This window comes from Oncorhynchus kisutch, linkage group LG3 (assembly GCF_002021735.2).
Source record: "Oncorhynchus kisutch isolate 150728-3 linkage group LG3, Okis_V2, whole genome shotgun sequence".
NCBI lineage: Eukaryota > Metazoa > Chordata > Actinopteri > Salmoniformes > Salmonidae > Oncorhynchus > Oncorhynchus kisutch.
This window is the reverse complement of record NC_034176.2, coordinates 24,635,316-24,776,873: the sequence shown is the minus strand read 5'-3', so window position 1 is coordinate 24,776,873 and position 141,558 is coordinate 24,635,316. Positions and strand designations below refer to the sequence as shown.

The 141,558-nt window shown below is 43.7% G+C and overlaps 8 protein-coding genes and 2 long non-coding RNA genes across 20 annotated transcripts in view; 5 read left to right on the top strand and 5 right to left on the bottom strand.

Moving 5' to 3' along the window:
• The window catches only part of LOC109871824 (adhesion G-protein coupled receptor D1), a 57,483-nt gene extending 41,246 nt beyond the window's left edge, over positions 1–16,237 (top strand). Inside the window, exons 16-25 of the mRNA XM_020462842.2 lie at positions 10,668–10,771; positions 10,961–11,072; positions 11,237–11,390; positions 12,513–12,579; positions 12,785–12,851; positions 12,984–13,075; positions 13,219–13,345; positions 13,455–13,496; positions 14,106–14,198; positions 14,305–16,237. Of these exons, the coding sequence (XP_020318431.1) occupies positions 10,668–10,771; positions 10,961–11,072; positions 11,237–11,390; positions 12,513–12,579; positions 12,785–12,851; positions 12,984–13,075; positions 13,219–13,345; positions 13,455–13,496; positions 14,106–14,198; positions 14,305–14,400 (954 nt within the window). The 3' untranslated portion in view covers positions 14,401–16,237. The remainder of the gene's footprint in view (positions 1–10,667; positions 10,772–10,960; positions 11,073–11,236; positions 11,391–12,512; positions 12,580–12,784; positions 12,852–12,983; positions 13,076–13,218; positions 13,346–13,454; positions 13,497–14,105; positions 14,199–14,304) is intronic.
• A 17,192-nt stretch (positions 16,238–33,429) lies between these two features.
• ep400 (E1A binding protein p400) lies at positions 33,430–76,343 on the top strand. Of its 8 annotated transcripts, none has more exons than XM_031819573.1 (53): positions 33,430–33,614; positions 34,402–35,733; positions 35,844–35,951; positions 36,086–36,167; positions 36,423–36,536; positions 38,225–38,607; positions 38,707–38,997; positions 39,086–39,271; positions 39,392–39,532; positions 39,633–39,711; positions 39,807–39,856; positions 39,955–40,009; positions 40,130–40,219; positions 40,382–40,495; positions 40,654–40,844; positions 41,051–41,228; positions 41,345–41,481; positions 41,750–41,919; positions 42,116–42,290; positions 43,605–43,741; positions 46,690–46,876; positions 47,037–47,206; positions 47,381–47,550; positions 48,116–48,394; positions 49,598–49,762; positions 50,955–51,104; positions 52,475–52,539; positions 52,677–52,966; positions 53,106–53,302; positions 53,451–53,620; positions 64,738–64,934; positions 65,068–65,179; positions 65,276–65,530; positions 65,641–65,715; positions 65,846–65,980; positions 66,244–66,288; positions 66,409–66,562; positions 66,655–66,890; positions 67,089–67,262; positions 67,364–67,411; positions 67,507–67,643; positions 67,760–67,895; positions 68,032–68,211; positions 68,343–68,385; positions 68,932–69,044; positions 69,229–69,421; positions 69,583–69,716; positions 69,929–70,126; positions 70,360–70,534; positions 70,728–70,927; positions 71,131–71,280; positions 71,405–71,482; positions 74,861–76,343. In XM_031819573.1, the coding sequence occupies exons 2-53, from the start codon at positions 34,435–34,437 to the stop codon at positions 75,158–75,160; spliced, it is 9,291 nt and encodes a 3,096-aa protein (XP_031675433.1). In that variant the 5' UTR covers positions 33,430–33,614; positions 34,402–34,434; the 3' UTR covers positions 75,161–76,343. The 8 variants fall into 8 exon arrangements, with proteins under 8 accessions (XP_031675433.1, XP_031675432.1, XP_031675434.1 ...); XM_031819572.1 differs by having other exon boundaries at positions 49,598–49,771; positions 66,658–66,890; XM_031819574.1 differs by having other exon boundaries at positions 49,598–49,771; positions 70,728–70,867.
• Positions 76,344–84,706: 8,363 nt separating this feature from the next.
• On the bottom strand, positions 84,707–86,082 carry LOC116361441 (uncharacterized). Its single transcript, XM_031815869.1, has 3 exons — positions 85,278–86,082; positions 85,010–85,091; positions 84,707–84,874 (listed from the first exon to the last, which is right to left on the bottom strand). Exons 1-3 carry the CDS (start codon positions 86,055–86,057, stop codon positions 84,756–84,758), a joined length of 981 nt encoding a protein of 326 aa, XP_031671729.1. The 5' UTR covers positions 86,058–86,082; the 3' UTR covers positions 84,707–84,755.
• Positions 86,083–87,978: 1,896 nt separating this feature from the next.
• LOC116361431 (uncharacterized) lies at positions 87,979–89,088 on the bottom strand. The gene is made up of 3 exons (XM_031815859.1): positions 88,552–89,088; positions 88,284–88,365; positions 87,979–88,148 (listed from the first exon to the last, which is right to left on the bottom strand). Exons 1-3 carry the CDS (start codon positions 89,038–89,040, stop codon positions 88,030–88,032), a joined length of 690 nt encoding a protein of 229 aa, XP_031671719.1. The 5' UTR covers positions 89,041–89,088; the 3' UTR covers positions 87,979–88,029.
• Positions 89,089–90,290: 1,202 nt separating this feature from the next.
• LOC116369649 (uncharacterized) lies at positions 90,291–96,840 on the top strand. 2 transcript variants are annotated; one of them, XM_031819570.1, is made up of 7 exons: positions 90,291–91,036; positions 91,191–91,257; positions 91,468–91,621; positions 91,900–91,936; positions 92,044–92,342; positions 96,322–96,403; positions 96,602–96,717. In XM_031819570.1, the coding sequence occupies exons 1-6, from the start codon at positions 90,983–90,985 to the stop codon at positions 96,401–96,403; spliced, it is 693 nt and encodes a 230-aa protein (XP_031675430.1). In that variant the 5' UTR covers positions 90,291–90,982; the 3' UTR covers positions 96,602–96,717. The 2 variants fall into 2 exon arrangements, with proteins under 2 accessions (XP_031675430.1, XP_031675425.1); XM_031819565.1 differs by lacking the exons at positions 90,291–91,036; positions 91,191–91,257; positions 91,468–91,621; positions 91,900–91,936; positions 92,044–92,342 and adding an exon at positions 92,995–96,135 and having other exon boundaries at positions 96,602–96,840.
• An 18,872-nt stretch (positions 96,841–115,712) lies between these two features.
• LOC116369618 (uncharacterized) lies at positions 115,713–120,120 on the bottom strand. 3 transcript variants are annotated; one of them, XM_031819563.1, is made up of 4 exons: positions 119,829–120,120; positions 116,361–119,059; positions 116,089–116,170; positions 115,713–115,948 (listed from the first exon to the last, which is right to left on the bottom strand). In XM_031819563.1, exons 2-4 carry the CDS (start codon positions 117,561–117,563, stop codon positions 115,830–115,832), a joined length of 1,404 nt encoding a protein of 467 aa, XP_031675423.1. In that variant the 5' UTR covers positions 117,564–119,059; positions 119,829–120,120; the 3' UTR covers positions 115,713–115,829. The 3 variants fall into 2 exon arrangements, 2 of the variants coding, with proteins under 2 accessions (XP_031675423.1, XP_031675424.1); XR_004208641.1 differs by lacking the exon at positions 116,361–119,059.
• A 105-nt stretch (positions 120,121–120,225) lies between these two features.
• Positions 120,226–125,965, bottom strand: LOC116369593 (uncharacterized). The gene is made up of 3 exons (XR_004208637.1): positions 121,120–125,965; positions 120,899–120,965; positions 120,226–120,688 (listed from the first exon to the last, which is right to left on the bottom strand). It is a non-coding gene; the product is annotated as an uncharacterized LOC116369593 (long non-coding RNA).
• A 947-nt stretch (positions 125,966–126,912) lies between these two features.
• LOC116369571 (uncharacterized) lies at positions 126,913–128,247 on the bottom strand. Its single transcript, XM_031819558.1, has 3 exons — positions 127,468–128,247; positions 127,197–127,278; positions 126,913–127,061 (listed from the first exon to the last, which is right to left on the bottom strand). Exons 1-3 carry the CDS (start codon positions 128,245–128,247, stop codon positions 126,943–126,945), a joined length of 981 nt encoding a protein of 326 aa, XP_031675418.1. The 3' UTR covers positions 126,913–126,942.
• A 1,370-nt stretch (positions 128,248–129,617) lies between these two features.
• LOC116360547 (uncharacterized) lies at positions 129,618–131,654 on the top strand. The gene is made up of 5 exons (XM_031815285.1): positions 129,618–130,332; positions 130,487–130,553; positions 130,764–130,917; positions 131,196–131,232; positions 131,340–131,654. Exons 1-5 carry the CDS (start codon positions 130,279–130,281, stop codon positions 131,652–131,654), a joined length of 627 nt encoding a protein of 208 aa, XP_031671145.1. The 5' UTR covers positions 129,618–130,278.
• Positions 131,655–135,234: 3,580 nt separating this feature from the next.
• On the top strand, positions 135,235–135,962 carry LOC116369582 (uncharacterized). Its single transcript, XR_004208636.1, has 3 exons — positions 135,235–135,318; positions 135,508–135,589; positions 135,725–135,962. It is a non-coding gene; the product is annotated as an uncharacterized LOC116369582 (long non-coding RNA).
• The last annotated feature ends 5,596 nt before the right edge of the window (positions 135,963–141,558 follow it).

Sequence of the window (141,558 nt, the reverse complement as noted above, 5' to 3'; positions counted from 1 at the left end):
GCAATGTTACGTAAATGGAAAAAAGCTGTCCTTGAAACAGTCTTGTTTGTCAAAAGATAGATCAGAGTCCAGAGTAACGCCGAGGTCTTTCACAGTTTTATTTGAGACGACTGTACAACCATCAAGATTAATTGTCAGATTCAACAGAAGATCTCTTTGTTTCTTGGGACCTAGAACAAGCATCTCTGTTTTGTCCGAGTTTAAAAGTAGAACGTTTGCAGCCATCCACTTCCTTATGACTGAAACACAGGCTTCCAGCGAGGGCAATCTTGGGGCTTCACCATATTTCATTGAAATGTACAGCTGTGTGTCATCCGCATAGCAGTGAAAGTTAACATTATGTTTTCGAATTACATCCCCAAGAGGTAAAATATATAGTGAAAACAATAGTGGTCCTAAAACGGAACCTTGAGGAACACCGAAATTTACAGTTGATTGTCAGAGGACAAACCATTCACAGAGACAAACTGATATCTTTCTGACAGATAAGATCTAAATCAGGCCAGAACTTGTCCGTGTAGACCAATTTGGGTTTCCAATCTCTCCAAAAGAATGTGGTGATCGATGGTATCAAAAGCAGCACTAAGGTCTAGGAGCACGAGGACAGATGCGGAGCCTCGGTCTGACGCCATTAAAAGGTAATGTACCACCTTCAAAGTGCAGTCTCAGTGCTATGATGGGGTCTAAAACCAGACTGAAGCATTTTGTATACATTGTTTGTCTTCAGGAAGGCAGTGAGTTGCTGCGCAACAGATTTTTCTAACATTTTTGAGAAGAATGGGAGATTCGATATAGGCCGATAGTTTTTTATATTTTCTGGGTCAAGGTTTGGCTTTTTCAAGAGAGGCTTTATTACTGCCACTTTTAGTGAGTTTGGTACACATCCGGTGGATAGAGAGCCGTTTATTATGTTCAACATAGGAGGGCCAAGCACAGGAAGCAGCTCTTTCAGTAGTTTAGTTGGAATAGGGTCCAGTATGCAGCTTGAAGTTTTAGAGGCCATGATTATTTTCATCATTGTGTCAAGAGAAACAGTTGAGTGTCTCCCTTGATCCTAGGTCCTGGCAGAGTTGTGCAGACTCAGGACAACTGAGCTTTGGAGGAATACGGAGATTTAAAGAGGAGTCAGAAGACTTCCAGTTTGGTGTGGCGCCATTTCCGTTCCAATTTTCTGGAAGCTTGCTTCAGAGCTCGGGTATTTTCTGTATACCAGGGAGCAAGTTTCTTATGACAAATGTTTTTAGTTTTTAGGGGTGCAACTGCATTTAGGGTATTGAGTAAGGTTAAATTGAGTTCCTCAGTTAGGTGGTTAACTGATTTTTGTCCTCTGACATCCTTGAGGAGGCAGAGGGAGTCTGGAAGGGCATCAAGGAATCTTTGGGTTGGCTGAGAATTTATAGCACGACTTTTGATGCTCCTTGGGGTCTGAGCAGATTATTTGTTGCAATTGCAAACATAATAAAATGGTGGTCCGATAGTCCAGGATTATGAGGAAAAACATTAAGATCCACAACATTTATTCCATGGGACAAAACTAGGTCCAGAGTATGACTGTGGCAGTGAATAGGTCCGGAGACATGTTGGACAAAACCCACTGAGTCGATGATGGCTCCGAAAGCCTTTTGGAGTGGGTCTGTGGACTTCTCCATGTGAATATTGAAGTCACCAAAAATTTGAATATTATATGCTATGACTACAAGATCCGATAGGAATTCAGGGAACTCAGTGAGGAGCGCTGTATATGGCCCAGGAGGCCTGTAAACAGTAGCTATAAAAAGTGATTGAGAAGGCTGCATAGATTTCATGACTAGAAGCTCAAAAGACGAAAACTTTTTTTTGTAAATTGAAATTTGCTATCGTAAATGTTAGCAACACCTCTGCACCTCAACACCTCAACAGACTCTGCTGTAGAGCTCATCACTCCCCCTAAATGGGAGGGGGCCAGAGACAATTACTCGAGGCCGACACATCATTCTCGCAGATTTACATGCTGAAGCTATGTTGCGCTTGGTGACCTCTGACTGTTTCATCCTAACATCGTTGGGGCCTACGTGATAACAATATCCCTATACTCTCTACACTCGCCAGTTTTAGCTTTAGCCAGCACCATCTTCAGATTAGCCTTAATGTCGGTAGCCCTGCCCCCGGCTAAACAGTGTATGATCGCTGGATGATTTGTTTTAAGTCTAATACTGCGGGTAATGGAGTCGCCAATGACTAGGGTTTTAAATTTGTCAGAGCTAATGGTGGGAGGCTTCTCAGACCCGGTAATGGGAGGAGTAGAGACAAGAGAAGGCTCGGCCTCTGACTCCTCGCTGCTTAATTGGCTGCTTAATTGGGAGAACCGGTTGAAAGTTTCTGTCAGCTGAATGAGCGACACCGGTTGAGCATTCCTACAGCATACAGCATTTCCCTCCAGAATACATGAGAAAGTTGTCCAGCTGCGGGGACCGTGCGAGGGGATTTATACTACTATCTGTAATTACTGGTGGCACAGACGCTATTTCATCCTTTCCAACACTGAAATGACCCTTGCCTAACGATTGCGTCTGAAGCTGGGCTTGCAGCATAGCTATCCTCGCCGTAAGGCGATCGTTCTCCTGTATGTTATGAGTACAGCGACTGCAATTAGAAGGCATCATGTTGGGGCCTCCCGGGTGGCGCAGTGGTTAAGGGCGCTGTACTGCAGCACAAGCTGTGCCACAAGAGACTCTGGGTTCGCAACCAGGCTCTGTCGTAACCGGCCATGACCAGGAGGTCCGACACACAATTGGCCTAGCGTCGTCCGGGTTAGGGAGGGTTTGGCCGGTAGGGATCCTTGTCTCATCGCGCACCAGCGGCGGGCCGGGCGCAGTGCACGCTAACCAAGGTTGCCAGGTGCACAGTGTTTCCTCCGACACATTGGTGGGGCTGGCTTCCGGGTTGGATGCGCGCTGTGTCAAGAAGCAGTGCGGCTTGGTTGGGTTGCGTATCGGAGGGCGCATGACTTTCAACCTTCGTCTCTCCCGAGCCCGTACGGGAGTTGCGATGAGACAAGATAGTAGCTACTAACAATTGGATACCACGAAATTGGGGAGAAAATTCAAAAAATAAATAAAATAAAAAAGAAGGCATCATGTTAATGTTACTGTTGGAGGTCCTGACGAACCAAATCCAGATAAAGCGTCCGGAGTGAAAAGGTTGAATAAAAAAAAGTTGAGTGAGGGAAAAACTAAACAATAATTAAAAAGTAAAAAAACGTAAAGTTGTCAGGTAGCAAAGTAAGGTTAGCAACAAAACGCACAGTAGCACGTAAACAAGTCTGCAAGTTGTGACCGGAAATGACACGTATGACAGGTACATGAGGCAATGATCCATGCTTCAAAGACATTCTATTCCCACAGTCAGTCTGGCTCAGGGATTCTCGTTCTATACCCTCTTTGTAATAGATATACAAACAAACGAATTACATGTCAATATTATACCATGAAGGCCACAGTCTCCTTCTTGTTGTAAACCTGTACCCCAAACTTTTAAAGGAGCACATTTCAGATCACATCAGTTTATCACCATTAGTGCATTGTTTTCTCCTAAATGAAAAAAATCTAACATGTTCCATACAAGAGAAGCAAGGTCTTTAACCCTCCTCTGTCATCAAAAGGCCAGGAGCCTCATTTATCAATAATGGGTAGGCACAAATCTGTTCGTAAACCATGCGTGGGATCATTTCCACACCGTGTTAAATGTATCAATATGAGCATTTGCTTGAGAGCTTGCATAAATGTATGCACAGCCATGACCATGCATACACAATGCCATGTGGTGGAATAAGGGAACTGCTCGTCAAGCTTTGAATGGGGAAAATATGTTGAAAATGTGTGAAATTGTGAGAGTAATAATTATATAATTTTTTCGATGTCATTGTATTTCCATTGTGAATTCATGCAACATATCTTGACAGGCTATATCATATATAGTAATTTGACCACATCAGTGCATTTGTTAAAATAATATCCCATATAATGTACAGTAATTTGTTAAATTAGGGGCACGTGTGTAAGTGAAAGCATTGTTGAAGTACTGTAAAAGATTGAGATAATGGGCTGATCTTGCTCTGTTGGAAGTTTTGGCACATGCTGCATTTCGCAGAGAGAAGGTTTATAGCTACAGGTGGGACTTTTTTAAAAAGAAAGTACAGATTGGCTCGTCAAATATCGTTTCCCAAAAACAATCTTATTGGATTTTTGCAAGGATTTTAAAACTTCTTATGGCTTAGATCCCGCTACCGGGATCGATATGACAACAGCCAGTGAAAGTGCAGGGCGCCAAATTCAAACAACAGAAATCTCATAATTAAAATTCCTCAAACATACAAGTATTTTACACCATTTTAAAGATAAACTTGTTGTTAATCCCACCACAGTGTCCGATTTCAAAAAGGCTTTACGACGAATGCACACCAAATGATTATGTTAGGTCAGTACCTAGTCACAGAAATACACAGCCATTTTTCCAGCCAAAGAGAGGAGTCACAAAAAGCAGAAATAGAGATAAAATGAATCACTAACCTTTGATGATCTTCATCAGATGACACTCATAGGACTTCATGTTACACAATACATGCATGTTTTGTTCGATAAAGTTAATATTTATATCCAAAACCTCAGTTTACATTGGCTCGCTACGTTCAGTAATGTTTTGCTTCCAAACCTCTGGTGATTTTGCAGAGAGCCACATCAATTTACAGAAATACTCATCATAAATGTTGATGAAAATACAAGTTTTATGCATGGAACTTTAGATAACCTTCTCCTTAATGCAACCGCTGTGTCAGATTTCAAAAAAGCTTTACCGAAAAAGCACACCATTCAATAATCTGAGTACGGCGCTCAGACACAAAAACAAGCCATACAGATATCCGCCATGTTGTGGAGTCAGTAAAAGTTAGAAATAGCGTTATAAATATTCACTTACCTTTGATAATCTTCATCAGAATGCACTCCCAGGAATGCCAGTTCCACAATAAATGTTTGTTTTGTTCGATAAAGTCCATCATTTATGTCCAAATACTTCCTTTTTGTTCGCGCCTTGAGTTCACAAATCCAAATTCACGACACGAAGGTCAGACGAAATGGCAACAAATTCCATTACAGTTCGTAGAAACATGTCAAACGATGTATAGAATCAATCGTTAGGATGTTTTTAACATAATTCTTCAATAATGTTTCAACCGGTGAATTCCGGTGAATTGTCTTTAGAAAGGAAAAGGAACGTAGCTACCTCTCACGGGAGAGCGCGTGATCAGCTCATGGCAGACATCTGATTGAAAGAGCTCTCATTCCCTACTCCTTCACAGTAGAAGCCTGAAACAAGGTTCTAAAGACTGTTGACATCTGGTGGAAGCCTTAGGAAGTGAAATATGACCCCATAGACACTGTATATTCGATAGGCAATGAGTTGAAAAACTACAAACCTCAGATTTCCCACTTCCTGGTTGGATTTCTTCTCAGGTTTTTGCCTGCCATATGAGTTCTGTTATACTCACAGACATGATTCAAACAGTTTTAGAAACTTCAGAGTGATTCAGAGTGAATCTACTAATAATATGCATATCTTAGCTTCTGGGCCTGAGTAGCAGGCAGTTTACTCTGGGCATCTTATACATCCAAGCTACTCAATACTGCCCCCCAGCCATAAGAAGTTTTAAGGCAAGTCGTCCAGGTCCCGAGGCAGCAAAGCATCCTCAAACCATCACACTACCACCATCATGCTTGACCGTTGGTATGAGGTTCTTACTGTGGAATGCAGTGTTTGGTTTTCACCAGGCATAATGGGACCCATGTCGTCCAAATAGCTAAACAGCTCCCTCTTGTAGGTGTATAGGCCAACATTGCTGTTCTGCAGAATGAACGAGTCGTGCATTCCACCGAGCCAATTTGCCACCACACTCAGCAGATTATTTTACCCATAACATAACCTATCACCTTCACATTAAGAGTGGAAGTATTTTTTGTTCACATAGTTGAACTCGTTTTGGGATGGTGTTTTTATGGCCTTGTGGATGCCGTCTATTGTTCTGTTCGTATTTGGGAATTCATTGATAGCAAAGAAAACGCTCTTAACTTAAACCTATTGTGCAATGGTGTATGGAAATTGCATGATACTGTTCATTTTGCCTATGATTTCATCCAAAACATTGGCTCATCGAGGGCTGTGAGATTCCAATGGCAAGCTCCTGCCTAATGTGACGATTGTCAAAAACCCCGAGGGCGGATAGCATGTAGGAATGGCATGCGTTTGCCTTTCTAAAGTAGGTGTTAATAGAAGGAACTATGAATTCTGCTCTATATCAGAGAATACTGAAGGAGAATGTCAGGCCATCTGTCTGTGAGCTGAAGCTGATCACAGTTTAGTCATGCAGCAAGACAATGATCCAAAATAGGCAAGTCTGCATGAAAATGGTTAAAAAGCAACACATTAAGTTTTGGAACTCCAGACCTAATCCCAATTGAGATGTTGTGCCAGGACTTGAAACCAACAGTTCATGCTTGAAAAAACACAAATGTCCCTATTTAAAGCAGTTCTGCATGCAATACTTCCCCCACAGCGATGTGAGAGACTGATCAACAACTATAGGAAGCATTTGGTTGCAGTCATTGCAGCTAAAGGTGGCACAACCAGTTATTGAGTGTAAGGGGGAAATTACATTAACACTCTGTCCATTCATCGTCGTTGTTGTCTTAGCTCTCCTGATCAACACCTGTGTTTGCTTTATGCCTCTCTCTAATGTCAAAATGCCTTGTCTACTGCTGACTTGGCCAGTTCTTATTGTTTTATTTCACTGTAGAGTCCTGCTAGATAGATAGATAGCTCTATTGTCCCACCCCACACACGTGGAGACCTCACCTGGCTTAACTGGTGCCTCCAGAGATGAAACCTCTCTCATCATCACTCAACGCCTAGGTTTTTCTCCACTGTACTCACATCCTACCATACCCTTGTCTGTACATTAGCCTTGAATCTATTCTACCACACCCAGAAATCTGCTCCTTTTATTCTCTGTCCCCAACGCATATATAGCCTTTATCCGTACCCTTATCCTACTCCTCCTCTGTTCCTCTGGTGATGTAGAGGTTAACCCAGGCCCTGTAGCCGCCAGTTCCACTCCTATTCCCCAGGCGCTATCATTTGTTGACTTCTGTAACCGTAAAAGCCTTGGTTTCATGCATGTTAGCAACAGAAGCCTCATCCCTAAGTTTATTTTATTCACTGCTTTAGCACACTCCGCCATCCCTGATGTCCTAGCCGTGTCTGAATCCTGGCTTAGGAAGGCCACCAAAAATTCAGATATTTCCATTCCCAACTACAACATTTTCTGCCAAGATAGAACTGCCAAAGGGGGTGGAGTTGCAATCTACTGCAGAGACAGCCTGCAGAGTTCTGTCATGCTATCCAGGTCTGTGCCCAAACAGTTTGAGCTTCTACTTTTTGAAATCCACCTTTCCAGAAACAAGTCTCTCACTGTTGCCGCTTATTATAGACCCCCCTCATCCCCCAGCTGTGCCCTGGACACCATATGTGAATTAATTTCCCCCCCATTTATCTTCAGAGTTTGTACTGTCAGGTGACCTAAACTGGGATATGCTTAACATCTCGTCCGTCCTACAATCTAAGCTAGATGCCCTCAATCTCACACAAATTATCAAGGAACCTACCAGGTACAACCCTAAATCCGTAACAACGGGCACCCTCTTAGATATCATCCTGACAAACCTGCCCTCTAAATACACCTCTGCTGTCTTCAACCAGGCTCTCAGCGACCACTGCCTCATTGCCTACGTCCATAATGGGTTGGCGGTCAAACATCAACCTCTCATCACTGTCAAACGCTACCTAAAACACTTCAGCGAGCAGGCCTTTCTAATCGACCTGGCCCGGGTATCCTGGAAGGATATTGACCTCATTCTGTCAGTAGAGGATGCCTGGTTATTCTTTAAATGTGCTTTCTTCACCATCTAAAATAAGCATGCCCAATTCAAACATTTTGAACTAAGAACAGATGTAGCCCTTGGTTCACTCCAGACTTGACTGCCCTTGACCAGCGTAAAAACATCATGTGCCGTACTGCATTAGCATCGAATTGCCCCCGCAATATGCAACTTTTCAGGGAAGTTAGGAACCACTATACACAGGCAGTTAGGAAAGCAAAGGCTAGCTTTTTCAAACAGAAATTTGCATCCTGTAGCACAAACTCCAAAATGTTCTGGGACACTGTAAATTCCATGGAGAATGGCTGCCCACTGCATTAAGGCTAGGAAACACTGTCACCACCGATAAATCTATGATAATCGAGAATTTCAAAAAGTATTTTTCTACGGTTGGCCATGCTTTCCATCTGGCTACCCCTACCCCGGTCAACAGCTCTGCACCATGCACAGCAACTTGCCCAAGCCTCCCCCATTTCTTCTTCACCCAAATCCAGATAGCCGATGTTCTGAAAGAGCTGCAAAATCTCGACCCCTACAAATCAGCTGGGCTAGACAATCTGGACCCTCTCTTTCTTAAATTATCCGCCACAATTGTTGCAACCCCTATTACTAGCCTGTTCAACCTCTTGTCTCGTATCGTCAGAGATCCCTAAAGATTGGAAAGCTGCCACGGTCAATCACCATATTCTTATCGGCAGACTCAACAACCTTGGTTTCTCAAATGACTGCCTCGCCTGGTTCACAGTGTGTCAAATCGGAGGACTTGTTGTCCGGACCTCTGGCAGTCTCTATGGGGGTGCCACAGGGTTCAATTCTCGGGCCGACTCTTTTCTCTGTTTACATTAACTATGTCGCTCTTGCTGCTGGTGATTCTCTGATCCACCTCTATGCAGATGACACCATTCTGTATACTTCTGGCCCTTCTTTGGACACTGTGTTAACAAACCTCCAGACGAGCTTCAATGACATACAACACTCCTTCCGTGGCATCCAACTGCTCTTAAATGCAAGTAAAACTAAATGCATGCTCAACCTTCAACCGATCGTTGCCCGCACCTGCCCACCACTGCGACCTGTATGCTCGTTTGCTGGCCCTCGCTTCATATTCGTCGCCAAACTCACTGACTCCAGGTCATCTATAAGTTTTGGCTAGGTAAAGCCCCACCTTATCTCAGCTCACTGGTCACCATAGCAGCACCCACCCATAGCACCCACTCCAGCAGATATATTTCACTGGTCATCCCCAAAGCCAACTCTTCCTTTGGCTGCCTTTCCTTCCAGTTCTCTGCTGCCAATGACTTGAACGAATTGCAAAAATCACTGAACCTGGTGTCTTATATCTCCCTCACTAACTTTAAGCATTAGCTGTCAGAACAGCTTACCGATCATTGCACCTGTACACAGCCCATCTGTAAATAGCCCACCCAACTACCTCATCCCCATGTTGTAATTTATTTTTTGCTCTTTTGCACCCCAGTATTTCTACTTGCACATTCATCTTCTGCACATCTATCACTCCAGTGTTTAATTGCTAAATTGTAATTATTTCACCACTATGGCCTATTTATTGCCTTACCTGCCTAATCTTACTACATTTGCACACATTGTGTATAGACTTCTCTATTGTGTTATTGACTGTACATTTGTTTGTCCCATCTGTAACTCTGTTTGGGTCGCACTGCTTTGCTTTATCTTGGCCAGGTAGCAGTTGTAAATGAGAATTTGTTCTCAACTGGCCTACCTGGTTAAATAAAGGTGAAAAAAATACAAGTTGGGTGTTCCATAACTTTGTTAATTAAATTAAACAAGTATCCATTTTTTGGGTTATTTGTAAACTCAGGCTCCCTTTATCTAGTACTAGGTTTTGGTTGAAGATCTGATAACATTCAGTTTCGAAAATATGCAAAAATAGAAAGAATCTGAAAGGGGGCAAATAATGTTTCATGGCACTGTACTTGAAAAAGACAGACAGGCGGACACATTTACATACAGACACACACACAGAAAGAGAAATGGGGAATCATCCTTGACATACAAGGACAGAAAATATGTGCAGCAGCATAGTTTGAGAATGGACCTCATTCAGAAACAAGGTCAGGGGCATGCTCTTTCTTTACTTTGCTGGTTGTTGTCTCATGCCACAGCAGCTTTACAATGGTGACAGAGTGTTAGCCCATCCAGTCCGGCACAGAGGTCTAGTAATGAGGGTCACTGCTCCCTGTTAAAGCCCAGCACATCATGCTGTACCACACCACTCTGCTAACACTTGCTCTGGCACTGGCCAGGCATGTTGGACAGGACTCAAAGCACTGAGGGGGTCGCACATATTGGAGTCACTTCCTGCCATGGAGGCTAACCATGCAATAAAAGCAACACAATGACCTCCTTTATAGTGGCATGGTCAGGAGTATGGGCAAAATCTGTCTGACATTTAACAATGTCACTTACTTTTAAACATCTCACAGAGGGCAGTGATGGTTCATAGTGAACCTCCACTCACTGATTCCCTATAAAATCAATATTTTAGTTTAATTGCTCTTCTCACTTCAGCTTTATGTTATTTCCCATAGTAATGTGTTCAATGCAACATATTCTGGTCTGCATCCGTTTGAAATGAATCAGCCCTAACATGAATCTAAACATCAAATTTGTGTCTGGAATGTTTTACTGAATCGTGATGTGATTCTCACCTTTGCACAGCTTTCCAAGACCCACCAGGTGGCGCTATCAACCATCAGTTACGTTGGCTGTGCCATCTCCATCTTTTGTCTGACCATCACTCTGGTGACGTTTGCAATCCTGTCGTGAGTATCCCTCCATCTTTATTGCTCACTGACTCAGTCAAAATAAACATATCAATGCATCTCACATGTGTTGTGTGCCACACATGCTCTTTATAAGTGGTATTCACCCCATTATGATTAAATGTTATGTCAAACGTATTTGATACATTTCTTGTAATATTACTTGTTATCATTTGTGTGGCCTTGCAGGACAGTGAGCACTATCTGTAACCAACGCTACCACATCCATGCCAACCTGTCCTTTGCCATTCTGGTTGCCCAGATCCTGCTGCTCATCAGCTTCCGCTTTGATCCGGGCACGGTAAGCACCTCATCACCACAGCCAGAGTATCTCACTGGCTAGAACCAGGAAGGGATTTTGTACCTACTGTATGATGATGAAGAGGAAACAAAGCATGATGATTATGAGACCGTGCATGATGACAACTGTGATCATGATGTACCCTAACCCCTTTCCTCTTCCAGCTGCCCTGTAAGGTGATGGCTGTGCTGCTCCACTTCTTCTTCCTGAGTGTGTTTGCCTGGATGCTGGTGGAGGGCCTGCACCTCTACAGCATGGTCATCAAGGTTTTCGGCTCCGAGGGCAGCAAGCATTTCTACTACTACGGGATTGGCTGGGGTACATCTTGTAACTGTATTAATTGACCTTTTTAGGCACAAATGTCTTACTGACAATGATGTGATTCCCATTCGGATCAAATTGGCTCAATCTGTGTTTCCACTTACACCTGTAGCTATATGCAACAATCTGCTTTGTAGGGTTGTAACATTCCAGTTACTTTCCCAACATTCTGAAGTTCTCCAGAAATCCCGGTTGGAGGATTCCAGGGTTACCTGCTCATCCCCACCTAACTCAAGGAATCTTCCAACTGGGATTTCTGGAATACCAGGGAATTTTGGGAAAGTAATTGGAATTTTACAACCCTACTGCTCTGCATCAAATGATTGATACTTTACCATGTTTGGCACAATTAAAAGGATGACCTTTTGGGATGACCTTTTGGGTCTGGTTTTAGCAGACCTCTGGTTTGGCCTTGAGACTGCCCTGGTCTCTGTGGGCCAGGGGGCCAGAGTGGACAGACAGACAGAATTGTGTGTGTGTGTGTGTGTGTGTGTGTGTGTGTGTGTGTGTGTGTGTGTGTGTGTGTGTGTGTGTTTAGCTGTCTGGGAACAGCCTCCACGTGCTGGAGTGATTATTGGAAATAAGATCCCATTTTTATAATTTCCTATGTTGTTGGCCGAAGTAATGCTGCGATTTGTGGCCAGCTACAAATGAAGTAGCATAGATGTTTCCAGCAGCTGGAAATATAGCTGTTAGGACATCTGAGTTTTGTCGTTTACAGCTCCTGTTATTAGCAGTGAAAAAAGGCTTCTGATCCTTTATTCTTAATTTCCTCTTTTGGTGTAACAGTTTAATTGTTCTGTGCTGGGGAAGTCTGGAAATCTCTGTGGACTCTGTAAGTCATTACAACATTAAACAAAGAAGCTTTACCAATAATATAACCATGTTGGTGGAAATGAGCAATGACAAAATACCACAGAAAACCCATTAAAAAATATATCCTGTGTCCTCTACTCTCGGTCTGTCTAACTTTCATCTAATACTCTTTTCCAAACTTGATTTGGACAGCATTAGACTGTCAATATAAGGATGCACATACTGGACAATGTAATGTTACAGATGTCATGATGTGTGTGATATCTCTATATCTGGTGATTAACATTTCCCCTCTTCACCCAGGGTCTCCACTGGTGATCTGTGTGGTTTCTATGACATCAGCCTTGGACAGCTACGGAGAGGTTGGGAAGTAAGACACTGTCAACACACTAACTTGGACATTCAAAACCACTTGGCAGCACTTTGTGCCATTGAATAGGGTTAAAATATCAATACTGGTGCCATGAAACAGCCATTTATGTATAAGTAGTTTACACCAACAGGGGAAATAGAAATGGGAAGTATAATGTGAGGGATGTCAACCAAGCTTGTTTTATCTCACCTCTCTCCCTCAGCTGTTGGCTGTCTTTGAAGATCGGGGCTGTTTGGGCCTTTGTGGCACCAGCACTGTTTGTCATTGTGGTAAGAGAAATCACCACTATAGTTGACTTCCGTTCTTATTGAACAACTAACTAAGTGCTTGAGCTCAAGCTTTTTATTCATAAAAGTGATTTTTGATATTAACTGATGTGTATTGTTTTCTCTCTGACTCAGGTGAATATTGTGATTCTTATATCTGTGACAAGGATCATCTCTCGTATTAGTTCAGAGAATTACAAGGTTCATGGAGATGCCAACTCAGTCAAGTGAGTTATCATCTCTGTCTTAAAACCTTCATGGTGATAATGCTATCCTGACTCCCTCAGTCAGAATGATATGAATACAGTATTTATTACATCGTTTGTATATAGTTGACACTTAGTGTGTTTGTGCCTCTCTGTGTGTATAGGCTGACTGCAAAGGCAGTGGCTGTACTCCTTCCTATTCTGGGCATCTCCTGGATCTTTGGGGTACTGGCCATCAATGATCACTCACTGATGTTCCAGTACATGTTTGCTGTGTTCAACTCATTACAGGTCAGTTGCCTACTGTAAATTATTCAATCTAATACGGTACATCAAATTGGTCTTTATTAATAGCCTTTATTTACGGTAATTGACTGCAAATATGTGGATCTTTCTAAAGGGATTCTTTATTTTCCTGTTCCACTGTCTTCTCAACTCTGAGGTAAGACACACCCTTCATGTTGTTATAGTGTTGATATACACTGAACAAAAATATAAACGCAACATATAAAGTGTTGGCTCCATGTTTCATGGGCTGAAATAAAATATCCCAGAAATGTTCCATATGCAGGAAAAGCGTATTTCTCTCAACTTTTGTGCACAAATGTGTTTTCATCCCTGTTAATGAGCATTTCTCCTTTGCCAAGATAATCCATCCACCTGACAGGTGTGCCATATCAAGAAGTTGATTAAACAGCATGATCATTACACAGGTGCACCTTGTGCTGGGGGACAATAAAAGGCCACTAAAAAGTGCAGTTTTGTCACGCAATATAATGCCACAACATAATGCCACAGATGTCTCAACTTTTGAGGGAGTGTGCAATTGGCATGCTGACTGCAGGAATGTCCACCAGAGCTGTTGCCAGAGAATAATTTTATGTTAATTTCTCTACCATAAGCCACCTCCAACGTTGTTTTAGAGAATTTGGCAGTACAGCATGTTGCGTTTAGATTTTTGTTCAGTATAGTTTCTGTTTTGTTTCTAATGTCAGGGGAGGTTTATGAAGTATTGCACCTGTTATTGTGCGTTCTCATGGTTTTGCTGTAGGTCAGAGCTGCCTTCAAGCACAAAACCAAGGTGTGGTCGCTTACCAGCAGCTCCATTCGCAATATTAATGTGAAACCCTTCAACTCTGATGTTGTGAGTACCAAGGTAGAGGGGTCTAATTGGGTAAGAAGAAAGACGTGAATTGAACTTAGAACTTTAAATGTGAGACCAATCATTTACTCTCCTTTTTCTCTCACAGATTAATGGAAACAGAGGAGGCGTGAGCCCCACAAAGATGAACACATGGGACAAAAGCACCTACTCAGCCAATCGGATCGACCTGTCCGCTGTGTAAAACTACAGGACTTCGGATCCAGTAATGGCGGAAGTAGGATGCCATGCCAACCTTGGGTTCACTAGTTCACTAGATTCATTGACAAACACTTGCTTAAGTATTGTGTTGTTGCCCACTGTTATATGTGATGTATGATCCACTCTCATGGACTTTAAAGGAAAAGCCTTAGATAAGGGTGTGTGTTGTGGTGTAGCTACATAGTCAGGATGTCATGCGTCTTCATGTAGAGCTCTATACACAGCCTCCCCCTCCCTTACTCCTCCACTGTGCAATGATTTGATGTAAAGCTGTAACCCCAAAGGGACATCAGCACACCCTGAAGACAAAACAGACTCAAGGGACTGTGCCTTTCAACTTCTCTAATAAAAGACAGCTGGCCAGACGCATATGCACTCTTAGAAAAAAGGGTTCTTCTGCTGTCCCCATAGGAGCACCCTGTTTGGTTCCCACGTAAAACACTCTGTGGAAAGGGTTCTACATGTAACCCAAAAGGGTTCTACCTGGTAACAAAAAGGGTTCTACAAAGGGTTCACCTATGGGGAAAGCTGAAGAACCATTTTAGGTTGTAGATAGCACCTTTTCTTTCTAAGTGTAGGGATGGGAATTCTGAGGGGACTTTGTGAGATTGTAAGAGCCCTTGGTCTTGAGAATTTAAAACATGCCATTAACTGTTTCAGATTGTTTGTGTCCAACAGTGTATTATGTCTTGAAATGTTTCTTCCCAAGTATTTGTCATGAATAATTATCCATTTGACCAGAGGCTATCCAATGTTTTGCATTGGTATATTTTGTGATATGTAAACATACTTTAGCTTTAACTTTGAGTTTTATTGTTACTTTCAGAATGAATTATGGTTTTGACAAGTCACACTGGAGGCTATAACAGCCTGGTAATGGGTTTGTGCAGGATGGTTATTCTACTACAGGGTCCTAGCTGGATGGTACATTAAGCATTATGTGTTGAACCAACCAATGAAAGAATAAATAACAATGTTCTTCTTTTCTGAAATATTTAATGTCCAGAAAGTGCAAAACATTGAATCTGGCACCAAACAAACGTAACTTAGCACGCACGTACATACATACAGGGATGAATACTTTCATGTAAAAAGTGTAATCAAATGAACACCTCCACAGTTTAATGTATTTATTTATGGATCTTGTCATTTAAATTTTTTTAAATTTGCAAAGCATCAGAGCACACAAGTCACAATGTTTGATACTCTGCCTCTCTTGAAGTTCTTTGTTGTTTCTTCTGACAATGATGAGTTGAGATGAGTTGACAATGCTATTTCCGAATGTACCTCATGTCTCTCTGTAAGCTGCATTATTTCATGCTTTTTTATAAAATAGAGAATTATTGCATTAGACATAGTTCTGTGAATTTGTATTTGTTTTCATTTATCTTTTTAAATTACACAGATCATTAGATTTTTTTTTTGTCATGATTTGTCTTTGAGGATACATAGTAATAGCATACACATGTATTTCACAAACATGAGTCCAAAGTGTATTCTTGTTCAGTTTCGCTGAGATTGGAGATGTCTTGTTTAAATTCTTGATTGTTCTGACACTGTACCAACACTTAGTCTCCTACAATAGGATTTACTTTATGAAATCATTTAAAAGCACTTCCTAGTCTTTCAGAACAGACCATTCTATCATATGGACTGCATTTGTTTGTTCTACAGTACTTCCTATGTTCAACGTTTCTCTCTTATTTCTGTTGTGGAATAAAAATACAAACAAAAAATGGATTGAATGTAATTCCTCTGTCAACTGTCCTCAGTAGCTAATGTATGTAAAAAATCTAATAAAAACTACTGTTACACCTGCACTATCTACTGTAAGTAGAACCTCCAGTAAGAAGTTACCCAGCTGGCATATAACATTCTGAGAACCATGTGTTTTATAGAGCTTGTGAGCATGTGGTTTTCCCATGGGTACTTTGCATACTACCTTCCCACAACCTTCTGGGAATGGTGCAGGATAGTTGGTGCAGGATAGTTGCTTGGTTTTGGAACATTAGCACATTTAAGGAACTTAACAAAAAAACTTTTTCCTGGTTATTTCATTACTTTAACAGAACGTTTCATAAAAGAACTGGTTTGACATTGGGAATGTTCTCTAATTGTTCAGAGAACATTAAGAAACAACATTCTTTTGTGGGAATTTCATTACTTCAGCATAACGTTTCCTACAGAGTTCCTAATGTTTCTATTTAAAGTCATCCTCAAATTCTACCAAGAACGTGAAGAAACATTCTGTGGGAATTTATGTACCTCAGCATAACGTTTCCTAAAGGTTTCCTCACTGTTCTATTTAAATTAATGTTCTCAAATTGTTCCGAGAACGTTAAGAACACTTTCCGTAAAAAACTAAACAAACTTTAATAATGTTCAGAGAAGGTTCAAAGAATGTTATTTAAAAACATATACATTCCGTTCTCGCATCAGCAAAACTCTATGCTTGTTAGGTGTGTTGGCTCGCCCACTAATTGGCCACACCTGATCTAAATGAGTGCTTGTATTCTTTGAAATAGGGTCTGTTTGAATAGACGAGATGAACAGCTCTGAATGTGAAAAACAAACATGGCATGCCTGCTCCATCCTGGTGGTGCAGTAGACTAATTCCATGGATAAAGAACAGAAGATTATAGGTTTGAATCTCACTGACGCCATGTCAAAATAATTATAAATATTTTTGCATGATTGAGCCCTTTCCTGTAGTCAAATAAACAAATCACCTCTAGTGGCCTCATGGGTGGAATGTTATATGGTTCATAATTAATATTAATAATTAATTCTGTGTTTCTATGTCAAAAGGTTTTGTTATATGTGACCGACTGCCTCCATTCGGTTATATGTATCAACATTTTTCAGAGTGTTTTTAACATTGGAAAAAAGTGTAGACTCAGAGCTACAAAATGGTACACACACTGCAGTTGAGGAACAATGGGAAAGTCATTCTGCCTTGAAAGTTGATCAACCCCGCTTTTGAGAAAAAGGGCCCTTGAATATTTTGGTACACCGACTGGAGAGCTCTTCTTTGTCTACACCTATTCAGCATCATTCACATCCTCTTAAGCCTTGCCCCACCTATCTCTTTAAGGATTTACATGTGAGGCCATGTGCTAAACAGAGTGAATAAGGTAGTGTAGTAAACAACCAAAGATTTCAACACTAAAAGTGGTTTAAGTAGTAGCCTACAATAACGAAAAATTCTACACTTTATCTAGTCCTTGGCCTATATGCTAATCTGGCTTTGAAAGTGTCCAGATAAAAATATTTTATAAATATTTATTTATTAAATGATGCTTACCCAGACACTTGTCTAAATTGATGGGTCATGTGAAGGAAATGCTATAACCACGCCCCAACCACATCTAGCTAAGTGGATGGGTCACTGTTGTCTAGACATGTACACATGTTCATGAAATACAATAGATGGCTGTAATCACCCCCAGATACACCTGGCTAACTTGATGGGTCATGTAATCATTCTCTTGCGAACTGGAGTAGACATCTAGCTAGCTAGCTAGATAAATAATTAACCATAATCCCAACCCATAGCTACAGTACAAATGTAGTTAGCTACCATGCATGAAATGCTGGAGTATGAATCTGCAGGTAGCTAAAGCTAACCAACTAGGTTCAACATTGGCTAGCTAGCTAACATGAACCTATAACTAGCAATGCACATGTGTTTCTGAGATGCTAATAATATTAATACACAGACCATACACTTAACATTAGCTAGTGAGCCAGCAAGCCATCGTTTGCTAGCTAACCGTACACTTTAACTTGCAATGAAAATGACTGACAAAATTAGAAATCGATAGTATCTGAAAATGTAGCTAGACTCTTTGTCATTTAGCAGACGCTCTTACCCAGAGCGACTGAGTGCATACATTTTAGTACTTTTCTCATATTGGTCCCCCATTAGAATCGAACCCACAACCCTGGTGCTTGCTCCATGCTCTACCTAATGAGCTTCACGGCAGCGTGCCTTTTCCATTTGGTTTATGTTGCTAGCTACATCTTGTTTGGCCCGTTGTTGTGTCAAGTCAATCCGGTTCACACTGACCTTGTGCAGAAAATAGTCCATCACAACCTTTTCATACTGATCTTTGACGATAGCGCCTGCTAAATTCTGGGCTGCAATGTTGTTAAGAGCAGTTGCAACACTTTTGCAGTTCTCCATACTAAGGTTAAGTCTATTTTTTTTTAAAGCGGTAACCAGGATAATCGACGCATACTGAGCAGCTCATGTTAAAGACAGAATCGCGCTACATGGCAGACCAATCCGAACTTATCTCTCAGCATGTACAGCCCATCCATTATCTCAGCTAATTATGGCTAGCGGGAAGATTCCTGTCTTTTTCCGTGGCTAAACCAAAAAGGCTTGAAACTTAACAATTGTATTCATAATTTAAATGATTGCACACACATTTGTTATTATGTCACATGAAAGTTCACATGTTCCAGAAGGCATTTCTGCCCCAAAACACATAAAAAGAGAACGCCTCCCTGGTGAAGTAGTGACATGCGACACACGCTTCTTGAAACGGGTCACATATTTCAGTCTTCTGTGATGAACAGTTGAAGTTGAAGTTTACATACACCTTAGCCAAATACATTTAAACTCAGTTTTTCACAATTCCTGACATTTAATCCAAGTAAAAATGCCCTTAGGTCAGTCTTAGGTCAGTTCGGATCACCACTTTATTTTAAGAATGTAAAATGTAAGAATAATAGTAGAGAGAATTATTTATTTGAGCTTTTATTTCTTTCATCACATTCCCAGTGGGTCAGAAGTTTACATACACTCAATTAGTACTTGGTAGCATTGGCTTTAAATTGTTGAACTTGGGTCAAACGTTTCAGGTAGGCTTCCACAAGCTTCCCAAAATAAGTTGGGTGAATTTTGGCCCATTCCTCCTGACAGAGCTGGTGTAACTGAGTCAGGTGTGTAGGCCTCCTTGCTCGCACACGCTTTTTCAGTTCTGCCCACACATTTTCTATGGGATTGAGGTCAGGGCTTTGTGATGGCCACTCTTAAACCTTGACTTTGTTGTCATTAAGCCATTTTGCCACAAATTTGGAAGTATGCTTGGGGTCATTTGGAAGACCCATTTGCGACCAAGCTTTCACTTCCTGACTGGTGTCTTGAGATATTTCTTCAATATATCCACGTAATTTTCCATCCTCATGATGCCATCTATTTTGTGAAGTGCACCAGTCCCTCCTGAAGCAAAGCACCCCCACAACATGATTCTGCCACCCCTGTGTTTCACGGTTGGGATGGTGTTCTTCGATGGTCATTATGGCCAAACAGATCTATTTTTGTTTCATCAGACCAGAGGACATTTCTCTAAAAAGTACCATCTTTGTCCCCATGTGCAGTTGCAAACCGTAGTCTGGCTTTTTTAATGGCGGTTTTGGAGCAGTGGCTTCTTCCTTGCTGAGCAACCTTTCAGGTTATGTCGATTTAGGACTCGTTTTACTGTGGATATAGATATTTTTGTACCTGTTTCCTCCAGCATCTTCACAAGGTCCTTTGCTGTTGTTCTGGAATTGAGTTGCACTTTTTGCACCAAAGTACATTCATCTCTGGGAGACAGAACGCGTCTCCTTCCTGAGCGGTACGACGGCTGCGTGGTCCCATGGTGTTTATTCTTGCGTACTATTGTTTGTACAGATGAACATGGTACCTTCAGGCATTTGGAAATTGCTCCCAAGGATGAACCAATTTTTATTTATTTTGATTTTCCCATGATGTCAAGCAAAGAGGCACTGAGTTTGAAGATAGGCCTTGAAATACATCCACAGGTACACCTCCAATTGACTCAAATGATGTCAATTAGCCTATCAGAATCTTTCAGAGCCATGACATAATTTTCTGGAATTTTCCAAGCTGTTTAAAAGCACTGTCAACTTAGTGTATGTAAACTTTTGACCAACTTTTGACCAATTGTGATACAGTGAAAGTGAAATAATCTGTCTAAGTAATTGTTGGGAAAAATGACTTGTGTCATTGCCAAAGTAGATGTCCTAACCAGTAACGGCCGTTGGTGGAAGAAGGTGAGGACCAAGGTGCAGCGTGGTACGTGTTCATCCTTTATTAGTTGAATTGAACACTGAATAGCAAAACAACAAAGAGAACAACCGAAACAGTTCTGTCTGGTACACACACAAAAACAAAAAGCAACTACCCACAAAACCCAGGTGGGAAAAGGCTACCTAAGTATGGTTCTCAATCAGAGACAACGATAGACAGCTGCCTCTGATTGAGAACCAAACCGGCCAAACAACATAGAAAATGAACATAGAATGCCCACCCTAGTCGCACCTTGCCCTAACCAAAACAGAGAATAAAAGCCTCTCTATGGCCAGGGCGTGACATAACCGACTTGCCAAAACTATAGTTTGTTAACAAGAAATTTGTGGAGTGGTTTAAAAACGAGTTTCAATGACTCCAACCTAAGTGTATGTAAACTTCCGACTTCAACTGGATACGAAGTGTAAAACTTAAAATGGAATATATTTCAACTATACAGTGCCTTCAGAAAGTATTCATACCCCTTGACTTATTTCACATTTTGTTGTGTTACAGCCACAATACCCCATATTTTTTCATTAATACATGTTTAGACATTTTTGTAAATGTATTGAAAATGAAAAACATCTCATTTACATGTGTATTCACATCCCTGAGTCAGTACTTTGTCAAAGCACCTTTGGCAGCAATTAGAGCTGTGAGCCTTTCCGGGTAAGTCTGTAAGAGCTTTCCACACCTGGATTGTGCAACATTTTTCAAGCTCTGTCATATTGGTTCTTGACCATTGCTAGACAACCATTAAAGTCTTGTCATAGATTTTCAAGTATATTTAAGTCAAACTGTAACTAGTTCACTCAGGAACATTCACTGTCTTCTTGGTAAGAAACTCCAGTGTATATTTGGCCAAGAGTTTTAGGTTATTGTCCTGCTGAAAGGTGAATTAATCTCCCAGTGTCAATGTGGAAAACATCAGAACCAGCTTTTCCTCCAGGATTTTGCCTGTGCCATTCCATTCCATTTTTTATCCTAAAAAACTCCCCAATCCTTAATGATTACAAGCATACCCATACTCAGCAATGTGTTGCATTTGCCCTGAACATAACACTTGTATTTAAGACAAAAAGTTTTTTTTTTGCCACATTTTTTGCAAACAGGATGCATATTTTGGAATATTTGTATTATGTGCAGGCTTCCTTCTTTTCACTCGGTCAATTATGGTATTATTGTGGAGTAACTATAGTGTTGCTGATCCATCCTCAGTTTTTTCCCATCACAGCCATTAAACTCTAACTTTTTTTTAAAGTCACCATTGGCCTGATGGTGAAATCCCTGAGAGGTTTTTCTTCCTCTGAGTTAGGAATGACTCCTGTATCTTTGTAGTGACTGGGTGTATTGATACACCATCCAAAGTGTAATTAATAACTTCACCGTGCTCAAAGGGATATACAACGTCTGATTTGTAAACATTTTACCCATCTACTAATAGGTGCCCTTCTTTGCGAGGCATTGGAAAACCTCCCTGGTCTTTATGGTTGAATCAATGTTTGAAATTCACTGCTCGACTGAGAGACCTTACAGATAATTGGATGTGTGGGGTAAATAAATAGTAGTAGTCATTCATGTTCAACACTATTATTGCACACAGTGTTTGTCCATGCAACTTATGTGTGCACAAGTTTTACTCCAAAACATAATTAATATAGCCATAAGAAAGGGGTTGAATACTTGACTCAAGACATTTCAGATTTTAATTTAAGTCATTTGTAAAAATTAAAAATAATACAAAAAGCATAATTCCACTTTGACATTATGGAGTATTGTATGTAGGCCAGTGAATCATTTTGACTGCACTGGGCCTTTAATGCCTAAGGAAATTAACTTCCATGTGTCCTATCTGTGCTTGCATCATCTAGCTTCACTTGCCAGAATCCTGATGAAGCATCTAGAATGAATAAAGCTGTGGTTGTGTTCATGAAAAGAGTGAATTTGGTGGGTAGTCTGATTGCTAGTGGAATATGTGTTGGTGCCAATTTCTCCCCTTTCGAGTCTTTCGACTAGAGTGGTAGTTGCAAATTTGCCTCCGTTTATTATGGATGATCAAATCCAGATAAAACAGAGTCGGTTTGGTGAATTTGCTAGTGGTTTTCAGGCAGATGCTGTTAAGCATGTTGTTTCGTTCCGGAGGCAAGTGTTCATGTTTCTGAATAACAATGAACAGTTAAATGTTGTGAGGGCATTTTCTGTTAAACCTTACTAATGCTTTTGTACTAAAATACCTGTCTTTAAGCCTAGGCATTGGGCTTGAGTTTGTTAAATAAACGAACGCATATAAGATAGAAAAGTGTGTGTGTGCATTAATAGAGGTCTGTTCTTAGTGTTCTGTGTGTGTAGAATGACCCCATGATGTCTGGGCACTCAGCCAAGACTTGACAGAAACAGACTGGTTCCTCTTAAGTTAACTGGAGACGTAAAGGTTATATCCTGCACACCAATGATAAAGCTATCGTTCTGTTTGGAGCCTGTTTCTGGGTGAAAGATTCATGTTTTGTGTGTGTGTGTATGTGTGTGTGTGTGTGTGTGTGTGTGTGTGTGTGTGTGTGTGTGTGTGTGTGTGTGTGTGTGTGTGTGTGTGTGTGTGTGTGTGTGTGTGTGTGTGTGTGTGTGTGTGTGTGTGTGTGTGTGTGTGACCAGTACGACCATACATCATCTGGACCGACAGTCAAAGGCACTTGCTTGCCCAACTTGGGGGAACCGTTGAGCTACTGTTAGAGGAAGTATGTCTAGAGTGACTTCCTGTCATTCTGGCCCCTATTGTGCTCACTCAGTTGCGACAGACTGAGGTAACCTTTTCATCCAGTTGTCTCCCCTCACACACGCGCACACACACACACACACATATAAGGTCATGTGTTTTGCAGATGCTTGCATGGGGTAGCATGACTATATAAGGCTTTGGGTTCTCTTTGTACAGGAGGCTCTCACTCCATTTCACCTGCGTGGGCGGTGCGACCAGCCTCCTTATTATAATACGTTTTTAATCAAAAATAATACCTTGATTGATTATTAACTTTGACTCTCCTCATTATTAGTTAAAGGTAGAATTTCCACCACAATGTGCGTTTTAAAGTGAGGCATGGGGATGGGCTCTACGCAGGGTTTGCCAGCACAGATAGTCTACAATGCTTTGAGTGTGGACATTTGGGGCATAAGAGCTTTGCGTGCCCACATAAAGACCGTAGACAAGGTGAGAGTACAAGCGGGGAAAGCCAGTGGGGGAAATTGAGGTCAAAGTGCAGGGAGCCATGAAACGCAGGCAGAAAAGGCTGGGCCTGGTCATGCTATGGGTGGTGGTTTAGCTGAGGCTGGGTCTAGTCATGCTATGGGTGGTAGTTTAGCTGTGGCTGGGTCTAGTCATGCTATGGGTGGTGGTTTAGCTGAGGCTGGGTCTAGTCATGCTATGGGTGGTGGTTTAGCTGAGGCTGGGTCTAGTCATGCGTCATATAAGCAGAATTCAATATAATTCCAATGCAAGAACCCAAATGAAGCCCCTGGGTATAGCTATATATCGGTATGTTTCATCATAGAAATAGATACATTCTATTATGGTTCTTGGTAGCTTATTTGTTTTCGTGGTTGTAAATTGAACTGTACGTATTGGAAACGTGTTTATGGTAGGCTGGCATTGCTTAATTGATTACGCGGGTCTAATTTGATCCACAGAAGTGTATTGTGCCATATTACAATGTGTTGCTTGAACTCATGAGCGGCCTGATTTTCCATGTTTGAAGCTGGCCTATAGGCTTATTTATTTGGCAAGACAGCAGTGCATGGCTGCATCTCACTGTAGTAGGCTGTAGGCTATTTTGGTTAATTGGCTCTCCAATGGCCTTTTGTTTACAGCATTTGTTTACTGTTACTGTAACTAGCCTAAGTATAGATTGTGTCATGCCTTTATCGATCTGATATTTTGTTCACTCGGACTACTACTTGGTACCGCTGTTTTGTTCTGTTGGCATTCATTCGTTTGCATTCGCAGTTGTGTTTGTATTCTAACTAGGCTACTACTTTAAGCATTTAGTTTGCATGATTTTGGTAAGACGGCTATGTGTGCGGCTGCATTCACATAGGCTAATTTACCTATTACAAATAGCCTATCTATTCGTTACCAAAATGGTGTTGTCACTTAAAGCACTCAATGATCCCGGGGTCTCGGCTTTGAAACGTTAGGTTTCTTATGGTTTAGCCTTATATAAGCAGAATTCAATATAATTCCAATGCAAGAACCCGCCAGAAATGGTGCCCCCTTGCCAGTTTCAACTGCCCCCTTAGTCACTTTATCTTGGTGCCAGATCTGCAGGAACACACACACAGCTAACAGGTGTCTGTTTGACTGCCATTGCCAAGCTGAGAACTTTCTGGACCCCTCATTACTCCCCCCACTCTCCATTCTACCCTTCCTGTCAAGTGCGTTGCCATACCTCCAAAATCACATCATTGTCATGCCTCCCTTGGAGGTCTGGAGAATTTTGTATTGCAAAAACAGTTTGAATGGTCTGCTGGCTGCCAGTGGCAAGATTTTGATTGGATGAGTAGAAGGGGTGCTGTGTGTTATGTCCGTCACTGTTTTCCGTCCAGGTAGTTGTTACATACGCTAGCTTCAAGTGCTAGTTTTCAAGTCATCAAGTGTGGGCGACAGTCTGCAATTTATATTTATTGAAATTGAAAGTGGATTACGCTGGCAAAGTCAAACGTCACAACATTCTAAACCGCTCTGGTGACAAACATGCTTTTGCCCATTATTGCCCATTATTTTGTTTTTGGTAAGGACCCAAAAAACTGAGGCAGTTGGAAAAACCTATTCAAGTAAGTAAATAAAAATGTATAAAATATGTAAGATACTCAAAGTGAGAGAGCGGTGTGGAGCCTTCCTTTCTTTCCTTCCTCGAACAAATCGGCAGAACCATCTTGGTTTCAGAGACCGTCTTGATTTTTGAGACAAAACCGCCGCTTACAGAGGCCACTGAGAAACCAGGGGAGACTGAAGAACTAACACTAATTGCTAATTTCCTAGCAGAGATGGAGAGCACACCTTCCTGTACAAATTGTTGAGTGGTGAAACCACTCCCCCTCCAATACAGCCACTGAATACCAAAACAAGTAACAAATTGTCATGCCCCTGGATCCTGGTTGATATGTCAAATTATGAGCAGTCCGCAGTTAAGGTAGATGGCCCTAGCTAGCAAAAAGATAGTAATAGACCAAAACAAAAATACTAAAAATATATACTTACCACTCCAAGAGATATCAGCAGTCCTCTAGCTATAGAATGAAGAAAACCTAATGAGTTCAGAATCAAGTGTATTATCGCTGGGCTGGAATATAAATCTGCTCACCCAGTAGATCAGAGATGCAAGGTTGGCCACCGCTGGTATAGAGGTTGTTGTTTAGACCAGTGTTTCCCAACCCTGGTCCTCCAGTACCCCAACAGTACACCTTTTTATTGTAACCCTGAGTCAGGTGTGTTTGTCCAGAGCTACAATGAAAATGTGTACTGTTGGGGTACTGGAAGACCAGGGTTAGGAAACACTGTTTTAGACTAAGATGTCTAATCTTTACACACAAGATAGCTTATTTGTACATTTTGAAGTGATTCATTGTTGATTCTTTAAAGTTAAGTGTTTTAATGAACTAGTGTCAATGTTTATTAATCATAAACTCAGCAAAAAAAGAAACAGTCTTTCAAAGATCATTTGTATAAATCCAAATAATATTCACAGATCTTCATTGTAAAGGGTTTAAACACTGTTTCCCATGCTTGTTCAATGAACCATAAACAATTAATGAACATGCACCTGTGGAACGGTCGTTAAGACACTAACAGCTTTCAAACGGTAGGCAATTAAATATGATGATAGCAACACTGTGGACAATTTTCAGCAAGCTGCAACCCTGAAATACAGAAATAAACACTTTTCCATAAACAAGGTCTAAATCATGTTTGATGCACTCTGTAAGTATTTTTTGCAGTACTGTTTAAGGTTACAGTTATGAAAACTTAGGACACTAGACAGGCCTTTCTACTGACTCTGAAAAACACCAAAAGAAATATGACCAGAATCCCAGCTCATCTGCGTGAACGTGCCTTAGGCATGCAATGTCCGTACTGTGAGACGCGTAAGACAGCGCTAGAGGGAGACAGGACGGACAGCTGATCATCCTCGCAGTGGCAGACCACATGTAACACCTGCACAGGATCAGTACATCTGAACATCACACCTGTGGGACAGGTACAGGATGGTCAGAGTTACACCGAGGCCTGTACTCTGGAGCGAGATCGATTTGGAGATGGAGGGTCTGTCATGGTCTGGGGCGGTGTGTCACAGCATCATCGAGATTGCAGGCAATCTCAACGCTGTGCGTTACAGGGAAGTTATCCTCCTCCCTCATGTGGTACCCTTCCTGCAGGCTCATCCTGACATGACCCTGCAGCATGACAATGCCACCAGCCATATTGCTCGTTCTGTGCATGATTTCTTGCAAGACAGGAATGTCAGTGTTCTGCCATGGCCAGCGAAGAGCCCGGATCTCAATTCCATTGAGCACATCTGGGATCTGTTGGATCAGAGGGTGAGGGCTAGGGCCATTCCCCACAGAAATGTCTGGGAATTTGCAGGTGCCTTGGTGGAAGAATGGGGTAACATCTCACAGCAAGAACTGGCAAATATTGTGCAGTCTATGAGGAGATGCACTGCAGTACCTAATGCAGCTGGTGGCGACACCAGATACTGACTGTACTTTTGATTTTGACCCCCCCCCCTTTGTTCAGGGACACATTATTCAATTTCTGTTAGTCACATGTCTGTGGAACTTGTTCAGTTTATGTCTCAGTTGTTGAATCTTGTTATCTTCATACAAATATTTACACGTTAGTTTGCTGAAAATAAACACAGTTGACAGTGAGAGGACGTTTCTTTTTTTGCTGAATTTATATCACAATCCTGCAATAAAGAGGGGTTCTGTCTGTAATGTGTCTGGGTCTTTGTATTGTATTCTCTAACATTTTATTTTCTCCTACAGTAGTTGTAAGAACCCCAATCAGTTTTATTTTATTGTCACTCTCTCTCAGTATATCAGCTATGTGAATCCATTTTGCAGCTTAACATATGACATGCATAACCAATGCAGCCATAGGCCTACAGTATGATGGCATTATGGACATCTGTCATGCCTTTTAAGTGCTGACATAAAAAATAGTTTAGTGCAAATCCAACCCTTGTAATTTAGGTACAGTATGAAAATAAAGAGATGCAATTAGGCTACAGGAGATGATTATTACAGATAACATTTGATGAGGTTATTTTTTATTTAATTTTATTCATTTTGGCAATGTTGCTTGCAAAATGATTGGCAGTTGTTCCCATAGATAGACAGTACACGGTTGGTCTATGTATCCCAGTCGCTGTGATAGGGACTGGGATAATACAGCTAACCTTTTAGGTCAATAATATGCTGTTTTTTTTTCAAATGTTATTGGCTTCAAAATGTGGGAACCAGCTCAACAGATATTGGTCATCTGATATCCATAAATGTTATAGCAGGCTCTATCTTTAGGTATGACTGATTTAATAATTAAATGGGCTCGCTGAGCTCCTCTGAGGGAGGGTGTAAGTGTGTGTGTCCTATCTCCAGGTCTTTGAGTACAGGCCGTCTGTCTGACATGCTGCTGAAGGCTGCTTTTGGAGTTCTTCTGTTTGATGGAGGAAGTAATGATAGTCTTTACACTGAGAGGCCCATGGACACCACAGGTACAAGGGCGCTATAAGCAAGCCAAGAGGATTTGATTTTGAGAAATGGAGAAATGTATTGTTTGTTTGTAATTGTTTAAGCCTGGTATTGGTCATGGGCTTCAACATTATGTAATTGTGCTACTGCCAACTCTTTTCATGGATTAGGTAAGGTCTTAATATATCTTGACAAGTGTTATCTATAACCTGGGTGACGCTTGACAAGAAAAGTCAATGTTTTGAAAAAGTTCCTGACTGTAAGTCAGTGGGTGTATAACCATACATTTCTATTGGAGGTTTGTGGTCAACGTCCATGGCCTAGCAGTGAGATCGCCCCGCTATATCAGCCCAGGCTGGTCATTCAGCAGAGGAACCCATAAAGATGTACCTATCTACCAGCACTTAACCAACCCCATGGCAGCTTGCCCAGACAGGGACGTAGCTTTTGATCCTCCAGAGCTCCCAGAGGAGACACTGATGGGGGTAAGCACATTAACACTCCTTCATATTATATTAGGTCTCTGTACATCAATGTATTCCTCATTGAGTTGTTGTTAATAGATTTTGGACCTATACACAATTTGCACATTGCCAGAAACTAAACTGTTGCCACAATACTGTCCTTTCTGCTAACCTTTGTCTCTCCATCACAGCAGTGGCATGCAGATGGCCTGGGGAACCTGCGCTTCACTCTGGCCTTTGTCCACTGTGTCATGGAGATAGCTGTAACGTCTGCTTCCAACTCACACTCTCAAACACGTAGATCCCCTGAAAGCAGCTCACTTTCCAGCCCAGTTTCCAGCTCACACTCTCACACACATAGATCCCCTGAATGCAGATCACTCTCCAGATCCCAATCACCTGAATTCTGATCACCTGTTCACACACCTGTATGTCATTTACACACACTATTTAGTTCAGTTCTTTGCACCCCATCATTGTGAGGTATTGTTTGTTTTGATACACATTTCTATTCTGAGCTGTTGTTCCTGGATTAGTCCTCCTGTGTATCATAGTTTTGGCCATCCTCACTAACGATGGCTTTTTGCATGTTCCCTGCCTGTACTTTTGCCTATCAGATTTCCTGTCATCAACCTCTTGCCTGATCTCCCGGATGACATTACTAGCTTTTTCCCTGCCTGTACTGCTGCATTTGTGGACCCCCTGTGTATGACCTTCTGCCTGCCCCTGGACCCAGCTACCTCCCTCCTCCTGTGGTCCTTTACAAATAAACACCTGCTGTGCCCTGTATTCATCACATTTGGCATGGCATGTTGCCTAGTGGTTAGAGCATTGGGCCAGTAACTGAAAGGTTGCTAGATCGAATCCCCGAGCTGATAAGGTAAAGATCTGTCGTTCTGCCCACTGTTCCAAGGCCGTCATTGTAAATAAGAATTTTTTCTTAACTGACTTGCCTAGTTAAATAAAGGTAAAATAAATAAAATGACAATCGCCAGTTCTAAAGACACTGGACTTGAGAGTGAGACCAGTGAAGACACTCATGTGTCCTTCCTGCAGCAAAGCCTGGTGGCTGATCAGATCAGTCTTCTAAGCCAGGAGTGGAGGTGAGGGGATGCATCTCTGTTATTGATTCCCTAATATTGAAGTTGCTGCTTTGGCCTGTTAACTTATACAGCACTTAGGACCTAAATTTAAAAATCACAGCGTAATGGTGTATTTTTAGTACTTCAATCATTTTTTTTGTTTATTAACATTGGTATTTTCGATGTGTATATCACAGCTATACAGAGCAGTTGGTACTGTACATGAAGGCTGCATTACACACTGCTATGGAGCACATCAGAGAAGGCAGTCTCTTTCCCTCATCTATAGTCAAGCAGGGTGAGACATGGGACCACATGTTCCTCTACTAACTGATATGTGAAAAACGAATAGTCCTGTTAATGATCATGTTATATATGCTTTAAAAAGTGTATTGAATTAAAGTCATTTTTCTTTTATGTAGTGGGGTAGAAGCTGAAAGAAATGTATAAGAGCAGTGTGACATCCTGTCGGTCCCTCAACTCCCGCCTGCAGAGCTTCCTCCTCAACAAGCAGAGACTGATGGACGACCACAACAACATCACTGCAGAGAAACAGCGGTGGAAAAAGTACCCAATTGTCGTACTTGAGTAAAGTATAGATACCTTAATAGAAAGTTAATCAAGTGAAAGTCAGCCAGTAAAATACTACTTGAGTAAAAGTCTAAAAGTATTTGGTTTTAAATATACTTAAGTATCAAAAGTATAAGTATAAAACACTTACAATTCCTTATATTGAGCAAAACAGATGGCACCTTTTTTTGGGGTTTTAAAATTTACGGATAGCCAGGGGAACACTCCAACACTCAGCGATTATTTACTAAAGATGCGTTTGTGCTTAGTGAGTCCGCCAAGCCAGAGGCAGTAGGGATGACCACGCATTCTCTTGATAAGTCTGTGAATTTGACTATCAAAATGTAACGAGGACTTTTGGTTGTCAGGGAAAATGTATGGAGTTAAAAGTACAATATTTGCTTTAGAAATGTTGTAAAGTAAAAGTTGTCAATAATATAAATAGTAGAGTATAGATAACCAAAAAAATGACTTAGGTAGTACTTTAAATAATTTTTACTTAATTACTTTACACCACTGTAGTGAAACTAATCTACAGTCACACAGTGACAATGGTAAGGCCTCCTCTCTCTCACTGGACAGTACAATAAGTCCCTGTCTTGTCCTTTATGTGCTCTCAGTCTTTCTATAGTGGTCTTCAGTTTTATATAGTAGAATCATTGGACATAGGGTAGGATAGACGATGGATAGTAGATACTGTAAATATACGTTTACTGTATTACTTTGACAGCACTATTTATGATGGGGTTATAATATTGTAAGAGCAATGTTAATAGCTGAGTGTTTGTGTTTCTGGTGTCCAGGTGCAGTCAGCAGCGCTAGATGAGATGTTCCACCTTGACCAGGTGCCCATCCAGAGATACCACAAAGCCCTGCTGCTCATGGAGAGTTCCTCACCATCACAGAGCAGGCAGACATCAACAACATAAGTACATTTAAGTAGCTTATAGATACACACGCACGCACACACATGTACACACACATTTCTTTGAAGATAATTAAGTATTAATGTCTCTTTCTCCCTCGGTGTTTCTCCCATTGTGTTGGTCTCAGGCAAACAGTGTATTGAGAGACTGTCACGCCCTGGTCTAAGTATTTTGTGTTTTTCTTCATGTATTGGGTCAGGCCAGGGTGTGGCATGGAGTTTTTGTATTGTGGTGTGTTTTGTCTTGGGGTTTTGGTGTGTATGTATTTGGGATTGTAGCTAGTGGGGTTATCTAGCAAAGTCTATGGCTGTCTGGAGTGGTTCTCAATCAGAGGCAGGTGCTTATCGTTGTCTCTGATTGGGAACCATATTTAGGCAGCCATATTCTTTGAGTTTGTCGTGGGTGATTGTCCTTAGTGTCTTTGTTCCTGTCGCTGTGTTAGTTGACAAGTATAGGCTGTTTCGGTTTTCACATTACGTTTATTGTTTTGTAGTGTTTGTGTTATTTCGTGTTTACTTTTGTTTGATTAAAAATGGATCGCAATCTACACGCTGCGTTTTGGTCCGACTCTCCTTCACCACACCTAGAAAACCGTTAGACGCATCCTCTCTGCTCGGCAGACTGCGTAGTGTGATTGAGCTTGAGGCTTTTGGACTATAGCTACAATATTAGCTGAAGCTTCTGAGCTTGGTTAGAGCACCTCCAGACCCTCTGGTGTCCCTCTGTCCTCTGTGAAAATGGAGTTCCTCGCTGTTGACACACAAAAGCACTTTGAATGGAACATGCTCAGTGACAAGACCACTGATATAGCTTCTCTCAACCCACAGACTAGTACCAAACATGTTTAGTACCACAAGGGAGAAGAAGAGGATTGTGGGTGGTTCTGACTGACTCCACTCTGAGAGCCTTGTGTGTTGTGGTTGTGTGTCATGCTACAGTATGTTCTGCCAGTCCAGTAGTATGCTACTGTTATCTACTGGATTTATCAGGCATCACTGGATAGAGTAATTATTATTGTATTTTTAGTACGATTTTGTGTAATTCTGGGCTTTTTTTGTGGTTGGCTTTAATCTTTAGTTTTTATATTACTGCCTGTGGCTATACATTTGAATGTACCTATTTCTGAAAGACAATGCAGCTGTACATAGTCTAACGGTAAATAGCCCACCCAATTTTACCTACCTCATCCCCATACTTTTTATATTTATTTACTTTTCTGCTCTTTTGCACACCAATATCTCTACCTGTACATGACCATCTGATCATGTATCACTCCAGTGTTAATCTGCAAAATTGTAATTATTCACCTACCTCCTCATGCCTTTTGCACACAATGTATATAGACTCTCTTTTTTTCTACTGTGTTATTGACTTGTTAATTGTTTACTCCATGTGTAACTCTGTGTTGTCTGTTCACACTGCTATGCTTTATCTTGGCCAGGTCGCAGTTGCAAATGAGAACTTGTTCTCAACTAGCCTACCTGGTTAAGTAAAGGTGAAATAAAAAATAAATAAAAAATGGTATCCGCTTTCTGAAATAAAAATGAGGCACCTTTTAAATGTCTTTGTAAATATGTTGAGTAATTGTTTTGACTGTATGTTGTTCTTGTTCACCAAAACCAAGCTACCACAATCAGTTTCATATGAGAAAATTGTGTGAGAATAGTGATTATAATAAAATGTCTATAACATTTTGTGGGATGTTTCTGTTGTACTCTACGCTTGCCAGCTGCTCAGCAGAACATTTGACCAAATCCAGATCTACAGTACAGAGGGGGCATGTTTTGATGTGAGGCATTGGTAGGTGGAGATGGAAGATAAACCTACTACAATATTTTAAATTGTCCTAGTTCATGACTATATATATTGAGTTTGACGCATCTTTATAGTGTAAAGAAATGTTTTGCAGTTGGTTTTAGGGAAGAAAATATATAAACAATTAATATAATAAAGTAGCATGAGAGAATCAATTGGCTATAGCTAGGTTATTTCAAGTTCTTTGGACTAAACTATTTGTGGTTAAGGGCAATGCGCCCATAGAGGTACTAGAAATCATCTCTACTCTATTTTATGTTGAGGGGTTGGTTTACATTCTTGTCAATCAGCACGAGTCCAGGGTTGTTCACTTCCCTTGAAACGGAACTGCTTCCGGTTCTTCAAGGAATAGATAGAAAAAAAATAAGGTGTCCACCGCCATGTTTCAGAATGAAATATGTCCAATGCATTAAATTTAATATTGCTGTATAGCAGTATTTGCACTACATAATTATTGTCTTTGTTTTAAAGAATACGTTTTGATTGATGAGACTACCGCTGGAGTTGTATTTGCTGTAAGTAACAAGATCCGGTGATGTCTATTTACCCTGCGGCTAACATATTAGCTAGCACGCTACTATCGGGGGGAAGGAGCGGCATTTCGGCCTTACGCGTGCTAAGTATATGGACGTTTAGATGACTTCTCCAAAAATATATTCTAAGCACCGTACACATTTCATCCATACATGGACAGCGTTGAGTTGCATTGGCTAATATCATACTAAACCCTAATGTTATCTAGCGATATCATATCTGAGCTAGCTAGCTAGAAGGACACGGCCGTGCAAAATTAGCATAATGTAGCTAGCTGGCTACAGCTAATTTGAAAAGCTGTAGTTACAGCGGTAACGTTATGGTTTATTAATCAGTGCGGCTGGTTATGACGGTGGTGTTAGCTAGTTAATGACATAACACAAAATAAGCTAAACAGGTAGCTAGCTAATAATATTACCTAGTTAACGTTAGCTCAATAGCATTGCTACATTGCCTGTCAAATTCTGCCAACAACAATGGTTAGCTAACTAGCTCTATAGCTGTCACTCAAGATGCTTATCTGCGTCTCTCGCCTAACAGTGAATGTCTAGCTAGCTAGTTAGCGTGTTTGTGATGAAACTCAACATGACATTTTGCCTAATGGCTTTCAAAATAAATAAAACATTTGTAATGTTTCAGTATCATGAAGTTATGTGCGAAATTGTGACTGTCATTGTTACAAAGAATATGTCAATGTTCGATTGACTAAGATGGAATATAAAATATCACCAATATTGTTTACATGATTTGAATGTCTATCCTCTACAGGTATTGTTTCCCATACAGTAACAGTGTTACGCAATGCACCATGGGAGTGGACCACAGAATGTGCAACGGCAACTTCAGAGATCCAAGTCCACCACTGGATCTGAAGCAGAAGATCACCAGAAGCAGCAGACCATGGCAGTTACTCAACAGCAGGCAGCAGCCAACCACCCACAATCAACTGTGACCACGTTTGCATCTGGAGCCAGCCCTTCAGGCCCCCAGTCCCCCAACTACCAGATAATAATGAGCCGCAGCCCTGTCACAGGCCAGAACATGAACATCACCTTACAAAATGTCAGTCAAATGGTGACGGGCAACCAACAGATCACCCTCACCCCGCTCCCTCTCCAGAACCCAGGCTCTCCCGGCTTTCAGCACACGGCCCCGCAGTGGAGGTTTGAGCCTGCCCCGTCCTATATCCAGGTCACCTCACCTCTGCCACAAAGTCCCACTCAGCACAGCCCAGTCCCTCTCCAGCGACCAGGGGCACCTGTAACAGGACTGGGTTTGTGTGGACAGAGCCCAACACGCTTTGTTGATGCTGGCATGCTTGTGAGACAAATCAGTCTTGGCAGCCCGCCTGGAAGTGGGCACTTTGTTTACCAAGAGGGGACAGGGCTGACGCAGCTAACTCCAACCACAGCTGGGCAGGTGCAGCTGTCCTCCCCAGGGGTGCCAGGCTCAGTGCGTGAACGCAGTCTCTCCCAGCCCCACTCACAGACGGGAGGCACCATCCACCACCTCGGACCTCAGAGTCCTGTGGCCAGTGGGACTGTTTTGCCCACACTGGGGAGCCCAGGCCACATAACCACCTCCAACTTGCCACCTCAAATCAGCAGTATCATCCAGGGGCAGCTGGCGCGTCCCATGATATTTGAGAAGACTTCACAGGGTATGGTAACTGGAGTGGGGACAGCTGCCACTGTGTCTTTCAGTATGCCCTCCACCATTCCTCCCTCCAGCCCTTCCCTCATTAACCCTCCCCAAGGCATCCCCAATACCCCTCTCACCCCTACCGGCATGTGCTTGGGGTCCGTCAAGAAACAGATACCCAAAAAGCTGGAGGAGATTGCACCCTCAAACCCAGAAGTGGCCCAGCTGAGGAAGCAGTGTCTGGAGCACCACACTAAGAAGATGGAGGGTCTGAAGGAGGTCTTCAAAGACTACCTGATTGAGCTGTTCTTCCTGCAGCACCTCCAGGGGAACATGATGGACTATTTGGCTTTCAAGAAGAAGCCCTGTGTCCCGCTTTTCACTTACCTGAGACAGAATGACCTAGACCTTGAGGAGGAAGAGGAAGAGGAGGAGCAGTCTGAGGTCATCAATGATGAGGTACTGTTACATTATTGATTGATTTACCATGTATACATTCAGAATGTCTCTAATTCCTGTCCTGTATATAGGCTATATGAATTTAGTTCAAATCTCTGTGCCACTCCCAGGTCAAGGTTGTAACTGGAAAGGATGGACAGGCCGGAACACCAGTTGCCATAGCTACACAGCTTCCACCCAATGTTTCAGCAGCATTCTCTTCCCAGCAGCAGTTCCAGGTAGAGAATGGTGATGGGGCACCAAATGACTGCAAACCCTACACAGAGAGGATGGAACTGATTATCTTTCTCTCTCTTAAATATTTCCTTTTAGATTGCCAAGCTTTTACTAACCCTTGCAAATGTCTCCTCAGGTGCACCAGGGATCAGTTGGCAGCATGACAAACTCAGGGGACATGGACCCCTTTAAGAGGCAACAGGCAATGGCACAAGCAGGTAAGGCAAGGACAGCACACTCCCGTGGCTCTTTTGTTGGTTTGTTTACTCTCCCTTTTCTTTCTTTTTGTTATTTCTTTATTTTCTTCCCTTAAATTGCTTCTGCTTTTAGATATTTGCCATCTTCTACTAGCGCTGTCTGTAGAAGTCTTAACGCAAGGAAGGAGAGGTGGTCTGTATGGTGTACAGAAGGTCATTGCTGTTTGCCGAGTGTCTTTTTTCCGTTATGAGGGTATTGTGTGTTTTAAATCCCAGATCAGGCTAAGAGGTCCCGGATTGAAGTTGGTCGCCATGGAATGATTTTCCAGCATCCTGGTTCTTTAGGATCACCTGGCGTTCCACTCCAGCAGCTTATGCCAACAGCGCAAGGTAGGAGTGCTACTACCAGGCCGTTCTGTGTTCTATTCAATGCTGCTGGACGTGTCCTTAATCCAAAGAAACAAACTGAATTCCAACAACGTCCCATCGTCTCCAACGAAAACCGCCAAGCAGCATCAACAAAGCGATCTTCATCCATCCGCTGGACAGACACCCCAACAGACCTCAGGAAGTTCAGTCTTAGCTCTCCCAGCATGCTCTTTTTCTCTAGACCAAGGGCTAAAATGGGGAAGAAGATAAAAAAATTAAAAACAAGTCTGAAGAAAAGGAGTAGCCTCTCACTGGGAAGATGCCATGTCTTATGATTTGACTTATGTTTTATTGATCATCCGTCTCCATCCGTTTCTTCTTTTCTGAAGTTTTGTTCTTCTCGATCGTCTGTTTGGACGGACTTTCCTGTGCCGTTGGAGCTTTGGTTATTTCGCAAGCGGATCACGGAAAGTGAGAAAGGAGGAACCCTGGAAAAAATTCATGTATTTTCTGTGGGGCATGTTTGCTCATTTTAATGATTGCTTTTTCGTTCCTCCTTTTTTATACTCGTCATCATTCTCATCCATCCGTATCCCACACCCCTGTCCCCCTCCGCTGTCTGTCCTTGCATTGTCAAAGTGGATTCACAATGCATCTCAATCCTATGTTCAGTTGTCAGTCATCAAGAGCATCTATTGTTTACTTGTTCCATCATGCTCATCCTTTTGGTTTCCCCCATCTGTTTCCATGGCATATCGTTCTGACTTGGCCTCTTTCCCTCAGTCGTAGTAGGAAGAAGGGGAGCCGGGTAGATGAGGTTTGGTGCAGTCATGATATTTCACAGGTTGGTGTGGGTGTGTCTGTCAGGTCCAGGTGTTGATGTGGTCTAGGTTATGTGAGTGATGGTCAGGGAGGGGTAAGACAAGTGCTGCTTAGTCAGGGTGCACAGCTATGCTCAGCCCAGGCCTGCTATCTGCAAGATCCCATGTGTGTCCTGCTCACTTCTCTGCTTTGCTATGTTCTGTGTTCCACAAAATAACTACATTGCTTCATGCATGCTAAACATCAGGTGCTTTTGTGATTGTGCGTTTATTTATTTATTTTCTTCTGTATTTTCTATTTCATTTGATTTGGAAACCTTTCTTCTCAGTCCCTCTGCTGAAGGTGTTTATGCATGATTAGTTTAGCTGTTTTAATCACATTCTCTTAACATTTTACAGAGAATGTTTTTATTTTTGCATTAACAATCTTAGTATTTTATATATGTAGATGATCACATTGATTTGTATCTTCTGTAATCATTGTGCTGTATAATTTTAGTTTTCACTCTTCCTCAACGGTAAGAACTACACTACTGTTGACTCATAACGTACATCCAATTCATATGTTCTGGGTAGCTATTACAATAGATGGGGCTGTAAACACTTTCCTTTTAGAATCTGATCACGTTCAGTCAGTACTGAAAAATAATGGCTTACGTATGAGGTACAAGTGGCCCTCTGGCCTGACTACTGCTCAGTCTCTCTATCTGCACCGTGTATAGTCTATCTTTTAACAGGCCTTCAAGCTTCATTCAGAGCAGGATTGGTATGACATGACAACACTTGGATCGAGGAACCACAGAGCAACACTAACTCACAGCCACATGTTGTTATCCTTTTTCCACTCCGTCCCTTTGTGTTCCCTATGACTTGGTTACTGTGCTCCAGGCGGGATGCCCCCCAACCCGCAGACAGTCCAGATCCCCGGGCAGAAGCAGAACCAGCCACAGTATGACCCGTCCAAAGGGCCTCCGGTGCAGAACGCTGCCAGCCTGCACACTCCTCCCCCCCAGCTGCCAGGCCGCCTACCCCAGGGCACCCTCCCCATGGCAGTCCTGCCCATGGCTCTCTCTCAGCAGTCCCTACTTGTGGATAGCTCAGCACAGGCCGCCAATCAGCTCCAGGTGAAGGTGCAGGGGGCTGGCCAGATCATGGCTCCAGTCAACCCCCACACACAGCTCCAGGCCCAGCTCCAGCAGCAGATGCAGTCTGGTATTCACCTCCAAATGCAGCCTCAGCAGCCCCAGCTCATGCTGCAGCCAGCACAGGCCGTGAGTCTAGAGGATAGCTTCCTAACATCGCATGTTTTTGGTTGTTGTCATAGGTTTATAGATCAGTGTTTTGTCTTCTCTCTCTCCTCCCTTGATCAGACTGTGGCCCTCACTCGTCCTGGAGCAGACTCCAACCAACCTGGCCAAAGAATAATGACCAACTCCCTGACCAACCCCTCAATGTCTCCTGCCCCCCTCAACGCCCCCAACTCACTCTCCTCCCCCCACACAATTGGCCCCCTCCGCCCCAACATCAACCCTGCCACACAGTCCAAACTGGCCGGCCCCAACGGCACCTCCACAGTCAAAATGGGAGGCTTTGGTCAGGGCTCGGGTATGCAGTCATCAGAAGGGAGTTCACATGACAAACAAGCTGAACAGGCCAAACTGGTGAGGAGTTACTTCTGAGAAACCTATCACTCTGCAAGTGCTTTTGTTTTCCAGCTGCTCATAATGTGACCCCCCCCCCCCCCCCCAGGAGAGCCAGGTGCACCAGCGTATCTCTGAGCTGAGGAAAGAGGGCCAGTGGTCAGCCAGCAGGCTGCCCAAGCTCATGGAGTCCTCTCGGCCCAAATCCCACTGGGACTACCTACTGGAGGAGATGCAGTGGATGGCAGCTGACTTTGCCCAGGAGAGGAGGTGGAAGATGGCTGCTGCCAAGAAGGTATGAGTTCTCTAAGAAGGCTGAGTTCTCTTATTGTACTTTTACTGAAGTAATGTCTGTGATTCTTATGTAATTGTACATTGTTTCAGTACTACTTGATCATAATTGCATATTCCCCAGCTGGTTCGCACCTGTTCGCGTTACCATGACGAGCAGAAGAAGTTGGAAGAGGGATCCAAGAAAGAGGAAGAACTGCGTCTCCGTCACATTGCTAGCACCATCTCCAGAGAGGTGGAGTTCTTCTGGTCCAACATTGAGCAGGTACATTTATCTTAATGTGGAAACTTTTCCATTGTTGTCCTTAGACCTGTAGTGTCATCGACTCTGTCCCTCTTCATCTGTTCCATTTGGTTTCTCTCAGGTTGTGGAAATTAAACTGCGTTTCCAGATTTATGAAAAAAGACTGAAAACGCTCAGCCTGCAGAGAGCAACGAGTAAAGGTGAGACTTTATTCAAGAGCTTTTTGAAATTGATGTAAAACAATCTAAATTTCATAATGTCGTTTTGAATATATTGGTTATTCTTTGCGCCACAGGACAATATGTTAAACCTGCTCTGTCAACCGCAGTGAAAGCTGAAAAAGAGGTAGGTGGCTGTACAGACTCACTCTGGTTGTCCAGAATGTCCAGACACATAGTCAGGTTTTTGCAGGGACGTGTATTCAAAATTCATCTCATTCATAGGAGCCCAATATATCAACAAAGAAGCGAAAGTCCAGCACTTCATTGGCAGAAGAAGGTATGTGTACAAAACTATTTCTCCAGCGATTTTTACTGGTTTATCATTTGAGGTGTACTGTTGCATTGAACAGTTGATTACAATGTTGTATCTTGTCTATTGCTTTGTTTTCTCTCTCAGTTCAGGATGAGGAGAGCACCATAGAGGAGCAGGAAGCCATGGAGGTGACAGCTGATCAGAAGGCAGAGTTGGGAGATCTGGCTAAAGATGGTCAGCACGATGCACTGTTTTCTCTTACTATAGATAGTGATCGATTTCTCCCGATTACCTTTGTTTTTGTTCCATTTCTCATTAAGTCATGGAGAGTTTAAAAGCGCCCCTTAGTCTTTTGTGTCTATTGAGCCTTCCTTCTGTGTCTTGTATCGTTCTTAGCTGAGATGCCGCTGGATGCTTTGATGAAACAGTATGCTGGTGCCTACGCTGACAACTTTGACTGGCCCCAGCCTTCCCCACAGAGTGATGAGGATGGCAGGGATGAGACTGAAGGTATACCTAAACTCTACATATATACTTAATCTATATTTACCAATCTAGCTATGTGCCTCATGCTCATTGCTATGCCAAGATTATTAGTTTCAAAGCCAAATTATTTGTAGACTGGTGGTGTTCCCTCAGTGGTGCTGATGTAGTCATTGTTCCCTCAGAGATGGAGTCCTCTCTGGACACCCCCCACGAGGCTGTAGTGATAGACTCCCTGCTTAGTGTGGACCAGTATCGAGGTTCTGAGAAGACCAGCCCCCCTGGTGCTGACGGGAAGCCCAAGAAGGACATAGCAGAGGTGGCAGCCTCCACAGAACTCATCCTACCCAAGGGAAGTGCCAGGACCACCACTTCTGTGAGTCATCACATCTCTCACTGAACTAGTCGTTCACTGTTGGGTGTCATTTAACCAGTTTTTCAATGAGAGGAGTTTGGAAAGATAAATGGGGGGAGAAATTTGGTGCTGCTGTCCTGCTATATGAAATATATATTTAAGAGGACAGTTAGTGGGTTAACATGTACAAACAGGGAATCATTATGACACTTTGCTATGCATCTTAGGGCCGCAGCCAGGCTCCTTTCCTGCTGCACGGATCACTGCGTGAGTACCAGCAGATCGGAGTGGACTGGCTAGCCAGCCTCCACAAGAAACACCTCAACGGCATCTTAGCAGACGAGACCGGGCTGGGCAAGACTGTGCAGACTGTGGCCTACCTGGCCCATCTGGCCTGTCAAGAGGGTAATCTACTGTTGAAGACTATATTCAATGCTTATCTTTTGTTTATTTACGTAAACAGGTAGGTATTTTTATGCATGTGAACATCCATATAGACTTAATTTATATGTATTTTTCAGGCATCTGGGGCCCCCATCTGGTTGTGGTGAGGACGTGTAAGATCCTGAGCTGGGAGATGGAGTTTAAACGCTGGTGTCCCGGCCTCAAGATCCTCCTCTACCTTGGCAACAGACAGGAACGCAGAGCAAAGAGAATGGTAACTAGTAATGATCTGTTTCAACGGGACCTTTTTCAATAGACAGCCCCACGATTTTGAGTCCATTCAAGCAGAGAGACTTTGAGCAGGACAGCAGCACCAAATGTGACAGTAAATAATGCACACTTCTCATGAATAGAATGAAATGAAATGAAGAATGCAATGTTCTTCTCAACCACTTTTTGGCTTCTGCTGTTATTTAAAATGCCCTTGTTTACCAGTTTGTGTTTCTGTCTGTCCATAACTCGTGTTGTTGATGTGTCTCCAGTGGTGGGCGGAGACCAACAGCTTCCATGTGTGTGTGACGTCCTACAAGCTGCTGCTGAAGGACCAGAGCCATTTCCTGAGGAGGAGGTGGAAACACCTGGTCCTGGATGAGGTGCAGCTCATTAAGAACATGTCAGAGAAACACTGGGAAACCATCTTTGCGCTCAAGAGGTAACAACTCTTATTTTAGGGTGGCACCATGGCTACACTCCCACACAGACTGGTCTGCTGAAGGCTTTGGTCTCAGCTCAGCATGAAATGAAAGTTTGTTTAGAAGGCTTAACTCTTAAATGTGGTTTGACCTTTTTAAATTGTTAGAACAAGAGAAACAAAATCAAATGATGTGTTGGTGTGGTTTCTATTCCAGTCAGCAGAGGATCCTCCTGATCAACACTCCACTCCAGAACACACTGAAGGAGCTGTGGACCATGATCCACTTCCTCCTGCCAGGCATCACCAGACCCTACACAGACTTCCCTGTCAAGCCAGGCACAGACCAGAACCAGGACTACTGCCACAAACTGGTCATCCGCCTGCACAGGGTCAGTTGGGGTACAACCAAACCCCTCTTCTTCCTAATGCTTGTGTGTTGAGTTTGTCAGTAAGTAGTCATTGATATCCCATCAATGTGATGGCGCTTTCAGTTGTGGTATGAAGTGATTGTGTATCTGAAGGTTCTTTCATTCCTAATGAGTGTTTCTGGTCATTAAAGAAGATATCTTTGCTTAACCCTTTACTCTCGAGGAGATTGTCCTATATGCATAGGTTTCTTATAGATGAAATATGAAAAGTATCTGCATAAGCATGGTAGCAATTGAAAAGGAACAGTTTGGTGATTATGGGGAAATTATTAGATCAAAGGTGAGTGAACAACAGTTCACCTGACACAACTAAATCCAAACATAAAATCAACAGTGTAATGTAAATTTGACATTTAATGTACTTTTCACAGCATTTGTTGATAAGTCTGAAAATACTCTGGATACATTCAATAACATAACACTATTCCTGGAAAATGTGGGGTAGGTGTGACAACAAATTACAAGGGTTTGAGTGAGAGGACTAACTGGTGTCTCCAAGTAGTTTCAATGCACTTTTAGGACTGGAAGAGTCTTCAACTATAAGAACTAGAGCAGGCACACTTTTTGGAACCTGCGTCCCTGCCCTCACACAATTACTGTTGTTTACGCAACCCAAAAACGGTCCATTTTAAATCACAATCTAGCTTAGGTGGGCATCATTTCAGACTGTTATATTGCCAACATGACAAGCTAAGTTACAAAATACGATTTAATAGTTTTGGGCTTTTACAGTGCAATTCATGGAAACAGATCATTTTGGTGAGCATAGAAAGAAGTGTTCAGGTGCGTGTGCTGCAGCAAATTTTATGAGTTTTATGATATGGATATGTGAAGTGCACATTTGGACTCACGAGTGTTTTGCTGGCTTGAATGATATCAGAGGTATTTATTATAATCCTCAACGTCTCATCTTTCAAAATACATAGTCCTCTTAATTTAATTTATTTAATTTCCCTCACCCAGAAAAACAAAAAGTCAGCAAAAGTTGCCCAATTAGCGAGAGGGATCGGGCGGGCGATCGACCAGGCGACGAAGATGCTTAAGCTCAGAACGGCTATCAGTCAAAACCCATACAGTGCTGCGCAGAGCCAGAGCTCTGACGTCATGTGTGTGTGTGTGTGTGTGTGTGTATATATATATATCATGTTACTTGTACAGTCACTGCTTTCCAATTTTAAGCGTTTATCAGTGCCACTGGTCATCAGTAGGATTCCCATTTACCAGAGCTGTTCACACCTAGATACCATTCAATCTGACATCCTTTCTCCTCTGCAGATGATCCAACCCTTCATCCTGAGGCGCTGTAAGAGGGACGTGGAGAAGCAGCTTCCTAAGAAGTATGAACACATCCTCAAGTGTCGCCTTTCTAGCAGACAGAAGAGCATGTATGAAGATATCCTCACTCAGCCAGGGTGAGTCAGCCCTCCAGACACCACATAACCTCTGCCTAATATATGGTAATTACTATAGTATTTAGTTCTATACTCAGACTGAATATTTGAGCACAGGTTCTATACCTGGAAATGCACGATTATTTGTTAGATGGGGGGGGGGGTCGATAGTTGCGTATGGCAATATTTTTTGGGTAAGATATTATATTGTTTTTTGATGCCCAGGTATTAATCAATAAAATATATATATACATACAGTTGAAGTTGGAAGTTTACTTACACTTAGGTTGGAGTCATTAAAACTTGTTTTTCAACCACTCCACAAATTTCTTGTTAACAAACTATAGTTTTGGCAAGTCGGTTAGGACATCTACTTGACACAAGTAATTTTTCCAACAAATATTTACAGACAGATTATTTCACTTGTAATTCACTGTATCACAATTCCAATAGATAGACTTTGGTCCACATTCATTGAAGCTGCAGTGCTGGTTGCAGCACGAGTGGAGAAACGCGTTCGGTCTCCCAGAGATGAACGTACTTTGGTGCGAAAAGTGCAAATCATTCCCAGAACAACAGCAAAGGACCTTGAGGATAGGAAACACCCCCCTATCCACATCGATGGAACAGTAGTGGAGAGGGTAGCAAGTTTTAAGTTCCTTGGCATACACATCACAGACAAACTGAATTGGTCCACTCACACAGACCGCATCGTGAAGAAGGCGCAGCAGCGCCTCTTCAACCTCAGGAGGCTGAAGAAATTCGGCTTGTCACCAAAAGCACTCACAAACTTCTACAGATGCACAATCGAGAGCATCCTGGCGGGCTGTATCACCGCCTGGTATGGCAACTGCACCGCCCTCAACCGTAAGGCTCTCCAGAGGGTAGTGAGGTCTGCACAACGCATCACCGGGGGCAAACTACCTGCCCTCCAGGACACCTACACCACCCGATGCTACAGGAAGGCCATAAAGATCATCAAGGACATCAACCACCCGAGCCACTGCCTGTTCACCCCGCTGTCATCCAGAAGGCGAGGTCAGTACAGGTGCATCAAAGCTGGGACCGAGAGACTGAAAAACAGCTTCTATCTCAAGGCCATCAGACTGTTAATAAACAGCCACCACTAACATTGAGTGGCTGCTGCCAACACACTGTCAATGACACTGACTCAACTCCAGCCACTTTAATAATGGGAAATGATGTAAATATATCACTAGCCACTTTAAACAATGCTACCTTATATAATGTTACTTACCCTACATTATTCATCTCATATGCATACGTATATACTGTACTCTATATCATCGACTGCATCCTTATGTAATACATGTATCACTAGCCACTTTAACTATGCCACTTTGTTTACATACTCATCTCATATGTTATACTGTACTCGATATCATCTACTCTATCTTGCCTATGCTTCTCTGTACCATCACTCATTCATATATCCTTATGTACATATTCCTTATCCCCTTACACTGTGTATAAGACAGTAGTTTTTTTGGAATTGTTAGTTAGATTACTTGTTCGTTATTACTGCATTGTCGGAACTAGAAGCACAAGCATTTCGCTACACTCGCATTAACATCTGCTAACCATGTGTATGTGACAAATAAAATTTGATTTGATTTGATGCTGGAGGAAACCAGTGCAAAAGTATCTATATCCACAGTCAAACCAGTCCTATATCAACATAACCTGAAAGGCCGCTCAGCAAGGAAGAAGCCACTGCTCCAAAACCTCCATTAAAAAAGCCAGACTACGGTTTGCAACTGCACTGTACTTTTTGGAGAAATGTCCTCTGGTCTGATGAAACAAAAATAGAACTGTTGGCCATAATGACCATCGTTATGTTTGGAGGAATAAGGGGCATGCTTGCAAGCCCAAGAACACAGCCGAAGCACAGGGGTGGCAGCAGCATGTTGTGGGGGTCCTTTGCTGCAGGAGGGACTGGTGCACTTCACAAAATAGACGGTATCATGAGGGAGGAAAATGATGTGGATATATTGAAGCAACATCTCAAGACATCAATCAGGAAGTTCAAGCTTGGTCGCAAATGGGTCTTCCAAAATGGACAATGACCCCAAGCATACTTCCAAAGTTGTGGCAAAATGGCTTAAGGACAACAAAGTCAAGGTATTGGAGTGGCCATCACAAAGCCCTGACCTCAATCCTTTAGAAAATTTGTGGGCAGAACTGAAAGTGTGCGAGCAAGGAGGACTACAATCCTGACTCAGTTACACCAGCTCTGTCAGGAGGAATGGGCCAAAATTCACCCAACTTATTGTGGGAAGCATGTGGAAGGCTACCTGAAACGTTTGAGCCAAGTTAAACAATTTAAAGACAATGCTACCAAATACTAATTGAGTGTATGTAAACTTCTCACCCACTGGGAATGTGATGAAAGAAATAAAAGCTGAAATGAATCATTCTCTACTATTCTGACATTTCACATTCTAAAAATGAAGTGGTGATCCTAACTGACCTATGACGGGGAACTTTTACTAGGATTAAATGTCAGGAATTGTGAAAAACAGAGTTTAAATGTATTTGGCTAAGTTGTATGCAAACTTCTGACTTCGTGTGTGTGTTATAAAAAATATTTTTTTGATACTGTAGGTGAGCTAGTCAGCTGTACCTGCGTCAAACTGGTATTTTTCGTCTTATAGCTCGTTCTCCTTTTTAAATAGTGAGCCAGCAGGTTTTCAACACTGTTATTTCCCTGACTGATCAGAACTCGTGTTCTCATGCTCTCTTGTCCCTGTGCAGCAGACCTATAGTCAGCAATTTGTTTGGAACATCAAATGGCAGTAAAATCGCGGTATCGAATCGCAATACATATAGAATCGGTATCGGCACCTAAGTTCCCAGCCCTATTTTGTTATCAGAGCATTGTTGCTCAATATTAAATTCACTTACCCTCTTTCTGAATGTCTTGTGCTCTGTCTTCTGTCTGCCCTTAGAGCCCAGGAGGCATTGAAGACTGGTCATTTTGTGAGTGTGCTGCAGGTGCTGATGCAGCTGCAGAGGATCTGTAACCACCCAGACCTGGTAAACATCAGGGAGACCAGCAGCTCCTACGTGTGTTCCTCTCTGCAGTACAATACCCCTTCCCTGGTGCTGGGAGCCCTGCAGGAGGACCAACGCACGGTAGGACTAGGAGGGTACCAGTACCACACACAGCTAAAACACCTGGAGGTTTAATCCAGTTTATTCTATTTCATTAGCAATGCTCACCTGAGAGACTTGGAATAAAATTGATTATATTGGTTTATCAAAACACACTTGTGTTCCCTTTGTCTTTTTCTAGAGCCTGGACCTGTCCCTGTTCGACCTGATCAGTAATGAGAACAGACTGACGCGCTACGAGATGGAGGAGGTTCTACCCAAACTCAAAGTCACCCGTCAGCTGATTGAGGAGATTCACAGTGCCCCGGACCCACCGGCCAGACCCAAGCCCTGCAAGATCAAACCCATGAGGTCTGTGCTCTACCCTTCACATCCCATGGAAACCTTAAAATACACAACATGGATGATTCCAAAAAATGGAAAATAAATCACATTGACTATTTCTATTCTATCATGTTGCATCAGTAGCACTAGGCTGTGTTGCATGACCTTTGATCTTTATTGAGTCTATGATTTGATTGACAGGTTGTTCCAGCCAGTGCAGTATGGCACTAAGCCAGAGGGCCGTCTGGTGCCCATGACCAATACTGTGGGTCAGCAGCGCCCTCCAGCCACCACTATCACCCCCCCCACCACCACCGCCACTACTACTTCTACTGCCCCTCAGCCAGCCAGGACCACCACCACCACACAGGGTAAGACCTCCCTATAGACCCCTTGACAATGCTACACTTTGGTATGCACTGGGGTTTACACGTGTTCCATGCTGTTTTTAAGTTGAATAACTTCATGAAGGAAATCAAACAATAATTACAGTTTGATATTTACAGTATTTGTGTAGTGCGTATCACACAGATAATCTCATGTTACCATGTAATGTTTTGTAAAGCATGAGTGTGATTTGAGTTGGTCATGACACTAAAAACTGCTTTTCATAGAAGTTAATTATACTAACTATCCATAGCCTGCGTGTGTCATTACCGCCATTACATTTTCAAATTGTGTGGGTTATGCATGTGTAACTAAAAGATAGTCATCAGCATCATTTCAAAATCCAAAGCATTTTACTACTCCAAATGTATCCTAAAGTGGAGAAGTCCAAGGTGAAGATTTTATTATATTAACATCCTCTTTCGACTCTAAACCTATCAATCCAAGACGGGTATAAACCAAAACTTACTGCTGGACCACCCCCCTGATGTTGTGCTGTTGAATTAACTGACACGTTAGCCCATCCCCAAACCCCCTTGTACTTCACAGTGGCCGGGACGGCTATTCAGAAAGCTCAGACTACCTCTCCTACCACCGGCACCACTGGGTCTGCTGTAGCATCCTCTGGGAGCTCCGCCCCTGGCCAGCATGTGGTGGGGGCTGCCCCCCCTGTGGCCCAGGGCCAGGCTCTGTGTGGCGCGGCCCAGCCCACTCTGCCTGGTATTGCCCAGGTCCCTAGGCTGGCCCTAGGCCCCACCCATGCCATCCAGCCCAGCCTGGTTCCCCAGAGACTGGTTCTAACGTCCCAGGCCCAGGCACGGTTGCCTAGTAAGTGGCCTCCTCCCCTTCCCTCACCTCCCTTCAATGTCTCCCTCCACTTTTGGCACAACAGAGAGGGCTGCTCTGACAACAGGCCTCTCTCTCTGGGACACTGCTGCTTGGTGTTAGTGTCTTTGCTTTTAAGGAAACAACACTTGTTTGGTCTAAATACAGAGTTAGTTCATTCTTTTCTATCTGTAAAATCTATATAATTATATTATTAGAATAATATTATGTTAACTGTGTTGTCTAATATAACAAAAACCTTTTACCTTTTTGATATATTTTTTGAGGTAAAACAAACCATCTTCAGGTTTACAGCTATGGCATTTCCATTGTCCTATTTTACTGCAGAGAATCACTGAGTGAAGAAAAATAGCACTTTATAAATGACAACTAGAGCCATGTCAGCAGCATCCCCAAACAGCCTCAATCTTCCTCAGTCTGAAACCTGCATGTCCACAACCCAACGTCTGCTGCCATGACAGACCACACAAGACTGGTTTAACCATTTAAAACTATATTTTCCTCCACCTAAATATTGGTTCTCCCGTTTTACTAATCTTTTGCTTCTAGACAGCCCAGCTGCAGGAAGAGATCCCAAAGCTTTGTTTCCTCTTGTTAGATTTTTTGTGTTATGGTTTCTTTTGACTCTGAGGGTTTGTGTACTGCTAAGCATGTTGAAATGGTCCAACACACCGCTGACCTCAGGCCACTCCCTACCCCCAGTGTGAAAACACAGAAACCTTTTCAATAGCAACTCAACACACATTATAGCGCATAAAACAATTCTAGATAGAATGCTATTTATTGGCAATAATTTTGTGGATAAAGGTGCGTTATCTGTTTGCATGCCTGTAATAGGTGTGTTGTAGTAGTTGAAAAGGCAGTTAAGTGCAAGCCACTGCTTTAACTGAATACATGTTTGTTGCAGGTTCTCTGTCTCACCTGAAAATTACTGTTTTTTGTTGTTTATTTTCCCGCTCCGGGTTGGCTAGAGATTAGCTACTGTGAAGGTTCACATGTTGTGGAGGGCAGCTACCTACGCTCATCCCACTCATTAACACACCCTGGTATTGCATGTCTCGTCTCTCTCACCCTTCAACTAACTGAAATGTCTTTATTTAGTATTTTTGGTGATGCACAACTCTTTTGGTCTGTAGTGTTATTTGATTAGAGGTGTGTGTGTGTGTGTCTTTCCTCCTGCTGAAGGTGGAGATGTGTTGAAGATAGCCCAGCTGGCGTCCATAGCAGGCAGCCAGAACCGAATCTCCCAGCCTGAGACCCCCGTCACTCTGCAGTTCCAGGGTAACAAGTTCACCCTGTCCCCTAGCCAGCTCCGACAGCTCACCACAGGGCAGCCCTTGCAGCTCCAAGGTACACTCGGTAATGTACACCCAACATTTCATACTCTCCCTATGACTTCTCTTTTTCTCCCTGCCCTTTTTGTCAGAATGTCCTTTGCTATATGATAATCACTTACAACAAAGATGCTATTTTAAATGATACTCCTTCTTTTAACTCGATCATGTATTTGGTGGAGTCCACGTCATAGAAATACAGAGTTGGATAACCAATGTTACATGTATATACATTCTTACTAGAGCAGTGGTCACCAAAGGGCCGATCGTCTGGTCGATCTCCAAGGCATTTTATAGTCTATCACCAAACATTTCTATAGAAAAACAGTGTTATATTCCTACTTTTTTCTGTCTCGCACTGTTGACAAAAGGTGCACTTGTTTCAACTGCCCTGGGCGCCTGGGTAGGTGAAGTGTTCGCATTTTGAACCGTTTCATGTGTCTGAAGGTACAAACTTCGCCTCTCGGCGTGCTCGGAGAGCAAATCAAGTGCACCTATAGGCCTACCAATAGCCAATCGAATTGCTCAGATCACCGTGTATAAGTAAGTTGATACTGTGATTTCAAAACGTTTAAAACCATGACTAGAAAGACGCCGTTAAGGACTCGTGCTGCAACCAGCACTGCAGCTTCAATGAATGTGGACCAAAGTCTATCTATTGGCCTGTTGTTCTTATTATGTGTGTTTTTAATGTTTCACTTTTTCTGGTCATAGGAGTAACAACAGGAATCGTGCATGAGGCATAGATTATGTGGTGTGACTCGATTTTGGGGGCATCTGCTCAAAGACGGTGTCCCCTTTTTTGGTTAGTCTCACTCTCAGCGGAGGGGAGAGAGCTGAGGGACAGGACCACGGTGAAAGGCAGACCCTCTGATGCTCTTCCTCCACTGAGACTGACCACCTGCATTTTGAAAATTTATTTTTTAAAGCACATTATTTCAATTTATGCTCACTCAGCTATGCCTCACAAGTAGTACAACATTACCAGTGTGATCATATACCTCAAGTTTTGAAGTATCATTTCAAAATGGTCTGAGAAGAACAACATTGGCAGTGTAATTCAAGCATAGCCAATATGCAGTAATAATGTATTGTGCCAATAGTCTACTACAAATGTCTTTGGGGACCACAGTACGAGAGTGATTAAAACTAAATGGTTATATCTGTTTAATGGTTTCTGTGTTGTCTGTGTGCCTGGCTGTGTGAAGGCAACATCCTGCAGATAGTGTCGGCCCCTGGTCAGCAGATCCTCCGGCCCCAGGGCTCCATGGTCATGCAGACGGTACCTCAGGCTGCACCTGTCTCCAACTCCTCCACCAGATCTGGCACCCCACCCCCAACCGGCCCCGCCCAACAAGGTAAGCCTGCCACCTTCAACTGTGAATAGCACAGATAGTGCCTCAAGAAATAACATCACTATGTTTTTTAAAAATGTGCATAGTACCGTGCTCCACACTCTTATGCTCCGAGTGCATTCTCCGATGACATTCTCTAGAGTACGTTCTTGTGAGGATGAGAGTGTGGAGAACGCATAAAACATTACATTTGAGAAGCACACGCACTCCCCCTGCTGTATTACCTCATACCTCCCCGTTCACTGAACCTTCTTCCAGCCAGGACAATGGCAACAATAGACGAAACAAGATAAACACCAAGCAAACGTTTTACTTTAGAATGATCAGCTAGATATGTAAATCGTAATAATCTAGCCAGCTAGTTAAACAGGCAAAAAATGACCGAAAACAAATGTTATGCAAGGTCATGTAAAAACATTTTGGGGGTAGATACCACTTCTTCATGGCTGGCTAGCTATCCAGTTAGCCCTATTGACTTACTCTGAACTTACCCATTCACTGAACTGTCTCCCAGCCAGGACAACGGAATATACACAAAGCAAACGTTTTACTTCATAACTATCAGCCAGCTATATGTGAATCATAACAATGTAGCTAAAATATCTCATTAACAGGCAAAAATGACCTCAAACTAGTATTATGCAAGATAGATGTCATTTCTTTGTGGGTAGCTAGCTAACAATTCTTTGTTTCTATCTGGCTGGATAACAGTAGTAGCTAGCCGCTTAGCCCTGTTGACTTATTATGGGCTTGCGATCTACGGTACGTAGGCAGGTAAACATACATGTATTTATTAACGTATCGACATACAATATTGTATTCAGGCAACATATGAGATGTTAATAGGCAACATTTAATTCCGAAGTCAGTGTATTTCCTCTCGCTTCAGCTCAAATAATGGAAGGAAGTCTAACTATTGAGGAAGCAGACTAAACCATTCCAATGTTTCTGCAACTACCTCCCCCTAACAAGCACCGTTTGAAATATGTTCTACCTTCTTGTGGCTTTGTGTCAGTGACTCTTATCACAGAGTGAAATGAAGGTTTAAAGTGGAAATTTTGCGTACGTTTTTACATAGTTGCGTCATATCTCTGCATACTTTTCGTTGAAGCTTGCATCGATGCATGTTTCAAAATATGTACAAACGGAGAGCGCGTTCAAGAAGTGATCTCCGTGCTTCATTTCGCATACTTTGATTTGGACTCTTACCGTGCTACAATTTGCATGCTCAGAGCACGTATGTACTCCGTCTCTGCTGTCATGGCTTATTACACTGTGAACACAGTCAAATATTACTCTAGTCACCTTTCTAACAAAGTGATTGTGTTGTAATGGTCTTAAAGTCTTTCTCCCTTTTTACTTTTACGCTTCAGGGATGACATCAAATGCCTTGGGGGTGAGCGCCCAGCCTGCTCCTGCTGCTCCTATTGTCCCTCAGGTGGGTAGAACAGGCACTGGTAGAACACAGAAGAACATGAAATAAAACATACTTATATTTCTGTAGTCTCCTAACCCGTATATTCTCACCGAAGGAATGAAATGTTATTATGATGCCGTTCTCTGTGTGGTGTACAGGTGTCGTCAGAGGAGAGGGGTCGTCATCTGAAGGAGCGTCTGAGCCGCCTGTTCAGTGCCAACGAGAGGCGTTGTGACCGCAGTGTTCTGTACGGGGCTGACCTGCTCCAGGTCTGCTCTGTGACCCCAGGGGCTCCTCACTCTGCCCTGAGCCCCAGGGGCTGGAGATGGGTTGGCAGGGACAGCTGCCTCAGGGCCCAGAGGACTCCTGTGGCCACCACAACACACCTCCAGTCTGCCCTGCGCTCCTCCACAAACCGCCAGGATGCCAGCAGCAGCCTAGTCAGCAGGTACCCAACTACCCATGGTGGTCAATCACCTCACTGTCAGATTAAACGTTTTAATATCATGACGAACATAATCACGAGCTCATAAAGCCTTTTAAGAAGTAAGAAATACAAGTAATTGAAAACACTCCTCTCTCTGCAGGTTATCATGTGTTGTCCCTGCCGCAGTAGCTCGTCCCCCTTACCTGTATGCAGCCAATCCCCCAGCTCCCTACAGCCTGGAGCAGAAGTTGATCAGTCGCAGGCTCCAGGAGGCCGCCGCCCCCCACAGCACTGAGATCCACAGCATGGCCTCTGGGCTCCAGTTCCCTGACCTGCAGCTCATGCAGATGGACTCGGGTGAGCTCAGCAGACAATTATATATTTAGCTGTCTGCCAGGGCTTTATGCTCTCCTATAAGCCTTGCTAAACATAGGTAGTCCATTGTCTGCTTGGGCTGCACACATCTTTCGAACTACACAGAAATTAAAATAAATTTGCTCCAAAGGTAAACTTGAGGCCCTGGCCATTCTGCTCCAGAAGCTGAGGTCGGAGAATCGCCGCGTCCTCATCTTCACACAAATGGTGAAGATGCTGGACATACTGGAGGCCTTCCTGGACCACCGGCAGCTCACATACATCCGTGTTGACGAGAGTCTGATCACAGAGGAACGCCAGGTAAAACCCCTTTGTACCAAGGAAATAGTCATCATCTGCACATGTTATGGTACCTGTGTTATAGAGAGTTGACACACTGACTTCTGTCAGTGTTTCATTACTAGGGTTAATTGTGGTTCACTCACTCAGTGACAGCCCTGCCTCTCTGTTTCGCCCTATCTATCACCGGAACCTCTTGATTCAGTGCAGTGTTCTGGCACTTTAAGGGGACAGAGTCCTACAGTGGCTTCCCTCCCCACTGGATGTTGTTCCTCCAAGGGCCTTAAAGAAGCACACAGTGGCAGCTCTAGAGAACCTATGGGGCTTTGGGGCTTTTTTGGTGCTGTACTTTTAACTCTTCTACACTTGATATTTCATTTTCTGTCTGTCCATTCAGATGTCTGTCTCTTATCTAACTGACCTCTTTAATTCTCCTTCCCTCTCTCTTGTCTGTGAGTTGAGTGAACTATACCGGAAGTGTTTGGTTTAGGGCTGACCCCCTTTAGGGGAAAGGGGGATATCTAGTCAGTCGTACAACTGATTGCATTCAACTGAAATGTCTCGGGCATTTAACTCAACCCCTCTGAATCATTTAGTTGACTGGTCGACCAAGATTTCTTTAGTCGAGCAGTAGCATATATTATATAAGTATTTGATACACTGCCGATTTTGCAGGTTTTCCTACTTACAAAGCATGTAGAGGTCTGTAATTTTTTATCATAGGTACACTTCAACTGTGAGAGACGGAATCTAAAACAAAAATTCAGAAAATCACATTGTATAATTTTAAAGTAATTAATTAGCATTTTATTGTATGACATAAGTATTTGATACATCAGAAAAGCAGAACTTAATATTTGGTACAGAAACCTTTGTTTGCAATGACAGAGATCATACGTTTGCCGTAGTTTTTGACCAGGTTTGCACACACTGCAGCAGGGATTTTGGCCCACTCCTCCATACAGACCTTCTCCAGATCCTTCAGGTTTCGGGGCTGTCGCTGGGCAATACGGACTTTCAGCTCCCTTCAAAGATTTTCTGTTGGGTTCAGATCTGGAGACCGGCTAGGCCACTCCAGGACCTTGAGATGCTTCTTACGGAGCCACTCCTTAGTTGCCCTGTGTGTTTCGGGTCGTTGTCATGCTGGAAGACCCAGCCACGACCCATCTTCAATGCTCTTACTGAGGGAAGGAGGTTGTTGGCCAAGATCTCGCGATACATGGCCCCATCCATCCTCCCCTCAATACGGTGCAGTCGTCCTGTCCCCTTTGCAGAAAAGCATCCCCAAAGAATGATGTTTCCACCTCCATACGTCACGGTTGGGATGGTGTTCTTGGTTGTACTCATCCTTCTTCTTCCTCCAAACACGGCGAGTGGAGTTTAGACCAAAAAGCTCTATTTTTGTCTCATCAGACCACATGACCTTCTCCCATTCCTCCTCTGGATCATCCAGATGGTCATTTGCAAACTACAGACGGGCTTGGATATGCGCTGGCTTGAGCAGGGGGAGCTTGCGTGCGCTGCAGGATTTTAATCCATGATGGCGTAGTGTGTTACTAATGGTTTTCTTTGAGACTGTGGTCCCAGCTCTCTTCAGGTCATTGACCAGGTCCTACCGTGTAGTTCTGGGCTGATCCCTCACCTTCCTCATGATCATTGATGCCCCACGAGGTGAGATCTTGCATGGAGCCCCAGACCGAGGGTGATTGACCATCTTGAACTTCTTCCATTTTCTAATAATTGCGACAACTGTTGTTGCCTTCTCACCAAGCTGCTTGCCTATTGTCCTATAGCCCATCCCAGCCTTGTGCAGGTCTACAATTTTATCCCTGATGTCCTTACACAGCTCTCTGGTCTTGGCCATTGTGGAGAGGTTGGAGTCTGTTTGATTGTGTGGACAGGTGTCTTCTATACAGGCAACGAGTTCGAACAGGTGCAGTTAATTCAGGTAATGAGTGGAGAACAGGAGGGCTACTTAAAGAAAAACTAACAGGTCTATGAGAGCTGGAATTCCTACTGGTTGGTAGGTGATAAAATACTTATGTCATGCAATAAAATGCAAATTAATTACTTAAAAATTATACAATGTGATTTTCTGAATTTTTGTTTTAGATTCTGTCTCTCACAGTTGAAGTGTACCTATGATAAAAATTACAGACCTCTACATGCTTTGTAAGTAAGAAACACTGCCGAGTTTGCAGGTTATCAAATACTTGTTCTCCCCACTATATGTGTATATATATATATATATTTTAAATCATTGTGTACTAGACACCTGCGGAGGCCGTGTGGTTGGCACAGTCCGTCACTCTAAGACATGTGCTACTGAAATTGGATGTGGTTATGTAAGGACAATTGCTTTCTCCAACGTTGGTGTAGTGGTCGCTGTCCATGGTTCTGAAACACATCAGTGCACTGTTGAATTGGCGCCTTTTCCTAGACCATGTCCATAATTTGGGTTATAATCAACATCCTAACTGTTAAATGAGCCCTGGCTTTATAAATCATCCATATACAATATATATACGAAAGTTTGTGGACACCCCTTAAAATGAGTGGATTCTGCTATTTCAACCACATTAGTTGCCGACAGGTGTATAAAATCAGCCATGCAGCCATGCAATCTCCAAAGACAAACATTGGCAGTAGAATGGCCTTACTGAAGAGCTCTGTGACTTTAAACGTGGCACTGTCATAGGATGCCACCTTTCCAACAAGTAATTTTGTCAATTTCTGCCCTGCTATAGCTGCCCTAATAAACTGGAAGTGCTTTTATTGTGATGTCGAAACGTCTAGGAGCAACAACGGCTCAGCCGCAAAGTGGTAGGCCACACAAAGTCACGGAACGGGACTGCCCAGTGCTGAAGCGCGTAAAAATTGTCTGTTCTCGGTTGCAGCACTGCTTCTGGAAGCAACATCAGCACAATAACTGTCTGTCGGGAGCTTCATGAAATGGTTTTCCATGGCTGATCAGCCGCACACAGGCCTAAAATCACTATGCGCAATGCCAAGTGTTGGCTGGAGTGGTGTAAAGCTCGCCTCCATTGGACTCTGGAGTAGTGGACATGCGTTCTGTGGAGTGATGAACCACGATTCACCATCTGCCAGTCCAAGGAAGAATCTGGGTTTGGCGAATGCCAGGAGAAAGCTACCTTTAATATATATATATATATATATATATATATATATATATATATTACCTTAATTTAACTAGGCAAGTCAGTTAACCTCTAGCGTCGAGCAATCCCGTATCCGGGAGCGTAATTATAGCCTCAAGCTCATTACCGTAACGCAACGTTAACTATTCATGAAAATCGCAAATGAAATGAAAGAAATACAGTGCCTTGCGAAAGTATTCGGCCCCCTTGAACTTTGCGACCTTTTGCCACATTTCAGGCTTCAAACATAAAGATATAAAACTGTATTTTTTTGTGAAGAATCAACAAGTGGGACACAATCATGAAGTGGAAAGACATTTATTGGATATTTCAAACTTTTTTAACAAATCAAAAACTGAAAAATTGGGCGTGCAAAATTATTCAGCCCCTTTACTTTCAGTGCAGCAAACTCTCTCCAGAAGTTCAGTGAGGATCTCTGAATGATCCAATGTTGACCTAAATGACTAATGATGATAAATACAATCCACCTGTGTGTAATCAAGTCTCCGTATAAATGCACCTGCACTGTGATAGTCTCAGAGGTCAGTTAAAAGCGCAGAGAGCATCATGAAGAACAAGGAACACACCAGGCAGGTCCGAGATACTGTTGTGAAGAAGTTTAAAGCCGGATTTGGATACAAAAATATTTCCCAAGCTTTAAACATCCCAAGGAGCACTGTGCAAGCGATAATATTGAAATGGAAGGAGTATCAGACCACTGCAAATCTACCAAGACCTGGCCGTCCCTCTAAACTTTCAGCTCATACAAGGAGAAGACTGATCAGAGATGCAGCCAAGAGGCCCATGATCACTCTGGATGAACTGCAGAGATCTAGGACAACAATCAGTCGTATATTGCAGAGATCTGGCCTTTATGGAAGAGGGGCAAGAAGAAAGCCATTTCTTAAAGATATCCATAAAAAGTGTTGTTTAAAGTTTGCCACAAGCCACCTGGGAGAGACACCAAACATGTGGAAGAAGGTGCTCTGGTCAGATGAAACCAAAATTAAACTTTTTGGCAACAATGCAAAACGTTATGTTTGGTGTAAAAGCAACACAGCTCATCACCCTGAACACACCATCCCCACTGTCAAACATGGTGGTGGAAGCATCATGGTTTGGGCCTGCTTTTCTTCAGCAGGGACAGGGAAGATGGTTAAAATTGATGGGAAGATGGATGGAGCCAAATGCAGGACCATTCTGGAAGAAAACCTGATGGAGTCTGCAAAAGACCTGAGACTGGGACGGAGATTTCTCTTCCAACAAGACAATGATCCAAAACATAAAGCAAAATCTACAATGGAATGGTTCAAAAATAAACATATCCAGGTGTTAGAATGGCCAAGTCAAAGTCCAGATCTGAATCCAATCGAGAATCTGTGGAAAGAACTGAAAACTGCTGTTCACAAATGCTCTCCATCCAACCTCACTGAGCTCGAGCTGTTTTGCAAGGAGGAATGGGAAAAAATGTCAGTCTCTCGATGTGCAAAACTGATAGAGACATACCCCAAGCGACTTACAGCTGTAATCGCAGCAAAAGGTGGCGCTACAAAGTATTAACTTAAGGGGGCTGAATAATTCTGCACACCCAATTTTCCGGTTTTTGATTTGTTAAAAAAGTTTGAAATATCCAATAAATGTCGTTCCACTTCATGATTGTGTCCCACTTGTTGTTGTTTCTTCACAAAAAAATACAGTTTTATATCTTTATGTTTTAAGCCTGAAATGTGGCAAAAGGTCGCAACGTTCAAGGGGGCCGAATACTTTCGCAAGGCACTGTATATTCACTCACGAGCTTAGCCTTTTGTTAACAACACTGTCATCTCAGATTTTCAAAATATGCTTTTCAACCATAGCTACACAAGCATTTGTGTAAGAGTATTGATAACTAGCATAGCATTAAGCCTAGCATTCAGCAGGCAACATTTTCACAAAAACAAGAAAAGCATTCAAATAAAATAATTTTACCTTTGAAGAACTTCGGATGTTTTCAATGAGGAGACTCTCAGTTAGATAGCAAATGTTAATTTTTTCCAAAAAGATTATTTATGTAGGAGAAATCGCTCCGTTTTGCTCATCACGTTTGGCTAAGAAAAAAATCTGAAAATGCAGTCTCTACAACGCCGAACTTTTTACCAAATTAACTCCATAATATCGACAGAAACATGGCAAACGTTGTTTAGAATCAATCCTCAAGGTGTTTTTCACATATTTATTCGATGATGAATCAAGTCTAAGCTCATTCGTTAACCCATACACAGCCATATAAGGAGACATTGGAACACAGCGCATTCAAAATCTGGGGCACTTCCTGTATGAAATTTCATCTTTCATTCATCTTTCATTTCATTCATGGTTTCGCCTGTAGCATTAGTTCTGTGGCACTCACAGACAATATCTTTGCAGTTTTGGAAACGTCAGTGTTTTCTTTCCAAAGCTGTCAATTAAATGCTTAGTCGAGCATCTTTTCGTGACAAAATATCTTGTTTAAAATGGGAACGTCTTTTTATCCATAAATTAAAAGAGCGCCCCCTATATCCAAGAAGTTAAGAACAAATTCTTATTTTCAATGACGGCCTAGGAACAGTGGGTTAACTGCCTTGTTCAGTGGTAGAACGACAGATTTTTACCTTGTCAGCTCAGGGATTCGATCTTGCAACATTCTGGTTACTAGTCCAATGCTCTAGGCTGCTAGGCTACCTGCCGCTACCTGCTTGAAAGCATAGTGCCAACTAATGTTTGGGAGAGGAGGAATAATGGTCTGGGGCTGTTTATCATGGTTCGGGCAAGGCCCTTTAGTTCCAGTGAAGGGAAATCTTAACACTACATCATACAATGACATTCTAGATGATTTTATGCTTCCAACTTTGTGGCAACAGTTTGGGGAAGGCCCTTTCCTGTTTCTGCATGACAATGCCCCTGTGCACAAAGCGAGGTCCATACAGAATTGGTCTGTCGAGATTGGTGTAAAATAACTTGACTGGCCTGCACAGAGCCCTGACCTTAACCCCATCGACCACCTTTGGGATGAATTGAAACGCCGACTGCGAGCCAGGCCTAATCGCTCAACTTCAATGCCGACTTCACTAATGCTCTTGTGGCTAAATGGAAGCATGTTACAACATCTAGTGGAAAGCCTCCCCAGAAGAGTGGAGACTGTTATAGCAGTAACGAGGGGACCAACTCCTTATTAATGGCCATGATTTTGGAATGAGTTGTTCGATGAGCAGGTGTCATGTAGTGTATATCTACAGAAATAAGACAGATCCTGCTTGTTGACTGTTTAATAGCCTACTGATTCCCGTGGGCACCAAGATTCACGTAACCACATGTTAAATAAACAATTTATTATATTTGGCTGTTTTTAATCTTTGCTATGCTGTAGTAAAGGCTTTATACATTTGTTTCTTATTAGAACAGGCTCTGGTATTATTTATAGTTAATTTAGTGTTTACACTGTTCCAAATTGTCAGAATATAGTAACCCACATTTTTCTTGAGCTCCTTATTGTTATAATTACTATTATTATGATCATTATCATAATAAGTAATGTCATTGTCTTTATTAGGCTTAGAATAACAGCCTTGTATAACCACCATCGAGCTGTAGGCCTAAGAGCACATCCTGTTTATTCTTAATATCATAACTTACACCTATATTTCAATACTTCTATAGACTACTGTATCTATCATTCATTCATGTCATCACAGCATACCAGTCATTCATGATTTAAAATGCAATCAAGCATTTTAGTTTTAAAATAACCTTTACGATAATTATTCAAACAATAAATCAACCGTTCCATTTCAGAAATTGTATTCATGTGTGAATGTGACAGTTTAGTATTTTTTGTAATAAAGGCTTCACAAAAAACTTTACAACAGATTCTCTGGTGCGCTTATTTTATTTTATTTCACCTTTATTTAACCAGGTAGGCTAGTTGAGAACAAGTTCTCATTTGCAACTGCGACCTGGCCAAGATAAAGCATAGCAGTGTGAACAGACAACAGAGTTACACATGGAGTAAACAATTAACAAGTCAATAACACAGTAGAAAAAAAAGGGGGGAGTCTATATACATTGTGTGCAAAAGGCATGAAGAGGTAGGCGAATAATAAAAATTTTGCAGATTAACACGAGTGATAAATGATCAGATGGTCATGTACAGGTAGAGATATTGGTGTGCAAAAGAGCAGAAAAGTAAATAAATAAAAACAGTATGGGGATGAGGTAGGTAATAATGGGTGAGCTATTTACCGATAGACTATGTGCAGCTGCAGCGATCGGTTAGCTGCTCAGATAGCAGATGTTTGAAGTTGGTGAGGGAGATAAAAGTCTCCAACTTCAGCGATTTTTGCGATTCGTTCCAGTCACAGGCAGCGGAGAACTGGAACGAAAGGCGGCCAAATGAGGTGTTGGCTTTAGGGATGATCAGTGAGATACACCTGCTGGAGCGCGTGCTACGGATGGGTGTTGCCATCGTGACCAGGGAACTGAGATAAGGCGGAGCTTTACCTAGCATGGACTTGTAGATGACCTGGAGCCAGTGGGTCTGGCGACGAATATGTAGCGAGGGCCAGCCGACTATAGCATACAAGTCGCAGTGGTGGGTGGTATAAGGTGCTTTAGTGACAAAACGGATGGCACTGTGATAAACTACATCCAGTTTGCTGAGTAGAGTGTTGGAAGCAATTTTGTAATGACATCGCCGAAGTCGAGGATCGGTAGGATAGTCAGTTTTACTCGGGTAAGTTTGGCGGCGTGAGTGAAGGAGGCTTTGTTGCGGAATAGAAAGCCGACTCTTGATTTGATTTTCGATTGGAGATGTTTGATATGAGTCTGGAAGGAGAGTTTACAGTCTAGCCAGACACCTAGGTACTTATAGATGTCCACATATTCACGGTCGGAACCTTTCAGGGTGGTGATGCTTGTCAGGCGTGCGGGTGCAGGCAGCGAACGGTTGAAAAGCATGCATTTGGTTTTACTAGCGTTTTAAGAGCAGTTGGAGGCCACGGAAGGAGTGTTGTATGGCATTGAAGCTCGAGGCTACTGAGTCTGCCGATAAGAATATGGTGATTGACAGAGTCGAAAGCCTTGGCAAGGTCGATGAAGACGGCTGCACAGTACTGTCTTTTATCGATGGCGGTTATGATATCGTTTAGTACCTTGAGCGTGGCTGAGGTGCACCCGTGACCGGCTCGGAAACCAGATTGCACAGCGGAGAAGGTACGGTGGGATTCGAGATGGTCAGTGACCTGTTTGTTGACTTGGCTTTCGAAGACCTTAGATAGGCAGGGCAGGATGGATATAGGTCTGTAACAGTTTGGGTCCAGGGTGTCTCCCCCTTTGAAGAGGGGGATGACTGCGGCAGCTTTCCAATCCTTGGGGATCTCAGACGATATGAAAGAGGTTGAACAGGCTGGTAATAGGGGTTGCTACAATGGCGGCGGATAGTTTCAGAAATAGAGGGTCCAGATTGTCAAGCCCAGCTGATTTGTACGGGTCCAGGTTTTGCAGCTCTTTAAGAACATCTGCTATCTGGATTTGGGTAAAGGAGAACCTGGAGATGCTTGGGCGAGTAGCTGCGGGGGGGCGGAGCTGTTGGCCGAGGTTGGAGTAGCCAGGCGGAAGGCATGGCCAGCCGTTGAGAAATGCTTGTTGAAGTTTTCGATAATCATGGATTTATCGGTGGTGACCGTGTTACCTAGCCTCAGTGCAGTGGGAAGCTGGGAGGAGGTGCTCTTGTTCTCCATGGACTTCAGTGTCCCAGAACTTTTTGGAGTTGGAGCTACAGGATGCAAATTTCTGCCTGAAGAAGCTGGCCTTAGCTTTCCTGACTGACTGCGTGTATTGGTTCCTGACTTCCCTTATAATTTTAGTGTTTACATTGTTACACAAGGCTGTGTCTTATTGTAATCTAACAGCACCTGTTTGGCACACATGATATGCAAACAGCGCCTGCTCCTTTCCTTACCTTTTTCTTGATCTCCAGTATTTCCCACAACTAATGACATTTATTAATGTCATCGGACTTCCCCTTTACCTCCTGAGCAACCAGTAAAAATTCCCCCGTTTTGAGTTGGTCACGTCCTCTGCATCCGTTTTGCTGTTATGGTATTTGGAGTTTGTTATAACCAATTTAATGACGTGATTATGATATTCTATAGGTCAGGCCCTTTTGGTGACGTGCATGCAATGCATACATATGACACATAAAGAGAGCAATGGTTGAGGGAATAGGGAATGTTTTTCCTAATCAAATTAGGGATTTTGGTAACGTATCTTTTCAGTCAGAAGTGGCTGTAATTATGTTGCAGCTTCAACACAGACAGTGTGATAAACACTGTGGTGGTCACTGCAGCAGGGAGGAGATGGAGACAATGGGTGCAGTTGCTTGCTGTCATTTTAAAATGATAATTATACAGCGCACAAAATCTGAGCTTGACCGGTACAATCAAAATAATTGCGGTTGAACTCCCTCTAGTCAGTTGTGTGTCTTAATTAGGCAATGTCATCAAACAGTATGCTTAAACCACCAGACAAGCTCAGTGAATATGGTTGATTTGATTACAGTGCCTTCGGAAAGTATTCAGACCACTTGACTTTTTCCACATTTTATGTTACAGATGTATTTTAAAATGGATTAAATAAATAAATCATCCTCATCATTCTACACATGGGCCCTCATAATAGAAATGTTGGCTAATTCATACAAAATAAACAAATACATTATTTACATATGTATTCAGACCCTTTGCTATGAGACTCGAAATTGAGGTCAGGTGCATCCTGTTTCCATTGATCATCCATGAGATGTTTCTACAACTTGATTGGTGTCCACCTGTGGTAAATTCAATTGATTGGACATGATTTGGAAAGGCACACCTGTCTATAAAAGGTCCCCCAGTTGACAGTGCATGTCAGAGGGAAAAAAACAAGCCATGAGGTCGAAGAAATTGTCCGTAGCTCTCTGAGAAAGGATTGTGTCGAGGCACAGATCTGGGGAAGAGTACCAAAACATTTCTGCAGCATTGAAGGTCCCCAAGAACACAGTGGTCTCCATCATTCTTAAATGGAAGATGTTTGGAACCACCAAGACTCTTTCTAGAGCTGGCCAGCCAAACTGAGCAATCGGTGAAGAAGGGCCTTGGTCAAGGAGGTGACCAAGAAACCAGATGGTCACTCTGACCGAGCTCTAGCGTTCCTCTGTGTATATGGGAGAACCTTCCAGAAGGACAACCATCTTTACAGCACTCCACCAATCAGGCCTTTATTGTAGAGTGGACAGATGGAAGCAAATCCTGTGTAAAAGGCACATGACTGCCCGCTTGGAGTTTGCCAAAAGGCACCTAAAGGACTCTGACCATGAGAAACAAGATTCTCTGGTCTGATGAAACCAAGATTGAACTTTTTGGGCAAAATGCCAAGTGTCACATCTGGAGGAAACCTGGCATCATCCCAACGGTGAAGAATGATGGGGGCAGCATCATGCTGTGGGGATTTTCTTCAGCGGCAGGGACTGGGAGACTAGTCAGGATCAAGGCAAAGATGAACGGAGCAAAGTACAGATATCCTTCCAATAGGACAACGACCCTAAGCACACTGCTTTGGGACAAGTCTCTGAATATTTTTGAATGGCCCAGCCAGAGCCTGGACTTGAAACCGATCGAACATCTCTGGAGAGACCTGAAAATAGCTGTGCAGCAACGCTTCCAACCTAACAGAGCAAACTTCATAAAAATCCTGGTTTTGTTTTGTCCTTACGGGATATTGTGTGCAGATTGAAGCAATTAAAAATCTATTTTAGAATAAGGTTGTAACCTAAGTCAAGGGGTCTGATTACTTTTGGAAGGCACTTTATGTGGAAAAATACATTTAAAAATGTTAACCAATTGATTGGGATAAGATAACTCTAAAGCCCTCTCCTTGGGACTAATCTGTCTCTAGAATATGTTTCTCACGATATCCCCCTCCCTTCAGGAACATATGAAGACCTTCAACAGGAACAGACAGGTGTTCTGCAGCATCCTGACCAACCGCTGCTGCTCAGCCGTGGGGACTGTGTTCGACGCAGACACCATCATATTCTACGACACAGACCTCAACCCCAGCATGGACGCCCGCACCCAGGAGTGGTGCGACAAGATCGGACGATCCAAGGACATCCACATCTACAGGTAAAACACAAGAAAAATACATCTTGTGCCATAACTCTACTTGCCATATTAGGATATGAAGAAACGCATACTGTTGTTGCTGCTGAAATGTAAGTCAGTGTGCGGTTGTTAACTTGGTGTCTTTATATCCCAGACTGGAGAGCGGGAACTCCATTGAAGAGAAGCTGCTAAAAAACGGCACAAAAGATCTGATCCGAGAGGTGGCTGCCCAAGGGACTGACTACACCCTGGCATTCCTCACACAGGTAAGATCTTTACCCACAAACCAACCAGACCCCAGCCCTCCTCTGACTGAAAACCATACTATATTTGGTTATTAAATACGCTGTGTCTGTGTCCAGCGGACCATCCAGGACCTCTTTGAGGTGGAGGCTGGCTCAGGGGAGAAGGTTGAGGAGTTTGTGGTTCTGCACCAGGAGCCGTCTCCCTCTGAGGCCATCTCTCCACGCGTGGCTAGGCCCTACATCCAGGCCCTCCACAGCATCAGCCTGGACGCCCCGCCACCAGAGCAGCAGGAGGAGGATGACCTGGAGAAGGAGTTGCAGGTCAAAGAGGAGCCCTCTCAGCTGGAGGAGCTTAATGCTGTAATGGACCAGGTGATAAACACTCATGAAGTGCCTTCTTACAGTATGTTGTAGACTACATACCAGGGAGCTAGCACATCAGTTTGAACTAATACTGGATTGTCTTCATTTCCTCCCATTAGTTAACGCCAATAGAAAAATATGCCCTGCAATTCCTGGAGTATCTTCATGTCAGTGAAGACGAACTTGTTGCCAAGGTAAGACTCAAACTCTCCTCTCAGATATCCGGAGGTACTACTAGCTTGTTAGACGTTGCATTCTCAAAGTAGCACAAGACCACAATTACAAAAGTTTTATAACTTTAATAATACCTAATGTAATTTTCAGGAGCGACTGTTGTGTGCGAAGAGAGGCTGGGAGATGCAGCACCTCCAGAAACTGAAGGCTCAAGACGAGGAGAGGATGATCATTGAGGAAGAGGAGGATCTGTTCACCTACACCAGAGAGGATGCTTACAATATGGTAAGCTTTCACTCTCTCTGTATTCATTATGCTGATTCTGTTTCAAAATATTTCTTAAACGGAAGCAAAGAACTGAGTGACCTAACTGAATTTGTCCAATACAAACTTGTTTTGCTCTGTTTGGTTCTTAAACAGTAAACTGTTTCCATAAGGAATGCCCCCTTGGTGGTCACAGTATTCAAATAAGAGAACAGAGCCTGTAGTAGGATTTCCATTGTAAATCAGTGGTGATGTGAGCAATGGTCTTGTCTCTGTTTCAACAGGAGTATGTGTTTGATGGAGAAGATGGCCAATCTGAAATAATGCCGGTAAGTCAGTCACATAATATCTACATGATCATATCTACTCATCCTGAGGTAAATCATAATGTAGTCCCATATTTTCCATGAGCCTGTCAGCTGTATGTTAACCTATGGCTCTGGTTGCAGCTGTGGACTCCACCTACCCCACCGCAGGATGACAACGACATCTATATCGACTCTGTGATCTGTCTGATGTACGACTCTGCTCCCATGCCTGAGTCCAAACTTCCTCCTGTCTACATCCGCAAGGAGCACAAGAGACTCAAGATGGACCCCTCGGGTAAGTCTTTTTATTCTTGTAACAAACATTAAAGTATGGTACATTGTGTGTAGTGATGCACTTGTGAGCTCTGTCCTGTGTTTTCTGCCCAGCAGCGGGCAGGAAGAAGAAGAAGGGTCATGGGGAGACAGTGATTCCTCCTCGCTCCCTCTTCGAGAAGGCAAGCATGCTCAAGGTGCGCCGAGAGGGCAAAGACCAAAAGAAGAACTTCTCCCTGAAGCAGCAGGCTCCCTTCGCTAAGCCTCTGCCCTCACTGGTCAAACCTGCCATGGAGGCCGGACAGGACAACCCAGAGTGGCTCATCAGTGAAGACTGGGCCCTGCTACAGGTACTCGGCTGGCTTGTTTTACCCAATACTGTGGTTGGTCTAAAGAAATGTCTGTTATACTGTATGTTTGCTAGTTACTCTTAGATCAGATGAGGTGAACTGAAGAATACTTAGAAGCTAAACTACTTGTAATCAACATAGTCCAGTCATTTATTCTGTTAGTGATGCAAGTGTCACCTCTCTCTCTGTGCGTGGCAGGCTATGAAGCAGCTCCTGGAGCTCCCTCTGAATCTAACCATCGTGTCTCCGGCCCACACCCCGAACTGGGACCTGGTCAGCGACGTGGTCAACTCCTGCAGCCGTATCTACCGCTCACCCAAGCAGTGTCGCAACCGCTATGAGAACGTCATCATCCCCCGGGAGGAGGGCAAGGTGAGCAGACATGTGTTTGTAAAGCCCTGAGTGGCACCAAGATCTCATGTTGTTTGAGCATTCAGATAATTCAACCATACTGGTTTTGTTATTCATTGTAGTTGGTGTATGAGGCGAATCCTAAGAAGAAAACCAAGAGCATATACAAGGTACATTGCCAAACTCTTGCAGTTTACAATGGTCGTAATGTTTGATGCTCAGAGCCCTCTTCATTGACCAGCGTTCCTCCTTTTTCCTCCGCCAGTCTAAGAACAGCCGGCCGCTGCGCACCTGTCAGATCTACACCCAGGATGACAACGCTACACACATCCAGCTCTACAACAGCCGCTTTGAGCTCATGAAGATCATCGCCAGCAAGAGGAGTCCCCCCATCAAACCCCTGTAAGCACTCAACATGATCTTTCCTCTGTACCTTGAAATAAGGCATGTTGTGTCATCAGCCTTATGATAAACATGCTCAGTGTTTTAAACTATTAATTCAATTTTTGCTTCTTCAGTCTGGGGATGAACCCATTCCAGAAGAACCCCAAACATGCCTCCGTCCTGGCAGAAAGTGGGATCGGCTATGACAAGCCCCTCCCTCCCATTCAGGTGGCATCGCAACGTGCTGAGAGGATTGCCAAGGAGAAGAAGGTGTGTACTGTTTACTGTATATTCTCTCTGGATTTTGATTAATGGCTAAGTTTGCAGTGTGACAGTCAGGTCTGTTGTCATGGTGGTATGCACTCTGATCTTCAACATGCTTATATGTCTGTGTGTGTCCTGTCAGGCCTTAGCCGAGCAGCAGAGGGCTCAGCAGCTAGCTCAGCAGGCTGGAGCCCCCCAGGCCGTGGCCGGTGCTGCCCAACCCCAGGCTGGGGCTCCCGCTGCAGGCCAAGCCCAGGCCCCAGGGGTCCTCCAGGCCCCTGCAGCGGTAGGAGCTATGGCTTTACCCAACACCGCTGTCCTGGTGAGAATGGGGAAAACGTTGGAATTTTCAATGTCAAACCAAGTTGTTCTTTGTGGTAAAAAAGAGCTGTCTAATGAGTAAAATTGCATAATTTAGAAATGTATATTTTTAAAGAATGTTGTGCTTTTCAGGCTGGAGCCATAAAGAATGCTGCCGTGGGAACCATTCAAGCTGGTGGGTTTTCATGGCACACACAATGATCATTACAAAAACATGTATTCTGTAACTGTTTGTTGGTTTGGCAATGCCACTGTCAGCCAGAGAAATATGCTGAGAATGATTATCACCACAGCAAGCAAGGTACTTGGAGTCAAACAGACAGGCCTGGATGAGATCTTTACGGTCAGGGCCCTCCGCAAGGCTCACAAAATAATTTTAGACCCAGTCCACCCCCTGTACCCGGACATTGATCTAATCCCCCCTGGGTGCAGGTATAGGGCACCCCTCAGCAGGAAAAACAGAACTAGACAATAATTTGTGCCAAGTGTGATATCCCTCTTAAATAGCTCGGGCTAATGTTCTTATCGACTCAGCAAGGTCAGCAGGCTTTAAAAAAAAATATATATATATATATATATATATATATATATATATATATATGTTATGTAACTGTTACGAAAGTTGTATTGTCAGTTTAAATGTGTACATGACACTGCAACAAAATTTCCCCATGGGAACAATAAAGTCAGTAAGTAATAGTCATTTCTTAAATCCTTTCAGCCTCCGTAGGGGGGAACCTGATTGTGAACACAGTGGCTGGAGTTCCTCCAAGTCCGTTCCAGGCCAACAAACGGCTGGTATCACCAGGTCAAGTCATACCAGGAACCCTGTCTGTAAGTCACACTATTTATTACCTCTGCCGTCACTCTACTCGTTCCCCGTTCTTGTATTATAACACACAATGACCATTGTTTGAGGGTATAGTATTCAGAAGTCTTGCTGACAGAGTGAATGGTCCTAGGAGGTGTTGGTCTGGTGTAGGTATCATGAGGCCCTGTGCTCTTGTCCCTCCTTCAGCCTGCCAGTGCAGCAGGTGCCCAGGTGGTCCACTCCCAGCAGAGAGCCGTACCTGCCACTGCCGCCCCTGGGGAGGTGGTTGCCATAGCTACGGGTCAGGGTGTCAGGGCCGTTACCCCGGTGACGGCCTCTGCGGTGGTGACCACCACTCTGACCCCAGTGCAGTCCCAGACCCGCTCCCTAGTCACACCAGGTACCGCACACATTGTTCACACTGAACATCCAATCAATCAAATGTATTTGTATAGCGCTTTTGACAGCAACATTTATCATTTAAGTGCTTTATAGGAAGTTAATGAAGTGCCATGTCCACTGGTTTTGTGATACAACTCCTCTCTCGCTCTCTGTCCCCAGCCACAGGCATGCAGCTACCCCAAGGCAAGCCCATCACCCAGGCCCACCTCCACATGCTCCGACAGCAGCAGCTCCAGCAGCAACAACAGCAGGCTGCCTCGCCACAAGGCATCAAGGCTGTGGGAAAACCCCAGGTACTGTACAGAGAAGCCTTTCATTCACTGTATGGCCTCCTAGAATTAGCTTCTTCTGATACTCACCCACTACTCACACTCTGTGACTAATACTAAGTTAGCCGTTTTGTCTTGTAAAGTAAAAATGAAGAAACCATGCATTTCAGCCAGCCCTCCAATGATCAGTACAGACATTCAGTGAACCGACCCTTTAACTCTCTCCTTGGCTGTAGGAGCTTCTGAAGATACACAAGCAGAAGCTGCAGATGGCCCAGCAGCAGCCCGGAGCCGGCCAGCAGCCTGTCCAGGTGCAGCCAGCCAACCCCCAGGCAGCCCAGGCCAACCCCCAGCTTGCCACTATAGCTGCCGGTCCCAGAGCCGGAGCCGTGCTGGCTGGCACCACCGTAGCTAACCTGCAGGTGGCCAGACTAGTAAGGACCAACTTTATTGTTTTTTTCTATAGTATATATAGCCTGGCCTAGGGAATTATGGCCTAGGGAATTATGCACCACTGTGTTGTGCTGATCCTTACTACTTTCAGACTGGTGAAGGCCTTTGCTGAGCTGTGTCCATTTTGAATAATGATCTACTAGAGGTAACCCGGTTTGAGCATAATTAATGATCCATTGAAAGTGTTTGACAGTGTGTCTTTACCTGTGTCCAGACACGGCTGCCCACCCAGGGTCAGATCCAGGCCCAGCCAGGGCAGACGGCCCAGGTGACCCTCACCAAGCCCCCCGTGGTCTCTGTGCCCTCCGTAGTCTCCTCTGCTGGCGTCACCACCCTGCCCGTCACTATGGCTGGCATCAGTGTAGCCATTGGACAGGCCCAGAAAACAGGTGGAAAAACCCTATTCTATATATTCTACAAACCCTCCTATTCGCAGCAACTAATTAGACTGAAACATTCATAATCTGCTCCTCTTAGTACAAACATGCATTCTTTACCAATGATAACACACATACCTTCACACTCTGTTCGGTTACATGTCCTGAGATTGTCCTGTCCCTGATCTTGCTTCCTGTCTTGTAGGTGGGCCAGTGTTGACGCCCCCGTTCCCCCAGATGCAGGTTCAGCAGCTGCTCCAGATGAAGAAGCAGCAGGTAGCCGTGCAGGCTGCAGCAGCCCTGCAGAAAGCAGTACAGCCAGGACAAGCCTCTGTGCAGCAGAAGGTGGGGCTCTGGGGGAAAACAGAACCACCACAGTCTACGCAACCACACACATATTTACAAGTAAAGAGCTGGTTCTCTTGTTGTTACTGTAAGGGTATGGGGCTGGTCAGAAGTGCATTTCAAATCTCAACCGAAAGTGGTGCTCTTGAAACTACAACGAAGTCTATCCATAGTTGGAAATCTGATTATCAAAATGTGCCCCGTAAATTATTGTCAGAAGAATCAATCTTCAGTCTAGTTGTGGTCTGTGTCTTCACCATCAGCTGGGCACCCAGCAGATGACAGTACCGACTACCCAGCAGCAGAAGGTCACCTATGCTGCCACCACCCAGCTACAGCCTAGCATCAAGACCCAGTTCTTCACTACTTCCATCGCCCAGGCTGGGAAACCCACTGGGGCCCAGCAAATCCAGGTAGACACACGCATCTTCCTACTCAGATAGTCCAACCCACTGGCCTTCAGGCACTGGGTCTTAAATGTGTAGAGCTATTATCCAGAGGTGTGAGGAATGCTAAATGCTTTCCCCTGTATATTAGGTGGCTAAGCTCCCCCAGATAGTGCAGGGGCAATCCACTGTGGCCAACATCCAGCAGATCGTATCATCTCCACAGCAGGTAAGAGCACTAACCCACATAGAAGGGCAGTATCATGCAGGATTTTTATGAGGCGTATGGAATGAAAGACGACAGGTTCTGCTTCCTGTGTCTTAATAGACACTTCCATGACTATTCACTTCATGACTTGAATACAAGTCAGCTTGGTTAAATTGCACAAATAATTTGTGCGTTGTGACATTTAGGTCATTTCCCATATATTGTTGTGAAATGTTATGACAGTGATTAGAGGTGTCAAGAGGGCAGCATAGTCTGGTAACATTGTAGCGGTATTGTTAAGGGTGGGTAAAGATAAAGCCTGTGTTGGGGCGCCAGGCTGGTATTAACCCTGCTGATAGGAAAAGAGTAGGGTTGAGTACCTCTACCAGACACGCATATCAGCAGAAGAGACTGCCTTTTTGCCAAATCTTTGTCTTTACCCCTCTCTGAGCCTCCCGAGTGGCACAGTGGTCTAAGGCACTGCATCGCAGTGCTAGAGGCGTCACTACAGATTCTGGTTCGATTCCTGGCTGTGCCGAGACCGGGAGACCCATGAGGCGGCGCACAATTGGCCCGGCGTCGTCTGGGTTAGAGGAGGGTTTCGCCGCCTGGTATGTCCTTGTCCCATCGCACTCTAGTGACTCCTTGTACGGTGTTTCCTTGGAGACATTGGTGCGGCTGGCTTCCGGGTTAAGCGAGCAGTGTGTCAAGAAGTACTGCGGCTTGGCAAGTCGTGTTTTGGAGGACACATGGCTCTCGATCTTTGCCTCTCTCAAGTCCATACGGGAGTTGCAGCGAAGGGACAAGACTGTAACTACCAATTTGGATACCACGAAATTGGGAGGAAAAAATAAATAATATTTACATGCAAGAAAAAAAACATACAAACTCAGCAAAAAAAGAAACGTCCCTTTTTCAGGACCCTGTCTTTCAAAGATAATTCGTAAATATCCAAATAACTTCTCACATTTTCATTGTAAAGGGTTTAAGCACGGTTTCCCATGATTGTTCAATGAACCATAAACAGTTAATGAACAGTACCTGTGGAACGGTCGTTAATACAAGCTTAAGGATGGTAGGCAATTCAGGTCAGAGTTATGAAAACTTAGAACACTAAAACTGTGAAAATCACCAAAAGAAAGATGCCCAGGGTCCCTGCTCATCTGCGTGAATGTGCCTTAGGCATGCTGCAAGGAGGCTTGAGGACTGCAGATGTGGTCAGGGCAATAAATTGCAATGTCCGTACTGTGAGACGCCGAAGACAGCTCTACAGGGAGACAGAACTGACAGCTGATCGTCCTCGCTGTGGCAGACCACGTGTAACAACACCTGCGGGACAGGTACAGGATGGCAACAACAACTGCCCAAGTTACACCAGGAAAGCACAATCCCTCCATCAGTGCTCAGACTGAATAATAGGCTGAGAGAGGCTGGACTGGGGGCTTGTAGGCCTGTTGTAAGGCAGGTCCTCACCAGACATCACCGGCAACAACGTCGCCTATGGGCACAAACCCACCTTCGCAGGACCAGACAGGACTGGCAAAAAGTGTTCCTCACTGATGAGTCGCGGTTTTGTCTGCAAATACCCCGCTGAGCTCATGCTACCCCTTCAACACGCAGCAGTCCAGCCTTTCGAAACCCGTTGATGATAGTGGATTTTTTGACAATGCTCCACGCTGTCAGGACCCACTGGCAGACTTGACCATAAGTTGCTCTTCGCCTGCGTCCCGTTTTAGTGAAGGATTTCTCCCCACTTGTCATCCAAGCCTCCCACTGAACAAGGAGCGCCACCTTAAATGCACGTTTTACACTGATGTCGAGTGGCTGCAAATACTTTGGGCTATCTGCTTTTCTTCCCTCTGAAAGGTTTGTTGTCTTTTTGCACTGAGTCAGTTCCTCACGCTGCTGTTTACAAAGTCTTATAATCGACTCATTAAGGCCAAGCTCCCATGCAGCAGATCTATTTCTTTTTCCAACAGCCAGATCGATCGCCTTCAACTTGAAAGCTGCATCATATGCATTTCTCTGTGTCTTTGCCATGATGAGGGTGACAAAATTACTACCGTAATCAGAAGGATGGGAAGTTTGAGCGCGCTCGATTTACGTCACATTATCTGACGGTGCTCAGTTTTTTGGCGGCGACATGAATCTTGTGAAAGCGGGAAAATTCCATAAGTTAGCCGCATCATTGTATAAACCGCGAGGTTCAAAGTGTGGGAATAAAGTAGCGGCTTATAGTCAAGCAATTACGGTAATGCTGCTGGTGGCCACACCAGATATTGACTGTTACTTTTAATTTTGCCCACCTTCCCCTTTTTGTTCAGGGACTTTATTTCATTTCTGTTAGTCACATGTCTGTGGAACTTGTTCAGTTTGTTTCAGTTGTTGAATCTTATGTTCGTACAAATATTTACACGTGTTACGTTTGCTGAAAATAATTGCAGTTGACAGTGAGAGGACATACATACATACATACATACATACATACATACATACATACATACATACATACATACATACATACATACATACATATATACACACACATTTATACATACATACACACACACACACACACACACACACACATACACACATACATACATACACGCATACATACATACATACATACATACATACATACATACATACATACATACATACATACATACATACATACATACACACACATACATACATACACACATACATACACACACACACACATACATACATACATACATACATACATACATACATACACACATACATACACACATACATACATACATACATACACACATATATACATACATACATACACACATATATACATACATACATACACACACATACATACATACATACATACACACATATATACATACATACACACATATATACATACATACACACACATACATACATACACACACACACACACACACACACACACACATACATACATTTATACATACACACACACACACATTTATACATACATACATACATACATACATACGTACGTACGTATGTATGTATGTATGTATGTATGTGAGGCGGCAGGTAGCCTCGTGGTTAAAGCATAGGGCCAGTAACCGAAAGGTTGCTAGATCAAATCCCTGAGCTGTCAAGGTAAAAATCTGTTGTTCTGCCCTTGAACAAGGCAATTGTTCACTGTTCCTATGGCCGCCGTTGTAAATAAGAATTAGTTCTTAACTGACTTGCCTAAAGTTAAAAATGTAAAAAAACAATCATACACTCTAACAATAATGCTACAGAAGTGACACCCGGACAGGGACGGTGCCAACAGATTACAACCACGAGTGATCAACTTATACTTCATAACATGTTGTCTTCTGTCTGATTTAATGTGACCCTCTTCCTGTCTCGTAACAGATCCAGCCCCAGCCGGTGGCCCTGACCCAGACTACATCCTCAGCCCAGCCCCAGGTCCAGATGATTCCAGCAGGCACAGCCACAGCCCAGGTGGTTCAGCAGAAGCTCCTCCAGCAGCAGGTGGTGACTGCAGCTGCCTCGCCTCAGATACAGACCCCCCCTCCTCACAGCCCGGCCCAACAGGCCCCAGTTTCCGCTGCAGCAGAGTCCCCAGTACAGCAGCAGCCAGCCAAGGGCCAGGCTCGCGGAGGGGCCATGAGGGGCAAGACCCAGGCCAAGCCCAGCGGGGGCAGCAGCTAGGTGCCCACAGGACTAGTTAGTGCTCCCCTTTCAGCTAGGCTAAGGAGAACATCTCATCAGTGTAAATGCATTCAGTGACTGAGGAGCAGCATTATGAAGAGATCCAGCGTTATGAAGGAGTGGTGGAGTCCAGTCTGAGGTGGCTGTGTTGAATCTAACCTGGTTTAAGGAACTGCTCCATGTAAAGGAATGACCTGTCTTTTAAGAGTGTCATCATCTATCTTCAACACAGTACTGTAACTGTCGGCTGTTTCCTTAGCGACTGTTTCAGAAGGTCTCCCCTGGAGGAAACCTGGACCAACATCCAGGGGGAGGTTTAAGATCAGAAAAGCAGAAAAACAATATTCATGGCTTTTTTTAAATTGATGAATATGTTAATGTTACTCCATAGATATCCTTTGGCTATGGGCTGGTGCATTTGGGGAATGTCCATTTGAATAATGTTTTGTGTATTCATACATTGTCCCTGTCTGCCTTGATGATATTATTCTCATGCTTAACGTTTATGTCTGTAATTTCATAGTTGGTAGATATAGAAAACACCCTTCTTGTTAAAAAAAGGTATCTTGATAAAGTAATGCATATTAAATGAGACTACATCTCAGTAGTACAGATGCATTGCCTACCAGAACGATAAAGGTGGGAGGACTTCAGTCCTCATGCTAATTGTCATTGTGAAAGTTATTCACAGACATTAAAGCCCTGAGTCATTAGTGAATGCATTTTTACCTATAGAAACACATTCACATAACTTTTTTCAATGTATCAATTTAACATTGACAGAAGTGTCCCTAAAAGTTAGCTCCTTAATTGTTTGCATAAGAGGGAACTTGCCAGGTCCAAAACTGCCCCAATCGTGATTGTATCACAGTTATAACGACCACTGAAAATACATGAAATAATCTGAATGTAACATTTAGTTTTTTTTTTGTAACCTTCAGATATTTAATGGATAATAATGCATTTTCCTTCAGTCGATTATGTTTATGTAACAAATACACTGTAAACATGTACTTTAGTATATTGTGTTCTCATAAATATGTCATTTTTTAAATTGATGTTGAAGAAAAAAAACTGTAAATAACAATGAAAAAGGAAAACATTTGTACTTGTAAAGTAGTTGTGTTTTCATTGGATTTTTTCAGCCTAATTGTAATAAAGTGTTTTGTTTTTATACACAATATCTGGTCTGACCTAAGTAGTGATAATCATATCTTTACGTTGTAAGTTTGAGCTATGTAGTCTGAAGAAAGCTTATGATTGTGTCTCTGGCACCCTACGTTATCTCCCAAGAAAGGCAGTATTACCACTGCACTGGATAACCTAGCTATCTATAGTGGCAACCAGCTAATATTTTCATTACATACAGTGCATTCAGAAAGTATTCAGACCCCTTGACTTTTACCACATTGTTACGTTACAGCCTTATTCTAAAATGTATTAAATTGTCCCCCCCCCCCCCCCCCAATCTACAGATAAAAAATAAAGATGTAAAATGTACTTTTAAAATGTACTAAAAATAAGATACTGATATCACATTTACAAATATTCAGACCCTTTACTCAGTACTTTGTTGAAGCAACTTTGGCAGCGACTACAGCCTCAAGTCTTCTTGGGTATGACGCTACAAGCTTGGTACACCTGTATTTGGGGAGTTTCTCCCATTTTTCTCTGCAGATCCTCTCAAGTTCTGTCAGATTGGATGGGGAGCGTCGCTGCACAGTTTTTTTCAGGTCTCTAGAGATGTTCGATCGGGTACGGGCTCTGGCTGGGCCATTCGTGGACATTTAGAGACTTGTCCCGAATCCACTCCTGCACTACCTTGGCTGTGTGCATGGGGTCATTGTCCTTTTGGAAGGTGAACCTCTGGAGCAGGTTTTCATCAAGGATCTCTGTACTTTGCTCCGTTCATCTTTACTACTACCGTATAATAGGTTAAATCAAAAGATGGAATATGCTGCAATAGATAAAAGCCTTTCTCAGTGTTTTAGTCATGAGGGAGAAAAGAAAGCTCTCAACAGCGCTGTCTGTTTCCCCCTGCTGGCTGCTGACAGTGGCAGATATATCCGAAGAGAAAACATTTATTTGGGATGGAGGGCAGAGATTCAGGCCTAAAGCCACTCAGAAGATCCTAGATCACTGGATCAGAGGGCATGTTACACAGTGTCAGAAGAGTCAGACTATGTAGAAGGGCTATACACACCACTATAGTTAATGTTGCTATCACTGCTAACATTTAAAAGACCAGTATTGTAATCTGGTCTGTTAACTGGAGCACATAAGAAGACAAAGGCAAATTTAATGCAATGAATGACGTTTAATAAATTGTCTTAAGTTACTTGGTCTTTAAGGACTGTTTGAAGGGCTTGAACAGGCCTTTGGAGATGGCAGAAAACATCCTGACGAGAAGTGGACGTTTGTGAGGCGTCTCCTGTTGGGAGCTGGCGGGGAGATCCTTTGGCAGTGCAGACATGGCAATATGTGGCACTATGCTGGGCACTACAGAAGAGAGAGAGAGTTGACATGCACTTTCATTTAGAAATGATGTAATGTATGTTACAACTCAACATAACTGACACTGATAAATGAGAACCAACAGCTTGAGTTTTGGAGAATATAATTACTTTTACATAAGAGATGACTACTGATTGCATATATAACCTTTGTAAGGTTATTTTGAAATGGCATTTCTTTGTACACCAATATCTCAAACAGACAATGTCCTGTTGTGTGAACTTACGCATGCCATCTGCAGCAGTGCTCTGTACTTGTTCTGATTCAGAGTGGTGGGAATCCTTCTTGTTCCCCTTCTTGAATAGCTAAGTATTTAAAGAGAACAACATGTTTAAAGAAATGTCACAGCTGAACAACCTCATGATGATAACAATCACACCTACCACACCAGCACAACAACTTTTATGATTGGTTTTGGAATGAATGGATGGTTTTATATGTTTTACACTGAATAGCATTGTTTACTCACATTATCTTCCACAACAGTTCATTTAAATACGTTTGCGGTACCTTTAAGTCGCTTGTCAGCCTGACCAGCCTTTGTAGAAAAGATCATTTCCCGCTGCTAGCCCTCACATCCTCAGCCAGTGGAAGAGCCTTAGGCCCGGTGGTTTTGACCGATGTTCTTGAGGCTGCCCTCAATTCCTCATTACATCTGTGGAGAAGCGCTTCACTCAAAGACTTGACAAGAATCAAATGAAAAGTCCTGAGTCGACACGGCCTGTTGGAGGATTTTCTCAGAGCCAAACTCCCCCAACAGATTTTTATAGACTGCTCTGTAGACTTTATGAATCCTCAAGTTCTCTGGATAGGCTTGTGTCTCAGAGCAGCCTGACCATGCACAGAAGACCTCCATAACTGCGTGTGACATCAACTGGGTAATCTTCTGTTGGGATTTGGATTTTTGTTAGAATTCTCATTACTAACATGCTGATGAGGCCGGTGACGTCGTCATCACAGTTATCAGAGGATGGGGTTGGAAGTGTGACATCTTTGACCATGTCTGGGCTGGTTGACATATCGTCCCTGACAATGTTTTGAGCTACACCAGAATGACTGGTGGTATCCACTTACTCTCCATCAATGTTGGCCTTAAAAATTTGTGCTGTATTGGAGGTCTCACTTGTTGCCATAATGACGCCAGAAGGAGACAGCCGAGGGGAGGACTTGCCACTCAATAGATTGCCTACATCAGATAGAGTGGTTTCAGATGTTTGGAGAGATTTAGTTGGAGAGGATCCTCTACTTTCTGCATCAGAATCAGCAGAGTACATGACCTGGCTTACCATAACTTTGGTAAAGAGACTGACTATCTTCAGACAGTCTAGCCAACACCTTGGCCCCCTGAGCCAAACTCATTAAAGTTGAATAGGGCACAAAACTAGGAAGCAGGAGGCACTTAACAGATTCCTCTACAAACAGCTGAACCAGCTCGTAAGTTGTGGGCTTCCCCACCTTGTCATTCCTCTTCAGCTTCAAAAGGATAGTAAAAGATGCACTCTTTCCAGCCGCCACTCAGTCCCAGAGGAGTCAAGTTGCTATCAGAAATGATGCGGTTGACTTGGTGGCTGAGATCACGGGAGAGAGCACCAATCCTACCCTGAGATATGAGCTCCTCCAGTCTAGCTATTGCATCTGTTTGATCAGGTTGAGATGTAACCTGCCCTTCTGCCTCTGGATATACCTTCTTCATGATGGTATCGGCTATGGCAAACATGCTTGTTCTGGCATCACACACCATTGTTTTTGGCTTAGTAGATTCGCTCATGTCAATGACTGAGCATCTTACAATGGGCTGAGCAGGACTCTCGGGTAACTCAGAAGGAATAGGAGTGCAAATTCCCACTCTGTCTTCTGTGATTTGGCAGTTGAGAATGACAACGAGGAGGAAGACCGCAGTGACTCTTGATAGACCAATTCCTCGCCACATTCGCTGCTTATCTTCTCAATGTTCTCTAGCATAGTTCCACCCACTTTATCTATTTGTGAAAGCTGTCCTGCAGCCACCATTTGGTCAGATTTTGACAGTTCTTTCTGAATGGAAACCAGAATATGGCTGAGGGTCTTTTTGGTTTGAGCCTTCGTTGCTTTAGCTTGTCTTTGCAATGAGAAATAATTCTGCATCTTTGCCTTCACATTGTGGTAAATAGTCTTTGCAGTTATCCAGATTTTCTTCTCAGATACTTCCACACCAGTCTGGGGGCTTACAGCTGCAGCATTCATGGCTTCTGAGGGTTTCTCATCACTCAGTTGAAGCATAGAGTCTGCCTGCCATAGGGCAGTAGGAGACACTGTGAGCAGGAAAATGCTCTTCATATCATTTGCAATTGATCCAATAATTTCAATAGCAACTGAATCTGTACGCTTCGAGGAAATGGTGGATAATGCTGGCGACATCTGAGAATCTGTCTGTCTTGAACCGACTTCACTGGGGAAGAGACTGACAGATTTGATCAGTATTTTTCTGACTTTGTTGGTTGCCTTCTTCTGAAACACTTCACTCGAAAGCTGCTCAATGACTGAGGCTGGAGTAACACTAACTCCCTCAAATGATGAGGAACTGGACACAGGCATGTCTTCTAGGTAAGACATGATACCATCCAAAAAGTCACAGACTTCAAATGAGTTGTAAGAGGAATTCTCTACAACACTGGACATTGATTCCAAATCTGCCATCTCGGACCTATACACAGTCACAATCTGAGATAAGACCTCTTTGGTGCAGGGCTCCAGGTTTGGATCACAGAGAACCAGTAAAGTTTGGGAGTTCTCACTCTGGCATTTGCGGAGAGCACCACGTCCAGTTGTGTTGACCTCTTGCAGTATGGCCTCACTCTTACTGAGTAGAGGAGAGTTCTGACCATGAGTACAATCTGCTCTGGTCTCAAATGGTTTCTCTTCTACAGAGCCAGATGAATCATGTCCACTAGGAACAGCATTCTGCTATGGGTGATTCACTCCTACTTGCTGAAGATGAGTTCAGGGTTGAACCAGGCAGAACACTGGAGTCAGTGTGCTCCAGAAGTTGTTCCCTTTGGAATGCAGCTCCACCCGTTCTGTGAAATAAGTATTTTATCTTTGCCTGGAGCCTGTTTCAGAGTCTACGAGAAGTGTGAAAGGGTTTCTGCTTTGGCATACAGTGTCCCACTTGCGGATCTCTCTGGGTGCTTGTTGGCTTATCTAATTCAGCTTGCTTCACAATGCCTTTGACATCTTCATCAAAGCTATCAATTATATTTGGCGCCTCCAAATCCATATTTGTCTGTATGAGCCCAGTGGCCACGGAATGATGTCAAGGTTTTTCACCAATGCCAGCTCCTTTGGGAAAGAAGAGTCTTCATCGTCCAGTTGCTCCACTGCAAGGTCACTGCAAACATTTTAACTTTCACAGCCACTTCTTTTTTATTTTCAATCTTTATTTAACTAGGCAATTCAGTTAAGAACAAATTCTTATTTTCAATGACAGCCTAGGAACAGTGGGTTAACTGCCTGTTCAGGGGCAGAACGACAGTTTTGTACCTTGTCAGCTCAGGGGTTTGAACTTGCAACCTTCTGGTTACTAGTCCAACGCTCTAACCACTAGGCTACCCTGCTGCCCCCTCTTGAAGCAGCTTAACCGAGTCTGCATCTTCTCCTTTCATTGGAATGTAGGAATCAACATCTAACTGGTCCTCTGGAGCAGTGTGATCATAGAAAAACTTCTGGACCATGTTAATCATGTTCGCCGGCCTGAGTACCAGAGGCAATGAGGGACGACCGCCCTGAAATGGTTCTACTGCTGGTCAAAGAGAGGGCCAAGTTGAGCTGTTCAAGCACCTTCTTGATAAGACCAACGGTCAGCTCAGGTGGGCAAGAGGCCAAAATCTCATGGTCAGAGACTTGCTCCTGGACACTGCTGATGATACTGTCCTCTGGCATTCCCAGGTGGACTTTCAGTGAGGTCTGGGAGCTTTAAAATGAACAAGCAAAGCATGTTAATTGCTGTCTGAAGTTGGAAAATAGATATCTTACTGCTAACAAATCTAACAAGCATTATAATTGAGTATTCTAAATGTAATTTATATGTGTGCATTAGATATTGCAAAACATACCTGTTAGAAAGCTGGAAAATATTTAAATGGAGAAATTATTGTTCATCAGTTTGAGGGTTAGGATTAACTGCACAGACACACACACATTATGGGGAACATACAGTACCTCTTGGAAGAGGGTGTGCTAGACCTTGGTCTGAGAGCCCTGCCGCCACAGTTACACATCTCCTTCGCCAAATATTTAACTTCCTGGATGAGCTCCAGTCTTTTCTGCTCAAAGGCAGTGAAGGATCTTGCACTGCCGCCCCTCTTGAGTGAGTCAGCGTTGTCATAAAAGCCTGTCACCCCTAGAATGCGGGCCAGGGCCGGCAGCAGGATCTGCAGGGTGGCCTGTGCAATGAAGTTGACAATGGTCTTGCACAATTTTGCAAGCTGTTCCTTTGTCATCTGCATTGCACAAACAAAACAGAACACAGCAGGTTTGGCAATGAAACTCTGATGTAAAGTATTCTAGATTGAACAGAATGCATTTGATCAACATCGTTTTCCTTATCTGTGACTGAATTCAAAGTTGGATGAAGTATGACAGATTAATGAACGTAATAGCAGAATAGAACTATAGTTAAACTCGTCTAATCGTATCTGTTGAAAACCGGTCAGTGAACCGTCCTCAAACACAATGAACTGATGTCAATATGGACATTAACCTTCACGTAAAGATATCAAATACATGACGTCAGATATGCCTAGAGGCATTGTTGACTTGATCAGAATACATATCATAGTGTCACGGTACGTGCTGTTGACAGCCTACGCCGAAATCAAACAGGAACATGGATTTTGTGAAATCTGTTGTGAATGTATAGGAAAGTTTTTACAATTGTATAACTGCCTTCATTTGACTGGACCCCATGAAGAGTAGCTGCTACAGCTAAAGGGGATCCACAATAAATACAAATACAAACCCAATGCACCATGATAACACATGTATCAACTTGTTTTGACATATCACATGGGATATGACAGTTCCTGATTCTGAGATACTGTAAATCAACAGACCTTGAGAGGAGATAAAACATAATCTGTTGATTTATTTCACAGGTTTCTGGTGGTTTCTAAGCATTCTACATGTGTTGGGGAAGGAGGGTGGGATCTCTCCAGAGCATCTAATTACATCAATCATGTCTTGCCATGCATGTGATATGAGATAATGTTATGCACCACGTAAATATACATTGCCTAAGGCTGCAGTGCTGTACTCCATGGAGACAGTGCTCAATGTTAATTTTACATGATGGATATATGCTACTCCATTTCATACAATCAATCATCAATCAATCAGTACAATTTATTTATAAAGCCCTTTTTACATCGGCAGATGTCACAAAATGCTTATTCCCGACACCCAGCTTAAAACCTCAAATAGCATGCAATGCAGATTTAGAAGCACTGTGGCTAGGAAAAACTCTCTAGAAAAACAGGAACCTAGGAAGAAACCTAGAGAGGAACCAGGCTCTGAGGGGTGGCTAGTCCTCTTCTGGCTGTGCCGGTGGAGATTATAAGCGTACATGGCCAATAAGGCCAGATCGTTCTTCAAGTACTGTAGTTCAAACATTCTTCATAGATGACCAGCAGAGTCAACAAAATAATGTGGTTACAGAGGGTGCAACAGGTCAGCACCTCCGGAGTAATTGTCAGTTAGCTTTTCATAGCCGAACATTCAGAGGTTGAGACAACAGGTGTGGTAGAGAGAGAAAGAGAGGGAGAGAGAGAGCGAAGATCGAAACAGTAGGTCCATGACAAGGTATCACGTCTGGAGAACACACATGCCTCTTCTTGTGATACATGATTTTTGGCTGTGCTATCATAAGTGTTATCTTATGGGTTTGGTGATTGTTCTGTGTGAAGCCGTATTCTGCATTGCATCATGGAATGTGATGTGAAATCCCTGGGCCTATGGCTGTTGAAGCTACTCCACTGCACTGCTGCTCCACTGCACTGCACTTCTCCCCCGATTGCTCAGTTTGGCCTGGCGGCCAGCTCAAGGAAGAGTGGGTTTTTACATGGTTAGCTCAGGGATCTGACCTAGCAACCTTTCAGTTCAAATCAAATCAAATCAAATTTATTTATATAGCCCTTCATCAGCTGATATCTCAAAGTGCTGTACAGAAACCCAGCCTAAAACCCCAAACAGCAAGCAATGCAGGTGTAGAAGCACGGTGGCTAGGAAAAACTCCCTAGAAAGGCCAAAACCTAGGAAGAAACCTAGAGAGGAACCAGGCTATGTGGGGTGGCCAGTCCTCTTCTGGCTGTGCCGGGTGGAGATTATAACAGAACATGGCCAAGATGTTCAAATGTTCATAAATGACCAGCATGGTCGAATAATAATAAGGCAGAACAGTTGAAACTGGAGCAGCAGCACAGTCAGGTGGAAGTAGAAACTGGAGCAGCAGCATGGCCAGGTGGACTGGGGACAGCAAGGAGTCATCATGTCAGGTAGTCCTGGGGCATGGTCCTAGGGCTCAGGTCAGTTGAAACTGGAACAGCAGCATGGCCAGGTGGACTGGGGACAGCAAGGAGTCATCATGTCAGGTAGTCCTGGGGCATGGTCCAAAAGAGAAAGAAAGAGAGAAGGAGAGAGAATTAGAGAACGCACACTTAGATTCACACAGGACACCGAATAGGACAGGAGAAGTACTCCAGATATAACAAACTGACCCCAGCCCCCCGACACATAAACTACTGCAGCATAAATACTGGAGGCTGAGACAGGAGGGGTTACTGGCCCAACGCTTTAACCACAAGGCTACCTGCTGCCCCAAGTCCTGCCAACTCAAAAACTGCACAATAAATGTATAACCAAGGGGGAACTAGTGCATTTCTCTGAGAAAAGCTGCTTCAGTTTTACTAATCTTCCAAAACACTTGAAATTCTTGTAAAATAATTTGCATTTATTTGATCAAATAGACTTTGAAAGGGTAGACATGCAGAAATTTCTCTTGTCAAAAGTCTTGCTGTTACAAAAGTAGTTCTTCATGCAGCGTAACAGGTTACAGGTTCTTCTTGGTGAAGCGCCTGAATGGCTTCATCATTGCTGAAAAGACCCTGACAATCAAGGATCGTTTTTTGACAAGCTGAGATATGGAGGGAGAAACTTCTCCAACTGGAGCTAGAAACAGAGAGAGAGATGCAGTATAGTAACATTGAAAAATAACAGTGCTATGAGTTTGGTAGGCATACCTGTGTTTCTAACACACACCTAAACAAAACTACAAGCTATAGCAGAGCTCTAAAACATCCTTACCTATGCAATGTGCATCAGTAGAGGGAATCTCAGTCTGTTCCTGGACTGAATGGCAGTCCTTTTTGTTTCCTCTCTTGGAACGCTAACAGAAGAAAGGTAAAGAAAATGGTACAGAGAATAAATAAATAAATGGAACACTTCTGAATCCAAGGCAACAATTTAGTGATGAATAAAACATGTTTATTTCATGTATTTGTCTTATCATAGCCACATCAATAACATCAGTACCTAACTGGAACAAAAAACAAATGCTAACTCCCTGCTATACCTTGAAGTTGATCCTGAGTTTGGTCATTGAAAAGCAAAGGAAGCTCCTTCTTGCTTTCTGCTCAGCCCCCCTCTCTGTCTCAGCCTGGTCGGATGGGTTTGTTGCAGCAGAAGCTGGTCTTGACGCCTCCTTGCATCCCTGTACCAGCTGCTGGGTCAAGGACTTTACCAGGACTCTGTCAAATGCAGGGTCCTGGGAGGAAATAGCTGCTTGCAGGGTGTTACAAGAGCCAAACTCCTCCATGAGGTTTTTATGTACACCTCTGAACACCCTTTGGATGTTCAGGTTCTGGGAATATGCCTGTGTCCTGGAGAATCTGGATGCAGCACAGAACTCAGACAGGACTTGTCTGATGAGTTGCTGACATGTTTCTGTCAGATCTGCTGCCTGTTGGGAGGGTCCATCTAGGGCTGAGGGTCTGATCTCCGATAGCAACCTTATCACCAGTATGGTGACAAAACAGATGCCATCATCTTTGCTGGAGTCCATCAAGTACTGCAGTGGGAATGCAGTGGCACTGCTGATGTCCGGGGTGATTAAGAGCTCCCTCAGATGGCCAGAGCTGCTGGGGATGCACACCTCCTTCTCTTCAATGTCAATCCCATTTCCCTTTGGTACCAAAGAGGTTCCTTTGCTGGTGAAAGACGGAGTGGAGGATCGAAAAGAGGCATTAGCACTCGGTGGTCGACTGCTGTCAGTCATTGGACTGTTACGATGCAGGGGTTCATCTGTGTGTGCCATCATCTTTGTCTTTAGGTCACTTGAAGAAATCTCTGGCATTTTAGAAAGGGAATCTCAGTCTGTTCCTGGACTGAATGGCAGTCCTTTTTGTTTCCTCTCTTGGAACGCTAACAGAAGAAAGGTAAAGAAAATGGTACAGAGAATAAATAAATGGAACAATAATAATTCATAATGTTATGCACCACGTAAATATACATTGCCTAAGGCTGCAGTGCTGTACTCCATGGAGACAGTGCTCAATGTTAATTTTACATGATGGATATATGCTACTCCATTTCATACAATCAATCATCAATCAATCAGTACAATTTATTTATAAAGCCCTTTTTACATCGGCAGATGTCACAAAATGCTTATTCCCGACACCCAGCTTAAAACCTCAAATAGCATGCAATGCAGATTTAGAAGCACTGTGGCTAGGAAAAACTCTCTAGAAAAACAGGAACCTAGGAAGAAACCTAGAGAGGAACCAGGCTCTGAGGGGTGGCTAGTCCTCTTCTGGCTGTGCCGGTGGAGATTATAAGCGTACATGGCCAATAAGGCCAGATCGTTCTTCAAGTACTGTAGTTCAAACATTCTTCATAGATGACCAGCAGAGTCAACAAAATAATGTGGTTACAGAGGGTGCAACAGGTCAGCACCTCCGGAGTAATTGTCAGTTAGCTTTTCATAGCCGAACATTCAGAGGTTGAGACAACAGGTGTGGTAGAGAGAGAAAGAGAGGGAGAGAGAGAGCGAAGATCGAAACAGTAGGTCCATGACAAGGTATCACGTCTGGAGAACACACATGCCTCTTCTTGTGATACATGATTTTTGGCTGTGCTATCATAAGTGTTATCTTATGGGTTTGGTGATTGTTCTGTGTGAAGCCGTATTCTGCATTGCATCATGGAATGTGATGTGAAATCCCTGGGCCTATGGCTGTTGAAGCTACTCCACTGCACTGCTGCTCCACTGCACTGCACTTCTCCCCCGATTGCTCAGTTTGGCCTGGCGGCCAGCTCAAGGAAGAGTGGGTTTTTACATGGTTAGCTCAGGGATCTGACCTAGCAACCTTTCAGTTCAAATCAAATCAAATCAAATTTATTTATATAGCCCTTCATCAGCTGATATCTCAAAGTGCTGTACAGAAACCCAGCCTAAAACCCCAAACAGCAAGCAATGCAGGTGTAGAAGCACGGTGGCTAGGAAAAACTCCCTAGAAAGGCCAAAACCTAGGAAGAAACCTAGAGAGGAACCAGGCTATGTGGGGTGGCCAGTCCTCTTCTGGCTGTGCCGGGTGGAGATTATAACAGAACATGGCCAAGATGTTCAAATGTTCATAAATGACCAGCATGGTCGAATAATAATAAGGCAGAACAGTTGAAACTGGAGCAGCAGCACAGTCAGGTGGAAGTAGAAACTGGAGCAGCAGCATGGCCAGGTGGACTGGGGACAGCAAGGAGTCATCATGTCAGGTAGTCCTGGGGCATGGTCCTAGGGCTCAGGTCAGTTGAAACTGGAACAGCAGCATGGCCAGGTGGACTGGGGACAGCAAGGAGTCATCATGTCAGGTAGTCCTGGGGCATGGTCCAAAAGAGAAAGAAAGAGAGAAGGAGAGAGAATTAGAGAACGCACACTTAGATTCACACAGGACACCGAATAGGACAGGAGAAGTACTCCAGATATAACAAACTGACCCCAGCCCCCCGACACATAAACTACTGCAGCATAAATACTGGAGGCTGAGACAGGAGGGGTTACTGGCCCAACGCTTTAACCACAAGGCTACCTGCTGCCCCAAGTCCTGCCAACTCAAAAACTGCACAATAAATGTATAACCAAGGGGGAACTAGTGCATTTCTCTGAGAAAAGCTGCTTCAGTTTTACTAATCTTCCAAAACACTTGAAATTCTTGTAAAATAATTTGCATTTATTTGATCAAATAGACTTTGAAAGGGTAGACATGCAGAAATTTCTCTTGTCAAAAGTCTTGCTGTTACAAAAGTAGTTCTTCATGCAGCGTAACAGGTTACAGGTTCTTCTTGGTGAAGCGCCTGAATGGCTTCATCATTGCTGAAAAGACCCTGACAATCAAGGATCGTTTTTTGACAAGCTGAGATATGGAGGGAGAAACTTCTCCAACTGGAGCTAGAAACAGAGAGAGAGATGCAGTATAGTAACATTGAAAAATAACAGTGCTATGAGTTTGGTAGGCATACCTGTGTTTCTAACACACACCTAAACAAAACTACAAGCTATAGCAGAGCTCTAAAACATCCTTACCTATGCAATGTGCATCAGTAGAGGGAATCTCAGTCTGTTCCTGGACTGAATGGCAGTCCTTTTTGTTTCCTCTCTTGGAACGCTAACAGAAGAAAGGTAAAGAAAATGGTACAGAGAATAAATAAATAAATGGAACACTTCTGAATCCAAGGCAACAATTTAGTGATGAATAAAACATGTTTATTTCATGTATTTGTCTTATCATAGCCACATCAATAACATCAGCACCTAACTGGAACAAAAAACAAATGCTAACTCCCTGCTATACCTTGAAGTTGATCCTGAGTTTGGTCATTGAAAAGCAAAGGAAGCTCCTTCTTGCTTTCTGCTCAGCCCCCCTCTCTGTCTCAGCCTGGTCGGATGGGTTTGTTGCAGCAGAAGCTGGTCTTGACGCCTCCTTGCATCCCTGTACCAGCTGCTGGGTCAAGGACTTTACCAGGACTCTGTCAAATGCAGGGTCCTGGGAGGAAATAGCTGCTTGCAGGGTGTTACAAGAGCCAAACTCCTCCATGAGGTTTTTATGTACACCTCTGAACACCCTTTGGATGTTCAGGTTCTGGGAATATGCCTGTGTCCTGGAGAATCTGGATGCAGCACAGAACTCAGACAGGACTTGTCTGATGAGTTGCTGACATGTTTCTGTCAGATCTGCTGCCTGTTGGGAGGGTCCATCTAGGGCTGAGGGTCTGATCTCCGATAGCAACCTTATCACCAGTATGGTGACAAAACAGATGCCATCATCTTTGCTGGAGTCCATCAAGTACTGCAGTGGGAATGCAGTGGCACTGCTGATGTCCGGGGTGATTAAGAGCTTTAGTGATTAAAAAAACATATTTATCTCATGTATTTGTCTTATCATATCAATAACATCAGCACCTAACTGGAACCAAAAACAAATGCTAACTCCCTGCTATGACGTGGTATGTAGTTCTTAATTCGTCAGTGGCTGCAATATTGTCCTCAGTAAACTCAACATGAGTGAAAACAACACAGACAAGGACAAGTTTTTTGAGATATAAAAAATACTGTATGCTATTATGGATGCATACAGTAGCCTATCAGAACAGCTGCAGTATCAGAGGCGCAGAGCCTTAATTAACGGGCTACACATAATGGCTGACGACAGCCAGGTAAGGTTCATTTTAGCCTACGTTTAATGAGCTTTAAAGTTGTCCTAATTCCATCTTGTTCTAATGGCAAGTCTGCCTTAAGTGCAGAAACTATGGTTGATATTAGAAAATAAGTATGATTGGAAGTTTAGGCAAGTAATTCCAATTGGGGAATTGTTGTGGGATGTTAGCATACCATATTGCGCGTGTAGCATTCGTGCCATGGAGGATTGTGCAGGCCGGCAGGTTGCTACAGTATCCTAGTATCATGTATGTTATAAGGATCAGATCTGGCTGACTTTTTCACCTGAACTGCTCATTGGCTGTCCATAATGAGCCCAGCGAGCAGGATGTGTAGCTGGGCTCTGCAATAATTAGCTCCCAGAGCAATTACAAACAACTATTCTTGTTTTAAAAGCGTCATTACAACTAGCAACATGACGGTCAGTCCCCTCTAAGCAGGACTCAGTAGAAACGCTATGTGTTGGATTTGTCCATGTCTCGCTAAATTAACCTAGCTACCATAACAGCCGTGGAGAATTTACACTACAGTTTTAAGGGATCTCTCTGAAGGTTTTAGATGATACAGTGGTGCTTCGTCCTCTGGATGAAGAACCATACATCTCGGCTTGGCTTCATTGCATTATTATTTGGGAAACGTTGACATAGCATTTGTGTTGGCGGATGGATGAAAATAATGTGATTATAGTATCGTTATACATAGGCTAGCAGGAAAATCCGCATGAGTTATCCATAGAACTGAGCCCTGCTCCGTTTCAGCACCATGGCACGGTCCCCTGACGCGAAGAAACGTGTCAGCTCTATGCAGCGGACAGCTCCACAGTGCTGAAATAGTTCAAGCCCCCTTGAACATTATTCTGCAAGTGGTTATAATTTATTGCACGTCCTAGTTCTGCAGCTTTGCAACCTCAGAATTATAGCTAATGGATGGCAGCGAGTTACGTTTTTGTGCATGGTGATGAATGACGATGCATGATAAACCATAAATTAAACGCAAAAACGTGCACTTAGACATATTTTCGTTTGGCAGAACTTTGACACGCTTTGATTTGTTTTCCAATTACATTGACAATTCATATAGACATTAGACTTAGGCCTAATTGTGACATCATGTGTGTATGACATCTTTGGAGAATGCTCTGGCTTCAGCCAATCGGAATCGAGTATTCAACAATGCTTTGGCATAATTCAAGGACGTTCATATTCACTTCAGTTGTTTGCCGATGGTTCACTGACGTTTTTTCAAAGGAGGTATTAGTATTTCCTCGAAACAGCCTACAACAATAAGCTACACATCATGTCAGATGACAGCAAGGTATGGTTCATTTAGCCTATTTTGAGTTTAGAAGAGAAATTACTAACAATATAGTAGGTCACTAACACAGCAATAGGTCTCACTGGTTTGATCCATGGACTGAAATCTGACCACTATTGCCGTTTTGTTTAAAATAGGAGCGAATAAGTTGTTTCATAAAGTCACAACCTAGGACTGATATTGGCCTCTCATTTATCCACCAGAGCGTGAAATGGGAGGATCCCCCAGATGACCAAAATAAGGTTGTGGAGAACATGAAGGATGAAACAGAGACACATGAGACCAACAAGAACAGGACAGGAGGCAAGGTAAGAAATATGCTGTCCTTTACACATGCTCTGCCTACTTAGGCACAGATCTAGGATTAGTTTACTATCACTAAATCCTAGCCTTAAAGCATTAGGAGGAGACGCTACACTGACCTTAGATCTGCTATGAGACCTATAATCTGTTGTCATGTAGGCTAAACGTAAGTCCAGTGGCTGTGCCAAGAAGACTTCCGTGGAGGAGGACTGCAGCATTGGTGCAGGTTCGAGATTACTTCATGTTGGGTGCAGGTTGTGTTCAAATTCATCAGCACTAATCTGAGAAGATAGTATCTATATAGGTGAAAGCAATATAGTGGAGGCCCGCAGAGAGATGTGCTTTTATCTGTCCAGTGCAATCAAATCACTAAAGGTGAAGGAAATTAGGGATCAAGTTCAGATTCAACTTTAGATTTCTCTTTGCGGTTTCCCAGAGTCTTCTCAGACACCCGGGTGTGGTTTCCGGGAAAGGGGATCTATCATTGAGCAGCTGGAGAAGGAGGCTCAGAGGACTCTAATGCCTTCTCTCAAGATTGAGACATGCTGTGCCCCAATCCTCCTCTCCTTCCTGAGGAGTCTAACTGATGAGCAAGTCCCATGTCTTTTTCCAACCTCACATACAACAACTCTGAATTTATAGTCATAGTGCACCTTCTAACCACAAAGGGGATTTCAAACACTACACCTAACATCACTGTAACCACACCCCTAACTCTTCCTGTAAATCAAGAACAAAATGTCTCATGTACTTGCTAATAGCTTAATTAAATACACATTTATTTCCCCTAACATGGCTATCTAGTGACTCCACTAACTCAACATCAGTGTGCAGGTAAAATATGTTTCCTTTCTTTTCTTTTCTCTAGCCAATGGAGAGTGATTCAGCATGGCATGAAAAATAACGTAAGTCTCTCCACATAAGGTTCTGGTCAAAAGTTGTGCGCTATATAGGGAATGGTGTCATGGAATTACTTGATTGACAAAAACATTCCTCTGTTTGTTGGCCATAGCTCACATTCGAGCAGCTCTCCATGCTGTGTCTGAAGATTGTTAAAGTCGTGACCCAGACAGCCCTCCGCATTCTCCTACCAGCGCTAGCTCGTATCATGGGGGTGAACCTGAGGAGTGGGGCAACCTCCCCAGAATCCCAGTGCTCTGAGGATTCCTTAGGCAGTCTGGATGAGAGAGAGAAAAGGCTGCTGATCAGTGAGATGAACTACTGGACTAAGGAGAGGAGGAGGAATGGCAGTGCAGGGTGCCTCCAAAAATCCACCCGCAGGACCTCATCACCATGCTGTTCGCCTAAGAGGTATGTTCACAGCAATATTTCAACTTAATAATTGCAAGACCTGACCCATACTTATCATAAATTATTAACTTGTAATTCACACCTTGTAGTTTTAAGTTCTGGTCAGAAATGTTGCCACTGAGGGGGTGGGTCCAGGTGAAAGTCATTTTTAACTGGGTAAGCCATAAAGTCATCTATGAATAAATAGATCAGGTACATGCCTTTCAGAATTAATCATATTCTGATGTCATACAAACATAAAAATCAGGCAAAAAATCGTGTCAGTTGTCTTTAGGCTTCTAGAACTACGGTGGTATGAGAAGTAATCCATCATTGCTCTAATTTGGTTTTCAGGCTCACTAATGACCCAGATTAGATACAGTTGGTGTAACGGGTTTCTTCTGTTGAAGGAGAGGCGGACCAAAACGCAGCGTGGTTATTTTTGATTACATCTTTAATAAAGATGAAAATAGAACAATATACAAAAACCGTGAAACCGAAAACAGCCCTATCTGGTGTAACAAACACAAAGACAGGAACAATCTCCCACAAACTCCATCACCAAACAGGCTACCTAAATATGGTTCCCAATCAGAGACAATGACTAACACCTGCCTCTGATTGAGAACCATATCAGGCCAAACACAGAAACAGACAAACTAGACACACAACATAGAATGCCCACTCAGATCACACCCTGACCAAACAAAACATAGAAACATACAAAGCAAACTATGGTCAGGGTGTGACAGTTGGTCACATTTGCATGGCATAAGTGGTGATTGTGTGTTTATCTTCAAGGTCCCAGACCTCATTGCAGAGCTTGCCTGCAACTGGAGAGGCTACACTCATGGAGGAGCCTCTGAAGGCTCTTTTTGGGGTAACGGAAGAGAGCCTCCTGATATCCCTGGTTGAGGGTCACTCCAACCCCAGCTCCTCCGAGTTGAGCTGTGCTATCGTGGGGGAGGTGGTACACCAGCTTAACTCTGGCCTCTCAGTGGCCATTCAGGCCAGCCCGGGGTGTTGCCCCCTTATGGACAGTCAGGACATAGCAGCAGGCAAGGAGGTCATTCGGGTAGCCTCGGTGCAGATCCTGGCCGAGCTACAGAGCCAAACGTCTGAGCCAGAGTGGGTAGGGTTTATCGAGCCCCTCATGGACCCTGTGACCGATGATGTGCTGGATGCCATTGTCGGCACAATGGACAAAATGGCACAGGACTTCAACATCCTATTGGATCTGGCCAAGAAGATGACAATCTTGGGGTCTAAATTTCTGACCAATCTTCAATGTGACCTTGATGTTGAGTGTCCACCTGGGAAGGAAGGGACCACTCACTTTCTCAAAGAGACTGGATCCTCTACCAGTGTGGTGGCCAGAAAGATTCAGACCCTCTCTAGCCCTGACTTTCAGTCTAAAGCCCTGAAGGCAGTGAACACCATCCTTACAAGGAAAGTCAGCAGCTCTTCTGGCATGGCTCCTTCCTCTAGGCTTTCTAGTGCTGCTCCTAGCCTTACTGAAGCCCCCCTGAATACCAGCTGTACAGCCCTGACATCTGTAACCTCCACTGCCACAGTGATTGTTAAGGCATTTGTGGGAGGCATGGAGACGATAGCATCATTTGAAGGCACATGTGAAGCAGTTGATTGGCCAGTTCCTGTAAATGACCACAAAACAGGATCTTCACAGATGATAACTTTTTCTCTAGCCCGCACACTCTACGGCCGTATACGAGCAAAGCTGAGGGATCTTTTAACTCTATCCACTCGAGAAGAAGGTGTGGCTAAGGATGCTTCTCTTCAGGAGTCTTCAGACACCATTGAAAAGGCAACTGTTTCAACTGTTGAGGTCCAGTTACCCAGCACCGAACTTAGTAGAGTTCCCAGTGAGAGCCAACCAATACCAGCTCTCTGTCGCTCCAATCTGGATACCAGTACTCAAGAAGTTCTTAGCAGTGTTTTTTCCATCTACAAGTCAGAGTTATCAAAAGTGGAGAGTAAATCCTTGGCCGTTGTCAGTTCATCTGATGAGTCCCTAGAGGCTTGTTGGTTTGTTGATGGTGTCCTATCAAAGCTCGATGACTATACTATTTCCCAGTCACCCTCACCCAATGAAGACTTGAGCGTGAGTACTCAATATTCTCAACTGAGCTCAGAAGAGATTGTCAGAATCACAGAATCCTCTACTAGTCTGATTCAGAGCATTAAGAAGCTATCTAGCAATGACTTCCAAACTCAGGCAGAAGAGGCAGTGAGTAAAGTGCTGATGAGATCCAGTCATTCCTTTATCACACAGATCAGCCATACTGGTCTTCAGAATTGTCTGCAGGCTGGCTTATCATCTAGCTCACCATCGGAGATCCATGTCCTTTCAGAATCCATGTCCTCCATGTCCTCTGAGAATACAGCCTCTGGATTAGTGGAAACCTTTGTCAAAGGAATGACCACTATTTTCCAGAAAAATGAGTCCACTGACACTGTGCTACTGGAAAGAAGTGGGAGAGTTTTGCAGTGCTCCCACGGGGGCTCCCAACTGGATGATACTGAATTGAGTGTTAAAATATCACAGGAGAAGCTTTGGTCAACAGCTAAGACCATCTGCGTCAGTATGAAGAACACACTTAAGGATTTCTTCACAGGGCTGAAGCCATCCGGATCCGAAAGGACAGAAAATGCTTCTTCCAAAGAGACCCTTGGGGAAATCCTGGTTGCTATCCAGAGTGAAATCTCAAACTTAGGGCGAATGAAGGATTCCAGGGAGCTCCTTCAGATCAATGATATGTTAGGAACTATGCTGAAGGAGGTTGAGAAAAGTGAGGATGACAGTGAACATGTCTGCCAAGACATCCCTAGAACCTGTTCATCTTTGTCCACTTCTTTAAATGGTCGTAGTTCCTTGTCCAGCTCTTCAAAGGGTCCTAGGTCAGAGTGTGAGTTAGAGATCAATCTCCCTGGCACTCCCATCCCTGACCAAGTGCCTTTTGATCTGACCTGCCCCATCGTCAGGAGCTCCTGCATCGACACCAGAGTCTCTAAAATGCCAGAGATTTCTTCAAGTGACCTAAAGACAAAGATGATGGCACACACAGATGAACCCCTGCATCGTAACAGTCCAATGACTGACAGCAGTCGACCACCGAGTGCTAATGCCTCTTTTCGATCCTCCACTCCGTCTTTCACCAGCAAAGGAACCTCTTTGGTACCAAAGGGAAATGGGATTGACATTGAAGAGAAGGAGGTGTGCATCCCCAGCAGCTCTGTCCATCTGAGGGAGCTCTTAATCACCCCGGACATCAGCAGTGCCACTGCATTCCCACTGCAGTACTTGATGGACTCCAGCAAAGATGATGGCATCTGTTTTGTCACCATACTGGTGATAAGGTTGCTATCGGAGATCAGACCCTCAGCCCTAGATGGACCATCCCAACAGGCAGCAGATCTGACAGAAACATGTCAGCAACTCATCAGACAAGTCCTGTCTGAGTTCTGTGCTGCATCCAGATTCTCCAGGACACAGGCATATTCCCAGAACCTGAACATCCAAAGGGTGTTCAGAGGTGTACATAAAAACCTCATGGAAGAGTTTGGCTCTTACAACACCCTGCAAGCAGCTATTTCCTCCCAGGACCCTGCATTTGACAGAGTCCTGGTAAAGTCCTTGACCCAGCAGCTGGTACAGGGATGCAAGGAGGCGTCAGGACCAGCTTCTGCTGCAACAAACCCATCAGACCAGGCTGAGACAGAGAGGGGGGCTGAGCAGAAAGCAAGAAGGAGCTTCCTTTGCTTTTCAATGACCAAACTCAGGATCAACTTCAAGGTATAGCAGGGAGTTAGCATTTGTTTTTTGTTCCAGTTAGGTGCTGATGTTATTGATGTGGCTATGATGAGACAAATACATGAAATAAACATGTTTTATTCATCACTAAATTGTTGCCTTGGATTCAGAAGTGTTCCATTTATTTATTTATTCTCTGTACCATTTTCTTTACCTTTCTTCTTTTAGCGTTCCAAGAGAGGAAACAAAAAGGACTGCCATTCAGTCCAGGAACAGACTGAGATTCCCTCTACTGATGCACATTGCATAGGTAAGGATGTTTTAGAGCTCTGCTATAGCTTGTAGTTTTGTTTAGGTGTGTGTTAGAAACATAGGTATGCCTACCAAACTCATAGCACTGTTATTTTTCAATGTTACTATGCTGCATCTCTCTCACTCTCTCTGTCTCTCTCTCTCTCTCTCTCTCTCTCTCTCTCTCTTACCCCATCCATTTCTCTTGTGTTTCTAGCTCCAGTTGGAGAGGCTTCTCCCTCCATATCTCAGCCTGTCAAAAAACAATCCTTGATTGTCAGGGTCTTTTCAGCAATGATGAAGCCATTCAGGCGCTTCACCAAGAAGAACCTGTAACCTGTTACGCTGCATGAAGAACTACTTTTGTAACAGCAAGACTTTTGACAAGAGGAATTTCTGCATGTCTACCCTTTCAAAGTCTATTTGATCAAATAAATGCAAATTATTTTACAAGAATTTCAAGTGTTTTGGAAGATTAGTAAAAACTGAAGCAGCTTTTCTCAGAGAAATGCACTAGTTCCCCCTTGGTTATACATTTATTGTGCAGTTTTTGAGTTGGCAGGACTTGGGGCAGTAGGTAGCCTTGTGGTTAGAGCGTTGGGCCAGTAACTGAAAGGTTGCTAGGTCAGATCCCTGAGCTAACCATGTAAAAATATGACATTCTGCTCCTGAACAAGGTAGTTAACCCACTGTTCCTAAGCTGTCATTGTAAATAAGAATTTGTTCTGAACTGACTTATCTAGGAAAATAAATAAAATAACCACAGCTTGACTCTAATACAATAGTTGCTGCATAGACTGTCAGATAACCAGATGTTGTCTATTAATTTAGTTCGATTGGTAAGAGCTTATTAGCAGCAAGGGGAAAACACATAGAGGAGAATTAGCTATCTGCAGCTAGATCAACCCTCTGAGATGTTTTCTGTATGTTGAAAATATAAGGTCCAACAGTTGACAGTGTATGTCAGAGCAAAAACCAAGCCATGAGGTCGAAGGAATTGTCCGTAGAGCTCAGAGACATGATTGTGTCAAGACACAGATCTGGTGAAGGGTACCAAAACATTTCTGCAATATTGAAGGTCCCCAAGGACACAGTGGCCTCCATCATTCTTAAACGGAAGAAGTTTGGAACCACCAAGACTCTTCCTAGAGCTGGCCGCCAGGCCAAACTGAGCAATCGGGGGAGAAGGGCTTTGGACAATTCAAAATAGCTCTACTCTGAGAACTACTTTTAATCACAGAGTGGAAAACATAGAACCATACTGTGTTGATCACAATTATGGGTGTATTCTGGAATAAGACAAACCTATACATAGAGTTGGAGTCTGAGTGTGTGTACACACAGCCACCCCTTTAACCACTCTTCAAAATATTTGGCAGCCTTTGAGATGGAGAGGCAGGAGAATAAGTGACAGAACAAGAGTATAATAAAAGCATGACTTCTCTCCCACTCCTGCTCACAGCAGCAGTGCAGTGGAGTATCTTCAACAGCCATAGGCCCAGGGATTTCACATCACATTCCATGATGCAATGCAGAATACGGCTTCACACAGAACAATCACCAAACCCATAAGATAACTCTTCGCACAGCACAGCCAAACATCATGTATCACATGAAGAGACGTGTGTGTACTCCGGATGAGATGCCTTGTCACGGACCTGCTGTTTCGATATTCGCTCTCTCTCTCTCCCTATCCCCCACCTCTCTCTCTCTCTCTCTCTCTCTCTCTCTCTCTCTCTCTCTCTCTCTCTCTCTTTCTCTTTCTCTCTCTTGCAATGCATGCTGGGAGTTTGAGTGTTTGGTGTGGAGGGCTCTATCCTAACTAACTTTCTTTGATTATTTTCTTTACATGTTATTTTCTATGGTGGAGGGTTAATGCAATATTGTTTTAACGGTATCCACAGTTTTTTCAAAGTTAGGGTGGAAGAGGACAGAGTAACTCTCCTGGGGTTTGGAAGGTGTGGTGTTTTTATTCTTTGTCCCCAACTCTCTAGGCGACCAGTTTTGATAGCCTTTAGCCGCACCCTCATACTACTCCTCCTTTGTTCCGCGGGTGATGTGGAGGTAAACCCAGGCCCTGCATGTCCCCAGGCACCCTCATTTGTTGACTTCTGTGATCGAAAAAGCATTGGTTTCATGCATGTCAACATCAGAAGCCTCCTCCCTAAGTTTGTTTTACTCACTGCTTTAGCACACTCTGCCAACCCTGATGTCCTTGCCGTGTCTGAATCCTGGCTTAGGAAGGCCACCAATAATTCTGAGATTTCCATACCCAACTATAACATTTTCCGTCAAGATAGAGCTGCCAGAGGCCTCCCGGGTGGCGCAGTGGTGAAGGGTGCTGTACTGCAGCGCCAGCTGTGCCATCAGAGTCCCTGGGTTCGCGCCCAGGCTCTGTCGTAACCGGCCGCGACCGGGAGGTCTGTGGGGCGACGCACAATTGGCCTAGCGTCGTCCGGGTTAGGACGCCATGCCTTCCTCCTGGCTACTCCAACCTCGGCCAACAGCCCCCCGCGTCTACTCGCCCAAGCCTCCCCAGCTTTTCCTTTACCCAAATCCAGATAGCAGATGTTCTGAAAGAGCTGCAAAACCTGGACCCGTACAAATCAGCTGGTCTTGACAATCTGGACCCTCTATTTTTGAAACTATCCGCCGCCATTGTCGCAACCTTTATTACCAGCCTGTTCAATCTCTCTTTCATATCGTCTGAGATCCCCAAGGATTGGAAAGCTGCTGCAGTCATCCCCCTCTTGAAAGGGGGAGACACCCTGCCTATCTAAGGTCTTCGAAAGCCAAGTCAACAAACAGATCACAGACCATCTCGAATCCCACCGTACCTTCTCTGCTGTGCAATCTGGTTTCCGAGCCGGTCACAGGTGCACCTCAGCCACGCTCAAGGTACTAAACGATATCATAACCACCATCGATAAAAGACAGTACTGTGCAGCCGTCTTTATCGACCTGGCCAAGGCTTTCGACTCTGTCAATCGCCATATTCTTATCGGCAGACTCAGTAGCCTCGCTTTTTCTAATGACTGCCTTGCCTGGTTAACCAACTACTTTGCAGACAGAGTTCATTGTGTCAAATCGGAGGGCATGTTGTCCGGTCCTCTGGCAGTCTCTATGGGGGTGCCACAGGGTTCAATTCTCGGGCCGACTCTTTTCTCTGTATATATCAATGATGTTGCTCTTGCTGCGGGCGATTCCCTGACCCACCTCTACGCAGACGACACCATTCTGTATACCTCTGGCCCTTCCTTGGACACTGTGCTATCTAACCTCCAAACGAGCTTCAATGCCATACAACACTCCTTCCGTGGCCTCCAACTGCTCTTAAACGCTAGTAAAACCAAATGCATGCTTTTCAACCGTTCGCCTCCTGCACCCGCACGCCCGACTAGCATCAACACCCTGGATGGTTCCGACCTAGAATATGTGGACATCTATAAGTACCTAGGTGTCTGGCTAGACTGTAAACTCTCCTTCCAGACTCATATCAAACATCTCCAATCTAAAATCAAATCTAGAGTCGGCTTTCTATTCCGCAACAAAGCCTCCTTCACTCACGCTGCCGAACTTACCCTAGTAAAACTGACTATCCTACCGATCCTCGACTTCGGCGAAGTTATCTACAAAATAGCTTCCAATACTCTACTCAGCAAACTGGATGCAGTTTATCACAGTGCCATCCGTTTTGTTACTAAAGCACCTTATACCACCCACCACTGCCACCTGTATGCTCTAGTCGGCTGGCCCTCGCAACATATTCGTCGCCAGACCCACTGGCTCCAGGTCATCTACAAGTTCATGCTAGGTAAAGCTCCGCCTTATCTCAGTTCACTGGTCACGATGGCAATACCCAACCGTAGCACGCGCTCCAGCAGGTGTATCTCACTGATCATCCCTAAAGCCAACACCTCATTTGGCCTTCTTTCCTTCCAGTTCTCTGCTGCCTGTGACTGGAACGAATGGCAAAAATCGCTGAAGTTGGGGACTTTTATCTCCCTCACCAACTTTAAACATCTGCTATCTGAGCAGCTAACCGATCGCTGCAGCTGTACATAGTCCATCGTTATATAGCCCAGCCAATTTACCTACCTCATCCCCATACTGTTTTGATTTATTTACTTTTCTGCTCCTTTGCACACCAGTATCTCTACCTGCACATGACCATCTGATCATTTATCACTCCAGTGTTAATCTGCTAAATTGTAATTAGCCTACCTCCTCATGCCTTTTGCACACAATGTATATAGAACCTTTTTTTCCTTTTTTCGACTGTGTTATTGACTTGTTTATTGTTTACTCCATGTGTAACTCTGTGTTGTTGTCTGTTCACACTGCTATGCTTTATCTTGGCCAGGTCGCAGTTGTAAATGAGAACTTGTTCTCAACTAGCCTACCTGGTTAAATAAAGGTGAAATAAAATAAAAGCTAAAGTTGTCTGTGATGAGATTCAAAATCATAACCTTTGGATCGTTAGACATCCGTGTTATACTGTATGCCCACCCCTCCACCCTGACCAACCACCCTACTTTCGTTTTTGCCTTAAATAACCATTTGTCTTATATAACCATACCAAACATAACACATTATACTAATTTGAGTGTCCCGGATTTACATTTACTATGTTACGTCTAGTCTATGAGATCAGGCTGATCACAGACATGAACAGAGTAACAGGTCATTGCAGTTATGAGTGTGAGAGAGGGATTGGAGGATTTCACTGTGGGTCAATGCAGAGCTAAGTATGAAGGATTTTTGTGGCATGACATAAAACCAGAAACCACAGCACAGAGGAAACCTCTGAGGGTCATAATGGCTGGTCCCATTAAACCTGGGGGAGGAGGAGTTTGACAGTAGATGAATCACCACACTTTTTCGCTCTTGTTCCCTGTGTGTGTGTGTGTGTGTGTGTGTGTGTGTGTGTGTGTGTGTGTGTGTGTGTGTGTGTGTGTGTGTGTGTGTGTGTGTGTGTGTGTGTGTGTGTGTGTGTGTGTGTGTGTGTGTGTGTGTGTGTGTGTGTGTGTCTGACAGAGGTAGAAAGTGATGAAATACAGAATTGTGCGTTCGTTTGTTGTAGCTTTCTATTATTGTAATAGATCATTTTCATCCCAAGCTTTTTAAGAATGAGGCAAGATGAAGTCAAATTTCTCAAACAAGAAACATGGTTGACTGTTTCCCTTCAGTCGATTTCTCATTCTCTTGTAAAATAGCAATGATGCAAGCGCTCTGATCAAGAAGCCAGTGAAAGCGAGAGGTTTTACAGCTAGTTTGTTCAGCTCAGGAAAGCCCCACGGCAGCACTTTGGAGTGTAGCATTGTGTTTTGATATCCTCATCTCCTTTGACAGTGTCTCCCGCATTCCGACCGAGTAGATAAAGCAGTACTGGGTAGAGCTGGTGGAGCTTTCAGTTTCATCTTCATCTTTCTGCTCAGGCACAGGGCAGGCATCCTATGAACTGTTTATCTCAGGAGTGCCTGATTTACCTGAACGGTGTCAAATGTGAGAGAAAGTGGGATCCGGATGCTCTTTTACCGTTGTATGGATGTCTCTCTTTGACGAAAAAAAGCCTTGCCAATGAGAACCTTATTCCAGTCAGAGAGATACTATCAAGATTTGTGTTGACACATACCCTACTGCTTCAGTCAGGATAGCATCACGGCTGGGGATTTGTTGTCATCTGTCTGAGACGGAGATACTGGTTTAGCAGAATACATTTAGAGGTACATTGGGAAGAAAATCCTGCATGTATGAAAAAGCCCACCTTGTGGGTGTCACAACTTCTGCGGAAGTCGAAGCCTCTCCTTGTTCGGGCGGTGCTCAGCGGTCGACGTCACCGGTCTTCTAGCCATCATTGATCCATTTTTCATTTTCCATGAAAAGTTGGGGCCAGCGCTGTGTGTGGAGGGGGAGATGCGGCGTTGGACGATTTTGAGGAGTTCACTCGCTGTTTCCGGACAGTATTCGACCACCCACCTGAGGGCAGAGCGGCGGGTGAGCGCCTCTACCATCTGAGGCAGGAGATGAGGAGCGCCCAGAAGTTTGCACTGGACTTTAGGACCCTGGCTGCCGGCGCTGGACTATTACCGCTACGTGAGGACATCCGTCGGGAGCTGGTCTGCAGAGACACCACCCTCACCTTCGACCACCTGGTGGACCTGTCCATCCGGCTGGACAACCTGCTGGCTACTCGCGGACGTCCAGATCGGGGTCTGGTTGTTCCATCCTCCCGCACACCCTCTCCGATACCCATGGAGCTGGGAGGTGCGGTGCGCAGGGAGACCGGAGGGGGTTCCCTCTCGTGCACCATATGTGGCCGCAGAGGTCACACTGCTGGTCGGTGCCGGGTTGGTTCCTCTGGGAATCGAGGTAGCAGGCAGGGCACTCTGGCATCACCCCAGGTGAGTAGGCACCATTCTCATCCAGAGCCCTTTGTTGCACATATGTTTGTCTCTGTTACTTTTCCTGAATTTTCCCCGCGTTCCTAGCATAAGGTGCTAGTAGATTCAGGCGCGGCTGGGAATTTCTTGAATAAAGGATTAGCTCATAGTTTAGGGATCCCCATTGTTCCTGTGCATATGCCTTTCCCCGTTCATGCCTTAGATAGTCGACCATTAGGGTCAGGGTTTATCAGGGAGGCAACCGCTCCTTTGAGTATGGTAATGCAGGGGGGTCACAGGGAAAAGATGAGTCTTTTTCTTATTGATTCTCCTGCGTATTTCGTGGTGCTGGGCCTACCCTGGTTAGCTTGTCATAACCTCACTGTTTCTTGGCCACAGAGGGCTCTCACAGGGTGGTCACGAGAGTGCTCAGGTAGGTGTTTAGGGGTTTACGTTGGTGCTACTACGGTGGAAAGTCCAGACCAGGTCTCCACCGTGTGCATTCTCCCAGAATATTCAGATTTGGCTCTCGCCTTCTGTAAAAAGAAGGCGACTCAATTACCACCCCATCGACGGGGGGATTGTGCGATAGATCTCCTGGTAGACGCTGCACTTCCCAGGAGTCACATGTATCCCCTGTCGCAAGCGGAGACGGTGGCTATGGAGACATATGTCTCCGAATCCCTGCGTCAGGGGTACATTCAGACCTCCATTTCACCTGTCTCCTCGAGTTTCTTTTTTGTGAAGAAGAAGGATGGGGGTTTGTGCCTGTGCATTGATTATCGAGGTCTCAATAAAATCATAGTGAGGTATAGTTACCCGCTACCTCTTATTGCTGTGGCGATTGAGTCAATGCACAGGGCTCGCTTCTTCAATAAACTGGATCTCAGGAGTGCGTAAAATCTGGTGCGTATTCGGAAGGGAGACGAGCGTAAGACGGCATTTAGTAGCACCTCAGGGCATTATGAGTACCTCGTCATGCCGTATGGGTTGCAGCCGTGCGTAATTAGCCGACTCCCACCACGGTAAAGGAGGTGTAGTGATTTTTAGGGTTTGCCAACTACTACCGGAGGTTTATCCGGGGTTTTGGTCAGGTTGCTGCTCCCATTACCTCACTGCTAAAGGGGGGCCCGGTGTGCTTGCAGTGGTCAGCTGAGGCGAACAGGGCTTTTAGGCACCTGAAGGCTCTGTTTACCTCGGTTCCTGTGTTGGCTCATCCGGATCCATCTTTGCCGTTCATAGTGGAGGTGGACGCATCCGAAGCTGGGATCGGAGCAGTGCTCTCTCAGCGCTCGGGTACGCCACTGAAGCTCCGCACTGTGCCTTCTTTTCGAAGAACCTCAGCCTGGCGGAGCGAAACTTTGATGTGGGGGACCGGGAGCTGTTGGCTGTCGTCAGGGCCTTGAAGGCGTGGAGACATTGGCATGAGGGTGCTAAACATCATTTTCTCATCTGGACTGACCATCGCAAACTGGAGTACATCCAGGAGGCGAGGAGACTGAATCCTCGTCAGGCAAGGTGGGCCATGTTTTTCACCCGTTTTGTGTTTACCCTCTCTTACCGACCAGGCTCCCAGAACGTTAAGGCAGACGCACTGTCCCGGCTGTATGACACAGAGGAGCGGTCCATGGATCCCAGTCCCATACTTCCAGCCTCTTGTTTGGTGGCGCCAAACAATGAACATACACCTGTAGAATGGTCGTTAAGACACTAACAGCTTACAGATGGTAGGCAATTCAGGTCACAGTTATGAAAACTTAGGACACTAAAGAGGCCTTTCTACTGACTCTGAAAATCACAGAAAGAAAGATGCCCAGGGTCCCTGCTCATCTGCGTGGCATGCTGCAAGGAGGCATGAGGACTGCAGATGTGGCCAGGGCAATGAATTTCAACGTTCGTAGTGTGAGACGCCGAAGACAGCGCTACAGGGAGACAAGACGGACAGCTGATGGTCCTCGCAGTGGCAGACCATGTGTAACAACATCTGCACAGACCACGTGTAACAACACCCGCATCGGTACATGCGAACACCACACCTGCGGGACAGGTACAGGATGGCAACAACAACTGCCCGAGTTACACCAGGAAAGCACAATCCCTCCATCAGTGCTCAGACTGATCAGACTGAATAATAGGCTGAGAGAGGCTGGACTGGGGGCTTGTAGGCCTGTTGTAAGGCAGGTTCTCACTAGACATCACCGGCAACAACGTCGCCTCTGGGCACAAACCCACCGTCGCTGGATCAGACAGGACTGGCAAAAAGTGTTCTTCACTGACGAGTCGCGGTTTTGTCTCACCAGGGGTGATGGTCGGATTTGCGTTTATCGTCGAAAGAATGAGCGTTACAGAGGCCTGTACTCTGCAGCGGGATCGATTTGGAGTTGGAGGTTCCGTCATGGGCTGGGGCGGTGTGTCACAGCATCATCGGACTGAGCTTGTTGTCATTGCAGGCAATCTCAATGCTGTGCGTTACAGGGAAGACATCCTCCTCCCTCATGTGGTACCCTTCCTGCAGGCTCATCCTGACATGACCCTGCAGCATGACAATGCCACCACGCACAGAACGAGCAGTATGGCTGATTTCCTACAAGACAGGGATGTCAGTGTTCTGCCATGGCCAGCGAAGAGCCCGGATCTCAATCCCATTGAGCATGTCTAGGACCTGTTGGATCGGATGGAGAGGACAGGGCCATTCCCCCCTAGAAATGTCTGGGGTCTTGCAGGTGCCTTGGTGGAAGAGTGGGGTGACATCTCACAGGAAAAACTGGCAAATCTGGTGCAGTCCATGAGGAGGAGATGCACTGCAGTACTTAATGCTGCTGATGGCCACACCAGATACTGACTGTTACTTTTGATTTTGCCCTTCCCCTTTCGTTCAGGGACATATTATTAAATCGTCACATATCTGTGGAACTTGTTCAGTTTGTCTCAGTTTTTGAATCTTAAGTTCGTACAAATATTTACACGTGTTACGTTTGCTGAAAATAATTGCAGTTGACAGTGAGAGGACATACATACATAAATACATACATACATACATACATACATACATACATACATACATACATACATACATACATACATACATACACACACACACACACATACATACATACATACACACACACACATACATACATTTATACATACATACATACATATATACACACACACACACACATACATGTATGTGGGGCGGCAGGTAGCCTCGTGGTTAGAGCATTGGGCCAGTAACCGAGAGGTTGCCAGATCAAATCCCCTAGCTGACAAGGTAAAAATCTGTCGTTCTGCCCTTGAACAAGGCAATTAACCCACTGTTCCTATGGCCGCCGTTGTAAATAAGAATTAGTTCTTAACTGACTTGCCTAAAGTAAAACATGTAAAAAACAATCATACACTCTAACAATAATGCTACAGAAGTGACACCCGGACAGGGACGGTGCCAACAGATTACAACCACGAGTGATCAACTTATACTTTATAACATGTTGTCTTCTGTCTGATTTAATGTGACCCTCTTCTTGTCTCGTAACAGATCCAGCCCCAGACGGTGGCCCTGACCCAGACTACATCCTCAGCCCAGCCCCAGGTCCAGATGATTCCAGCAGGCACAGCCACAGACCAGGTGGTTCAGCAGAAGCTCCTCCAGCAGCAGGTGGTGACTGCAGCTGCCTCGCCTCAGATACAGACCCCCCCTCCTCACAGCCCGGCCCAACAGGCCCCAGTTTCCGCTGCAGCAGAGTCCCCAGTACAGCAGCAGCCAGCCAAGGGCCAGGCTCACGGAGGGGCCATGAGGGGCAAGACCCAGGCCAAGCCCAGCGGGGGCAGCAGCTAGGTGCCCACAGGACTAGTTAGTGCTCCCCTTTCAGCTAGGCTAAGGAGAACATCTCATCAGTGTAAATGCATTCAGTGACTGAGGAGCAGCATTATGAAGAGATCCAGCGTTATGAAGGAGTGGTGGAGTCCAGTCTGAGGTGGCTGTGTTGAATCTAACCTGGTTTAAGGAACTGCTCCATGTAAAGGAATGACCTGTCTTTTAAGAGTGTCATCATCTATCTTCAACACAGTACTGTAACTGTCGGCTGTTTCCTTAGCGACTGTTTCAGAAGGTCTCCCCTGGAGGAAACCTGGACCAACATCCAGGGGGAGGTTTAAGATCAGAAAAGCAGAAAAACAATATTCATGGCTTTTTAAAAATGAATTAATATATTAATGTTACTACATAGATATACTGTGGCTATGGGCTGGTGCATAGCTCATTTGGGGAATGTCAATTTGAATAATGTTTTGTGTATTCATACATTGTCCCTGTCCGCCTTGATGATATTATTCTCATGCTTACCGTTTATGTCTGTAATTTCATAGTTGGTAGATATAGAAAACACCCTTCTTGTTAAAAAAAAGGTATCTTGATAAAGTAATGCATATTAAATGAGACTACATCTCAGTAGTACAGATGCATTGCATTGCCTACCAGAACGATAAAGGTGGGAGGACTTCCGTCCTCATGTTAATTGTCATTGTGAAAGTTATTCACAGACATCAAAGCCCTGAGTCATTAGTGAATGCATTTTTACCTGTAGAAACACATTCACATAACCCTTTTGTAACGGGATTCTTCCTGGGAAGGAGAGGCGGACCAAAATGCAACGTGGTTGAAGTTCATGTTTTTTAATAAGAAAACTCAACATGAACATAATACAAAACAATAAACGTAGGGGAAAAAAACAGCCCTATCTGGTGCAACAAACACAAAGACAGGAAACAATCACCCACAAAACCCAACACCAAACAGGCTACCTAAATATGGTTCCCAATCAGAGACAATGAATAACACCTGCCTCTGATTGAGAACCATATCAGGCCAAACATAGAAATAGACAAACTAGACACACAACATAGAATGCCCACTCAGATCACACCCTGACCAAACAAAACATAGAAACATACAAAGCAAACTATGGTCAGGGTGGGACACCTTTTCAATGTATCAATTTAACATTGACAGAAGTGTCCCAAAGTTATCTCCTTAATTGTTTGCATAAGAGGGAACTTGACTCTTAAATGTAACATTTTTAATTTTTTTTGTAACCTTCAGATATTTTATGGATAATAATGCATTTTCCTTCAGTCGATTATGTTTATGTAACAAATACACTGTAAACATGTACTTTAGTATATTGTGTTCTCATAAATATGTCATTTTTTAAATTGATGTTGAAGAAAAAAGTATTCAGTATTCAAGTATTCAGACCCCTTGACTTTTTCCACATTGTTACATTACAGCCTTATTCTAAATTTGATTAAATCGTCCCGTCCCCCCATCCCCCCCTCTACAGATAATAACCCATAATAAGAAAGCAAAAACAGGTTTTTGATTTAAAAAAATAATAAAACAATGTACTAAAAATAAAATACTGATATCACATTTACAAATATTCAGACCCTTTACTCAGTACTTTGTTGAAGCACCTTTGGCAGCGATTACAGCCTCGAGTCTTCTTGGGTATGACGCTACAAGCTTGGTACACCTGTATTGAGGGATTTTCTCCCATTTTTCTCTGCAGATCCTCTCAAGTTCTGTAAGATTGGATGGGGAGCGTCGCTGCAGTTTTTTCAGGTCTCTCCAGAGATGTTCGATTGGGTTCAGGTCCGGGCTCTGGCTGGGCCATTCATGGACATTCAGAGACTTGTCCCGAATGCACTCCTGCATTGGCCCTAGGCTGTGTGCTTAGGGTCGTTGTCCTGTTGGAAGGTGAACCTCTGGAGCAGGTTTTCATCAAGGATCTCTGTACTTTGCTCCGTTCATCTTTCCCAGGATCCTGATTCAGGCCAAAGAGTTCAATCTCGGTATCATCAGATCAGAGAATATTGTTTCTCATACCCTTCCCCCAGGTCTGTGTTTCTTTCCAAATCATGTCCAATCAATTGAATTTACCACAGGACTCCAAACAAGTTGTAGAAACATCTCAAGGATGATCAATGGAAACAGGATGCACCTGAGCTCAATTTCGAGTCTCATAGCAAAGGGTCTCAATAATTATTTAAATAAGGTAATTCTGTTTTTATTCTTAATAAATTTGCTAAAATGTTCTACACTTTTCACTTTGTCATGAGGTGTTTTGTGTAGCTTAATGAGAGGAAAAAAATAATTGTATCAATTTTAGAATAAGGCTGTAACGTAACAATGTGGAAAAAGTCAAGTGGTCTGAATACTTTCCGGATGCACTGTCAGTTTACTTTTTATAACACATTTCCTGTGATATAACCGTTGGGAAATAATGGGTACTACTACCGTATAATAGGTTAAATCAAAAGATGGAATATGCTGCAATAGATAAAAGCCTTTCTCAGTGTTTTAGTCACGAGGGAGAAAAGAAAGCTCTCAACAGCGCTGTCTGTTTCCCCCTGCTGGCTGCTGACAGTGGCAGATATATCAGAAGAGAAAACATTTATTTAGGAAGGAGGGCAGAGATTCAGGCCTAAAGCCACTCAGAAGATCCTAGATCACTGGATCAGAGGGCATGTCACACAGTGTCAGAAGAGTCAGACTATGTAGAAGGGCTATACACACCACTATAGTTAATGTTGCTATCACTGCTAACATTTAAAAGACCAGTATTGTAATCTGGTCTGTTAACTGGAGCACATAAGAAGACAAAGGCAAATTTAATGCAATGAATGACGTTTAATAAATTGTCTTAAGTTACTTGGTCTTTAAGGACTGTTTGAAGGGCTTGAACAGGCCTTTGGAGATGGCAGAAAACATCCTGACGAGAAGTGGACGTTTGTGAGGCGTCTCCTGTTGGGAGCTGGCGGGGAGATCCTTTGGCAGTGCAGACATGGCAATATGTGGCACTATGCTGGGCACTACAGAAGAGAGAGAGAGTTGACATGCACTTTCATTTAGAAATGATGTAATGTATGTTACAACTCAACATAACTGACACTGATAAATGAGAACCAACAGCTTGAGTTTTGGAGAATATAATTACTTTTACATAAGAGATGACTACTGATTGCATATATAACCTTTGTAAGGTTATTTTGAAATGGCATTTCTTTGTACACCAATATCTCAAACAGACAATGTCCTGTTGTGTGAACTTACGCATGCCATCTGCAGCAGTGCTCTGTACTTGTTCTGATTCAGAGTGTTGGGAATCCTTCTTGTTCCCCTTCTTGAATAGCTAAGTATTTAAAGAGAAAAACATGTTTAAAGAAATGTCACAGCTGAACAACCTCATGATGATAACAATCACACCTACCACACCAGCACAACAACTTTTATGATTGGTTTTGGAATGAATGGATGGTTTTATATGTTTTACACTGAATAGCATTGTTTACTCACATTATCTTCCACAACAGTTCATTTAAATACGTTTGCTGTACCTTTAAGTTGCTTGTCAGCCTGACCAGCCTTTGTAGAAAAGATCATTTCCCGCTGCTAGCCCTCACATCCTCAGCCAGTGGAAGAGCCTTAGGCCCGGTGGTTTTGACCGATGTTCTTGAGGCTGCCCTCAATGCCTCATTACATCTGTGGAGAAGCGCTTCACTCAAAGACTTGACAAGAATCAAATGAAAAGTCCTGAGTCGACACGGCCTGTTGGAGGATTTTCTCAGAGCCAAACTCCCCCAACAGATTTTTATAGACTGCTCTGTAGACTTTATGAATCCTCAAGTTCTCTGGATAGGCTTGTGTCTCAGAGCAGCCTGACCATGCACAGAAGACCTCCATAACTGCGTGTGACATCAACTGGGTAATCTTCTGTTGGGATTTGGATTTTTGTTAGAATTCTCATTACTAACATGCTGATGAGGCTCATTACTGCCCAAGTTATCAGGTTATCAGGATGGGGTTGGAAGTGTGACATCTTTGACCATGTCTGGGCTGGTTGACATATCGTCCCTGACAATGTTTTGAGCTACACCAGAATGACTGGTGGTATCCACTTCCTCTCCATCAATGTTGGCCTTAAAAATTTGTGCTGCATTGGAGGTCTCGCTTGTTGCCATAATGACGCCAGAAGGAGGACTTGCCACTCAATAGATTGCCTACATCAGATAGAGTGGTTTCAGATGTTTGGAGAGATTTAGTTGGAGAGGATCCTCTACTTTCTGCATCAGAATCAGCAGAGTACATGACCTGGCTTACCATAACTTTGGTAAAGAGACTGACTGTGTCACTAAATACTGATGAAGAAGAAGAGCATGAAATTCTATCTTCAGACACTCTAGCCAACACCTTGGCCCCCTGAGCCAAACTCATTGAAGTTGAATAGGGCACAAAACTAGGAAGCAGGAGGCACTTAACAGACTCCTCTACAAACAGCTGAAACAGCTCGTAAGTTGTGGGCTTCCCCACCTTGTCATTCCTCTTCAGCTTCGAAAGGATGGTGTCAGATGCACTCACTGTCAGTCCCAGAGGAGTCAAGTTGCTATCAGAAATTATGCGGTTGACTTGGTGACTGAGATCACGGGAGAGAGCACCAATCCTACCCTGAGATATGAGCTCCTCCAGTCTAGCTATTGCATCTGTTAGATCAGGGTGAGATGTAACCTGCCCTTCTGCCTCTGGATATACCTTCTTCATGATAGTATCGGCTATGGCAAACATGCTTGTTCTGGCATCACACACCATTGTTTTTGGCTTAGTAGAGTTGCTCATGTCAATGACTGAGCATCTTACAATAGGCTGAGCAGGACTCTCGGGTAACTCAGAAGGAATGGGAGTGCAAATTCCCACTCTGTCTTCTGTGATTTGGCAGTTGAGAATGACAATGAGGAGGAAGACCGCAGTGACTCTTGATAGACCAATTCCTCGCCACATTCGCTGCTTATCGTCTCAATGTTCTCCAGCATAGTTCCAACCACTTTATCTATTTGTGAAAGCTGTCCTGCAGCCACCATTTGGTCAGATTTTGACAGTTCTTTCTGAATGGAAACCAGAATATGGCTGAGGGTCTTTTTGGCTTGAGCCTCCGTTGCTTTGGCTTGTCTTTGCAATGAGAAATAATTCCTCGTCTTTGCCTTCACATTGTGGTAAATAGTATTTGCAGTTATCCAGATTTTCTTCTCAGATACTTCCACACCAGTCTGGGGGCTTACAGCTGCAGCATTCGTGGCTTCTGAGGGTTTCTCATCACTCAGTTGAAGCATAGAGTCTGCCTGCCATAGGGCAGTAGGAGACACTGTGAGCAGGAAAATGCTCTTCATATCATTTGCAATTGATCCAATAATTTCAATAGCAACTGAATCTGTATGCTTCGAGGAAATGGTGGATAATGCTGGCGACATCTGAGAATCTGTCTGGCTTGAACCGACTTCACTGGGGAAGAGACTGACAGATTTGATCAGTATCATTGATCACAGTCACAATCTGAGATAAGACCTCTTTGGTGCAGGGCTCCAGGTTTGGATCACAGAGAACCAGTAAAGGTTGAGAGTTCTCACTCTGGCATTTGCGGAGAGCACCACGTCCAGTTGTGTTGACCTCTTGCAGTATGGCCTCACTCTTACTGAGTAGAGGAGAGTTCTGACCATGAGTACAATCTGCTCTGGTCTCAAATGGTTTCTCTTCGACAGAGCCAGATGAATCATGTCCACTAGGAACAGCATTCTGCTATGGGTGATTCACTCCTACTTGCTGAAGATGAGTTCAGGGTTGAACCAGGCAGAACACTGGAGTCAGTGTGCTCCAGAAGTTGTTCCCTTTGGAATGCAGCTCCACCCGTTCTGTGAAATAATTATTTTATTTTTGCCTGGAGCCTGTTCTCTCTGGGTGCTTGTTGGCTTATCTAATTCAGCTTGCTTCACAATGCCTTTGACATCTTCATCTTCAACAAAGCTAACAATTATATTTGGCGCCTCCAAATCCATATTTGTCTGTATGAGCCCAGTGGCCACGGAATGATGTCAAGGTTTTTCATCAATGCCAGCTCCTTTTGGAAAGAAGAGTCTTCATCGTCCAGTTGCTCCACTGCAAGGTCACTGCCAACATTTTAACTTTCACAGCCACTTCTTTTTTATTTTTTTAACCTTTATTTAACTAGGCAATTCAGTTAGAACAAATTCTTATTTTCAATGACGGCCTAGGAACAGTGGGTTAACTGCCTGTTCAGGGGCAGAATGACAGTTTTGTACCTTGTCAGCTCAGGGGTTTGAACTTGCAACCTTCCGGTTACTAGTCCAACGCTCTAACCCTCCTGCCCCCTCTTGAAGCAGCTTAACCGAGTCTGCATCTTCTCCTTTCATTGGAATGTAGGAATCAACATCTAACTGGTCCTCTGGAGCAGTGTGATCATAGAAAAACTTCTGGACCATGTTAATCATGTTCGCCGGCCTGAGTACCAGAGGCAATGAGGGACGACCGCCCTGAAATGGTTCTACTGCTGGTCAAAGAGAGGGCCAAGTTGAGCTGTTCAAGCACCTTCTTGATAAGACCAACGGTCAGCTCAGGTGGGCAAGAGGCCAAAATCTCATGGTCAGAGACTTGCTCCTGGACACTGCTGATGATACTGTCCTCTGGCATTCCCAGGTGGACTTTCAGTGAGGTCTGGGAGCTTTAAAATGAACAAGCAAAGCATGTTAATTGCTGTCTGAAGTTGGAAAATAGATATCTTACTGCTAACAAATCTAACAAGCATTATAATTGAGTATTCTAAATGTAATTTATATGTGTGCATTAGATATTGCAAAACACACCTGTTAGAAAGCTGGAAAATATTTAAATGGAGAAATTATTGTTCATCAGTTTGAGGGTTAGGATTAACTGCACAGACACACACACATTATGGGGAACATACAGTACCTCTTGGAAGAGGGTGTGCTAGACCTTGGTCTGAGAGCCCTGCCGCCACAGTTACACATCTCCTTCGCCAAATATTTAACTTCCTGGATGAGCTCCAGTCTTTTCTGCTCAAAGGCAGTGAAGGATCTTGCACTGCCGCCCCTCTTGAGTGAGTCAGCGTTGTCATAAAAGCCTGTCACCCCTAGAATGCGGGCCAGGGCCGGCAGCAGGATCTGCAGGGTGGCCTGTGCAATGAAGTTGACAATGGTCTTGCACAATTTTGCAAGCTGTTCCTTTGTCATCTGCATTGCACAAACAAAACAGAACACAGCAGGTTTGGCAATGAAACTCTGATGTAAAGTATTCTAGATTGAACAGAATGCATTTGATCAACATCGTTTTCCTTATCTGTGACTGAATTCAAAGTTGGATGAAGTATGACAGATTAATGAACGTAATAGCAGAATAGAACTATAGTTAAACTCGTCTAATCGTATCTGTTGAAAACCGGTCAGTGAACCGTCCTCAAACACAATGAACTGATGTCAATATGGACATTAACCTTCACGTAAAGATATCAAATACATGACGTCAGATATGCCTAGAGGCATTGTTGACTTGATCAGAATACATATCATAGTGTCACAGTACATGCTGTTGACAGCCTACGCCGAAATCAAACAGGAACATGGATTTTGTGAAATCTGTTGTGAATGTATAGGAATGTTTTTACAATTGTATAACTGCCTTCATTTTACTGGACCCCATGAAGAGTAGCTGCTGCAGCTAAAGGGGATCCACAATAAATACAAATACAAACCCAATGCACCATGATAACACATGCATCAACTTGTTTTGACATATCACATGGGATATGACAGTTCCTGATTCTGAGATACTGTAAATCAACAGACCTTGAGAGGAGATAAAACATAATCTGTTGATTTATTTCACAGGTTTCTGGTGGTTTCTAAGTATTCTACATGTGTTGGGGAAGGAGGGTGGGATCTCTCCAGAGCATCTAATTACATCAATCATGTCTCGCCATGCATGTGATATGAGATAATGTTATGCACCACGTAAATATACATTGCCTAAGGCTGCAGTGCTATACTCCATGGAGACAGTGCACAATGTTCATTTTACACGATGGATAGATGCTACTCCATTTCATACAATCAATCATCAATCAATCAGTACAATGTATTTATAAAGCCCTTTTTACATCAGCAGATGTCACAAAATGCTTATTCCGACACCCAGCTTAAAACCTCAAATAGCATGCAATGCAGATTTAGAAGCACGGTGGCTAGGAAAAACTCTCTAGAAAAACAGGAACCTAGGAAGAAACCTAGAGAGGAACCAGACTCTGAGGGGTGGCTAGTCCTCTTCTGGCTGTGCCGGTGGAGATTATCAGCGTACATGGCCAATAAGGCCAGATCGTTCTTCAAGTACTGTAGTTCAAACATTCTTCATAGATGACCAGCAGAGTCAACAAAATAATGTGGTTACAGAGGGTGCAACAGGTCAGCACCTCCGGAGTAATTGTCAGTTGGCTTTTCATAGCCGAACATTCAGAGGTCGAGACAACAGGTGTGGTAGAGAGAGGGAGAGGGAGAGAGAGGGGGAGAGGGAGAGAGAGAGCGAAGATCGAAACAGTAGGTCCATGACAAGGTATCATGTCTGGAGAACACACATGCCTCTTCATGTGATACATGATGTTTGGCTGTGCTAAGTGTTATCTTATGGGTTTGGTGATTGTTCTGTGTGAAGCCGTATTCTGCATTGCATCATGGAATGTGATGTGAAATCCCTGGGCCTATGGCTGTTGAAGCTACTCCACTGCACTGCTGCTCCACTGCACTGCCCTTCTCCCCCGATTGCTCAGTTTGGCCTGGCGGCCAGCTCTAGGAAGAGTGGGTTAACTACCTTGTTCAGGAGCAGAACGTCATATTTTTTACATGGTTAGCTCAGGGATCTGACCTAGCAACCTTTCAGTTACTGGCCCAATGCTCTAACCACAAGGCTACCTGCTGCCCCAAGTCCTGCCGTCTCAAAAACTGCACAATAAATGTGTAACCAAGGGGGAACTAGTGCATTTCTCTGAGAAAAGCTGCTTCAGTTTTACCAATCTTCCAAAACACTTGAAATTCTTGTAAAATCATTTGCATTTATTTGATCAAATAGACTTTGAAAGGGTAGACATGCAGAAATTCCTCTTGTCAAAAGACTTGCTGTTACAAAAGTAGTTCTTCATGCAGCGTAACAGGTTACAGGTTCTTCTTGGTGAAGCGCCTGAATGGCTTCATCATTGCTGAAAAGACCCTGACAATCAAGGATCGTTTTTTGACAAGCTGAGATATGGAGGGAGAAACCTCTCCAACTGGAGCTAGAAACAGAGAGAGAGATGCAGTATAGTAACATTGAAAACATTGATAACAGTGCTATGAGTTTGGTAGGCATACCTATGTTTCTAACACACACCTAAACCAAACTACAAGCTATAGCAGAGCTCTAAAACATCCTTACCTATGCAATGTGCATCAGTAGAGGGAATCTCAGTCTGTTCCTGGACTGAATGGCAGTCCTTTTTGTTTCCTCTCTTGGAACGCTAACAGAAGAAAGGTAAAGAAAATGGTACAGAAAATAAATAAATAAATAAATGGAACACTTCTGAATCCAAGGCAACAATTTAGTGATGAATAAAACATTTGTATTTCATGTATTTGTCTTATCATAGCCACATCAATAACATCAGCACCTAACTGGAACAAAAAACAAATGCCAACTCCCTGCTATACCTTGAAGTTGATCCCGAGTTTGGTCATTGAAAAGCAAAGGAAGCTCCTTCTTGCTTTCTGCTCAGCCCCCCTCTCTGTCTCAGCCTGGTCTGATGGGTTTGTTGCAGCAGAAGCTGGTCTTGACGCCTCCTTGCATCCCTGTACCAGCTGCTGGGTCAAGGACTTTACCAGGACTCTGTCAAATGCAGGGTCCTGGGAGGAAATAGCTGCTTGCAGGGTGTTATAAGAGCCAAACTCCTCCATGAGGTTTTTATGTACACCTCTGAACACCCTTTGGATGTTTAGGTTCTGGGAATATGCCTGTGTCCTGGAGAATCTGGATGCAGCACAGAACTCAGACAGGACTTGTCTGATGAGTTGCTGACATGTTTCTGTCAGATCTGCTGCCTGTTGGGAGGGTCCATCTAGGGCTGAGGGTCTGATCTCCGATAGCAACCTTATCACCAGTATGGTGACAAAACAGATGCCATCATCTTTGCTGGAGTCCATCAAGTACTGCAGTGGGAATGCAGTGGCACTGCTGATGTCCGGGGTGATTAAGAGCTCCCTCAGATGGACAGAGCTGCTGCGGATGCACACCTCCTTCTCTTCAATGTCAATCCCATTTCCCTTTGGTACCAAAGAGGTTCCTTTGCTGGTGAAAGACGTAGTGGAGGATCGAAAAGAGGCTTTAGCACTCTGACTGCTGTCAGTCATTGGACTGTTACGATGCAGGGGTTCATCTGTGTGTGCCATCATCTTTGTCTTTAGGTCACTTGAAGAAATCTCTGGCATTTTAGAGACTCTGGTGTCGATGCAGGAGCTCCTGACGATGGGGCAAGTCAGACCAAAAGGCACTTGGTCAGGGATGGGAGTGCCAGGGAGATTGATCTCTAACTCACACTCTGACCTAGGACCCTTTGAAGAGCTGGACAAGGAACTACGACCATTTAAAGAAGTGGACAAAGATGAACAGGTTCTAGGGATGTCTTGGCAGACGTGTTCACTGTCATCCTCACTTTTCTCAACCTCCTTCAGCATAGTTCCTAACATCTCATTGATCTGAAGGAGCTCCCTGGAATCCTTCATTCGCCCTAAGTTTGAGATTTCACTCTGGATAGCAACCAGGATTTCCCCAAGGGTCTCTTTGGAAGAAGCATTTTCTGTCCTTTCGGATCCGGATGGCTTCAGCCCTGTGAAGAAATCCTTAAGTGTGTTCTTCATACTGACACAGATGGTCTTAGCTGTTGACCAAAGCTTCTATTCTGATATTTTAACACTCAATTCAGTATCATCCAGTTGGGAGCCCCCGTGGGAGCACTGCGAAACTCTCCCACTTCTTTCCAGTAGCACAGTGTCAGTGGACTCATTTTTCTGGAAAATAGTAGCCATTCCTTTGACAAAGGTTTCCACTAATCCAGAGGCTGTATTCTCAGAGGACATGGAGGACATGGATTCTGAAAGGACATGGATCTCCGATGGTGAGCTAGATGATAAGCCAGCCTGCAGACTTTTCTGAAGACCAGTATGGCTGATCTGTGTGATAAAGGAATGACTGGATCTCATCAGCACTTTACTCACTGCTTCTTCTGCCTGAGTCTGGAAGTCATTGCTAGAGAGCTTCTTAATGCTCTGAATCAGACTAGTAGAGGATTCTGTGATTCTGACACTCTCTTCTGAGCTCAGTTGAGAATATTGAGTACTCACGCTCAAGTCTTCATTGGGTGAGGGTGACTGGGAAATAGTATAGTCATCGAGTGGATAGAGTTAAAAGGTCCCTCAGCTTTGCTCGTATACGGCCGTAGAGTGTGCGGGCTAGAGAGAAAGTTATCATCTGTGAAGATCCTGTAGTGTGCTCATTTACAGGAACTGGCCAATCAACTGCTTCACATGTGCCTTCAAATGATGCTATCGTCTCCATGCCTCCCACAAATGCCTTAACAATCAATGTGGCAGTGGAGGTTACAGATGTCAGGGCTGTGCAGCTGGTATTCAGGGGGGCTTCAGTAAGGCTAGGAGCAGCACTAGAAGGCCTAGAGGAAGGAGCCATGCCAGAAGAGCTGCTGACTTTCCTTGTAAGGATGGTGTTCACCGCCTTCAGGGCTTTAGACTGAAAGTCGGGGCTAGAGAGGGTCTGAATCTTTCTGGCCACCACACTGGTAGAGGATCCAGTCTCTTTGAGAAAGTGAGTGGTCCCTTCTTTCCCAGGTGGACACTCAACATCAAGGTCACATTGAAGATTGGTCAGAAATTTAGACCCCAAGATTGTCATCTTCTTGGCCAGATCCAATAGGATGTTGAAGTCCTGTGCCATTTTGTCCATTGTGCCGACAATGGCATCCAGCACATCATCGGTCACAGGGTCCATGAGGGGCTCGATAAACCCTACCCACTCTGGCTCAGACGTTTGGCTCTGTAGCTCGGCCAGGATCTGCACCGAGGCTACCCGAATGACCTCCTTGCCTGCTGCTATGTCCTGACTGTCCATAAGGGGGCAACACCCCGGGCTGGCCTGAATGGCCACTGAGAGGCCAGAGTTAAGCTGGTGTACCACCTCCCCCACGATAGCACAGCTCAACTCGGAGGAGCTGGGGTTGGAGTGACCCTCAACCAGGGATATCAGGAGGCTCTCTTCCGTTACCCCAAAAAGAGCCTTCAGAGGCTCCTCCATGAGTGTAGCCTCTCCAGTTGCAGGCAAGCTCTGCAATGAGGTCTGGGACCTTGAAGATAAACACACAATCACCCCTTATGCCATGCAAATGTGACCAACTGTCACACCCTGACCATAGTTTGCTTTGTATGTTTCTATGTTTTGTTTGGTCAGGGTGTGATCTGAGTGGGCATTCTATGTTGTGTGTCTAGTTTGTCTGTTTCTGTGTTTGGCCTGATATGGTTCTCAATCAGAGGCAGGTGTTAGTCATTGTCTCTGATTGGGAACCATATTTAGGTAGCCTGTTTGGTGTTGGGGTTTGTGGGTGATTGTTCCTGTCTTTGTGTTTGTTACACCAGATAGGGCTGTTTTCGGTTTCACGGTTTTTGTATATTGTTCTATTTTCATCTTTGTATCAAAATAACCACGCTGCGTTTTGGACCGCCTCTCCTTCAACAGAAGAAACCCGTTACACCAACTGTATCTAATCTAGTTCATTAGTGAGCCTGAAAACCAAATTAGAGCAATGATGGATTACTTCTCATACCACCGTAGTTCTAGAAGCCTAAAGCCAACGGACACAATTTTTTGCCTGATTTTTATGTTTGTATGACATCAGAATAGGATTAATTCTGAAAGGCATGTACCTGATCTATTTATTCATAGATTACTTTATGGCTTACCCAGTTAAAAATGACTTTCACCTGGACCCACCCCCTCAGTGGCAACATTTCTGACCAGAACTTAAAACTACAAGGTGTGAATTACAAGTTAATAATTTATGATAAGTATGGGTCAGGTCTTGCATTTATTAAGTTGAAATATTGCTGTGAACATACCTCTTAGGCGAACAGCATGGTGATGAGGTCCTGCGGGTGGATTTTTGGCGGCACCCTGCACTGCCATTCCTCCTCCTCTCCTTAGTCCAGTAGTTCATCTCACTGATCAGCAGCCTTTTCTCTCTCTCATCCAGACTGCCTAAGGAATCCTCAGAGCACTGGGATTCTGGGGAGGTTGCCCCACTCCTCAGGTTCACCCCCATGATACGAGCTAGCGCTGGTAGGAGAATGCGGAGGGCTGTCTGGGTCACGACTTTAACAATCTTCAGACACAGCATGGAGAGCTATGGCCAACAAACAGAGGAATGTTTTTGTCAATCAAGTAATTCCATGACACCATTCCCTATATAGCACACAACTTTTGACCAGAACCTTATGTGGAGAGACTTATGTTATTTTTCATGCCATGCTGAATCACTCTCCATTGGCTAGAGAAAAGAAAAGAAAGGAAACATATTTTACCTGCACACTGATGTTGAGTTAGTGGAGTCACTAGATATCCATGTTAGGGGAAATAAACGTGTATTTAATGAAGCTATTAGCAAGTACATGAGACATTTTGTTCTTGATTTACAGGAAGAGTTAGGGGTGTGGTTACAGTGATGTTAGGTGTACTGTTTGAAATCCCCTTTGTGGTTAGAAGGTGCACTATGACTATAAATTCAGAGTTGTTGTATGTGAGGTTGGAAAAAGACATGGGACTTGCTCATCAGTTAGATTCCTCAGGAAGGAGAGGAGGATTGGGGCACAGCATGTCTCAATCTTGAGAGAAGGCATTAGAGTCCTCTGAGCCTCCTTCTCCAGCTGCTCAATGATAGATCCCCTTTCCCGGAAACCACACCCGGGTGTCTGAGAAGACTCTGGGAAACCGCAAAGAGAAATCTAAAGTTGAATCTGAACTTGATCCCTAATTTCCTTCACCTTTAGTGATTTGATTGCACTGGACAGGTAAAAGCACATCTCTCTGCGGGCCTCCACTATATTGCTTTCACCTATATAGATACTATCTTCTCAGATTAGTGCTGATGAATTTGAACACAACCTGCACCCAACATGAAGTAATCTCGAACCTGCACCAATGCTGCAGTCCTCCTCCACGGAAGTCTTCTTGGCACAGCCACTGGATTTACGTTTAGCCTACATGACAACAGATTATAGGTCTCATAGCAGATCTAAGGTCAGTGTAGCGTCTCCTCCTAATGCTTTAAGGCTAGGATTTAGTGATAGTAAACTAATCTTAGATCTGTGCCTAAGTAGGCAGAGCATGTGTAATGGACAGCATATTTCTTACCTTGCCTCCTGTCCTGTTCTTGTTGGTCTCATATGTCTCTGTTTCATCCTTCATATTCTCCACAACCTTATTTTGGTCATCTGGGGGATCCTCCCATTTCACGCTCTGGTGGATAAATGAGAGACCAATATCAGTCCTAGGTTGTGACTTTATGAAACAACTTATTCGCTCCTATTTTAAACAAAACGGCAATAGTGGTCAGATTTCAGTCCATGGATCAAACCAGTGAGACCTATTGCTGTGTTAGTGACCTACTATATTGTTAGTAATTTCTCTTCTAAACTCAAAATAGGCTAAATGAACCATACCTTGCTGTCATCTGACATGATGTGTAGCTTATTGTTGTAGGCTGTTTAGAGGAAATACTAATACCTCCTTTGAAAAAACGTCAGTGAACCATCGGCAAACAACTGAAGTGAATATGAACGTCCTTGAATTATGCCAAAGCATTGTTGAATACTCGATTCCGATTGGCTGAAGCCAGAGCATTCTCCAAAGATGTCATACACACATGATGTCACAATTAGGCCAAAGTCTAATGTCTATATGAATTGTCAATGTAATTGGAAAACAAATCAAAGCTTGTCAAAGTTCTGCCAAACGAAAATATGTCTAAGTGCACGTTTTTGCGTTTAATTTATGGTTTATCATGCGTCGTCATTCATCACCATGCACAAAAACGTAACTCGCTGCCATCCATTAGCTATAATTCTGAGGTTGCAAAGCTGCAGAACTAGGACGTGCAATAAATTATAACCACTTGCAGAATAATTTCAAATCAAAGATGTTCAAGGGGGCTTGAACTATTTCAGCACTGTGGAGCTGTCCGCTGCATAGAGCTGACACGTTTCTTGGAGTCAGGGGACCGTGCCATGGTGCTGAAACGGAGCAGGGCTCAGTTCTATGGATATCTCATGCGGATTTTCCTGCTAGCCTATGTATAACGATACTATAATCACATTATTTTCATCCATCCGCCAACACAAATGGCATGTCAACGTTTCCCAAATAATAATGCAATGGAGCCAAGCCGAGATGTATGGTTCTTCATCCAGAGGACGAAGCACCACTGTATCATCTAAAACCTTCAGAGAGATCCCTTAAAACTGTAGTATAAACTCTCCACGGCTGTTATGGTAGCTACGTTAATTTAGAGAGACATGGACAAATCCAACACATAGCGTTTCTACTGAGTCCTGCTTAGAGGTGACTGACCGTCATGTTGCTAGTTGTAATGACGCTTTTAAAACAATAATAGTTATTTGTAATTGCTCTGGGAGCTAATTATTGCAGAGCCCAGCTACACATCCTGCTCGCTGGGCTCATTATGGACAGCCAATGAGCAGTTCAGGTGAAAAAGTCAGCCAGATCTGATCCCTATAACATACATGATACTAGGATACTGTAGCAACCTCCCGGCCTGCACAATCCTCCATGGCACGAATGCTACACGCGCAATATGGTATGCTAACATCCCTCAACAATTCCCCAATTGGAATTACTTGCCTAAACTTCCAATCATACTTATTTTCTAATATCAACCATAGTTTCTGCACTTAAGGCAGACTTGCCATTAGAACAAGATGGAATTAGGACAACGTTAAAGCTCATTAAACGTAGGCTAAAGTGAACCTTACCTGGCTGTCGTCAGCCATTATGTGTAGCCCGTTAATTAAGGCTCTGCGCCTCGGATACTGTAGCAGTTCTGATAGGCTACTGTAGCTTTTCTGTAACTGTTAAACTAATCTAATCGTATCCGTTGAAAACCGGTCAGTGAACCGTCCTCAAACACAATGAACTGATGTCAATATGGACATTATCCTTCACATAAAGATATCAAATACATGACGTCAGATATGCCTAGAGGCATTGTTGACTTGATCAGAATACATATCATAGTGACACAGTACGTGCTGTTGACAGCCTACCCCGAAATCAAACAGGAACATGGATTTTGTGAAATCTGTTGTGAATGTATAGGAATGTTTTTACAACTGCATAACTGCCTTCATTTTACTGGACCCCATGAAGAGTAGCTGCTGCAGCTAAAGGGGATCCACAATAAATACAAATACAAACCCAATGCACCATGATAACACATGTATCAACTTGTTTTGACATATCACATGGGATATGACAGTTCCTGATTCTGAGATACTGTAAATCAACAGACCTTGAGAGGAGATTAAACATGTTGATCTATTTCACAGGTTTCTGGTGGTTTCTAAGCATTCTACATGTGTTGGGGAAGGAGGGTGGGATCTCTCCAGAGCATCTAATTACATCAATCATGTCTTGCCATGCATGTGATATGAGATAATGTTATGCACCACGTTAATATACATTGCCTAAGGCTGCAGTAGTATACTCCATGGAGACAGTGCACAATGTTCATTTTACACGATGGATAGATGCTACTCCATTTCATACAATCAATCATCAATCAATCAGTACAATTTATTTATAAAGCCCTTTTTACATCAGCAGATGTCACAAAATGCTTATTCCGACACCCAGCTTAAAACCTCAAATAGCATGCAATGCAGATTTAGAAGCACGGTAGCTAGGAAAAACTCTCTAGAAAAACAGGAACCTAGGAAGAAACCTAGAGAGGAACCAGGCTCTGAGGGGTGGCTAGTCCTCTTCTGGCTGTGCCGGTGGAAATTATAAGCGTACATGGCCAATAAGGCCAGATTGTTCTTGTAGTATGATCTAAAATAAAGACGCGCGACAACGAGGTTCTAACTCCAGCCTGTTTATTAACCTAACCCTCGCATGTCCTACATAGGTACGGATACACCCCAAGGGACATCCTACTACATCTTCCCCTCTCCCATGAACAAGAACTCAACATGCATAACCACTGAAGCATAACTGAAATGCAATTTGGAAACCAGTATTATTCTCGAACATGCTACTTCCCATCCTGAAACAGTATGAAAGCATTAAATCACACAGTATGAACATTAACTTAGGTACAGTCTCTTGTTGCTGGGTATGTTCCCCAGCAGTATGTTTTCTCTTCACGTAACATAGTCTTTCAGCCACTCTGGTGGCTTCACATCCCTTTTTGGGCGCGCTTGTGGCTCTGTGAGCATTCTCTCTCCTTCACCCTCTTTTTGTGCATTTTCTGTGGCCTCGGTCTGTGTGGCTGGTAGATCTGGAAGAGCTCTGAGGTGTGTTTTGTTCCTTCGTACCTCTTCTGAGCCTGTGCCACCACATAGGAGCGTGGGGCATCCGCTTTCCTCAGCACTATTGCTGGTGTCTTTGAGTTTGTAATCCACACGCGTTGACCTTCGGTCAGCTCTGGCCTCTCCTTAGCATGGTGTCTCCGATTAAAGTCTCCAGTTTGCGTTTGTTTCAGACTTTTGTCCCTCTCAGCGAAGGCCTTTCTGTTAGGCCATCGGGGTTTAAGCTGAGCCGGCGAGACAGGCAATGGGGAACGCTGCCTCCTGCCCATCAGGAGCTCGGCAGGCGACGGCCCATGATGCAGTGGTGTAACTCTGTAAGCTAACAGAGCCCTGTATGGATCCTTGTTTTTTTCAGCAGTCCCTTGACTGTTTTCACAGCTCTCTCTGCCTCACCATCCGATCTCGGATCAGCTCTTTCCTGAGCGCGCCAAACTGACAATGTTCTGCTAGTTTGTGAACAGCTGTGATAAAACTGTCAGTGGTTTCACCCTGCTCCTGTTTGCGCATATTAAACCTAACTCTCTCAAAAATAATATTGTGTCTCCCTACAAAATGCGTTCCAAAACAGTCTTTAACGGCACTGTAGTTCAGTTTCTCTTCGTCGGTCAACGTTGAAGCATTTAATATATCCTCGGCTTCATCACCCATAGAGTAGATCAGTGTATTAACTTGAAATGCCTCATTTTTCACGTTTACGCCTGATGCTACCCTGTACCTTTCAAAGCGACTGATTCATTTCGGCCAGTTTTGTATGTCCATACAAACAAAATTCTCCGGGGGACTAATGGGAAAGCACTAGCCACTGGCCTGTCCGTGTTTGCGCCAGAGCCCGTTGAACTTGGAGTCGCAAACCCTGAAATCCCGCCAGCTTCTTCCTCTTGCAACATGTTGCTTAGCAGTAGCTTAGTCCTTGCTCGTTAGCTAGCAAAATAATGATATGCGCTGTTTTATCTCCAACACTGTGCCCTCCCTGCTTTGAAACAGCCTGAAAGTATGATTTACTTGGTACCTCCTTCACGTTTATGTGAATTTTAAAACCTCTTCTGACACCATGTAGTATGATCTAAAATAAAGACGCGCGACAACGAGGTTCTAGCTCCAGCCTGTTTATTAACATAACCCTCGCATGTCCTACATAGGTACGGATACCCCCAAGGGACATCCTACTACAGTTCTTCAAGTACTGTAGTTCAAACATTCTTCATAGATGACCAGCAGAGTCAACAAAATAATGTGGTTACAGAAGGTGCAACAGGTCAGCACCTCCGGAGTAATGGTCAGTTGGCTTTTCATAGCCGAACATTCAGAGGTTGAGACAACAGGTGTGGTAGGGAGAGAGAGAGCGAAGATCGAAACAGCAGGTCCGTGACAAGGTATCACGTCTGGAGAACACACATGCATCTTCATGTGATACATGATGTTTGGCTGTGCTACGTGTTATCTATTGGGTTTGGTGATTGTTCTGTGTGAAGCCGTATTCTGCATTGCATCATGGAATGTGATGTGAAATCCCTGGGCCTATGGCTGTTGAAGCTACTCCACTGCACTGCTGCTCCACTGCACTGCACTTCTCCCCCGATTGCTCAGTTTGGCCTGGCGGCCAGCTCAAGGAAGAGTGGGTTTTTACATGGTTAGCTCAGGGATCTGACCCTAGCAACCTTTCAGTTCAAATCAAATCAAATCAAATGTATTTATATAGCCCTTCATCAGCTGATATCTCAAAGTGCTGTACAGAAACCCAGCCTAAAACCCCAAACAGCAAGCAATGCAGGTGTAGAAGCACGGTGGCTAGGAAAAACTCCCTAGAAAGGCCAAAACCTAGGAAGAAACCTAGAGAGGAACCAGGCTATGTGGGGTGGCCAGTCCTCTTCTGGCTGTGCCGGGTGGAGATTATAACAGAACATGGCCAAGATGTTCAAATGTTCATAAATGACCAGCATGGTCGAATAATAATAAGGCAGAACAGTTGAAACTGGAGCAGCAGCACAGTCAGGTGGAAGTTGAAACTGGAGCAGCAGCATGGCCAGGTGGACTGGGGACAGCAAGGAGTCATCATGTCAGGTAGTCCTGGGGCATGGTCCTAGGGCTCAGGTCAGTTGAAACTGGAACAGCAGCATGGCCAGGTGGACTGGGGACAGCAAGGAGTCATCATGTCAGGTAGTCCTGGGGCATGGTCCCAGGACTCAGGTCCTCCGAGAGAGAGAAAGAAAGAGAGAAGGAGAGAATTAGAGAACGCACACTTAGATTCACACAGGACACCGAATAGGACAGGAGAAGTACTCCAGATATAACAAACTGACCCCAGCCCCCCGACACATAAACTACTGCAGCATAAATACTGGAGGCTGAGACAGGAGGGGTTACTGGCCCAACGCTTTAACCACAAGGCTACCTGCTGCCCCAAGTCCTGCCAACTCAAAAACTGCACAATAAATGTATAACCAAGGGGGAACTAGTGCATTTCTCTGAGAAAAGCTGTTTCAGTTTTACTAATCTTCCAAAACACTTGAAATTCTTGTAAAATAATTTGCATTTATTTGATCAAATAGACTTTGAAAGGGTAGACATGCAGAAATTTCTCTTGTCAAAAGTCTTACTGTTACAAAAGTAGTTCTTCATGCAGCGTAACAGGTTACAGGTTCTTCTTGGTGAAGCGCCTGAATGGCTTCATCATTGCTGAAAAGACCCTGACAATCAAGGATCGTTTTTTGACAAGCTGAGATATGGAGGGAGAAACTTCTCCAACTGGAGCTAGAAACAGAGAGAGAGATGCAGTATAGTAACATTGAAAAATAACAGTGCTATGAGTTTGGTAGGCATACCTGTGTTTCTAACACACACCTAAACAAAACTACAAGCTATAGCAGAGCTCTAAAACATCCTTACCTATGCAATGTGCATCAGTAGAGGGAATCTCAGTCTGTTCCTGGACTGAATGGCAGTCCTTTTTGTTTCCTCTCTTGGAACGCTAACAGAAGAAAGGTAAAGAAAATGGTACAGAGAATAAATAAATAATAAATAAAACACTTCTGAATCCAAGGCAACAATTTAGTGATGAATAAAACATGTTTATTTCATGTATTTGTCTTATCATAGCCACATCAATAACATCAGCACCTAACTGGAACAAAAAACAAATGCTAACTCCCTGCTATACCTTGAAGTTGATCCTGAGTTTGGTCATTGAAAAGCAAAGGAAGCTCCTTCTTGCTTTCTGCTCAGCCCCCCTCTCTGTCTCAGCCTGGTCGGATGGGTTTGTTGCAGCAGAAGCTGGTCTTGACGCCTCCTTGCATCCCTGTACCAGCTGCTGGGTCAAGGACTTTACCAGGACTCTGTCAAATGCAGGGTCCTGGGAGGAAATAGCTGCTTGCAGGGTGTTACAAGAGCCAAACTCCTCCATGAGGTTTTTATGTACACCTCTGAACACCCTTTGGATGTTCAGGTTCTGGGAATATGCCTGTGTCCTGGAGAATCTGGATGCAGCACAGAACTCAGACAGGACTTGTCTGATGAGTTGCTGACATGTTTCTGTCAGATCTGCTGCCTGTTGGGAGGGTCCATCTAGGGCTGAGGGTCTGATCTCCGATAGCAACCTTATCACCATTATGGTGACAAAACAGATGCCATCATCTTTGCTGGAGTCCATCAAGTACTGCAGTGGGAATGCAGTGGCACTGCTGATGTCCGGGATGATTAAGAGCTCCCTCAGATGGCCAGAGCTGCTGGGGATGCACACCTCCTTCTCTTCAATGTCAATCCCATTTCCCTTTGGTACCAAAGAGGTTCCTTTGCTGGTGAAAGACGGAGTGGAGGATCGAAAAGAGGCATTAGCACTCGGTGGTCGACTGCTGTCAGTCATTGGACTGTTACGATGCAGGGGTTCATCTGTGTGTGCCATCATCTTTGTCTTTAGGTCACTTGAAGAAATCTCTGGCATTTTAGAAAGGGAATCTCAGTCTGTTCCTGGACTGAATGGCAGTCCTTTTTGTTTCCTCTCTTGGAACGCTAACAGAAGAAAGGTAAAGAAAATGATACAGAGAATAAATAAATAAATGGAACACTTCTGAATCCAAGGCAACAATTTAGTGATTAATAAAACATATTTATTTCATGTATTTGTCTTATCATATCAATAACATCAGCACCTAACTGGAACAAAAAACAAATGCTAACTCCCTGCTATGACGTGGTATGTAGTTCTTAATTCGTCAGTGGCTGCAATATTGTCCTCAGTAAACTCAACATGAGTGAAAACAACACAGACAAGGACAAGTTTTTCGAGATATAAAAAATACTGTATGCTATTATGGATGCATACAGTAGCCTATCAGAACAGCTGCAGTATCAGAGGCGCAGAGCCTTAATTAACGGGCTACACATAATGGCTGACGACAGCCAGGTAAGGTTCATTTTAGCCTACGTTTAATGAGCTTTAAAGTTGTCCTAATTCCATCTTGTTCTAATGGCAAGTCTGCCTTAAGTGCAGAAACTATGGTTGATATTAGAAAATAAGTATGATTGGAAGTTTAGGCAAGTAATTCCAATTGGGGAATTGTTGTGGGATGTTAGCATACCATATTGCGCGTGTAGCATTCGTGCCATGGAGGATTGTGCAGGCCGGCAGGTTGCTACAGTATCCTAGTATCATGTATGTTATAAGGATCAGATCTGGCTGACTTTTTCACCTGAACTGCTCATTGGCTGTCCATAATGAGCCCAGCGAGCAGGATGTGTAGCTGGGCTCTGCAATAATTAGCTCCCAGAGCAATTACAAACAACTATTCTTGTTTTAAAAGCGTCATTACAACTAGCAACATGACGGTCAGTCCCCTCTAAGCAGGACTCAGTAGAAACGCTATGTGTTGGATTTGTCCATGTCTCGCTAAATTAACCTAGCTACCATAACAGCCGTGGAGAATTTACACTACAGTTTTAAGGGATCTCTCTGAAGGTTTTAGATGATACAGTGGTGCTTCGTCCTCTGGATGAAGAACCATACATCTCGGCTTGGCTTCATTGCATTATTATTTGGGAAACGTTGACATAGCATTTGTGTTGCCGGATGGATGAAAATAATGTGATTATAGTATCGTTATACATAGGCTAGCAGGAAAATCCGCATGAGTTATCCATAGAACTGAGCCCTGCTCCGTTTCAGCACCATGGCACGGTCCCCTGACGCGAAGAAACGTGTCAGCTCTATGCAGCGGACAGCTCCACAGTGCTGAAATAGTTCAAGCCCCCTTGAACATTATTCTGCAAGTGGTTATAATTTATTGCACGTCCTAGTTCTGCAGCTTTGCAACCTCAGAATTATAGCTAATGAATGGCGGCGAGTTACGTTTTTGTGCATGGTGATGAATGACGATGCATGATAAACCATAAATTAAACGCAAAAACGTGCACTTAGACATATTTTCGTTTGGCAGAACTTTGACAAGCTTTGATTTGTTTTCCAATTACATTGACAATTCATATAGACATTAGACTTAGGCCTAATTGTGACATCATGTGTGTATGACATCTTTGGAGAATGCTCTGGCTTCAGCCAATCGGAATCGAGTATTCAACAATGCTTTGGCATAATTCAAGGACGTTCATATTCACTTCAGTTGTTTGCCGATGGTTCACTGACGTTTTTTCAAAGGAGGTATTAGTATTTCCTCTAAACAGCCTACAACAATAAGCTACACATCATGTCAGATGACAGCAAGGTATGGTTCATTTAGCCTATTTTGAGTTTAGAAGAGAAATTACTAACAATATAGTAGGTCACTAACACAGCAATAGGTCTCACTGGTTTGATCCATGGACTGAAATCTGACCACTATTGCCGTTTTGTTTAAAATAGGAGCGAATAAGTTGTTTCATAAAGTCACAACCTAGGACTGATATTGGCCTCTCATTTATCCACCAGAGCGTGAAATGGGAGGATCCCCCAGATGACCAAAATAAGGTTGTGGAGAACATGAAGGATGAAACAGAGACACATGAGACCAACAAGAACAGGACAGGAGGCAAGGTAAGAAATATGCTGTCCTTTACACATGCTCTGCCTACTTAGGCACAGATCTAGGATTAGTTTACTATCACTAAATCCTAGCCTTAAAGCATTAGGAGGAGACGCTACACTGACCTTAGATCTGCTATGAGACCTATAATCTGTTGTCATGTAGGCTAAACGTAAGTCCAGTGGCTGTGCCAAGAAGACTTCCGTGGAGGAGGACTGCAGCATTGGTGCAGGTTCGAGATTACTTCATGTTGGGTGCAGGTTGTGTTCAAATTCATCAGCACTAATCTGAGAAGATAGTATCTATATAGGTGAAAGCAATATAGTGGAGGCCCGCAGAGAGATGTGCTTTTATCTGTCCAGTGCAATCAAATCACTAAAGGTGAAGGAAATTAGGGATCAAGTTCAGATTCAACTTTAGATTTCTCTTTGCGGTTTCCCAGAGTCTTCTCAGACACCCGGGTGTGGTTTCCGGGAAAGGGGATCTATCATTGAGCAGCTGGAGAAGGAGGCTCAGAGGACTCTAATGCCTTCTCTCAAGATTGAGACATGCTGTGCCCCAATCCTCCTCTCCTTCCTGAGGAGTCTAACTGATGAGCAAGTCCCATGTCTTTTTCCAACCTCACATACAACAACTCTGAATTTATAGTCATAGTGCACCTTCTAACCACAAAGGGGATTTCAAACACTACACCTAACATCACTGTAACCACACCCCTAACTCTTCCTGTAAATCAAGAACAAAATGTCTCATGTACTTGCTAATAGCTTAATTAAATACACATTTATTTCCCATAACATGGATATCTAGTGACTCCACTAACTCAACATCAGTGTGCAGGTAAAATATGTTTCCTTTCTTTTCTTTTCTCTAGCCAATGGAGAGTGATTCAGCATGGCATGAAAAATAACGTAAGTCTCTCCACATAAGGTTCTGGTCAAAAGTTGTGCGCTATATAGGGAATGGTGTCATGGAATTACTTGATTGACAAAAACATTCCTCTGTTTGTTGGCCATAGCTCACATTCGAGCAGCTCTCCATGCTGTGTCTGAAGATTGTTAAAGTCGTGACCCAGACAGCCCTCCGCATTCTCCTACCAGCGCTAGCTCGTATCATGGGGGTGAACCTGAGGAGTGGGGCAACCTCCCCAGAATCCCAGTGCTCTGAGGATTCCTTAGGCAGTCTGGATGAGAGAGAGAAAAGGCTGCTGATCAGTGAGATGAACTACTGGACTAAGGAGAGGAGGAGGAATGGCAGTGCAGGGTGCCTCCAAAAATCCACCCGCAGGACCTCATCACCATGCTGTTCGCCTAAGAGCAATATTTCAACTTAATAATTGCAAGACCTGACCCATACTTATCATAAATTATTAACTTGTAATTCACACCTTGTAGTTTTAAGTTCTGGTCAGAAATGTTGCCACTGAGGGGGTGGGTCCAGGTGAAAGTCATTTTTAACTGGGTAAGCCATAAAGTCATCTATGAATAAATAGATCAGGTACATGCCTTTCAGAATTAATCATATTCTGATGTCATACAAACATAAAAATCTGGCAAAAAATCGTGTCAGTTGTCTTTAGGCTTCTAGAACTACGGTGGTATGAGAAGTAATCCATCATTGCTCTAATTTGGTTTTCAGGCTCACTAATGACCCAGATTAGATACAGTTGGTGTAACGGGTTTCTTCTGTTGAAGGAGAGGCGGACCAAAACGCAGCGTGGTTATTTTTGATTACATCTTTAATAAAGATGAAAATAGAACAATATACAAAAACCGTGAAACCGAAAACAGCCCTATCTGGTGTAACAAACACAAAGACAGGAACAATCACCCACAAACCCCAACACCAAACAGGCTACCTAAATATGGTTCCCAATCAGAGACCATGACTAACACCTGCCTCTGATTGAGAACCATATCAGGCCAAACACAGAAACAGACAAACTAGACACACAACATAGAATGATTGTGTGTTTATCTTCAAGATCCCAGACCTCATTGCAGAGCTTGCCTGCAACTGGAGAGGCTACACTCATGGAGGAGCCTCTGAAGGCTCTTTTTGGGGTAACGGAAGAGAGCCTCCTGATATCCCTGGTTGAGGGTCACTCCAACCCCAGCTCCTCCGAGTTGAGCTGTGCTATCGTGGGGGAGGTGGTACACCAGCTTAACTCTGGCCTCTCAGTGGCCATTCAGGCCAGCCCGGGGTGTTGCCCCCTTATGGACAGTCAGGACATAGCAGCAGGCAAGGAGGTCATTCGGGTAGCCTCGGTGCAGATCCTGGCCGAGCTACAGAGCCAAACGTCTGAGCCAGAGTGGGTAGGGTTTATCGAGCCCCTCATGGACCCTGTGACCGATGATGTGCTGGATGCCATTGTCGGCACAATGGACAAAATGGCACAGGACTTCAACATCCTATTGGATCTGGCCAAGAAGATGACAATCTTGGGGTCTAAATTTCTGACCAATCTTCAATGTGACCTTGATGTTGAGTGTCCACCTGGGAAGGAAGGGACCACTCACTTTCTCAAAGAGACTGGATCCTCTACCAGTGTGGTGGCCAGAAAGATTCAGACCCTCTCTAGCCCCGACTTTCAGTCTAAAGCCCTGAAGGCGGTGAACACCATCCTTACAAGGAAAGTCAGCAGCTCTTCTGGCATGGCTCCTTCCTCTAGGCCTTCTAGTGCTGCTCCTAGCCTTACTGAAGCCCCCCTGAATACCAGCTGCACAGCCCTGACATCTGTAACCTCCACTGCCACAGTGATTGTTAAGGCATTTGTGGGAGGCATGGAGACGATAGCATCATTTGAAGGCACATGTGAAGCAGTTGATTGGCCAGTTCCTGTAAATGACCACACTATAGGATCTTCACAGATGATAACTTTCTCTCTAGCCCGCACACTCTACGGCCGTATACGAGCAAAGCTGAGGGACCTTTTAACTCTATCCACTCGAGAAGAAGGTGTGGCTAAGGATGCTTCTCTTCAGGAGTCTTCAGACACCCTGGAAAAGGCAACTGTTTCAACTATTGAGGTCCAGTTACCCAGCACCGAACTTAGTAGAGTTCCCAGTGAGAGCCAACCAATACCAGCTCTCTGTCGCTCCAATCTGGATACCAGTACTCAAGAAGTTCTTAGCAGTGTTTTTTCCATCTACAAGTCAGAGTTATCAAAAGTGGAGAGTAAATCCTTGGCCGTTGTCAGTTCATCTGATGAGTCCCTAGAGGCTTGTTGGTTTGTTGATGGTGTCCTATCAAAGCTCGATGACTATACTATTTTCCAGTCACCCTCACCCAATGAAGACTTGAGCGTGAGTACTCAATATTCTCAACTGAGCTCAGAAGAGAGTGTCAGAATCACAGAATCCTCTACTAGTCTGATTCAGAGCATTAAGAAGCTCTCTAGCAATGACTTCCAGACTCAGGCAGAAGAAGCAGTGAGTAAAGTGCTGATGAGATCCAGTCATTCCTTTATCACACAGATCAGCCATACTGGTCTTCAGAATTGTCTGCAGGCTGGCTTATCATCTAGCTCACCATTGGAGATCCATGTCCTTTCAGAATCCATGTCCTCCATGTCTTCTGAGAATACAGCCTCTGGATTAGTGGAAACCTTTGTCAAAGGAATGGCCACTATTTTCCAGAAAAATGAGTCCACTGACACTGTGCTACTGGAAAGAAGTGGGAGAGTTTCGCAGTGCTCCCACGGGGGCTCCCAACTGGATGATACTGAATTGAGTGTTAAAATATCAGAAGAGAAGCTTTGGTCAACAGCTAAGACCATCTGCGTCAGTATGAAGAACACACTTAAGGATTTCTTCACAGGGCTGAAGCCATCCGGATCCGAAAGGACAGAAAATGCTTCTTCCAAAGAGACCCTTGGGGAAATCCTGGTTGCTATCCAGAGTGAAATCTCAAACTTAGGGCGAATGAAGGATTCCAGGGAGCTCCTTCAGATCAATGAGATGTTAGGAACTATGCTGAAGGAGGTTGAGAAAAGTGAGGATGACAGTGAACACGTCTGCCAAGACATCCCTAGAACCTGTTCATCTTTGTCCACTTCTTTAAATGGTCGTAGTTCCTTGTCCAGCTCTTCAAAATGTCCTAGGTCAGAGTGTGAGTTAGAGATCAATCTCCCTGGCACTCCCATCCCTGACCAAGTGCCTTTTGGTCTGACCTGCCCCATCGTCAGGAGCTCCTGCATCGACACCAGAGTCTCTAAAATGCCAGAGATTTCTTCAAGTGACCTAAAGACAAAGATGATGGCACACACAGATGAACCCCTGCATCGTAACAGTCCAATGACTGACAGCAGTCGACCACCGAGTGCTAAAGCCTCTTTTCGATCCTCCACTCCGTCTTTCACCAGCAAAGGAACCTCTTTGGTACCAAAGGGAAATGGGATTGACATTGAAGAGAAGGAGGTGTGCATCCCCAGCAGCTCTGTCCATCTGAGGGAGCTCTTAATCACCCCGGACATCAGCAGTGCCACTGCATTCCCACTGCAGTACTTGATGGACTCCAGCAAAGATGATGGCATCTGTTTTGTCACCATACTGGTGATAAGGTTGCTATCGGAGATCAGACCCTCAGCCCTAGATGGACCCTCCCAACAGGCAGCAGATCTGACAGAAACATGTCAGCAACTCATCAGACAAGTCCTGTCTGAGTTCTGTGCTGCATCCAGATTCTCCAGGACACAGGCATATTCCCAGAACCTGAACATCCAAAGGGTGTTCAGAGGTGTACATAAAAACCTCATGGAGGAGTTTGGCTCTTATAACACCCTGCAAGCAGCTATTTCCTCCCAGGACCCTGCATTTGACAGAGTCCTGGTAAAGTCCTTGACCCAGCAGCTGGTACAGGGATGCAAGGAGGCGTCAAGACCAGCTTCTGCTGCAACAAACCCATCCGACCAGGCTGAGACAGAGAGGGGGGCTGAGCAGAAAGCAAGAAGGAGCTTCCTTTGCTTTTCAATGACCAAACTCGGGATCAACTTCAAGGTATAGCAGGGAGTTAGCATTTGTTTTTTGTTCCAGTTAGGTGCTGATGTTATTGATGTGGCTATGATAAGACAAATACATGAAATACATATGTTTTATTCATCACTAAATTGTTGCCTTGGATTCAGAAGTGTTCCATTTATTATTTATTTATTCTCTGTACCATTTTCTTTACCTTTCTTCTGTTAGCGTTCCAAGAGAGGAAACAAAAAGGACTGCCATTCAGTCCAGGAACAGACTGAGATTCCCTCTACTGATGCACATTGCATAGGTAAGGATGTTTTAGAGCTCTGCTATAGCTTGTAGTTTGGTTTAGGTGTGTGTTAGAAACATAGGTATGCCTACCAAACTCATAGCACTGTTATTTTTCAATGTTACTATACTGCATCTCTCTCTCTGTTTCTAGCTCCAGTTGGAGAGGTTTCTCCCTCCATATCTCAGCTTGTCAAAAAACGATCCTTGATTGTCAGGGTCTTTTCAGCAATGATGAAGCCATTCAGGCGCTTCACCAAGAAGAACCTGTAACCTGTTACGCTGCATGAAGAACTACTTTTGTAACAGCAAGACTTTTGACAAGAGGAATTTCTGCATGTCTACCCTTTCAAAGTCTATTTGATCAAATAAATGCAAATTATTTTACAAGATTTTCAAGTGTTTTGGAAGATTGGTAAAACTGAAGCAGCTTTTCTCAGAGAAATGCACTAGTTCCCCCTTGGTTACACATTTATTGTGCAGTTTTTGAGTCGGCAGGACTTTGGGCAGCAGGTAGCCTTGTGGTTAGAGCATTGGGCCAGTAACTGAAAGGTTGCTAGGTCAGATCCCTGAGCTAACCATGTAAAAAATATGACGTTCTGCTCCTGAACAAGGTAGTTAACCCACTCTTCCTAGAGCTGGCCGCCAGGCCAAACTGAGCAATCGGGGGAGAAGGGCAGTGCAGTGGAGCAGCAGTGCAGTGGAGTAGCTTCAACAGCCATAGGCCCAGGGATTTCACATAATATTCCATGATGCAATGCAGAATACGGCTTCACACAGAACAATCACCAAACCCATAAGATAACACTTAGCACAGCCAAACATCATGTATCACATGAAGAGGCATGTGTGTTCTCCAGACATGATACCTTGTCATGGACCTACTGTTTCGATCTTCGCTCTCTCTCTCCCTCTCCCCCTCTCTCTCCCTCTCCCTCTCTCTACCACACCTGTTGTCTCGACCTCTGAATGTTCGGCTATGAAAAGCCAACTGACAATTACTCCGGAGGTGCTGACCTGTTGCACCCTCTGTAACCACATTATTTTGTTGACTCTGCTGGTCATCTATGAAGAATGTTTGAACTACAGTACTTGAAGAACGATCTGGCCTTATTGGCCATGTACGCTGATAATCTCCACCGGCACAGCCAGAAGAGGACTAGCCACCCCTCAGAGTCTGGTTCCTCTCTAGGTTTCTTCCTAGGTTCCTGTTTTTCTAGAGAGTTTTTCCTAGCCACCGTGCTTCTAAATCTGCATTGCATGCTATTTGAGGTTTTAAGCTGGGTGTCGGAATAAGCATTTTGTGACATCTGCTGATGTAAAAAGGGCTTTATAAATAAATTGTACTGATTGATTGATGATTGATTGTATGAAATGGAGTAGCATCTATCCATCGTGTAAAATGAACATTGTGCACTGTCTCCATGGAGTATACTACTGCAGCCTTAGGCAATGTATATTTACGTGGTGCATAACATTATCTCATATCACATGCATGGCAAGACATGATTGATGTAATTAGATGCTCTGGAGAGATCCCACCCTCCTTCCCCAACACATGTAGAATACTTAGAAACCACCAAAAACCTGTGAAATAAATCAACAGATGATGTTTTATCTCCTCTCAAGGTCTGTTGATTTACAGTATCTCAGAATCAGGAACTGTCATATCCCATGTGATATGTCAAAACAAGTTGATGCATGTGTTATCATGGTGCATTGGGTTTGTATTTGTATTTATTGTGGATCCCCTTTAGCTGCAGCAGCTACTCTTCATGGGGTCCAGTAAAATGAAGGCAGTTATACAATTGTAAAAACATTCCTATACATTCACAACAGATTTCACAAAATCCATGTTCCTGTTTGATTTCGGCGTAGGCTGTCAACAGCACGTACCGTGACACTATGATATGTATTCTGATCAAGTCAACAATGCCTCTAGGCATATCTGACGTCATGTATTTGATATCTTTACGTGAAGGTTAATGTCCATATTGACATCAGTTCATTGTGTTTGAGGACAGTTCACTGACCGGTTTTCAACAGATACGATTAGACGAGTTTAACTATAGTTCTATTCTGCTATTACGTTCATTAATCTGTCATACTTCATCCAACTTTGAATTCAGTCACAGATAAGGAAAATGATGTTGATCAAATGCATTCTGTTCAATCTAGAATACTTTACATCAGAGTTTCATTGCCAAACCTGCTGTGTTCTGTTTTGTTTGTGCAATGCAGATGACAAAGGAACAGCTTGCAAAATTGTGCAAGACCATTGTCAACTTCATTGCACAGGCCACCCTGCAGATCCTGCTGCCGGCCCTGGCCCGCATTCTAGGGGTGACAGGCTTTTATGACAACGCTGACTCACTCAAGAGGGGCGGCAGTGCAAGATCCTTCACTGCCTTTGAGCAGAAAAGACTGGAGCTCATCCAGGAAGTTAAATATTTGGCGAAGGAGATGTGTAACTGTGGCGGCAGGGCTCTCAGACCAAGGTCTAGCACACCCTCTTCCAAGAGGTACTGTATGTTCCCCATAATGTGTGTGTGTCTGTGCAGTTAATCCTAACCCTCAAACTGATGAACAATCATTTCTCCATTTAAATATTTTCCAGCTTTCTAACAGGTGTGTTTTGCAATATCTAATGCACACATATAAATTACATTTAGAATACTCAATTATAATGCTTGTTAGATTTGTTAGCAGTAAGATATCTATTTTCCAACTTCAGACAGCAATTAACATGCTTTGCTTGTTCATTTTAAAGCTCCCAGACCTCACTGAAAGTCCACCTGGGAATGCCAGAGGACAGTATCATCAGCAGTGTCCAGGAGCAAGTCTCTGACCATGAGATTTTGGCCTCTTGCCCACCTGAGCTGACCGTTGGTCTTATCAAGAAGGTGCTTGAACAGCTCAACTTGGCCCTCTCTTTGACCAGCAGTAGAACCATTTCAGGGCGGTCGTCCCTCATTGCCTCTGGTACTCAGGCCGGCGAACATGATTAACATGGTCCAGAAGTTTTTCTATGATCACACTGCTCCAGAGGACCAGTTAGATGTTGATTCCTACATTCCAATGAAAGGAGAAGATGCAGACTCGGTTAAGCTGCTTCAACAGGGGGCAGCAGGGTAGCCTAGTGGTTAGAGCGTTGGACTAGTAACCGGAAGGTTGCAAGTTCAAACCCCTGAGCTGACAAGGTACAAAACTGTCGTTCTGCCCCTGAACAGGCAGTTAACCCACTGTTCCTAGGCTGTCATTGAAAATAAGAATTTGTTCTTAACTGAATTGCCTAGTTAAATAAAGGTTAAAAATAAAAAAGAAGTGGCTGTGAAAGTTAAAATGTTTGCAGTGACCTTGCAGTGGAGCAACTGGACGATGAAGACTCTTCTTTCCCAAAGGAGCTGGCATTGGTGAAAAACCTTGACATCATTCCGTGGCCACTGGGCTCATACAGACAAATATGGATTCGGAGGCGCCAAATATAATTGATAGCTTTGATGAAGATGTCAAAGGCATTGTGAAGCAAGCTGAAATAGATAAGCCAACAAGCACCCAGAGAGATCCGCAAGTGGGACACTGTATGCCAAAGCAGAAACCCTTTCACACTTCTCGTAGACTCTGAAACAGGCTCCAGGCAAAGATAAAATACTTATTTCACAGAACGGGTGGAGCTGCATTCCAAAGGGAACAACTTCTGGAGCACACTGACTCCAGTGTTCTGCCTGGTTCAACCCTGAACTCATCTTCAGCAAGTAGGAGTGAATCACCCATAGCAGAATGCTGTTCCTAGTGGACATGATTCATCTGGCTCTGTAGAAGAGAAACCATTTGAGACCAGAGCAGATTGTACTCATGGTCAGAACTCTCCTCTACTCAGTAATATTCTGGTTTCCATTCAGAAAGAACTGTCCAAATCTGACCAAATGGTGGCTGCAGGACAGCTTTCACAAATAGATAAAGTGGGTGGAACTATGCTAGAGAACATTGAGAAGATAAGCAGCGAATGTGGCGAGGAATTGGTCTATCAAGAGTCATTGCGGTCTTCCTCCTCGTTGTCATTCTCAACTGCCAAATCACAGAAGACAGAGTGGGAATTTGCACTCCTATTCCTTCTGAGTTACCCGAGAGTCCTGCTCAGCCCATTGTAAGATGCTCAGTCATTGACATGAGCGAATCTACTAAGCCAAAAACAATGGTGTGTGATGCCAGAACAAGCATGTTTGCCATAGCCGATACCATCATGAAGAAGGTATATCCAGAGGCAGAAGGGCAGGTTACATCTCACCCTGATCTAACAGATGCAATAGCTAGACTGGAGGAGCTCATATCTCAGGGTAGGATTGGTGCTCTCTCCCGTGATCTCAGCCACCAAGTCAACCGGTGCATCCGGAAAGTATTCAGACCACTTGACTTTTTCCACATTGTTACGTTACAGCCTTATTCTAAAATTGATACAATTATTTTTTCCTCTCATTAAGCTACACAAAACACCTCATGACAAAGTGAAAAGTGTAGAACATTTTGGCAAATTTATTAAGAATAAAAACAGAATTACCTTATTTAAATAATTATTGAGACCCTTTGCTATGAGACTCGAAATTGAGCTCAGGTGCATCCTGTTTCCATTGATCATCCTTGAGATGTTTCTACAACTTGTTTGGAGTCCTGTGGTAAATTCAATTGATTGGACATGATTTGGAAAGAAACACAGACCTGGGGGAAGGGTATGAGAAACAATATTCTCTGATCTGATGATACCGAGATTGAACTCTTTGGCCTGAATCAGGATCCTGGGAAAGATGAACGGAGCAAAGTACAGAGATCCTTGATGAAAACCTGCTCCAGAGGTTCACCTTCCAACAGGACAACGACCCTAAGCACACAGCCAAGACAATGCAGGAGTGGATTCGGGACAAGTCTCTGAATGTCCACGAATGGCCCAGCCAGAGCCCGGACCTGAACCCAATCGAACATCTCTGGAGAGACCTGAAAAAACTGCAGCGACGCTCCCCATCCAATCTGACAGAACCTGAGAGGATCTGCAGAGAAAAATGGGAGAAACTCCCTCAATACAGGTGTACCAAGCTTGTAGCGTCATACCCAAGAAGACTCGAGGCTGTAATCGCTGCCAAAGGTGCTTCAACAAAGTACTGAGTAAAGGGTCTGAATATTTGTAAATGTGATATCAGTATTTTATTTTGAGTACATTGTTTTATTATTTTTTTAAATCAAAAACCTGTTTTTGCTTTCTTATTATGGGTTATTATCTGTAGAGGGGGGGATGGGGGGACGGGACGATTTAATCAAATTTAGAATAAGGCTGTAATGTAACAATGTGGAAAAAGTCAAGGGGTCTGAATACTTTCCGAATGCACTTTATGTCATGAAAATATTAGCTGGTTGCCACTATAGATAGCTAGGTTATCCAGTGCAGTGGTAATACTGCCTTTCTTGGGAGATAACGTAGGGTGCCAGAGACACAATCATAAGCTTTCTTCAGACTACATAGCTCAAACTTACAACGTAAAGATATGATTATCACTACTTAGGTCAGACCAGATATTGTGTATAAAAACAAAACACTTTATTACAATTAGGCTGAAAAAATCCAATGAAAACACAACTACTTTACAAGTACAAATGTTTTCCTTTTTCATTGTTATTTACAGTTTTTTTTCTTCAACATCAATTTAAAAAATGACATATTTATGAGAACACAATATACTAAAGTACATGTTTACAGTGTATTTGTTACATAAACATAATCGACTGAAGGAAAATGCATTATTATCCATAAAATATCTGAAGGTTACAAAAAAACAACTAAATGTTACATTTAAGAGTCAAGTTCCCTCTTATGCAAACAATTAAGGAGAAAACTTTGGGACACTTCTGTCAATGTTAAATTGATACATTGAAAAGGTGTCCCACCCTGACCATAGTTTGCTTTGTATGTTTCTATGTTTTGTTTGGTCAGGGTGTGAT

Bases quoted from the DNA above. Each gene is read 5' to 3' on its own strand.
- ep400 (XM_031819571.1), top strand. From the start codon at position 34,435: ATGCACCATGGGAGTGGACCACAGAATGTGCAACGGCAACTTCAGAGA. The intron at 36,168-36,422 runs GTAAGGCAAGGA...TTTAAATCCCAG, and splicing joins ACAGGCAATGGCACAAGCAG to ATCAGGCTAAGAGGTCCCGG. The intron at 39,712-39,806 runs GTGAGACTTTAT...TTTGCGCCACAG, and splicing joins GCAGAGAGCAACGAGTAAAG to GACAATATGTTAAACCTGCT.
- LOC116361441 (XM_031815869.1), bottom strand. From the start codon at position 86,057: ATGCCAGAGATTTCTTCAAGTGACCTAAAGACAAAGATGATGGCACAC. The intron at 85,092-85,277 runs GTATAGCAGGGA...TTCTTCTGTTAG, and splicing joins AACTCAGGATCAACTTCAAG to CGTTCCAAGAGAGGAAACAA. The intron at 84,875-85,009 runs GTAAGGATGTTT...CTCTGTTTCTAG, and splicing joins TACTGATGCACATTGCATAG to CTCCAGTTGGAGAAGTTTCT.
- LOC116361431 (XM_031815859.1), bottom strand. From the start codon at position 89,040: ATGGACTCCAGCAAAGATGATGGCATCTGTTTTGTCACCATACTGGTG. The intron at 88,366-88,551 runs GTATAGCAGGGA...TTCTTCTGTTAG, and splicing joins AACTCAGGATCAACTTCAAG to CGTTCCAAGAGAGGAAACAA. The intron at 88,149-88,283 runs GTAAGGATGTTT...CTCTGTTTCTAG, and splicing joins TACTGATGCACATTGCATAG to CTCCAGTTGGAGAAGTTTCT.
- LOC116369649 (XM_031819565.1), top strand. From the start codon at position 93,172: ATGGAGGAGCCTCTGAAGGCTCTTTTTGGGGTAACGGAAGAGAGCCTC. The intron at 96,136-96,321 runs GTATAGCAGGGA...TTCTTCTTTTAG, and splicing joins AACTCAGGATCAACTTCAAG to CGTTCCAAGAGAGGAAACAA. The intron at 96,404-96,601 runs GTAAGGATGTTT...TTGTGTTTCTAG, and splicing joins TACTGATGCACATTGCATAG to CTCCAGTTGGAGAGGCTTCT.
- LOC116369618 (XM_031819563.1), bottom strand. From the start codon at position 117,563: ATGAAGAACACACTTAAGGATTTCTTCACAGGGCTGAAGCCATCCGGA. The intron at 116,171-116,360 runs GTATAGCAGGGA...TTCTTCTGTTAG, and splicing joins AACTCGGGATCAACTTCAAG to CGTTCCAAGAGAGGAAACAA. The intron at 115,949-116,088 runs GTAAGGATGTTT...CTCTGTTTCTAG, and splicing joins TACTGATGCACATTGCATAG to CTCCAGTTGGAGAGGTTTCT.
- LOC116369571 (XM_031819558.1), bottom strand. From the start codon at position 128,247: ATGCCAGAGATTTCTTCAAGTGACCTAAAGACAAAGATGATGGCACAC. The intron at 127,279-127,467 runs GTATAGCAGGGA...TTCTTCTGTTAG, and splicing joins AACTCAGGATCAACTTCAAG to CGTTCCAAGAGAGGAAACAA. The intron at 127,062-127,196 runs GTAAGGATGTTT...CTCTGTTTCTAG, and splicing joins TACTGATGCACATTGCATAG to CTCCAGTTGGAGAAGTTTCT.
- LOC116360547 (XM_031815285.1), top strand. From the start codon at position 130,279: ATGAAGGATGAAACAGAGACACATGAGACCAACAAGAACAGGACAGGA. The intron at 130,918-131,195 runs GCAAGTCCCATG...TCTTTTCTCTAG, and splicing joins CTGAGGAGTCTAACTGATGA to CCAATGGAGAGTGATTCAGC. The intron at 131,233-131,339 runs GTAAGTCTCTCC...TGTTGGCCATAG, and splicing joins AGCATGGCATGAAAAATAAC to CTCACATTCGAGCAGCTCTC.